The sequence below is a fragment of the Argentina anserina genome, chromosome 5 (genome assembly GCF_933775445.1).
Source record: "Argentina anserina chromosome 5, drPotAnse1.1, whole genome shotgun sequence".
Taxonomy (NCBI): Eukaryota; Viridiplantae; Streptophyta; class Magnoliopsida; order Rosales; family Rosaceae; genus Argentina; species Argentina anserina.
This window is the reverse complement of record NC_065876.1, coordinates 24232560-24376738: the sequence shown is the minus strand read 5'-3', so window position 1 is coordinate 24376738 and position 144179 is coordinate 24232560. Positions and strand designations below refer to the sequence as shown.

Below are 144179 nucleotides of genomic sequence, written 5' to 3'. Positions count from 1 at the left end.
TGGAAGACATTCCAAGCCATTGGAGACATTGCATTCGCCTATGCTTACTCTACTGTTCTTGTGGAGATACAGGCAAGTTACTAAATCACTCTTAATTTCACTAATTTGATATATGGATAAACGGATATCTCATCACTCTTATTGTCAAATTATCAAAAAACTACTCGCTTAACATGCATGCATACGTACAACATATTCAATACCTAGAGAAAATGAAGGAAACATAAAGAATTATTTTATGTAGTTTTAGATAAGATGATAGATCGATACCTGATCTCCTAAATCTAACTAGTACCATATATCTCAGATATTATTAAGGTATTCTAATATAGCTAGGTCCAAACAGAAACAGAACGTAGCAATTTTTTCTTTGTTGAAACAGAAACATAATCTAGACATCTCTGCATGTGTACGTTTCTGTCCATGACAGACATGTTCGATTTATTTATTTCTCTTTTTGACGGAATATAAAGCACAAATACATACTGTTCGCTCGATTTTTTTTTACTATATAGTAACTTGATGCGATTATTCAGAACTATACCAAAGACCTTAATCAAAGCCGCGAACTTTGATCAATGCAAAAGCTCACAAAAGTTTATAATTAAGAACAAGATCAAGCATAGTTTCTGACCCTGAAGCAATCTGTGAGGGCCTCATAGGCTACGCGGCTTGCTAGGGCTTACGTCAACTTGTAGATATGTAGGGTTTTGGGGTAGCTCACATGCATGCAGCAAGGATTGTTACTCAATTTTGTCTTCACCAAAAACTCTAAACACAGAGTTTGGCTCCATGCAAATTCTGGAAACTGGAACTGTGTGCCTTGGCATGTCCTACCGACCATTGCTTAGTTTCGAAGCATTAGTAATTAGTGTTTGCTGCCCAGATGTCGCATCACCTACAAATCCTGGCACTATAGAGATAGAAAAAAATTGATGGGTTCAAAGATAAAATCATGTAATTATGGTTTACCTAATTCATTTACTGATTACGTTGTTAGATCCTGTATTTCCGTCTGTTTTGTGTGTGTCTAATTGCTTAGATCCTTATAACTATTGGATTAAATACCGATGACAGAAGTTATAGGTTAGTTGCATCATTCTTACACAATCTGATAGTTATAAGGATAGATTTGTTCGGAAAGCTAGCTAGCTTAAACGGTCCAAGTAAATATTAACCAGTCACTCTGTAAAACCAGTTGGTGAGATTGAAATGTATAGCAGCATCCTGTGGCTGGACTTATGGTAGATCCAAAAATATTGTAGGGTATGTGCTGGTAAATAATTGAGCGAACAAGTTGCCAATTTGTTTGTTTTTTGTTCTGGATCTCTTTACAAGAGATAGGTACAGTTCGTGAAGGTGTGAATATATGTTCTTATACGATGTCTGATAAGGACACCTAAAGTAAAAAGGTAATTATTTAGATATGCCCGTGGAAATGGGAGCTACGTACCTTAACTTCTGATCCTCTACCAAAAATAGTATCTTCCAGCATTTTAGCAGAGAATAACTTTTAGTTCAATTTCTAACATGCAGATTCTGAATAATACTAATTTGTGGTAAAATTTTAATGAAATAGAATAATTTTTTGTGAAATGAGAAATACATTGTTAATCATAGTTAGAGAGAATATGTAGTCTTTATGTTCGTTATGCATGCCACACCAAGATAGGTTAAGTTTTTAACCATGTACACCTCACAAAACTTTTTGCAAAGATTCCTAGAGGACCATATCATAGCCGGACCACAAAGGCCAAATTTGAGCCACTGAATTAGTTTGTACTTCCCTAAAAAAATGAAATTCGTTCTACTTTTTCTATCGTCCATCCTTTTTCTTCTCGATCATGATAGAACCCTTGATTAGTGATTGTCACATCTTATCCGTGTGATTCGCCGATTTGTCACATCTCAAATTTGTTCCCTTTAGCTATAACCTCAACCAGCCTCTTAAAATTGGACCATGAAACTTAGCTATGTAACAAGAAAGAAAAATTGGAACATGTTGTCTTTTATTTTTCTTTTTGTAATTAAGGTCATCATTGTTGACAACAAATGACCTATGTAGACATGTCCTAATTACGATAAAGTTTGAAAAATAATAATAATTCAATGATTGAGAGTAGCGTTAGAGGCCGGATCATGTTTTTTTGATAATGTTATTTGATGAATCATTGTTGCATTAATTACATAATGAGTTGACGGGTATCTGGATTTTGCAGGACACATTGGGATCACCTCCGGCAGAAAACAAATCCATGAAGAGAGCAACTAGCATTGGCATCTCTACCACCACAGTGTTCTACGTCCTGTGCGGTTGCGTTGGTTATGCAGCGTTCGGGAATGACGCACCTGGAAATTTCCTCACCGGGTTCGGATTCTACGAACCCTTTTGGCTAGTCGACATTGCCAACATCTGCATTGCCATCCATCTCATTGGTGCCTACCAAGTAAGCATTTCCCTCTTGATGTTACTAATTAACCTCAATTAAGCACACGATGCTTTCCTTAAGTTGTATATATACTAAGTTACTAACTATCCATATATATACCATTGATGGTCATCTACTTGTTCATTAGGTCTTCTGCCAGCCCGTATACGGGTTTGTCGAAAGCAAGTGTGCGAAACGCTGGCCGGAAAGCAAGTTCATCAACAGAGAGTATGCCGTAAACATCCCTTGCTGCGGTGCATACAATTTCAACTCCTTCAGATTGGTGTGGAGGACTGCGTATGTGGTTATGACGGCAATCCTAGCCATGTTGTTTCCGTTTTTCAATGACTTCTTGGGCTTGCTCGGAGCAGCGTCGTTTTGGCCGTTGACTGTCTACTTTCCGATAGAGATGTACATTGCCAGGACTAAAATGCCAAAGTACTCATTCACATGGACTTGGATGAAGATATTAAGCTGGATTTGCTTGGTGATATCACTTGTTGCAGCTGCTGCTTCAATTCAGGGTCTGGCAACAGATGTGAAGAAATACAAGCCGTTCCAAACTGAACAATAATACTGCTTGAATTAATACCATAGCCGATCATATAGGGTTGATTCGTAGGACACTCGTGTGATTAGTTCTTCCATTAAGACCTTAGCCATATGATCAAGTCTGTATTTTATATCATCTCCTCCAAGAGTTTGAAGCAATCAAACTGGGTTAATATTTCAAGTATTCGTCAACAAGAAGGAAAAAATTTGTTATATGGAACAGTCTGGTTCCCTCACCAGTTCAAGATCCACCAAACCCCTTCTCAAGCTTTCCTTCTAATTCTTGAACAAAATAACTAATCCTAAATGAAGGAAACTAGATTTTAGGTGCTATAAACATATATATTTGGAATGTTGGATAATGATCCCACAATAAAGAAATGGTCGGGGTTCCCTGGTTAAAGTTATGCTTGTAATCTCTCTTTCTTATTGTTCTTCTCAGTTTCGTATTTGTTTTTTTGGTACCCTAATTATTTCACTAAATACATATACACCGTTCCGTTGCCGTACTTATGCATGTTTATACCTAACCTAGCTAAGTACAGATGTATTTTGGCCTTTGGGAGCCTGGGATTGTGAAGTTCCAATTTACTTGATGATGTTGTTCCAATTTACTACTTCCATCAAACACATGCTAACGCTAGGGCGCCGAGCTCAATACACAGCTCATAGAAGGTCACGGATTTCAATAATGAAGAGCTTAAACAGGTTATGATACGAACGAAAGGTATAACCGCTCAAACTATTCTCAGCCAATTAGATGACTACGATCTCCACAGGGAAAAGATGAAACGAGCTTGCATCGAATTTCGCTGTCATCAAACGTCAGCTGAAGATATTAAGCAACAGATAGTCGGATAGAGATGACGGGCAACGTGCAAGGGAGCTACGTTGATTCTGACAGCCATGGATGCTGGAGTCCAAAGAGAAGTGGTCTGTGACTTGTGAGGAGTGGAGGTTGGGGTATATGAAAAAAGGAAGGTGGAACAGATCGAAAATAATTGAAGATAGTGGTAGCCCGGCTAGGTTTAGAAACATCTCGAGGGGGGAGGGACAAGAAGAGGGGAGCTGATGTTTTTACCTTCCCATTTCTCTCATTCGCATACGCTTGCTTCAGCCGATCCTCTCTTTATCTTCACCATTTTCTGCCTTGGTGATAACTGAACTGCCATAAACATCTTCGTCTCCATTTTGATCAGAAAAGATATCTCATTCCGGGAAGGAATCACATCAATCTGTCATCAATAGTGATCACACCACAAAGGAGCTAACGAAGGAGAATGCACCAAGCAACGAAGCCTGAGATGTATAGAGTGAGGGAAGAATGGTTGAAACACTTGACCAAGCTTGCTTGTAATTGATGTTATGAACAAATATCACCATGTTTCTTTCCCATCATATTCAATACTCATCACCAAGGGTATTGCATTTGCCGTGACATGAACATAAAACATTGTCATTCAGATGACGGTTGAATGCGTACATAGAAATTTTGTAACACAATCACCCAAAATAATCGATCGGCTTCTTGTCTGTTGGAAATATCATAAAAGGTTATAATTCAACTGTCTTGACGGGATGGAATGAATGAAACTGGGTAATGAACCTGACATCAAGTTCTTTTGCCTGAAAATGGAAAGACAGCAAAAAGAGCAACTATTCAGACTAATAACATGGCTTGTTTTTCAATAGAAAAAGTGGGGTGCAGCACTAGACCTTCCCAGGAGGTCACCTAACCTTGGCAAACATGACTACAGCCTACTAGACTAACATGTAAAAAGTCTGACTTATGAAAGAAATCCATTGGAAAGGGATAATCTAGCATATAGTAAGAAATGCGGTGACAACCAAAAGTTAGAAGTTTACTCACTACAACCCTCAAGATCCAATACTTGACAAGGACGCAGTCTCTTCATCAAGTGTCTTGGCCATCAAAAGGATCCCTCATAAAATTACACATCTAATGGCCAACTGTTGCATCAATTAATGAATACAAGAAAACCTTCTGGTCAGGTTTTAAATCTAAAGGAACTCACATGGTTATATTAAAATTCTGGGGAGCTCAACTTTAGAATCTTCAGCTGAGGATTGTAAATGTCCCTTCATGAGGAAGAGAGAGAAGTATCAACATATAATCTATAGATGTGTTGCTACTATTGCCAATAAGATAAGGCTGCTACCAAGCATATATAAGTCCAACCACAAATTCACAATAAAGAAATTAAACTAGTGACAAGAATGTTACCTCAGTCATGAAGAATCTGTTTCACTCATCACAAATGCTTGAATAAGACTCTGCGCAGCATGAGTTTGTTCTGGTGTTCCTGATATAATAATCAAAGTTTCCTTTGCTCCAGGTAAAGGCTCAGTAATTGTAATTTTTGCATCCGAAATCTGAAATGTAGGTCATGTTAAAAATGCTACTGTCGTGCATTGAAGTATGTTTTCACTAAAATAAATTGTGTAAAAAAAAGAAGATATAATTAGATAGATGAAGCCATGCCTACACTTTCAATAAACCAAGAAACTCAAATTCATCATGCAATCAAAACCAAGAAATAAAACTTCTCCTTTGTTTGCTACCTTTCTTCATGTTGAACTAATCAGAAACCAAAGAATATAAAATCCATTTACATCCCAGAATCCAAAATTAGACAACTTGTATTCCATAACCCAAAAAAGGCAATACATACACAATATATTAATAGATACAATGACCTAGAGGGAGTCACTTGTGCAAAATCAGGTTGTCCAAATATTTCAAATAAGATTTACACATACAAACATTCAACTCCTCAATAGTATTAGTATCTACTATTACTCTCTCAAGTTGAGATAACAATTCCGAGAGTTCCTCAATCCAGGTCATTTAGGTTTCTTCAAAACCCAGAAACTTAACAAAAGAAACAGAGATGACACCCATTCTGACACTATTTTGGAAAACATGTACAGATGAGGAAGGGAATGAATGAAAACTCTGTCCCCCAACCCATCTATCTTCCAAAAACTTACTATCTTCCCCCAGTCCCCCACATTTACCACCATACAACTACAGTATGCAGTAAAAAATCCATGTGGTATTATCTTTCCCGGGTTAATGCTCGAAGTCCCGAGCCTTGAAGCACAATATTGTAAACCCAGCCAATTTCTTGCAGGCCATAATTACTTTTCATGATTATGCAGTGAATCTATTTCCTCCTGGAATCTCCAAAGCCATTACCGAGTAGAGGCAATTATCTTTCACTGAATTTCCAACCACCAGTCCACCAGCCACCATTTCCTATTCAACTGTAAATGATCAGTTTTTCATTCCATTTATCCCCTTCCATATTAACTTCTCAATCCCTTGCCCCACTAGCTGAAATTTGAAATGCAGAGACAATAAATTGGCAAACTGCTCATGTTTGATCAAATTAATTTGATCTATCAGTGTCCACCCTCATGACAATGCCTTATTACACCCTTTTAGCTTCCTATCCACTTTATAAACTACATGATCCCAGGAAGTCAGGAACTCAATTCCCTAAAATTCTGTACCAAAGGCAGCACCAAGAAAATAAATTGGCCTACTCCACATCACAGAATTTTGCAAACTTATCAACTATTCCTACTTCTGTGTTAAATTTTCAACCAAAACAAAAACGCAAACCACTTAGAGGTTAGCCAAGTTCTCATTCCACTATCCTACTCCACATCATAATTTTGGCCAACTTCTTAACTGTTCATACTTGAAAGTTAATCCCAGCCATTAGATACTTCTCCCTATAAATTTGCGACCCAGGAAACACAAATCACTGGGAGATTAGCCAAGTTCTGGTTCCATACTAAAACCTTCTCTCTACTTGTATCCACCACAGCACTAGTACAATCAACAAGCAAACTGAATAAGAAAATGGACAACAGATCTCCCTGACTTAGTCCTCTTGAGGCCCTAAACTCAAATTATCTCAGTCCATTTCCTCGTCTATTTCCTCCAAACAATCCAAAACCCCTTCTCCAACATAAAGATCCATATAATTTCAGTCCAGATGATCATAGGCTTTCTCCAAAACAATTTTGAAAACAAGACCTTCGTAATGTACAGTTCACATGCCACAGAACAGCCATCAGGTGGACTTCTTACAACAATCCACCACATTAACTAGTGCTTCCTGACGATTAATGTCATCAATGATTCTACAGAGAAATGAACTTGAACACACATTCCTCCATTTACATATGTAAATGCAATTAAAAAAAGTGCCCGACACTTGCGCTCTTATGGCATTAGAAGTAATGAAGTCAGCTAGACAGTCAAATGTAACTTTCAGCTAACAGAGCAGAAGAGCAATAATTTTGAAAGCTTCAGACCTCTTAGTCCCCAAAGAGAAAAAACAAAAATAATACAAAAGGGAAGAATAAGGTTTCCAGTCATCAACCTATATTCTTCCAAAAAGACCCTTCATTCACATCATTTTAGTTTCCGACAACCCAAAATATACTACATACTACATAGGTAACATAGCATCAACCCATGCTTATACTACAAAATATTAGCCCATGCTTCTTTTACGCAAAAACTAAACAACACGGATTATAAAGAATGTACCTGACGGATTTGTTTCAAGCATTCACCATCTTCTCCATTTATTATCGGAATAAGGGAACTAGGAACAACAGCTTCAATAGTGGTACTGGTAATTATTGCTGGTTGGCTTCCTCCAAACCCAGGAATCCTTCTATGTGGACCTCCAGTAAAGTTTGGCAAACCCATTGGACCACCACCCTCCAGAAGTCCCTGTGGATCAATATATGATACAGTAAAATCAGCATTTTTTATTTATTTTTTGAAAAGAAACAGCTTTTTATGAAAACAAAAGGCATTATACAGCAGGAAGAGGACAAGGAATCCACCTTTCAAAACATAAAAGACAGCATAAATAGAGGCTTAGCAGCCCATCTTTAATGCTAACTCAAGGATTAGGCTTTTAGGGCTTAAACGACAACTGCTTGCCAGTAAAATCAGCAATTGACACTATTTAGTTGTCTTCTATTTCAATTTTCTTTTATTTGCTATACAAAGGCAGTGCTATTTTTGTATCACTATTATTTATTTTAAATGGATATCTACAACATGTAATAAAAGAAACAAATTTATATTAAATAGAAGAAATGGTACAACAGAGGATTAGGAGTCTGCTGAAAAGCATCAAGGTCAGAAACCTCTACAAGCCAAACAGAACAACAAGAAACATAAAACAAAAGGCAAAGACTTATTGGCACACATCAGCATTCCATCAAAGAGTTATCCCAGAATTCTAAGGAAACCAACACTAAGAAAAGCCTGAACCAAAATCTGTCCACTAAAAGATCCAGTCTCCCAAACAATGGGGATCATGGTAGCCAACAATTGATGATAATTTACAAATATAAATGTCTTTATAAATGGTATATTAGGAATAGAGACTTATAAGACATAAGGATGAAATGTTAAAGAGAGGTATGTGGATTTCGGTAAGGCAAAGGAAACAAAAAAGGAAGAAAGAAAAAAAAATTGTATGTCCAGATTACTTCTAACTTAATTCTTCAGTCACTAGTTTCAATTTCTTCCTCATTAGTGATTCTTCATCATTTTCAGTCCAATCTGGAATCCACAAAAGCTAATAAATTTGGATCAGGACTAGACACTTCACGCCTACCTACGATTGCAGGATCTGTTCAGGGATTAATTTTGACTAAATTAAAAACAGAAGTATTGGATCGTGCATGCCAGTGTATACTACAGGGTAGATAAAATGGCAGCAACCAACAACAAACAAAATTAGCTTCTGCTCAGCAAAACTTGTAGATTTTGTCATAATAACATTCAAATACCTGAGAAGCCCAAGGTCTTCTCTCTGATAAATGAAGAGGATGGAAACCACCATGTGATGCCAGACCACCAAATGATGGGCCGAAGTTAGAATGCATTCTTGGAGGTGAAAAGTCCCTCCTCAAAAATGGTCGAAAAGGAAGTTGATCTGTAAATGCAGGATTTGGAGGATAACTTAAAGAAGAAAATGCCTCGCGAAAGAAATGATGCTGCAGCCTACTGGTGATCTGCAGAAGAGCATCGTTCACTGCTTCAAGTTCTCCATTCATCTGTCATCAAAATAGCTAGATGGTGAGCAGGACAAAAGTAAGGTTCCCGAAAGGGCGCTTCATACTTGAAAAAAAAAACTGGTAGCCACATGCAGAATTCATAGAGTACATTCTTTACCACAACACAGCATAAAAATATAATTAAATTATTTCCAAAATCAAAGAATTGCATATACCAAGGCAGACATACCTGAATAACTTCATCATCATCTGAAACACATTTGGGGATCTGATCCTTTGGCAACAAACGTATATAAGCACGAGATGACTTTCTCATTTCAGCTATGATGGCACCACCCTTGCCAAGGAGACAACCAGTTTGATTGGAGGAAATAAGAAGCCTCGCTGCTATGGGCTGTTCCTTGGTAATAGGTACTGCCCTGGCTATCCTATCATGCACACGAAGGACGGCATCTTGCAGAGCTGATATCCTATCATCTGGGTGCTGCAACAGTTAATTTGTCATCAATTTGTTATCTGGTGTTTGTTTGCACGTGTGAGTGTGGATGTGGGCGTGTGTGTGTTTTCTGTACACTTCAGATAAAAATCATGTATCCAAGAAGAAAAATTAGTCAAGATCATACCGCAGGACCAGATACAATGATAACACGATCCTCCGAATCGGAGACAGCATCCATAACCTTGATTTCACAGCCTGTTTCTTGTTTAAGGATCCTGATAATCGTTCCGCCCTTTCCAATTACACCTCCTACTCTCTCTTGGTGGCACAATAAGCGGAAATTTAGGACTTCTTGTGAAGAGTTCATCCCACCAGGGACGCCAGAACCATGAATCTTTGGAATCCGTGGATGACCAGCTGAATGGTTATCCCCAACTTCAGCAGCCTGATCCCTATAGGGCTTTTCTTGAGACTGCTCTGGTGGCAGAGTTACTTCTGGTCTTGGAGAGGGTTGAGATGACGGCCCTGTGGAGTTGAGAAGGGAAGAAGCACTAGCACGAGGCAGATTTTCCAAAAGCTGCTGACTAACAGAATCTAGAGCTTTCCTGACAGCATCAACCTCACCAGTGATCTGCAATAATATCATCAAACATAATGTCCACAGAAACATCACAAACACGGACCAAAACAAAACTACCTAGGACAGCATTTTCAATTGTTTCTACTGCAAGCAGTCGGTGGCAGAAACTCGTAACATACAAGTAATGGCCTGACCAAACAGACTAAACATTAGTTTTTCGTGTTACGCAATTACCTGAACTAATTCATAGGCAGCTGGTGCACACAATGGAAGTTTATCTCTAGGAACAATCCGAATTTGCGCACCACTCTCGGACGCCATCTGCTTGATCACACTGCCACCAATCCCCAAAATGCAGCCTATCTGATTCGACAGAACTAACAACCTGAACACAATTGCCACAGCCTTGTTGCCGTCTCCCTCCGCTCCTCCTTGACTCCCTTCTTCCACCATTCTCTCAAACACAAGTTGCAAAGCCTTCTTAACAGCCGCCGCCCCAGGAGGATCACTCTCCTCACTGCCAATAACAACAACTCTTTCGTCGCAGCCGGGTACAGCTTCCTCAACTCTCACCCTCACCAGAGTCTCCTCATGTATTTTGTCGCCATCAGTAGTGAGACAGCCGAGTTTGGACTCGGGGCACAGTACCCGAAATACATGTTGATCGTCATCATAATCCGCAGACTTGAGGATCTTCGCTTTCTCATTCGGCTCCGAAGCGTCGTCGTCGTCGTCGTCGTGAGGTCGCTTGGAAGGTGTCAATGGAGCTGACATGGCTATTCGAAATCAAAACCGAGCTTCAATTCTTCGCAACTGCAAACAATTTTAGAGAACAAGGAACAATGATTCAATTCAGATTCAAAAATAAAGTTGAGAAATAAAAGAAAATATCAGGGTTTTACCTGGGAAAAGGTCACGAGTTGAGCAAGTTTTTTTAATCGAACATAACTTATTTATATTTCAGCCATAACATACTCTAAAAACTGACAAAAAGAGTCATCTTTTCTAACTAGCTAACAACTAGCTATTCTTAGATAAAATTAGTCAATTTAGTCAAAATTTACCCACATTTTCATAGTCATGAAGCACAAAACTAACAACATATATATGATGTAAAAGATCTGAATAAAAATTAATAACCACATCATTGTATAACTGTCACGCGACTCAAGCTAAACTAGAGGATAATGGGCCACAAAAACCCAATCCAACCAAGCCCACACTAGAGCAACGCCATTCATGGTAGACGCACAAGTCCAAACCCAACGGGCCCAAAACCAGAAGCTCACGAGCCCAAAGAGAAGCCCCACCACAACAACAACCCAAATCAGAACCCAAAAAGCCCAAAAGAGACTTGATGAGTCCATCAGGCCTAACTTCGTTAGATTGGCTCCATCGCCGCGGGAGGATACGAATCCCACCTCCGTCGTCACAGCCGCCTCTACAGTTACAAAAATCACCATCGTTACAAGCCTCCCCGGCGTAACAAGCACCAACCTTAATCCAACACCTTTGAATTGGCCGCCAACTACCAGATTAGCGAACCCAAAACCGGATCCCGGTGTCGTTGTCCTTGTTGACCAAAGCACGCAGCTAACAACTCCAATGACCTCATCGGAGCAATGGTGCAGCGCAACCTCCCTCAAGCCAGGCCTCCATAGAGTTAAACCCTTCAAACCAGTACCAAATTTGACATCACCGTCGCAACCTCACCACAGTAAGATGCCAGGCTTTGGGCCCGCCGATGCCGCCGTCAATCTGAAAACCCACAACCAACAATGGTCCTCTCCCTCAGAGACTCCACTCATCCCTGGTAATCTGATAACAAATCGACAACCCCATTGCCAAATCTCCACCACCATTCGTAGGCACAACACCTGTACAAGCAGACACCCTGCCCATGAACCTGCCGACGAAGAGGATGGAAGAAGGAAAGGCATGGATACCCTCACCAGTCCAAATTTTATTGCCCAGAAGCAATCGATTTGCCGAGCCGCTGCCGATAGGTTACGTTCATAGGGTTTCTCAAGAGAGAGAGCACGAGAGCATTTTTTTCTATTAGTAATCACCCTAATTTTAAAAAAAGATAAATTAGTGCGTGTCAAGAGCCTAGTTTTTAATTAATATAAATAAAATTAACAAGGTTAATTGAGATTAAAAATGCTCCAAAAATATATACCAAAACTCATTACCAAATGATTTAGCACATTCAATGGAATACATGGAGTTTTTGTTTTCGTATATTTATCGTATATTTTTCTTTTTTATGAAATAAACTTTCAAGGAATAAAAAGAAATTCAAGAAAACTAAAAAAAAATTCCAAAAGAATGGATTAGTTCACGTAATGCTTCTGTTGTTGTTGCTTTGGTAATTATTAATTTCTATGGAAATATAATGGATGCTTTGATTAACAAGATTATAGAAAATTATTAGGACAGCTTGGAGTTCTGTGGGGATAAAGCTCTACATGTCATGGTTAGCTGACCACTTCAAATATCAACTACTTCTTTATTTGGCAGATTTTGGCATTTGTTACAACAATTAAATATTATATTTTCTTATTTATTATAATCATAAATATTTCATAATTTCATATTGTGGACTTGTAATATTTATTGTAGATCTTTTATTGGTTGTAATATAAGTTTGAGTTGTTGAATAAAGTGCAAGCATTTAATATTTGATTATGCAAATTTTTGCCAAATCCTGTAAATTTGGAGAATTAAGTCTTCTTTTTCATCCATTTTCCTATTTTGGAGAATGGGATGGAGAAACTATTAGACTGAAAAACTGACATTTTTTCTCTAAAATGCATAATTTGTTGAAGATGCTTATTACAGATGATCCTCCTTGATGCCCAAGCAAAATCAACAAAATCCACAAAATCAGACCTAGTGTTTGGTCCATAATTAACCTCCAAAAATCAACCAGAGTGCCTATATACACAGTTAATGAGCATTTTTATTGTAGAGAAAATTAGGGATACAACTCCCCTCCCACCTATACGTGAGGAACAATCTACTCACTCATTAATAACACCTTGATGCACAAACACAACTGAGTCCATAGGTAAGAAATACTTACATGAACAAAAATTACGTAACCCACCAAAAATCCAACATCCAAAAAAAAAAAACAATTGATTAACCAGATTCATAGGTTACACGCACAAGTATATACGTATTCAATCAAAATAATCAAAACAATATTTGAGGTATACCTATGGCTTAGTATACACACCACAAACAAGTAGAACTGAAAAAACTAAACCTATCAAACATGTCGAGAGTATTACATACCAAAATAAGGAAAAACAACACAAATTGATGACACAACTCCACGTACCCACCACCCTCCGATTGAGCTATCCATATATACCCAAGAAAAATACCGTTGGATATTAGAATTAAAGCTAATAATATTGAAATTCAAACCCCTTGTATCGATTCATGCTACTTCGATCACATATGAGATTTAAGATGCTATTGGATATTGTATTAGTTGACTAATGAAGGGGCTTAGAAACACAGAGCTTCCATCATGCGAAATCGTGATTTTGGTTGTTTATATATGAAGGAGATTCGAAACGGAGCTTCAATCAAGCGAAAATAAGGATTATGGTTTTGGTTTTGAATTTGTGGTATGTTTGGTAAATTATTGCAAATCTAGGTTCTGTTAACTAGGTCTAAAGTATATATTTTTAAATTACAAATCAACCTAATAAATAGAATTGGGGTGTAACTTGAAGTGGTGAGTTTAATCTAAAACTAGTACACATTTTTGGGTGATATCTAAATACATGTACACCTGAGCTCGACTGTGGATGTTGATGAAATGGAACCACCAAATCATACATTACAAATTAGAGACCCGCTTCAAATCCCTTATCCTAGTACATGTGCCCACAATAGAAAATTAACACATGGAATTCCACCAACCATTACTTAACAAAACTCAATATTGACTGACTCGTTAACATTAATAGGAAACTACACATAAATCCTTAAAGGAGATGTTTATCACAAATAAATCACCTTAAGTTGTTTTTATGCTGATAAAGACATAACTTAACAAATAAAGACATCTTATTCCATGTGTAGCATGTGTCCTAAATTACTCCATATTAAAATTAAATCAAGTATATTTATATTTTTCCAGCAAATACAGTAGAAGTTTGCCAGCAATTTTAGTTTATGTAGTAGCAGGGCAATAAAGCTGATACTACACTTACTTTACACATCTGATACTATCAAAACGAGTTGTTATTGCTGGCTAAAACTTGCTACTGTAAAAAAAAACTTCATTTTTGGGTTATGTTTCAACACTTATACTTGTCTTATTGTGCTACTACGCTCTAACTCGTTCGATTATACTCAATGGTCTAAATAGCGGTTATCGGCATCGTATCGGTTTTGTACAATAAGAATATAACGGGGATATATCGAGATATATAGGATTATATCAGATTTATCGATTTTGATAATTTTTAATTAAATTTAATATATTTATAAACATATACATCAAAATATACCAAATAAACTTGAGAAATTAAAACTTATAGAAGTAAATGTACTAAATAAACTTCATAACAAAATATTTGATTGTTTTGACAATTAAAATACATAAATAGTCATAATTAATAAAAATAAAGGTGTCATTCGTCATAAACTCTCTCGTTATTGAATGCTATCAACGAAATTTTCATTTTCTTTAAATTATTTTTTCAAAACGATGTGGTTTAAAAAAAAACGGGCACCGATATATCGCCATTTGACTTGATTTTTCGGGTTGACCGATATAATAGACCGATAAATAACTTATCGTATTGTTTTCTTAATATCAGGGATATATCGGGGATATATCGAGAATATGTCGGGATATTTAGGACATTGATTATACTACTACACTCGTACTCATTTTAGTGTGCTACTACGCTTTTACTCGTCAAAACTGCTACGACACTTTATATTACTACATTACATGTTACTACACTTTATATTACTTCACATCTCATTCATGTTATTGGACGCACACATAGTACTTATCTCATCATCATATTTCAGTCATAGTCGTTTGCTACTATATCTATTAAGGTTCCCATAATTACATGTTTTTGGTACTGTTAGTCGATATTACATTTAATTACTGTTTGGTACTTATTCCCTCATGTTATTGTTAATGGTAGCTAAAATATGAAATTTTAATGTTTCTCAAAATATATGTTTCACAATACTCAAATGAAAGCTCATGAAATAAGAAACAACTTTATAGTTTTAATTTTCTCCAAAATGTCGACGAGGTAGCGGGAAAACTTGAAATTGTAAAAAATAACTAAAAAATAATGAGAGAAACTTGTCAGTTATTAGTGTGGTGGCATGATAATTTTTTGCAAAATCAGTGCAATTTTGACTTTTCAACGTCAATTAATTGTGACCACATATTTCTGGGCTTGGACTTATGTCTTTATTTGTTTTAAATCTTTTGTAGGGTGGGTTTTTTGTATTTTTGATCTTTTATCTGGTAGTCAATTGTATTTTGTATAACGTTAAAAGATATTTAATATTTTTAAAGTTCTCAGTAAAACTCCGATGGTTTGCAAGTCTGCCTGCGACTAAGCTCGAATCTTAAACCATGACTATTCAGAATTTTCAATTGATCCTTTACAAATATAAAAATTTTAATCCTAAAATTCCAAAATCCCAAGAACCCCAATTCACTGTTAATCAAGATCTTCCCCACCGTCGGAATTGTGAGTCGAAAAATGGGAACTCTAAACCCAATTTCTTGTCTTAATCTTCAACTTTTAGAGTATGAATATTGAATGAGTTATGGTAGAGACAATATATATCTTTAAAGTTTGAACAGTGATGTAGTAGCCCTCCATTTGGATATAGATGGGTATTGGAATTCTATACCAAGCAAGTACGTCAGGATTCCGGAGGGAGAATTCCGGCGAACCGATGAAGCTCTCTAATCACCTGAAACCCACAAGCACACAGCGTTACGGGGTGAAGACCGGACTGGCCGGCCTTCAACGCTCTGATGCCTAAGTCGGCTACAAAGATAAACATGTAGAGTTAGGTAGGAGAAGGGGTGTGAGTGGAGGTGTGGAGGCTTACCTTATTATGGAGAGGAGATACATATTTATAGAGGCAAATAGGGTGTAACCAGTGAACTTACCAAACTGCCCTCGTGGGCTGATAATATATTCAATGGGCTTTTGGGCCAATCAGACCCTAAAGCGGCAAGCAATCACGATGTTTAGCCCATTAAAGGGCGTAGCGTTAACAAGTCCCCAAATTCCCAGTCAAGAAATTTTCTTGGGTGGGGATTTTATCAAATAAAACATTGGGAGTGTGAACTTAAACAAGTGTCGGAGTACCAGCAGCGACACTACTATTCCCTAGTCGCCCAAGTTCCCATGCAAGAGAGGGGCGGACTGGGAGTAAAGAAACATGCACAATGATGTGAGTATGGTCCGTGAAACATGTAATAGCGATGCATGATGAGCATGCAAGTGGTGCACGATGTATAAGTCCCCCGGTCTCCTTACAGGACGGGCCAGGTGGAAAGATTCCAGGCCCCGAAGAGACCGAATGTGGAGATAAGTATAGGTCTAAGAGAACCGAGAACCGAAAATCGAGAGGCAAATGTTATAATCCGAAGGAGCATGTGGCGATGTCTGATCCGGGGGATCCTACGACGACATGTGAGCCAAGGGGATCATATGGCGATGTGCGAGACATGCGTGATCCGGGGGATCAAATGGCGATGTCTGTGACATGCGGCGTGGTCCGGGGGACCATATAGTGGTCTTCGATAGATGGTTTCCTCTAGTGAATGCTAGAGCGCCTACGTACCCAAGCATGAGATCAAACCACACATAGTTCCTTTAGAGATAAGCGGGGCCACGCCAGAGAGTGTTGAGGACTCTCCTTAGCGGGCATGGCGAGGTCGGGCCGGTGCGGCCTGGCATGCCGAGTATGCGCGTAACGCATGTGATCATGTGGCGGGGAGTGTACCCACGGAGAGAGCGGTTGGGGCAAGATTGTCACGATGGCAACAGGGTGTCCATGGGTCAAGTGAGTGATCTAGGACCTCGGGACTAGGCACGTGGGTTAACTAGTCTCTCATAGCGTCCATAAATCTGGAGAGGTCTAGGATGTCGGGTCAGGTACCGACCGGTTGCGTTAGGTACTATGCGCTCGGAGCATTCATGGACCTTGGTCGAGGACCCCCGCATCGGACGCATGGGTTAACCAAGTGCATGAGCGTCGTCGACCTGGAGAGGCCTAGCTAGGACTTGACAAGTGGACTAAGATCTCAATGTTAGACAAGGAACTAACAAGATCGATTAGGCACGTGGGTTAACTAACCTCGAGGAGCATCCATACCTGGAGAGTGACCTAGGATCCTAATGATAGGCCCAGAGACGGCTATAGCATTTTGGGCATCTTTGATTTGGTGAATGACCCATGACCCTCATTGGCAAAATCGTGGTGTTTGAGCCATTGTCGAATACGTGGTTATTAGACCCCGTGGAGAGAGTGACCATCAAAAGAGAGTGAGTCAAGCAAGCATATGTAAAAATATGAATAATAGGTGATTCAGGGCAATAAAGTGTACGCACGTAGATAAACATCGAGTGTAGCCATTTAGGTGTCAGCCCAGAGGCCTTATTGTGTGGCGTGACATATGTGAATATGTGCAATGTAACACGCGTGCTCAATAATAGTGTAACATATACGGCGTAATGGAGAACGTATATGGCGATAATGTGATGACGAGTCAAGTGTAAAGGGAAGTGTACCAGAGAGGCATGAAGATGACGTAGATAATATACATAAAGAATGGAGCGTCAGCAAAGCTTGTTGCCAAGGAAATACATAAGAATCCGAGCGGATAGCCTGCCCATATAAGAAAGCATCCTGATGGTAGTTGCATCTCACCGAGGAAATATATAAGTGTCCGGGCACATAGAGCTCGTTGTTCATATAAGGAAGCGTCCCGGGGAAATATATAAATGTAGCCCAAGAAATAGTAGAAAACCAAATAATGAAGGCGGTGACGCCATGGTGATGAAGTATGAATCAATATATATGAACATATGCCTATAAGAAATCCTTCCGGTGGTAGTTGTACCTCACTGGGGAAATATATGTGTCCTAGCACAAAATTAGACACCCAACAAATAGCAGAGAGCCAAATAATGGAAGTGGTGGCGCCATGGTGGTGGAATATGAATCAATAAAATATATGTGTAGCCAATAATTAATATACCACGGAATAAGTCTCTATTGACATGAGAATAGTCAAAATAGTGTGAGTTGTCCGTTGGAGAGAGAACCAAAGCAATTGGTGAGCATGCGAAATTCAGATCATTTGATGAAAGCCGTATATGTTGATATATAAACGAGCACACATAGTCCACAAAAGTTTAAGTCCCGGGTGCATTAGGAGGAGTTTATTAGTGCCCGTAGTAAAATTGGAGTAGCATATATAGGTAAAAATAATCTTCATGGACTGCAAAAGTTTGACCCGGCCCTCTTAATATCTCTATGTTGACTTTGACCCGGCCCCCACTTTTTTTAAAAGGGGACCGGGTTGACTGAGTCAACTCGTCTAGCTGCTCATAATTGGTTAGCTCGAGAGAGGAAATTATGGTCAAGAGGATCCGATTGGGAGATGAAAATCAGGAGCGTTGATAGCTTGTTGACTGCAAAATTAACAAAATGCATTTTGTTAACCTTTCAATATCTAACTCGGCTCTCTCTTATTTCTCCCTTCTCCTTATGTTCACACAGGACAAAACAGAGAGAAGAAGATACAAGGTTGGGCAAAGTCAATGCGGGCCGAGATGGGATTCAGAGCAGTGGTCGTGGATTTGGGCTGAGGCGCGACGTCGGGCTTGGGAGAAGCTCCGGCCGGGTGAGTGAGTGGTTCCGGGCCGAGAGATGGAGTATTGGCAGGGCGGAGTACAGCAGGTCAGGAGAAGAGGCGTCGGGCAGGGTTGCAGGGCCGGCTGGGTCAACAGTGCCTGTCGGGAGAGCTTCGAGCAGGCGAATGAGACGTCGCTCAGGTCAAGAGCGCTTGGCTAGAGAGCTCTGGGCCGGGGGAGGATTGGTCGGGGCTGTGGTGTTGTGTGGGGGCGCTGGGTTAGCTGGGAGGAGCGGCCGACAAGGTGAAGGTTTCGGGTCGGCAAGCTTGGCTCCGGGGTGGAGGAGAGCCGGATTGAATGCTTGGCCGGGACATGACTTTTGTCAGATCGAGCTGCCGAGATGAGCTTTCCTTTTAGCTTATCCCCGGCGTCACAACATCCTTTTTTCAAGTTTTTGAGTTCGGTTGATGTTGGGGTGCCTAGAGTAAATTTGGGTGTTGCTGTTCCGGCGCGTGAGACGTTTTCCGGCGGTCCTCAGGCCTCGTCGAGGCCGGTGTTGGGTCGCTAGAGTTTGGCAAGCATGATGATGGTGGAGGTGAAGCAACGCGTTGCATGTAGATCAGTGGTGAAAGAGGAGCGAGAGTCCCAGATCCACGTTCTCTCTCCAAGCTCTGCTACTCGAAAGCCTAGAAGCTAAAACATTCTTGAGAATCAGCTCCGACACAGATCGTCATTAATCACAAACTTAATTGTTGACCCAATCTCATAATTTGTTTCAGCATATGCTTGAGCAAAGTGGAAAACCTCGTGGCCGTGGAGGTGGGATGTTGTTGACCGCAAATGGATGATGAATGAGGAAAGAAGAACACAGATCCTCAAGCCCACTGCAAATTGAAGAACTCTAAAGATATTGGAGATATTCTAAAATAGAATTGCTCGTGGATAGCTATAAAGGTATTCCCATGAGGACCCTCCTTCTAGCGTCAAATTTTACGTCGGGATTCCAGAGAGGGAATTCCAGTGAACCGATGAAGCTCTCTAATCACCTGAAACCCACAAGCACACGACGTTACGGGGTGAAGATCGGACTGGCCGGCCTTCAACTCTCTGATGCCTAAGTCAGCTACAAAGATAGACATGTAGAGTTAGGTATGAGAAGGGGTGTGAGTGGAGGTGTGGAGGCTTACCTTATTGTGGAGAGGAGATACATATTTATAGAGGCAAATAGGGTGTAACCAGTGAACTTACCAAACTGCCATCGTGGGCTGATAATACATGCAATGGGCTTTTGGGCATATCAGACCCTAAATCGGCGAGCAATCACGATGTTTAGCCCATTAAATGGCGTAGCGTTAACACCCTCCATTTAGATATAGATGGGTATTGGAATTCTGTACCCAAGCAAGTACGAGACTCATGCATGTGATGAAAATGTTGATGAGGAAAGGCTGGAAATTAAGCAAGAAGGGGGTGGGAAAGTCATTTGACTGATATGAGAGCAATGCTACTGTGGCCTCTTCGTCTGCATCACATGAGATTGGAAAAAGAAAAAACACAGAAAGACAATCGAAGAGAAGAAGAAGAAAAGGCATGGGGTGGATACTGGGTCTGGAGTATTTTTGTAATACCCTGAACTTGTATTTCGAGTTTAGAAACACTCTCAAATTTTTCATTTTTAATTCTCAAGTTCTGACTCATCGCACGTTGGTTACAACGTTGACATGTACATCGTTACGAGTTCACGAGTGTTCGCGGATTTATTTTCCGACACTCGGTGTATTTTTCTTTAATTTCTAAAATGGCTTGTGTTTTAGGGAATTGTTTTCCTAAAACTAAAAACCTCATTTATTTTGAGCCATTAGATCTTGGCCATCATTTCATCCTAGCCATTCATTCTAAATGGGGGTTTCCCCATTTATTCTCTCAATGAAACTGTTTTTCTTTAATTGTGAGCCACCTTTTTGTTGACTTGTAATATTTAATGCAAATTTTTTATTAGTTGTAATCTAAGTTTGAATTGTTGAAGAAAGTGCAAGCATTTAATATTTAGTTATGCAAATTTTTGTAAAATCTTGTAATTTTGGAGAATCAACTATTCTCTTTCATCCATTTCTCTATTTTAGAGAATGAGATAGAGAAGTTGTTTAGAGTGAAAAATAGATATTTTTTCTCCAAATTCTCACTTTTCTTTAAAATGAATAATTTGTTGGAGATGCTCTAAATGAGAGTAACCATATCGATCTACTATTGATCCATTTGCAGACAAGTTAAGGCCATTTCACATAATTAGTGAAAAAAAAAATCAAAGAGTAGGTTACATGGGAAATTAGCTAGGGGCCTTTAAGGATTAAAAAAAAATTGCGCATGCATGAGTTTCTATTTATCAGTACATCATACTGTACATCAAAATTGTAAGTAAAACGCCCACACAAGAACCAAGGTAGCTCTCTCTCTCTCAAAAGCTCTCAAACAAGCCCCACACGCGCGGTAGAGTGTGGACTATCGGGGCATGGTAGTCAGAATTCTTCCCTACGATGACACAATTGAACACGAACTTTCCTACAAATTTAAGGAGGAGATCTTCTCCTTTGCGGTTGGTGAATGGAGAGAGTCAGTACGTTATCTCATTCCCACAAAAATTTAGACTTGTTGATATCAATATAAATGTTCACGTACTATACTCATGGTGAAATGCTGTACTGGTCGAGTATCTGGCCATGAGAATCATGTTGCTATATATAGTAATGAATTTCTTATTGGATTGAACCCGTTCATGATCAGTGATGTCAACAATAATAACATCATCATGACCAGCAGTTCTAGCCGTAAGAGTAACTTTGGGGAGAGTCATCAATGTCGTTACATTGAACTTATATAGTTGAAGACGACCCCAAGTATGATAAGAATTGCCGCCTCAATCAAATTCAAGGAGGGCCGGAGTTGTGCCCGGAGTGGAAGGGTGTCTGCAAATGTGTCTTTTAGACTTTAATAATTCGGCATACATTTGGGAGTTGAAGAAAGAAGAAGATGATCTGACAATTACGGCCGATGGATCCAGAAAATTGTATTCGAAGCATCATTTACTGCACTTGGCTGAATCAATGAGGTTGATATGTTTAGACCCGAATTTTGAAGGCCGCTTGTACGTAAGCCTCACCGAGTCTTGTTTTAAACTAATAAACCTACATACGGGTTTGTCATACAAGATGAAGAGGCCCAAGAATGGTAGAATTATAAGTAATCGTTACTTCTTCCCGTTAACAGAGCAACCAAACACCAGTTCCAGACTACCTGCTCACCGATCACCTTAAAAATTGGCTTCTCACTTATGATTAATTGTTGATAGAAATTCTCATACAGCTGCAGCTTTGAGTAATTGATATGATCACTATGAAACCTTAAGTATAGCTCTCTGTAGCAAAAACTTGGTGAAATTATTTGATAAATTGATTCTTTACATTTTGCATGATGAGCTTTTGTTAACGTACGTTCTGCATGTTGATTTCTCCTCTATATATCGTTTTTTTTTTACTGCCAAATATTTTTCTGTCACCAGAGAGCTGGATGACTTCACATCTAGTACTACTCATTAGTAAAAATGAAAAGGGTACGTAATTAGGATCAAGATTTGATAGAAAGAAAAAGAAAAACAAGAAATTAGAGAAGTGAGCAAGTAAAAGAGAAATTATTACTCATTAGGACCAGGGCATTTGAGGAAGGACAAATTAGGGCATGCATGCTCCCAATTGTTGTAAAACACCACCTGATCCTAGTAATAAAACCAACACAAAACCCGGTTAAGTCTCACATTTCCCAAATAGCTAGCGTATTCTTTCACCATCAAGATTGATACACATTTGCAGAGGTCTCTTGATCGAATCTTTCAACCTAGCTAGACAACTTACCATGGGACTGAGTGAGAGAGCAAGGAAGAAACGCAATGAGAAGAAGAAGAAGTGGAGAAAGTTGAGAAGAGCTGGGCGTGGCAATAACCAAGATCACACCCAAGCTTGTATCGATCAAGATAGCAAGCCCACCACCTTTGCTGCTGCGTCTGGAGAGAGCACATGTTCAACGAGGTACGTGTAATGTTTCAAGTCTTCTTCATCATCATCAATTCATCGTCTCTGTTCTTTTCTTCCCATACAAATTTTCTTGTTAAAGAAATGACATGATTGACATCAGTTGTACGTTGTGGGGTTTACTCTTTGACCTCTTCTATTTGACCCGAAAAAGATTTTCGTTGATGTTCATGATATTCGAACCCGGGACCTCTTAGTTATTAGACAACCAAGACCAAGTTTCCCATTTTCTCTATAAACTAGGACACTGTAGAACATAGAATTGGCCACGAGCAGGCTGTTGTATGGCTAGAAGGCAATCAGCTTGCTGAGGCTGAAGAGTATGATGACAAGGGGAAAGAGCTCGAGGGCATCTGCAATCCCATCATTGCAAAGATCCACTCATTTTATTGAATGTTTCTGCTGCGGAAAAACAGTGGAAAAATGATTTTAAGACTTTCTTGTTGTTTAGGGCTTTTTTTCTTTTAACTGTGGTCTGCACTCCGGTTAATGATTTCTGACTTTGCAACCCAATCCAAGTTCGAATCAAATCTTTGGCTACAATCTTAGTGAGCATGATACTTTGTAGCTTTGTGAGGCATAATTGTTCAAGCCTCCATTAGAGTGCTTACAAAAAAAGTTATGTACATGGTAGTGTTGCTTTTGCATATGATTCCTTATTCTTGAAAATGGTTCTTAAAAGCTTTCTTATTCTTGAATATTACATCCTGCTCAGTATTAGATAGTTCTAAAAAGCTTTCTTCAGGGTCATTCAGAGGTTCAGTTCTCCCCATAGTTCGGTATATTATCAATGAGACATTATAGTGCATATCCAAAGCTGTGTAAATCTGTCTTGTGTATTTAATCTGCTGCGGCAGGTAGTATTGCAGATTTTGTTGCTTCTCTCGTCATTCATGATAAAGTCCTTAAGGTTGATGCAAACTGTAAAAAATTTCAATGGAAATTTATGCTTCTTAACTGGTTACTGAATATATGCTTGATTATAGTTAAGTTGCATAACTGGTAGTCAACGTCATATGAATTACTCAATATGTTGTTTATGTAGCTTTAGAAACAGGATGACAATATTGCTGCAGCTTCTTGCGAATAACAAAGAAAATAAATGTCTCTCTGAAATCATTCCTTGATTTGAAGTTTTGAACAAAAAGGTCAGACTGCTAACTTAAAGATTGTTTACTGATGCAGTGCAAGCTAACTTAAAGAGTAAAAAATTACAAATTTACATATGCCAAAGTTGTAAGAAACTTTCTAGCGGGACTCGAGAAAAAGTGATCAGCCAATTTCAAGTAATTGACCGGTGAGGGAGTCTAGAAACTGGTGTTGGCCACCATGGTTTCTCTGTTAAGGGGAAGAAGCAAAAGTTGCTAAAAATTCTATCATTCTCGGGTATGTTCATCTTGTGTGACAAACCCGAATGAAGGTTTATTACTTTAATTTGAGTTCTGCTGAGTCCTACGTACAGGTAACCTTCATTATTCGGGTCTAAACATATCAGTCGCATATCAGAGTGCAGTGAAAGATGCCTCGCATACAATTTTCCGAATCCATCGGCCGCAATTGTCAGATCATCTTCCTCTTTTTTCAACTCCCAAATGTATGCGGAATTATTAGAGTCTACAACACACATTTGCAGACACCCTCCAGCTCGGGGCACAACTCCACTCTGTATTTGATTGAGGCAGCAATTCTTATCATATTTGGGGTCTTTAACTATAAGTTCAATGTAACGACATTGATGACTATCCTCAGAGTTGCTGCTAGAACTACTAGTCCTGATGATGTTGTTATTGTTGACATCACTGATCATGAACGCGTTCAATCCAATTAGAAATTGGTCACTATATGTATGACCTGCTCCACCTGGCCAGATACTCGACCAATACATCATTTCACTGTGAGTATAGTGAACACTGGAATAAATATCATCAAGTCTAAATTTTTTTGGGAATGAGATAATTGACTCTCTCCATTCACCAACCGCGAAAGAGAAGATCTCCACCTTAAATCTGTTGGAATCTTCATGTTCGTATGTGTTATCGTAAGGAAGAATTCTGACTACCATGCACCGATAGTCCACGTTAATATTAATCGGCTGATCATTTCTTAGTTGATGTACTTCTGGTTTGTCTTTCTTAGGATAATCGTAGTAGGGATCACATATGAATCCAACTGGTGCGTCACGGATGACTCGAGAGACCGGAGGAAGAGCAACCCACTGATTGGTATATGGATTACAAACGAAGTAGTCACGTTGGAAATACTCAGTTGCACAACACAAAACTAGGTCATTACACGCCCCTACTACAACTGGCTCTCTTTTCAAAGAGAGGGAGAACATGAGTCTTAAGAACAACTTGGTTAGAAATTTGGGCGGTGGAGGGTTAGATGCAATAGCGAAGCTGCTCTTCTCCCCCTTTTGGTTGATCAGCGTAAGTTTTGGAATCGGCGTATTTTGGCTTTGGAGTCGAGATAGACATCGCCCAATAAAATATGGATCCGACATGAGAATGTTCCAACGTTTGCACACAGACTTGCACCTGAACAGAAACTGAAGGCAGGGAAGTCGACAGAGGATTTGAATCAGTACAACATCAGGGAGATCATCAAGATTGGTATTCTTCACCTCTGAAGTTGATCTTTTTGGTGGCAATGGTTTAGATCTTTTTGAGTCATGAACAAAGGGTAGTGGTACTGCTTCAAGGGACAAAATTTCCCACTCGGTATTGGATCTTCGTTTTCTTTTGCTATCATGACCTCCCATAACTTCCGAATTCAATCTTATGATCGAAGATTATCTGCTAGCTAATTAAGGTCCGAATAAGTTTGGGATGTTGATGTTGTTATATTTATAGACAATGCACGAATGATACCTATTCCATTTTTGATTTGGTTTCCTTACCTCATCAAGATTCACTTTTAACCAAATCCAAGTCCATTGCAAACACGATTCACGAGTTACGTACCTGAATCACAGTTCCCTTCTTTCCTTCCTAGTAAGAACAATCTTAATTTGCTATAATACAATTTCATTGGCTCGTGAGCTTCTTCGAACGTTTAAACTTGAACGACACTTCTCATCGAAGGTCTTCGCTCTGGAAGCCTAGCTGTGCACAGAATCGCAATTCTCATAGCCTCTTCCTATAAGCGTCAGGAATGTACGAGTCCACCACACCTAATACCCACTCCCCGACTCTTCAGGAATGTATGTCAATGTCTTTGTTGTCCCAAAGGATGGAATGATGATTCTATCGGTTTTTTTTTTCCCAGTCACTAGCTCCATTGGACCTCCACCCTCTAGAAGTCCCTGTGGATCAGTATCACTGGTCCAAAAAGCGGCCGCCTAGACCGCCCAGGCGGTATGAGACGGGTCACCACCACTCTTTTTGCATATTCGGTCATTCGTGGAGTTCGAGGGATTTGACAGTCAACTAGGCGGTCTACGACGTTCTTCAGTGGTTCACAGTGGTCCAAATTAGTGGATTTTTATACATAAAAATATAAAAACACAGTGGAAGTGAAATAACTTCATAATGAAGATTTTATTTTGGATGATAACACGGAAGATAAGGAAATAAAAATAGATATTGAGTTTGAGTCTGATACTGAAAAAGTTTGTGAAAGATTTAGAGAATAACTTAAGATTTAGTCTTGTATTTGTTTTATAATTTACCTTTTATTTTAATATTTTGTATGAACTTTAAATTCAAGTAATTTTGAGTTTAGACTTAATATTGAGCATTATTATATATTTTAAACATATATATAGTTTAAATACATGTATAAAAATAAATATTTAATAATTTGAATCCATCTTGGCGCCACCTAGCCGTCTAAGTGTTAGGAGGTAGCTATCCGCCTGCATACCTCCTAACGCTTTTTCGAACCTTGATAAGTATATATAGGATACAGTAAAATCAGCAATTGACATCATTAGTTGTCTCCTGTTTCATTTTTTTTTTGCTTTGGTATACAGAGGTTGTGTAATTCGCGTTGCCACTATTATTTAAATCGTAATGATCATCCACAAAATGTGCTTAAAAGAAACAAATTTATATTAAAGAGACGTATTAGTGCAACAGAGGACTAGGAGTCTGCTGAAGAAAAGAATTAAGGTCTACAAGCCAAACGGCACAACAAGGAAATATAAAACAAAAGGCAAAGAAACATCAGCACACATCAGCACTCCGCCATCAAGGACTTATTCCAGAATTCTAATGAAACCAACATTAAGGAAACCCAGAACCAAACTCTATCGGTCCCCTATAAGATCCAGTTTCCCAAACAATGGAGATAATGGAAGATTGTTTTAAAGTATCATCTTCTCTTGACCAAAGAACTTAATAAATAAAGCTTTTGCATAAGGCTATTATATCCAGATGCATAATTAAACTCATTCATATTTTTCACAAGAAAAAAGTTCACAATCGGTACCCAAACTATTGTGTTAAGGTCAATGTAGTACCCCAACTCTGAGTTGTACCAATGTAGTACCCAAACTTGTAATTCGCTATCAACGAAGGGTCTGAGCCAAATTTTCGTTACAGTTCTGTTATCTCAATCACGTGTCCTGCACGTGACCACACAAAAAATTCAACAGCGGTATCCAAACTCTTGTGACAAGGTCAATGTAATACCTAAACTCTGAGTTGTATTAATGTAGTACCCAAACTCGTTTTTCGCTATCAATAAGGGGTCTGAGACCAATTTACGTCACAGTTTCATCTTATGGATCAAAATAAAAAGGGTATTTCCTAAATAACTCCATATGGGTTCTAAGGCCTTAAATAAGAAACTCTTAGAGTAAATATCTAGAATTAAGAAAGAACTTACAAATTGGGCAAAACACCAACCCATTCTTATTATGCTCCGGACTCCTCACTACTACAGTGTGGCATCGAGGAGTTCCACCTCCTCTCATCACCACCGCCTCCTCCTTAAGCACCAACACCATCTTCGAGCTCCTCCATCTCTCCTTGGAACCCCCGATCCATCGACACGTCATGATCGCAGACCTTCACTCTGAGATTCTCGACCGCCGACCGCATCGCTTTACATGCCTCGAATGTCGTAGGTGGAGAGAGAGAAGATCGTAGGTGGAGGATGTGAGGGAGACAATATTGTGGCTCAAGGCGGAGCTGCCAAGCTGGGAGAAGTCGTCATCATGATTGAAGAGTTTGGAAGAAACACAACCCATAGTGTTGCTTTACCTCTAAATCTGAGCTCAAAAATACATTGTGGAATGAGTGAGAGCGAAGGAGAATGAGAATAAAACGAGAAAATACAAGAAGTTATGACACGTGACCCAGAAGATGGAGTTGTGATAGAAATTGACTTCAGACCCCTTGTTGATAGAGAAAAACGAGTTTGGGTACTACATTGATCTTGCCACAAGAGTTTGGGTACCGATGTTGAAATTTTTGTTGTGGTCACGTGCGGGACACGTGACCGAGATAACAAAGCCGTAATGGAAATTGGGCTCGAACCCTTCGTTGATAGCGAATTACAAATTTGGGTACTATATTAGTACAACTCAGAGTTGGGGTACTACATTGACCTTACCACAATAGTTTGGGTACCGATGGCGAAATTCACTCTTTTCACCATTCCATTTCAAGATGGATCCTTTCAAGATATTATACACTTCACAATGTTTGTTAATTAAAGTATAGTTCTTAGAATGTATACAAAGGTAAATTACAGTTCACACCAGGTAGTGCACACCCACTTCTAGTCCCATACTAGGTTTTTGATTTAGTCCAACTAGCCCCGTAATGTCTTTGTTCCACACTCCAAGTTGGTGTTACAGTTTCCAAACATTATGACTCTCTTGACATAATGGCACCAAAATTACGCGATTGAAAGCTAAGGAAAGCACAATAACCGAAAGTTTAGGACTTCCTGTGAAGAGTTCACCCTACCAGATGCCAGTGGATGAGCAGCAGAATGGTTATCCCCAAGACTCCAACTTCCGGAGCCTGATCACTACAGGGTGTTCCTTGAGACCGCTCAGGTAGCGGAGTTACTTCTGGTCTTGGAGAGGGTTGAGATGACGGCACTGTGGAGTTGAGAAGGGAAGAAGCACTAGCACGAGGCAGATTATCCAAAAGCTGCTGACTAACAGAATCTAAAGCTTTCCTGACGACATCAATCTCACCAGTAATCTGCAATGGAATCATGAAGTTTAATGTCCATATAAACATCACCAATCATGGACCAAATTTCAAATAAAACGTTGTTGTGCACTAAATGGAAGACCTAGGACAGCATTTTTGATTGTTTCTTTATGAATGTGCCCTTAGTTGTTTCTATTTCCAAACATTGCCAGCAAGATAATAACTCATATGACAATTCAAACTGTAAGCAGTCTATAATCTCCCGGTGGCAGAAACTCATGACATATAACTAATGGCTTAACCATACAGTTATAACATTAGCTATTTTTCGTGTTATACAGTTACTTGAACTAATTTATAGGAAGCTGGTGTACAGAATGGACGTTATCTCTAGGAAGGATCCGAATTTGCGCTCTTTTTTTAGGATCATGAACCGGGGTAATCTGCATCATCCAAACAAGATACATAATCCTTACATTCTTAAAACACAAACCTGGAAAATAATTTGACAAATAAATTCTTTATGTTTAAAGCTGGTTTGTTTGCATCCATTGCAACCAAAGTAAGAGGATAGTGCTTCTTCAACTTCTCAACTAGACTTTTTAATTTGCCAAACTTAATCACCAATAATCTCCAGAAGTGCATTTTCCCTTCTCAAACCTATGAAACCTATTGTTATCCCTAACAATGATAGCCCTTCCTGAGCACTAGGACATATATTTGATAGCAGAATGACAATCACCACAAATGCGCAAGTTCATTATCCTGATTGGCCTATCTGGAGGAATGGTTAAAAGGCCAAATGCAACTGCTAGTCTTTCACTATGATACCTAATCGTCTGGTTTTTTCCTTCATTATTTACTTCTCTAAGCACAAAACTTGTGTCTGCAACATGACCTGCCCTCTCCGTTTCATCCCCTAATTCTTCCAACTTCCAATAAATCTCTTTAGTCCTCATGTGAGTCCTGTCCCCAGAAGCGAATGTGTGAATCTTGTTTCCTTCCTCAACCCAACTCAAACCTGTCTCCTTTTTCACCCCTCGGTCTCTTAGCATCATCCTAGATTTTGCTGCTTCCTCAAATCTCCCCGCAGCAGCATAAGCATTAGATGCGAGCACATGCATTCCAGAGCCTACAGAACCCAGCTCAAAGATTTTGTCAGCCACGGAAGCTGCCAATTCGGTGTCTCCATGGAGACGACAACCTGTTAAAAGAGCTCCCAATATAGACTGTGGGTTCAATGGGCATCCCCTCTATTACTTTGACTGCATCCTGCAACTTTACAGCTCGGCCAAGCAAGTCCACCAAGGTTGCATAATGCATTTCACCAGGCTCAATCCCATACTCTTTCATGAGCCAAAAGTAATGGCGCCCCTTTTCAACCAGCCCAGCATGGCTACAAGCATAGAGCACACACAAAAACGTAATAAAATTCGGCTTCGCCCCACTACTTTCCATCTGCTTAAACAGCTCAAAAGTCTTCTCCGTGTGCATGTGCTGCGTGCAGGCTATCATCATTGCATTCCACATTCCAACATTCCTAACGCCAGCTCATCAAAAACATGATACGCCCCTCCAATCACTCCACACTTGGAGTGCAGCGCCACCAAAGAACTCCCAACAAAACTCAACGAATCAAAACTCGTCTTGAAACACAACCCATGTATCTGCCTCCCCAGTTCAAGCAGCGTCCAACTGCCACAAACCCTCACAACGCTCGAAATGTAAAATCATTAACGTCGACATCCTCAAGCAACGCCTGCTTAAAAAGCACCAAAACCTCCTCGCCCTCGCCGGCTTGAGTGTACCCCGAAATCATCCCACTCCAAGACACCACGTTCCTGTGAGGCATTTCATCGAACAACTTGCGGGCATGATTTGGAGAGTCTAAAGAAGGTTGTGGTTGAAGGCTGGTAGGAGAGTCTGGAGCAGATTTGGACGACGGGTGATGCAATTGAGGTAGTGATGCTTCGACATGTTGGGCCAATATGTAGCTTAGTCTATATACTATTTTCAATTCTACCGTTGGTCATAGGTGCAAGTCCATGTTTCTCGCAAAGCATACGAGCACGACTTATAACTACTATTGTAAGGGTTTGTTTTCACAAGTAGTTGTTTCACCATGTAAATAACTCCGGAAGGGTGTATATATAATGGTTGTTCTGACCTCATGTTGTATTTCTTCTTCCAATATATTGACACTTGTAATGTAAAACATTTGACTCAAAAAACACTCTTGGCTATTATTCATATATCTTAACCGGACTTTTCATTTCTTCCTCATTTAAAGTAAATCATCAACCTCAATCATTCAAAGTTTCTACAACTATATCAGATTATGAAAGTAAATTTGTTCACATATACCCACCACCACCACCACTCTGAGTAAATAATTCTCCCCCACATCAGCTGAAGTTAATTCACGGAAACGGAAGATGACAAAACTTGAAGTATGACTTACGTCATAAAATCTTTGTTTTATATTTTATTTATCTCGCTTCAAAAGAAAAGGTCGCATGTACTTGGGGCCGAAGAAACAGAAGGTCGGCTAATCAAAGCCGCGGACAATAACCCCCTCCCCCCCCCAAACCGTCAAAGTCTCATCGAAACACTAACGCCAACACCGCCTTAGAAGGCTATTTCCGTAATGTACCCCTCCAGCCATAAACCGCCAATAAAATCAGAAACGCAGCTCTGAAGTCCCTCGATTCTACGACCTTCTGGTTCTCTCCGATCGTCTTTAGAATCCCATGGCCTCCCACGCCGACGTCGCCGACCCAGCCCTCAAACCCAACCACGATTTCCTCAAGGCCGTCACCGTTAGGGTTCCGTCCTCGACGCCCCGCGACGGCGACTCCGCCTGCTGCTCGGCGTGGAGCAGCCGGGCCGAGCTCACCGCCAATTTCAAGCGGAGCGTGGCGCCGGCGCGGGTCATGTACTACGAGCGCGGATCCTGGATCAACTTCCCGGGTCGGGTCGTGGAGCTGCTCCGGTCGGGCTTCTTCGAGCGCAAGGCGGTGCTCCACCTTGAAATCGAAGGGTCAACGTACCTGTTTGACTTCACCCGCATGCTTCAGATCGACTCCGGCACCGGCAGCCAGCGCTCGATCGCGTGGATCGACGACAACGGGAAATGCTTCTTTCCGAAGACGTTCGTCAGCGACGAGCTCTCCGGCGGGTCGGATAGTCCGAGGAAGATCGAAATCGAGGTCCGGGTCGACGTCTCGGGTCGGACATCGGGCAAGAGAAAACGAGACGACGACGAAGCTGAGGAAGAGAACGAGGAGACGTCATCCAAACGTCAGCAGCCTCAGCCTCAGCCTCAGCCTCAGGAGTCTTGGCCGAGCGTGAAGCTGTTGAGAGAGGGAGAGAGAGCTTATACGGCGGTGAGCAATTTATTTCTGAAAGGGATCAGGAGGATTGATCCGACGGCTAAGATTAGTTCGATTCGTCAGTGCGTGCGGTCTGGGCCGTTGGATAAGGCTCGGCTGGAGGTCTTTGAGAAGCAGATGGAGATGACCAAGGCGGCTCGGGGGTCGGCGAATGTGGTCCACGCGTGGTATTGTGGGTCGTCTGGAGATATACAGGGGATTTTAACTCATGGGTTTGGCTTGCCCAGCAAGGTTTCTGGGTCTCATGGTGTTGGCCTATACTTATCTCATTTATCTTTACCTTTTAGGTAATTATGTGGTTGTTTATAGTTATTTCTTTTTACATTTCTGTGTTTTACTGTGTTGGGGCTTTGGAGTTACTTATATTTTGATGGTTGTGTTGTGTAGTAGTAGTAGTAGTACTGGGCTGTTGCAGCCCGATGATAATGGTGAAAAACATGTTCTTTTGTGCCGGGTTATATTAGGCAATGTGGAGAAGGTTGAGGCAGGGTCTCAGCAATGCTACCCTTCCAGTGTGGAGTTTGATACTGGTGTGGATGATACTAGGACTCCCACGCGGTATGTGGTGTGGTCAAGTTATATGAATAGGCACGTTCTGCCTGAGTGTGTTGTGAGCTACAGAACTTCTAGTCATGTGCCTGGTATGAAACATTGCATTTATGAATGTAGTGGCTTGTGTTGTTTAAATGGTGGTGTTAATTAATATGGGAAATGGGTTTTGATAGGTTCTCTGCCTAAGAAGTACCATCTAACGGAGTTGATCTCGAGGGTTAGGAATTCACTACCCTCTTCTAAAGTTCAGCAATTGTCCAATCTGGTAAATGGTTTAAAGGTGAGTGAACTTCCTTTAACTTAAAAATTTAAATTTATGGTGGTTCATATTTCTGTGGTGCGTATTACTTGGATCATGGAAGTACCTGAATATAATGAATCTTCAGGCTGGGAAGTTAGCAAGAAACGATTTCTGCCATCAGTTTCGATTAGTTGTGGGGGAGCAGTTACTGCGTTCTGCAATTCCTGAGATGCGTGGCTCAGAACAAGGTTCTACTTAGGTGTTATTTTTCTAGGACATATGGAAATGTGTTTGTCATGGTCTAGGAAATTGATAGAGCATGTGTAATCTCGTTTCTTATAAGTCATACTAGGTTTAGAGTGAAATGCCAACAAATATAGCAGAGTAAAACTTTTCTTTTTGGTTCCTTATCTTTTGGATTATTGTTTCTGGTTCACTATATCAATTCTGTAGCACATATGCTTCCATATCTTATGAAACAGTCGTGTGTGGTTTATTAGTAATGATGTTCGGGGTATGATGTGACCTGGCTTACACAAAATTGCACCTTGTAGCTACACCCATGTCTATAATCTGATTTTGAAGTTGTGAGTTTTTTTTCCCCCTTTTTTACTTGGGATCTAAATCCGAAGGTTGTATGACACTTTAATAATCTGAAACGCAAGAGTTGTTATTCTATCGTCCTGTGTTAATGAGTACTTAATATATCCTTTTATTTCTCTAGTGACTGTAACTGACTAACTGAGGCTAAGGCACTGCTAAGATCTTTTTGTTATAATTAAAGATGTAACTGCTTGTCTAGTTCAAGTCAATAACTCAGATTTATAACATTCATGATCGGAGTTGGATTGTAACATTTGTATTCGCGTTAATGGATATTTTATGCTTCTTCTATCTTTGGTATATGTTCTATTATATACAGTTTTTCTCTGATTAAAGGGATGTAAATGCCATCTTTTACATTTTAGTGATATTATCATCTCTATAGTCTTGTGTTGTGAAGAATGGTAAAATAAAACCAACTTTAGCAAATTTTACTTTCTACATGATATTACTCTGTCTCTGTGTCTTTATCTACCCTACATGTTAAGGATCTAAACACTTCATTTAAGGAGTCTATGCTCTGTAGCCACCTTAGTTTATATTGTGAAAGGAGTCTGGGACCATGGTCGTTAGTTGAGATCCAATTTTCTGGTCACGTCGATTTGATGACCCTATTGTGTTTACTGATTATGCATATGGTGTGGAGTCAAATATCACCAATACTTTGATTCAGAGGTTGAAGGACTGATAGTACAAACCTGGGAAGTTATGGTACGGACTGCAATTGTAGTGAGATGCCATAATGTGCATAAAGGTGGGCTGTTTGCTAGTTCAGATTTAGTTACTATTGGTGGAAGTCATGTAACTTGTCTGTTCTGGATTTTTTTTCTGTATCTAAAATAATGCTAGGATGGTCGACAGATGTTTAGCATGTAAATTGAGGATCCCTTAGTGAGAGTTCATGAGCTTGTGCTTGTTTATGGTCTATCATAGTACTCTTTTATTTATAGTTGTTTTAGTCCTTTATATGATTGAGCAGTTTATCAGAGGTGCCATGTTTCCACTTTGTTACATTGTTTTAGGTAGACTTACGAGCAATAATTTGATCATAGTTATCTTTGCTAATTTGAAGAGTTGAAATTCTGAATATTATCTGTTTACGCTACATTTGCCACAGATATAATGGCAGAAATGCATTGATGTAGCATTTAGCTAGCTGCTGCGTGTGAGGCTGATTTTTAGAATTCCTTGTGAGGTTTGAAAATGTTCTTACAATGGTAAAGCCTATTATTAAAATATAATTTCAGGACGGAGGAACATAATAGTAAATTGTAGGCACATAAAATGACATGGTAAAGAAACCGTGGGGACTGGTACTGCTTTTGCTATGTTCATCTACCATACTGTGGGTAGCGGATCCGGTAAGATAGATCTGGTGCATATAGAGTAAAGAAAAGCTCTTTACAATTTCCCCAAATGGAATTCATGTAATCCTCTTTAGGAATTGCTATAGTTGATATTATACCTTGAGGTGATGCCCCTTCTGAGTGCATTTCTGGGTTGGGAGTAATTTTAATTTTCTGAAAAGACAGGAAGAAAATGAAATGAAAGACTAGTAGTAATATAAGATTCCCCCTCTCTTTCTAATCCCTCTGGAGAGTTGAGAAGGAAATAACTGGTCTATGTTTACAGACTTCTGGGGATGTCATCTCTCATTCGTAGCTTACCCTTTCAAGTGAGATTTAAGGACTTAGGCTGCTACAGTTTCTGGGTAACCCTTCTACAGGTTCTATTGGGATGCTGTACAGGTTCTATACTGTACATGCGTCATATGTCGATACCAGATGCGATGGTCGAACCTTGCAGTTGTCATGGGTAAGATTACTGAACATTCTTGTGGTATGTTGTAGAATTTCAAGCTCAGTCTTTTTGAGTTTATCCTGCCCCATAGGCTGAATGAGGGGTTTTCACGTCTATTGAGTTTTTCAGATGGCCTATCCTCTTGTGTATGTGACTATTGAGCTTGTAAGCCAAGACAAGGAGAGACTGGGAAGCTGAAGTTCGTAAACTTCTGTGGACTGGATAATTTGAAGGCTTTCTTTCAAGGAGGTAGGCGGATACTCATGCATCTGTATTTGATTTTGGATTGAAACATGGTAGTAAATTTCTTTTGGTCCTTCAATTCTATGAGCTCTGAACTGATCAATTGTTGATGACTTGAACTTAATCCAGTGTCTGTCGAGAATGACTAGTATTATCACGTGACATATGGAAAGTTGCTGAGGACTGGTTTCCAGAATTCTCTAGTTGTGGGGATAAAAGGATGTCACAGAGAAGAAAGCTGCAACCAGAAGTAAACAAGGCTTGTGCTTGTTGTTGAACATGCAAGAGCTTTATGTTAACTGGATCGCGTCGTTTCGTTCATTTAGCCTGTGGTTAACATCTTCGACTGAATTCTCCGGAAAATTTTGAATTATCCTTGGCCATGGGCATCGCCACGTTTTAATGTATGGGAGCCAAGTTCATCGCAAAACAGTGGTTATGCAGCTTGAATCTGTGCCAAGAATACCGAATCTAATGTGTTTTTTTTTTTTCACGGAAGATGCTAGTTATGAATTATGCAATGCTTATCCATAAGCGAATAAACATAAATTTATGCCAGGTTGTTTGATGTTTGGCGTGCAATACTGAACATATCACTACAAAAAAAAAGTTAGGGCACAAATCATTTGTTGCCTTTAGTGATGTGCATTTTCCCAAAATCTCACAAAACCTCCCACAAAAGTGGTTTTTTAATTATAATTATTATTAAATTTAGTAATTGGAAGACTTATATGCTATTTCTGGCATTTGACTCATTTCCGAATCTGAATTGGTTTACATCTTAATGCGTTGCCGTCGAATTTGGCAAAGCACAAAATGAGGAAATTTTTAAAAATAAGTTCATCCCCACTTTAGTTCTCTTCTCACAGCTTGAAGCTTCAGTTGATTCCCATCCGGTCCTCAATTTCTACAGGTCCTCCTGATAGTTTGTCCAAGTCATGTAATCTTTTTTCTCAGACTCAATGTTGATGAATTGATGTTGCTTTAGATGATTGTTGAAATCGAAAAAAAAAAAATTAATTTCGGTAAAAGAAAATATGAATGGTGTCAGCATGGAGATTGAAGGATTACGGAGTCCAAACACTCCTGGGCTTCCAATAGCCTTGTACGGAGCTAAGGATTGCTTTGAGGAAGTTGAGATTAAGTGGAAGTCTTCTCAAAGAGATGTGTTCTAATCAATTATAGGAGGGAAGCCCAGATCAACTTAGACTCAACTACTTGGCGACCTCTATAAATAAAGACTTCTCAAAACACAGAAGAATAAGACGGAAACAAGCGCAGAGAACAAGGAGAAGACGCATAGGAGTGGAGAGCAACGTGAAAGGGACGCAGAGAGCAGCCACGCAGCATAAGTAGAGAAGGAGAAAACATAGTCGAAGCCCTGCAAAAGAGGACGAAGTTCAAAAGCAAACAATCCAAGCTCGACGATCACACAAAAGTGAAGGGTGAGACTCTCTCCACTCTAATGTGTTCACAGGCCTCTCAACGATTCAATATATAAACAAGGCAATTCCGTACAGCGTCCTGATGATCACCGGAGCAGCGTCTCCAATGACCATGCCGAAGCTCTGTCTCCACAAACGTTGTTCCATGAGTTCTGAAGTCACCATCTCAAAGAAACGTCACCGTGATTAATTCCTGAAAAAAAAATTTAATTTAATTTTGCTTCGAAAGCTTGAAGTGGTGCCGCTGTACAAAAATGAAAGAGGTTGGCGGTGCCATACTAAAACAATTGAGAACTCACCCTTTAAAACTACCGCTTGATTGAATCTCTAGAATTGTGACAAATTGTAAAATGCCAAGTTCTGGCCTTGCGGCCTGCCTGCACAATGAGGGTTTGTCAAATTTAAGGTCCTCTCAAATTATAGCAGCAAGGTTTAACAAAGCACAAATAAAACAAAACAGTTGATTATGGTACGGGTGTCGTGAATTGTTGAAAGTTTAATCAATGTGTGGTTGGAATTAAATACTAGCCACCCAAAAATTTGAAGAGGTGTTACCATTTTAAAAGCATGGAAGCAAGTTTAGGCTGTGGTTTTTTTGAACAAGTTGAGATCATGTTTGATTAATGGGAGTGAGACAAAATACCAAATTTGTGGTCTGGGATTTCACGCACCGAGCCAAGAGGGAAGTCTTACCTGTTGTAATTCAAACTAGCAGTGGCGCAACCAAGTCTTGTTTCTGCCCAAAGGTCACCCAAATCAACCAATCTCACAATCGATGTCAACAATTTCAAAGAACCCCAAACGCCACCGACGAGAAAGAATAGACAGTTTTTGCCTACAAATTTCATACAATGGCAGAACAAAAGACTGATTTTCACCCAATTCAAGCCTCAATCTCCCAGGTTGTCAACAATGCCCTAGCGCCCGAAATTCACGAGAAGGACAAGACAGTTCCTCTTTGGCATATCGTCGAACATGTGGTGATCATCGTGGCACTGCTTGTAGGCCTCATCATTTATCCCACGGATCTGAAAAGCCTGCGGAGGCCCGCAAGCCCAATGGGTTTTACATGGTCCGCGAGAAAGCCCGTCAAAATCCGCTTTCGTGGATAGAGGACTTTTACATACTATTAAAGACACAATTATGTAAATATTCGTCTCTAGTATTTTGGTAGAGACAATTTATAACTGTCATTAATATATATCTTTAATGTAGTTCATAACAATCCATCGTTCTATTTTAGTAGGCTTCACAAGTTTGTATGATATAAAACAGAAATTTACTCAGAGTTTGGAATTGAAACCTTATTTTGAAGTTCCACCTCCATTGCTGGGGAAGAACCTTATATTTTGAAGTAACCTTATATTTGTTACTGATTCACTAACTACTAATTGGGATTACTATGCTTCATTTGTTTTTTTTGTAGGTTTTATGCGTGGAATGCGTCTTTTTTCTTCGTCACTCTTGCATTTTGTGTGTTGTTGTTGTCACTTCATTCAGCCATTCAGGTATGTAGCCCAAGAGTGGCGGGCTCGGGCCGGGCCTTAGTAAATTTAAATAAGTGTCGGGCCGGGCCGGGTATTTTCACAAATCTAAATATCCAAGCCACCCACCTATGGCAGGCCTTGCGGGCTTTTACGGACCGGGTCTTGCAGGCTTTTACGGGCCGGGTTTTGCGGGCTTGTATTAGAAAATATATATATAATACTCTAATTTAAGAGTTTGAAATAATAAAATAATTATTAGAAAACATCCTAAAAAAAGTCACAAATAAATTCTAATTTCGAAATATTGTCAATCAACAGCAATAGATGTGATATATATATATATATATATATATATATTTAGGGACCCTGTAAAAATTTCATTCGTTTTGAACATGATTTGACTATCCGTAGCTACGGTCAACTAAAAATGAAGCGTTTTCACATAATAAAACCCCATTAACCGGGGTTTTGCCAAATAGATTTCTTCAATGCGACCGCGCACGATAGGTAACAAAAATTAGTTGATTTCAGATATCTAAACAATTTTCTGCGTTCGCATATTTGTAATAGGTCATCCCTTAGAGCATATTAATGTTGTTTTCGATTTACCGGAAATTCCAACAACCAAACGAGGTCCAAATTGGATGAAATTTTTACAGGGCCACTAAACATATATACTGATCACATCGGCTGGTGTCGATCGATTCAGAGAAGTTTCCTTCATATAGTCGCTTCATAATGTGGTAGTTTTATTATAAACATAATCTAAAGGTTATAATACATTAGTGGACACTTAGGCGATCGCCAACTCTAGTTCGAAATATGGTCGATCGACACCAGCAAATGTGATCGGTATATATATTTAGGGACTCTGTAAAAATTTTATCCGTTTTGGACATGATTTGATCGTTCGTACCAATGGTTAACTAAAAAAGAGACATTTTGACATATTGAAACCTCATTGACCGGGGATTTGCCAAATAGATTTCTTCAGTGCGACCATGCACGTTAGGTAATAAAAATTAGGTGATTTTAGATATCCAAACGGCTTTCGGCGTTCGCATATTTATAATGGGTCATCCATTAGGGCATATTAGTGGTGTTTTCGATTTATAGAAAATTGTGACGATTAAACGAGGTCCGAATTGGATGAAATTTTTATAGGGTCACTAAATATATATACCGATCACATCGGCTGGTATCGATTGATCCAGAGAAGTTTCTTTCATATAATTGCTTCATAATGCGATAGTTTTATTCTAAACCTAATATAAAGGTTATAATACATTAGCTTACACTTAGGCGATCACCAACTCTAGTTCGAAATATGGTTGATCGACACCAGCAGATGTGATCGGTATATATATTTAGGGACCCCGTAAAAATTTCATACATTTTGGACATGGTTTGACCGTTCGTAACAACAGTCAACAAAAAAAAGAGGTGTTTTAACATATTGAAACCCCATTGACCGAATGTTTTCTAAATAGGTTTCCTCTGTGTGACCGCGTACTATAGGTAACAAAAATTAGGTGATTTCAGATATAAAAACGGCTTTCGGCGTTCACATATTTGCAACAGGTCCTCACTTAGGGCATATTAGTGGTGTTTTCGATTTATCGAAAATTATGACGATTAAACGAGGTCCGAATTGGATGAAATTTTTATAGGGTCACTAAATATATATACCGATCACATCAGCTGGAGTCGATTGATCCCTGAAAAGTTTCTTTCATATAGTCGCTTCATAATGCAATAGTTTTATTCTAAACCTAATATAAATGTTATAATACATTAGTTGATACTTAGGCGATCGCTAACTCTAGTTCGAAATATGGTCGATCGACACTAACATATGTGATCGGTATATATATTTAGGGATCCCGTAAAAAATTTGTCCGTTTTGGAAATGGTTTGACCGTTCACACCAACGGTCAACAAAACAGAGACGTTTTAACATATTGACACCCTATTGACCGGGGCTTTGCTAAATAGGTTTCCTCTGTGTGACCGTGCACGATAAGTAACAAAAATTAGGTGATTTCAGATATTAAAACGGTTTTCGGCGTTTGCATCTTTGTAATGGGTCCTCCTTTATAACATATTAGTGGTGTTTTCGGTTTACCGGAAATTCTAATGGTTAAACGAGGTCCGAATTAGATGAAATTTTTACTTGGTCACTAAATATATATACCGATCACATCGGCTGGTGTTGATCGATCTCGAGAAGTTTTCTTCATATAGTCGCTTCATAATGCGATAGTTTTATTATAAAACATAATATAAAGGTTATGATACATTAGTGGATACTTCGGCGATCGATAACTCCAGTTCGAAATATGGTCGATCGACACAAGGAGATTTGATCAATATATATATTTAGGGAACCCGTAAAATCGTCCATTTTGGATATTGTTTGACCGTCCGTACCTACGTAAAAAAAAGGTGTTTTGACATATTAAAATCCTCATTGATCGGGACTTTACCAAATGAATTTTTTTTTGTGCGACCGCACACAATCGGTGACGAAAATTAGGTGATTTTAGATATGCAAACGGCTTTCGGTATTCACATTTTGGTAATGGGTATTCCCTTATGACATATTAGTCTTGTTTTCGATTTACCGGAAATTCTGACGGTTAAACGAGGTTCGAATTATATGAAATTTTTACATGGTCACTAAATATATATACCGATTATATCGACTGGTGTCGATCGATCCCGAGAATTTTTTTTTCATATAGTTGTTTTATAATGCGATAGTTTTATTCTAAATCTAATAAAATATGTATGTATAATATTTTATTATTGAGTATGCTTTTACGGGCTGCGGGCCCGGTCGGGTTTCACACCTCTAATCTTAATCTGGTCCTCTACACACGGAATCTGGCTTTCTCGCGTGCCGGGCCGGATAAAAGCATGTGTTTTAGATATGCGGGACTCTGCGGGCTTTTTAGATATGCGGGCTAAATGATTAGTCCTAAGTATGTGTTTTAATTGAGTAAAATTTAATTAGTTAGTTTTTATAGTTTTTTGTGTGAATCTGTTGTTTATGATTGTTTTGTTGCTGTTTTGTCGCAAATTCCCTCCGCTCAAACCTAATATTGTAAATTTGTAATCATCAGCTCGAGAGATTGAGAATGGGGAAGGGTCCCTTCTCGTTGAAGCGTAGCAGCAGCAGCCGCCGTCGGGCGAAGAAGTTTATTGGCCCTCCACCTTCTCCTTTTCCTTCGCCGCCTCAGCCTCAGCCGATGGGACACGCAACCTCGCCCCCACTCTCACCCTTGAACAACAATTTGGCCGTGAAAGCCAAGAAGAAGGCCGGGGGAGCCAGGCTCTGGATGCGGTTCGATCGCTGCGGCGGTTCCGAGCTAGTGGAGTGTGACAAAAATGCTATTATCCGACGTGCTGCCATTCCTCCTCGTGACTTGAGAATTCTCGGCCCTGTTTTCTCCCATTCCTCCAGCATCCTTGGTACCATTCCTCCTCCTCCCCCCTTATCTGTGACTGATTTCTTCTTCAAGCTTTGATCTTCTGTGTCAATTTCTCATTTCTTTTGCAGCCAGGGAGAAGGCCATGGTGGTCAATTTGGAGTTCATAAAGGCTATAGTTACCGCCGAAGAGGTTCTGTTGCTTGATCCTCTGCGGCAGGAGGTTCTTCCCTTTGCGGATCAGCTAAGACAACAGCTTCCTTTTAAAACCCAATCCAGGGTTGATGACCAAGACAATGATCTGGATGCGCCAACTGCGAGGCAATGGTTACCTGTTCCCGAGGCCGTTGAAGGTTTGCAATGTGATCTCCCGTTTGAGTTTCAGGTTCTCGAGATTGCTCTAGAAGTTGTCTGTACCTACTTGGATTCCAGTGTGGCAGACCTTGAGATGGAAGCTTACCCGATACTCGATGAACTAGCCAGAAATGTTAGCACCAAGAATCTTGAACTTGTTCGCAGTTTGAAAAGCAATCTCACCCGTTTGCTTGCGCGAGTACAGAAGGTATATATGCTCATCTTACTTCATGAGAATCACATGGCAACTCTGCAGTCTATGTCCAACTGATCAATGACTGTTGTGTTAACATGTCTACTGTTCTGAAATTTTAATCCTCTTCTGTGTTAATAACCTGGCCTAATCTACCAAAGTCAAAATAAAGAAAGGACATATATACAATGGAGCTGAGGTTATACGTCAATATTTATCATCCAGTCTACACCAATATATACAACCAAATTTAACCATGCATGGTTACAATCACAAAATGAAATAGTCAGACGTTATGTCAAAAGTTGTAGTATCTTATTGATAGTACTGTAATAGGGCAGTGTTACTGGTGTGAAAGTTCTTCGCATTGGTTTTGGAAGTTCTTCCTACTGTCATCTATATGCCATCTTATAAAAACTATTTACTTCTTTTTGATCAAGTGAAGGATGTATCTATTTAATTTCAGGTCAGGGATGAAATCGAACATTTGCTGGATGACAATGAAGACATGGCACATTTATATTTGACAAGAAAGTGGATTCAAAATCAACAATCTGAGGCTTTGTTGGCGCGGTCTGGCTCATATAGCATCAGCCCTGCTGCACCCAATCTTCGTCGGCTAAGTTCTAATAGAAGTGGTAGTTTGGTAACTAGCAACAACATGGGCGAAGATGATGTAGAGGATCTGGAAATGTTGCTTGAGGCTTATTTTATGCAACTTGATGGAACTCGTAACAAAATATTATCTGTAAGTGCAAGTCTTCGCTTAACAATTTTATAATTAATAGTCAAATGCAGTTCAATTCTCTGACATTTTGGATATATTGATCCCTCCTTTTCTTAAATGCCTAAAGGTAATTCTGTCACTATTATAATCAACCTCATAAATTGCACAATTTTCTGTTGATCCTGGATTTTAGACATTGGAGGATTTCAAGTTCGAAATATTTAACAATAATTTTTTTATGGGATTATTAATTTACAAGTTAGTTGGTTTCTAAAACGAGAAAGAGAAAAGGACTGTAGAAGATTGATCAGTCTGTAGACAGTAATGTTACAATTAACCAACTCACCACATGAAAATAGCCTTGTCAGTGATCTTCTTGACTTTGAAAATGATACCATCTTTGAGGAATAAGACATAGTCAAAGATGTGATAGTTCCGCTAATAGCCGACTTTCAAGGTGAAAGACAGCATCTGTGATAAGTCTAAGATCACTGGTGATTACTTTTAGGATTTATTTTTACTCTCCCCGTTTTTTTTTTTTCATACTTTTTTTCTTTCAGGTTTTATGCAAAGTAAGATAAATAGTAGGGGATATAACTGTATTGCTTGGGTGACAGTTGTATTGTTTCTCCATTTGCTGTAGGTACGGGAGTATATAGATGACACAGAGGACTATGTCAACATTCAACTTGACAACCAGCGAAATGAACTCATTCAGCTTCAATTAACATTGACCATTGCATCATTTGCTATAGCCGTTGAGACCTTGATTTCAGGAATATTTGGTATGAACATTCCCTGTGTATTATACAAGACGTACGGGATATTTGAATACTTCGTTGGAGGAATTACTGCATTTTCGGTATTGCTTTTCTTCCTTATTTTTGGGTACGCGAGGTGGAAGAAGCTGCTTGGTTCGTGAGTCTCCTTCATGAACTTCCGTATATAGACTAGATTTACAAACTTGTTTATAAGCCTGACTATCAACTTCCCACCAAAAAGAAAAGAAAAAAGAAGACCGACGTTTTGTGTCGGGTAATGCTTGTTAGACGTTTTGTGCGAGCGCTAGAGTGTTGCAGTTTAGTAAGTGCAACACGTTCAGGGATTCCATCCCTTCTCTTGATATGACAAGAACTACTGTAGCAAATTGCATCAAACAAACTTTTACAACTGCTGTAACATCATTGGACCTTTCTTTTGTTATAATACAGTGATTTTTTCATCTCATATTGCAAAAAACAGATGATCCCATTAATACATTTTGATGACATTGTGTGTTTTTTCTTGGACTGACATTGGCTGTGTTTGGTAAAGCTTTTTTACTCCTGTGATTATAAGCAAAGTTCACATAAGGGTTTGGTAAATGAGCTTCTCAGCTACTGCTTCCAAAAGCTGGGACTTTTAAGCTCGATAAGTAGAAGTAGGGGGAGGGCAGCTTATAGAAGCAAAAGCCGAACAAGATGCGGAGATCACTGTAGCGACAATTAATGAAACTTTCAAAATTCCAGTGGTTACCCTTATGTAGTTAAAGGAATTACACGATCTGACCTCTGTCTTTTCGACGCCATTGACTGTGAAATTGGTTGTCTATTAATGAGAAGATTCATTGTCCAGATTTATTGAATCAATATCATAAATTAACTACTTGTACTTACTGGTCCAATATGGATATGTTTATTTTCAAATGTCGCATAATAATCATAATGTCATTTAAGTTTTAAAAGTTAAGGAAAAATGATACATAATAATACAGTTGAGTACGTTATATCACCAAATAATTCATGTAAATTTTCTAAAATGTCTAAGTTGGTAATTTGACAAATTAAAAATATAAGCCAGTTTGAGTTTACCAAACGTTTTGTCACTGCTTCTGTTACTAACAGCCACTTATAAAAGCCAGTTTACCAAACATTCAACTACTTTATTTATCAGCCACTTATTTTCAGAAATCAGCATAAGCCAGCTTTTTTTATAAGCCCAGCTGTACCAAACACAGCCATTATGAGGACATCAACTGGGTTTTGTATACCCATGATAACAATTTGTGATGTCTTTGTACATTACTGTAGTATAGATGTGGTCTTTTCTTCAAATATTTCCAAGTTTTAAGCTAATATGTTGGCTATATAATGGCAGGAACTCATTGACGTAGCATTTAGCAAGCTGCTACGTGTGTTGCTGGTCTTTAGAATTCCTTAATTGTGAGGTTTGAACATGTTCTTACATTGGTAAAGCCTATTATTGAACAATTTCATCAAGACTGAGGAACATAATAGTAAATTATAGGCACATAAAATGGCACTGTAAAGGAGCCGTGGCACTGGTACCGCTTTTACTAATGTTCATCTATGCTAATCCCCTTTAGGAATTGCTATAGTTAATATTATACCTCAAAGTGATGCCCCTTCTGAAGGCATTTGTAGACTGGCAGCAATTTTTATTTTTCTTGCTGAAAAAAGAAAGACTAGTTCCAATGGCATATTGAAACTGCTTATGGAACACCCTCTCTCTCATACTAATTCCTTTGGAGAGTTTAGTCTATTTATACATACTTATGGGGATGTCATCTCTCATACGTAGCTTACACTGCAAGTGAGATACTAAGTCTTTTTAGTTCCTACCGTCGCTGGGTAACCCTTCTACCGATGAGTAGATTGTTGGGAAGCTCTATATTGTTGGCTCACAGCTATGTAGTTTACTGTACCATGCATTATATGTCACTACCAGCTGCTATGGTTATACCTTGAAGTTGTCATGGTTAAGATTATTGAACATTCTTGTTGTATGTTGTTGAATCTTTAGCTTTCAGTCTCTTTGAGTTTGTCCTTCCTCGTAGGCTGAATGAGGGGTTTTCATATCTATTGAATTTTCCAGATGGCATGTCCTCGTGTATGTGACTCTTGAGCTTGGGAGCCAAGACATGGACACTGGGATGTTCATGAACTTCTGTGACTGAATTTGGTTTTGGATCGAATCTTGGTAATAACTTACATGTCTGTAAGTACTGATGAGCCAACTAGTTGCCGTCGAAAACTAAGAGCTCTGAAGTGATCAATTAACAATGACTTGAACTTATGACTATTATCACGTGAAATATGATAAGTTGCGGAGAAGAAAGTTGCAACCAGAAGAAAGAAACAAGGCTCATGCTTGTTGAACATATAAGAGCTTTTGGCTTTTTGTTGACTGGCATTATAAGGGAAGGCGGCGGCATTTTGTTCCTCTAGCATGTGGTTAACTTCATAAAAGGAATTCTTGGAAAACCCTTGGCCATTATATCTTGAGTTGCATAGCATCACAGTTTGTGCATGCGAGTTCAAGTTCTGCTAAATAAGTAAAATTGTACTAGTTCAATTTGCGGTAGAAATAGAAAGGAAACCACTTTTTGGAGTGTAGTTGATCTTGCCTAGTTGGGTGTGCTACCCAACCTAAGTTCGATTCACGAAACTATCAAAAGTGGCTAGGGAGGGGATTTAATGACCCCGTAGGAAGACCTCCTCCGACAGATTAGTCCATCGGCCTAGGTGCCTTTGGGACACTGTGACAATTAGTTAAAAAAAGAAAAGAAAGGAGAGCAACAAATCATGTGCAGCATATATATAAATATTTATTTAGGGTCTTTCTATTAAAGGATCCATTTTTTAGGTATTTTAAAAGATACTTTATTGACCAACTTTTCGATTAAATTTTTACTCCACCGTTCAACTTTTAGAGTCCAATGTGTAGATCACATCTGTAAAATTTTAGTCAAAATGGTGATCGTTAAAGTATCAAACTTGGTGAAAACAATAAGCCACTAAATCTGCCAAACATGAACCGTTCATGTTTATAAGTTTAATTCACAATTTTGAATGCCTTAAACACCTCAATTTTGGCTAAAATTTTACAGATGTGATCTACGCATTAGACTTTAAAACTCTAAAAGTTGAACGATAGAAATGTGAAATGTAATCAAGAAATTAGTCAAATCACCTATCCTTTTTTTAAACAAAAAAAATGGATCTCTCGCTAGAATGGTCATATATATATATACACTCATGACACTAATGTTTGTGTGAGAGCATTGTTTTGTGTATAAGCTCATACTTTCTAACAGCAACCTATTTAGCTGTTAACCATGTTGCACCCTCCATGGGAATTGTTAAGAGAGAATATTGGCTGGATTTAATTGCCGTTAAATGATTAACTGAGACACCTTGAACAGCAGCCCTGGTTTCTATAAGCACTGCAATCCCTAATAGGAGTTCCACTTTGGAGAGGCTGTAGGCCAGGACTTTTTTGTGAAGTGAGTTTACAACAGATTCCACAGGAGCCAAGTCTTTGGAGAAGAAGATCTTGTGGTGGACAGGCATTGATTGGTCTTTTGCATTTGTGGTATATGAATGCACTGCACACCGCTCCCTATATGAAATTGACAATTCCTGATTCACATTTGAAGTGTCCACTGATTGATGTTCTATATAATCCCAGCTCACCCTCTCCTCTAGGCTCAGGGTAATGCCTGCAACATTACTACAACAACCAAAACAGTACTAGCACTGCTGCATCCAAGTTTTGGTTTATTGCTCAAATTATTTCTATTGGATTATTGGTTGACTTGTGAAAAAATTGAATCACATTTTTGGCTTTGGCATTCTTGTATTTAAATAAAAATGATATTTTTTTAATTAAATATATTAATGAGAAAAGTATAGTCCAACCATAGTAGTTGACTGGAGAGCAGTCATGTGCACTGAAATCAAATCATGGTTCTTGTGCTTTATTATTGAATGTATTCTCCTACAGACTAGGAAAAGTATCAAGTAGTCTCAAATCTCAAATCTGAACCTTTCTTTTGGTCCCTTCTTGCTTCTTCGAGAGAGCTCTGCTCCTCAATGCATGATTGGTCTTAATTATTGATGTTATGCATTGAGAATCTGAGATCATGCACATACAGGAAAATTAAGAATAGGCAAAAAATTAAGAATTGGGAGTACTTGATTCATGGAATCATTTAGTCACACCACCCACCCACTTATTGTCTTATTGTGTGCAATGATGTAATATATACAAATGAATAGTAAAGGACAATAATTTACCTTCCAACTTAATGTTCTGGCAACCTGATGCCTACGGTACTTTCTTGTTATCAGCTAGGAAATGTTTACAGAATTCTAGAATTTTAAAATTTAAAGGACCGATCACGGTCCCTTGAAAATTGTTAATTAGTACTTCGTTTTCAGAGAATCAGAGATTCAGACTACATAAAAATTAAGAGTATACTGCAGAACTTAAGTATCAATATATATTGTCTTCACTGTCTTGTTAAAATTAGTTACCACAGTCGTCAGGCCGTCAGCAAGCTAGAGTGAGGGAAGAAAAATTCATAGAATGAGAGAGCAAAGCATCGACGAAAACTGAAAGCAGCCCTATCACACGATATATGTGAATAGCTTTCTTACAGTCTCTAGCTAATTAAGTACATAATCCCAACTAACAGTGGAAACTACTTGATAGAATGTCTCGATCTCGATCTGTATAACTGCATTTGTGTAGTACCCCTTCATCACCACTTAATGCCTCTTTAAATGGCTGCCTTGGTCACAGTCATGTACGCCGTCTCGATCACTAAAGATGAACATCTCGCTTTAGATATTACGAGCATATATAAGAACCTCTAGCTAGAGGGGGTCCAACATTTACTGATAGTCTGATAGACATGAACATTCGAAAGTCGAAACTACCTCTCGGCCGAATCCATTTAATTATGCCCAATTCTGCAACGGGGATACTCACGTACTTCTGTTGATGATAACTGGGGTACGGTCCTTCAAAACATACGCACCTACATGTTGATAGATGTACTCATACACGAGAGTTCATTACATTTCTCTGCAATTAGGGTTTCACTGTACGTATAATTACATTAATTTCTTCCAAAATTTCGAAACTAGTTTTAGTTATTATAGATTAACATCGCTACTCGCTCCAACAATTCCAGTACGACACTCGTAATATGCCTAATATCTCTTCGATCAATTCAATTAGTGCTGCAGGAGAAGTTAGATACTAGATACACATTTCATTCTGTCTGATAGGAATATGCCTGATATATCCCACCAGTACGTTTATCCATTCACATCAAATCATTATTGTTTAAACAGTTCTTCTAAATTGAGAGAATGAACCAGGCATTAGTTCCAGGTTGTTTCGAACTTTCGATCAAGTCTCCCGGAATCAATGCTTGTGTTAGATTAAGATAAACGTTAATAACGTGCAGCACGTAGTAACTTGTAACCAAGCACGTTAATTGCTAGCTACCACCGTAAAAATATTATATCACATGTACGGCCGGCAACAATAACTCGTTTACCGGTTTACGTATTCGTAGTGATAGCACAAGCAGTAGAACCTAAAGACAATATATCTATGTTTGAGCAAAATCAAAACACTGCATCTATTACTACATATACATAACATACCCAGGGCCGGCCTTGCTGCTGGGCAGCTCTGGCGACCGCCCAGGGCACCAAACTCAAACTTGTTTAAACAAGCTTTAATATAGATATATAATTATACATACATATAATGAGGCCACTTCCACTAAGAGATTCCTTTTATTTGGCTAAAATTTTACAAGGTAAACTATACATTAGACTCTAAAAGTTGAACGGTGAAAATATAAAAATGTAATCGGAAAGTGACATATCTATTTTTTAAACAAAAAAAAGGATATCTCACTAGAAATGTCATGTTATATATATATAATTATAAACATAAACCTACATTAAGTAGACTACTATAATTATTGCAGTTTTTAATTGCGTCTTCTCACCTTCTTCTTCTTCTTCTTCTTCTCTAATTGCCATGCAAGAATTAATTATTTTTAATGTCTCTAACTCTAATTAATTTAGTTCGAACGATTATTTCATTCTTCAATTTCTTATAACCATATTTGTAATCACCTACTCTTTCGTCTCTATTGGCTTATCTTCTTCTACGAGGTTCGTACGAAATCGATATAGGCTCTACTATGTAATGGGTGAGTTTCTTTCAGTTATGATATATATATTGGGTTACTTGATTCAAATACATTTTTAACAGGTATCTGATTCGTTTTGACCTTTCAATATTAAGTGTGATTAGAAGTTAAAGCTAGCAAGTTGGTAAATAGAAAAAGAAGAAGAAACACTGGAACGAAGCTTGCTCTAGGTTCTATTGTTCTAACCCAATAAGTATTTAAATTCAAAATTGAGTGTTTTGGATTTTGTTCTATATTAGTTTTCAGTGTGAGAAAATTATATTTAATTAGGATAAAAAAATTGTTGTGATGGGTATGTAGAACATCATAATTATTATATTTAATTAGGGCACTAAAATTTTATTCGTCCTGGGCATCATAAAGCTCAGGACCGGCCCTGAACATACCTTATCGCGTCGAAAAAATTTCACCATCGCATGCGTACATCTTAATTAGCAGTTAACAATTAAGCTCCATGAGCTGAGCCAAATGCAGGGATATAATATGCAGACGAATTGGATATCCTGCACTAATGAGACTTCTATCCCAAGAATCACGAGCTATCGCTTAAAGCCTTAGGCATGGGACGGGGGCCACGAGGCTCATCCCGCGGCCCATCGCACTCTATAAAATCGGGATGAGATATACGTTTTTAATAATGCATCTCACTCGAAGTAAATCACAATTGGGATTGGGAAAAGACAAGATTGGACAGGCCTAATTACACTGTCATATGACTTTAAAATACTTAATTTCTCAATTTTCACATACAAATAATTAAAATAAACATTCAAGTATTCAACTATGATTAGGTTGAGCGAACCCTAATTTCTTTCCTCTAGCCATTCTTAACCAATCTGATAAAATGAAACCCATAATTGTTCAAAGTTTTATAACCCAAAAATTAACTGACAAACAATTGAAAACAAGGTTTTAACAATGAAATGTTACCCAAATCGAATTGGAGCTAGCAAATAGCGGAAGACGAGGGTAAAAATTGGAGCTAGGTGAACGAGATGAATATGCGATTTGCCGAGTTCTATCTATTTGAGGGGGAATGAAGAGGAACGATTTAGCAAGATACTAATTTTTGTGCTATTCATGGTGGGTTAGCGAAGAGTAGCAAAGAAAGGAGGAGGAATTATTTAGTGAGAAAATATGATGAGGAAGGAGGAGTTGCAGGACGTCGACGATTAAAGAGGAACGTATAATGAAAGTTAGTCCTGATTCTCTTTTCCAGCTTCCGTCTTAATTCTAAGAATTGTAAATCAACGGTGATGATAAGATATTCAAAAGTTAATATTAAAAATTATTTAATTGCGGAAATAGACCGGATTAAGCGAGACATAATAATTCATCACACGTCACATCTCACTATAATGAAACATGACGGAATCAGGACGGAATCAGGATGGAACTAACACTTTTAAACTTCCGTCCGTCCCATCACTACAAATTTCAGGACATAATTAGGATTTCAGCTTTTTATGCCTAGCCCTACCTTAAACAAATACGCAACGGAAAGTGATAAGAGTCATGGAGAAATAGATGTCATAAGAGATGAGATTAAGAAAGAAGAAAACAAGAAGGGTTTTGTCCTCTTTTATGTGAAGTTGTGAACGACCGATATTTCAATATTGAACTAGTGGTCGGTAGGCGACATTTTACATTCTAAATTAAAACATGTATTGCATTGTAACAGAGACGGGACAGACAGATGTATCGAACGTCAACTTCAGTTTGCGATCAACAAACTCAATTATGTTTACAAATTATCAATTCCTACAACAAGGGCACAGTTTGATGCTATTCTCTTCATTTGGAGACTAAAGAATTTATAGTTCTTAAACTTTTAAGTCCAAGAACCGAATTAAGAGTAAAATAGAGAAAATCCACGCGATATTTGATCATTAGGGTTTGCTACAGTTCAATCCAGCTACTACTGTGCGTTCTCGTCACACTTCATTACTGTAACTTACTTCTATGATTAATGATGTACTTTGATCTCACTACTTAAAGACTATGATTGATGATTTCTTGGAACTCGCTATTTGGAGACTAAAATTTGTTCATTTTTCCAAACCATTATATTTAAAATATTGATGTATCAACTATCCATCAACGTACTATTCAGAATAAGTAAAAACTTGAACCATCATGCAATGTCATATAACTAAAAACTAAATATTAATATATCTCACGATAAATTAACAGTAAGGCCAAAACTAGCTAGATAACTGTATTTGACTTTATCATATATAAAAATGAATCATCTCTAGTTCTCAAAAAATCGATCAGATTGTGTTATAAGATGAATATATATATATATATATATATATATATATATATATATATATATATATATATATATCTCGTCTCAATCATTAAACACACATTGCATTCTTTATATGTCCCCAAAGTAAATAATCACCAATTATCATTAAGATCACTGTTAGGGCGCCACAATATGACGTCAGATTCAGTGTCATAATCTTATGTAGCATGCACTGTTACATTGTCACGTCAGTAATTAAAATAATTATTAAATGTCATTTTTTAATAAAAAACAATCATATATATTCTTATTAATCCAAAGGCTCTAGATCATTAAAACAATTATATTTTTGTGGTTTTTTATCATTTTTATCACAATAATGCTTCTAAGATATAATTAAAATTTTAAAATTTACAAAATATGCTTGATATATATGTGTGTGTGTGTGTTCGCGCGCGCAAAATATATTTTCAAAATTAAATTCATCAAATTAAAATATAGACGTGTGTATCCTAAATAATTTTGTTAGAGATTTTTCATATTTTTGTAATTTAATTAATATTTCGATAGAGAATATATAGTAATTAATTATAGACATTAATATAATTCATAAATGTAAATAAAATTTAGAAACTCAGGAAGTAATTAATTAAATTTGAAAATTTTCTTGATATATTTAGTGATAGAAAAATGAAATTCTTAATTAAGAGGATACACAAATTCAAAGATAATTGATTAATTCAATTAGATGAAAAAATTTTGGTAAGATTATTTTGTTTTGGTAATTAATTATTCCTTAATGATCTTAAATCATCTTTAATAAATAAATGATAAAAATTAAATTATTTACAAATATATGATTCTCTTTTTATTTAAAAAGTAAAAATTTGTAATATTTTAATTACTGACGTAGAATAATGATGTGACATGCCTCATAGAATTATGGCGCTAAATTTTGACGTGATATTTTGACGGTAAAACATTTTCTTTATCATTAATTTCCTTTTGTGTTCCAATTACTGCTGAATTACTTTCTTGGTATAAGTTTGGCATCTCTTGCATAATGTAGATAGAGCATTATGGCCAATGGCTTTCAAGTGACGAAGACCAGATAGATCCGATACGATATGCTTATATGATCTTTTCATTTTTACCTGATAGATATGGACTCGATCAACCTACATGCATTAAAAAACATTTTTTATACGACTGATTCCTTCATTTCCTTGAATGCAAAGTAGTGAGAAATCTAAAATACCGAATCGGTATTATATACATTGCGCGCACTACCATGTCCTGATGTCCATATTACCTGAAAACCTTTCGGTATTTTCCTTTATGGTCGATTCTAAATGTGTTTATTGATCTACTTCCACCAATTATCTGCATATATCGGATCCTTGCGAAATCTTAATGCTTGAGAGAGAGAGAGAGATGGTTGGCCACCTGAGGAACACAAAGTAATGAACGATCTGATATATCACTGTCATGTAAAAGAAATCATTAGCAGCATGCAATGGCATGACTGGTGGCTCGCTAGCTAGCGCAGTTCACCCAAAGATAAGGTATCAATCGAGCATCACAACTACGTCTATGTGGACCTAATTAATTACAATATTGAAATCGACAAAATCAAATAAATATGATATAATCCATACCCACTCTTCTTGGCTTTATCACTCTTTTAAATCTTAAGACAACTTATATATAAAGCACTCTAATTATATATAATGCAATGCTTATCCATAAACGAGTAAAAGTATATTATAGATCATTGTTTATTTACAACTAATTGATCACCTTGAGAGTTCACCTAAATTTATACATGTCATGCTCGCTTCGTATATATATGCCCTTTATCTCAAAATGCATCGACTCATAATGATCATATCTTTAATCAACTTTAAGAGAACTTATAACTACGTACAAGTAAACAATGTATTTGGTGCATGCAGATGGGTGCAAAGCGATTTCCCTAAACCATAGTTAAGGGCATAGCTTTTTCATCATCTAATTAGTTATTTTTTACGCAAAAGATCAACATATGTAGAACCTACGCATGAAGTTAAGTCTCAAAAATTTTATGAGAACCCCCATAGAAATCTCAGGGCCCTGCTTAAACACAACAACCTCAACACATTTTGTAAAGAAAAAACGTATAGAAAGAAAAATAAATATAGAAGAAAAAGGGAGTCGCGTAGAACACAACTCGCGAGTGAAGAATACGAACAACGCGTGGATGTGGAGGCTGTGTGGACTGTGGGGACGTTTCAATTCAAAAATAAATGAAACCCCTCAATTAATATCAAAAATAAATAAAAATAATCCAGGCCCTCTTGCCTTATAAATACTCTCTCTCCCCCGCATAACACCTCCACATCAACCCATCTCTCTCTCGCTCTCTCTGAAACTCTCTGCCCAGATCTTCCAAACCCAAAAGAAGAAGAAGAAGAAGAAGAAGAGCAGGAAATGAGGGAGGAAATGGGGGACCAATTGGTTTACGGCAAGAGGGAACAAGAGGAGGAGGAGGAGGAGCAGCTGCCGCAACGGTGTCGTTTTAATAATAATAAGAGGTTTGTGGTGGTCGGTTACGCTCTTACGTCTAAGAAGACCAAGAGCTTCTTGCAGCCCAAGCTCGAAGGTTTAGCTAGGTAATCAACAACAAACAATAATCATAATCATAACCGTACTATGTTCATGTCCTGTTTTCTTGACAACCTCAATCCATAATCGTTATGGTTTTGCGTTTTTGTGTCTTGTTTTGTTTTGTTTTGGGGATTGATTGTCGGACCGAGTTCGGAGTTTTTGTGGTCTGGGAATATTCGAGAATCAGTGTCGTTTTCGTTTGGGAGAAGAACCGGGTCTATAATGAAGATTTTTATTTTGGGGAGTTTAAATCTTAACCGAGTTGTGTGCTTTCAAGTCATTTTCAATAAACCCACTTAAATTTAATAATCTGAATGAAATACTGTTAATGTGTTTGAAAGGATATTCTGGAATATGCATGTTTGTGTACCTGAATGATATGAAATGTTGAATCTTTTACAATTTTGAGTTGTTTGTGACTAGTATGAGACCTGAATGTTGATTCTTTGGTCTTGGAAGTGTTCAAATTGCTTTGAGTTTTTCTTTTGGAGTTTATTAAAATGGCTTTGGTGTGAAGTAAAAAATCATGCTATAGTGTTCTGTTCAAGTAAGGATCTTTGACTTTGTTGTGTGGTTTTTACTCAACTTCTACAGTTCTACTTACGAGGGTAACATAATGGTTATTTGATGCAGAAACAAGGGGATACTATTTGTTGCTATTGATCATAGCAGGCCTCTTTCGGATCAAGGACCTTTTGACATTGTATTGCATAAGGTTAGAAACCTTTTTTTTTCTCTATTCAGCTTCATCCGTGTGGTGTTTTTTTTTGTGTGTTTATTTATCTGTGAAGAAATGTGCTGATAAATGTAGGTGGTTATCTCATGAGTTTCGTTAATCTTTTCTACTATGCAGCTTTCGGGAAGAGAGTGGCGCCAGATTCTTGAGGTTGGTTTTTGCAAATTTATGTTTCATCTTTCAATTTCCCTTGAGAAGTTACTAGTTTCCTTGATTGAATTGTTCTAAAAAAACCTTCATACATGCTGAGCTGCTACATCATAGTTTCACACTATTTATAATGGGCATCCAATAATCACCAACAGTGGCTGGTTGGCAACCAGACTGCTAATCTTAGAACTTATTCCTCTCTGACGGAATGTGCAGAATGGATCTGTTTCCGTCGTCACAAACCATGACTCAATTAGTTGAGGTCGAGGCCTCAAGCTTCCAGCATGTGATGATGTTTCTACTTCCATGGCCATCTAGCTGAGTGTTTCAGGTTTTCTAAGCATCTTTTTGTGAACGATTCTTGATTCTCTCGAATTGATTTCATCTGTCCAGGGAATAGATTTTACCCTCATTTTCAGCAGAATAGGACATAACTAACTTGATGTGAGCGATTTAGATTGTGTGTACATACTTACCTTTGAGCGATTGCCACTCTATGGCCCAAGCTTTCTGAGATAACGTACGGAATGCGTCCTATTATGACATTCTCTTTCGTTAGCTCTTTGGACAGATGAAGGTGCTAGTCACTGGCCATCCAATATACCGTGGTAGATTATAACTGCAAACTTCCCTGTGTTGGATGAAAAGCTGTATTTTCTACGCTATAGTTGTGTGTGCTTATGGCTAGAGGGTAATTAAACAAATACTGTGCTTGGTTATAGATTGATTGTTTAGACTTACAATCTCTGAACATGACACATAGTGCAAAGTATATTAACTACTGTATCTGTTTTCCTGTTTATATCTATATATGTCGTTTGAGCTACAAGTCACACAACAAAATATACATTTATTTATTGTTTGAATTTGGTGGGTTTCACATATTCAATCTAAGTCAGGAATTGTCTTCTGCCGTGAACTCTTAAATGGGTCGCTTAGGGTCCAGTATCAACTTCTAACAATATCAAATAACATTCTTTGCAGAGCTTTTGCATGGGAATGCAGCTCATCGTGTTTGGTTTTCTATCACTATACTGTATTTAAAACTTTGGATGCACAGTGCTGAGTGATACCAAGTAGGAACCTTGAGTGACTTTTAAACACATTTGTGTTCGTTCAATGTAATATGTGACCATTATGTCTCTGTTTATTCTTGTTATTTAATCAAGAATGTGGACATACACGGTGCCCTCCCTTTTTAGAAAAGATGAAGTATTCAGGGTTTAGCAGTCTTAAGCTTGGCCTTGGATTCAACAGTGTTCTTGTAGTGCTTTCATTGTGATTTTGGCAATGTTGTAGAACCATTCTATATCACCTGATCATGTTTCTGAGGAAATATGAGCTGGACAAGAAGTATAGGATGATCTGTAATATGTTTACTTTGAATATAAGAGCTAGAATTTTTTGTGGGAACACCTCAAACCCTCTATTTCTTTTTCTACTTCTATTATATGTAATGGCCAGCTCTTTTCTTTTTACTATGACTAAAATTTGGTTCATTAATTGCTCTTACACCTTTTGTCATTATTGTTTTTTAATCTTAATTTTCATTCTATAAAGCACTTGTTGTAGTTTGTTCTTAGCCATTTGTCTTCCATTGCAGGACTATAGAAAAACACATCCAGAAGTTACTGTTCTTGATCCTCCGGACGCAATACAACCTTTACACAATCGTCAGTCCATGCTCCAGGCTGTGGCTGATATGGACTTGTCCGATTCCTATGGTAGTTGGATTACTTAAATATAATATGCTTGAAGTTTGGCTCAATAGAGTCTCAGATCAAATTGGAAGTGTGGAAATGATTGTACACTGCTGATTAACTGTTATCCGGTTGACAACGAGTGCAGGCAAAGTTGGTGTCCCCAGACAATTGGTTATCAAGAGAGATGCATCATCCATCCCTGATGCTGTTGCAGATAGTGGGCTGAAACTTCCTCTTGGTATGCATAGTTAATGTTGGTAGTTTCGTGTTGCAAAATAATCCCAGGAGCACATAATATATGAGGCTATTCTTCCTTGACGATATCAATCATTTTATTTTCAGTTGCTAAGCCATTGGTGAATGATGGAAGCGTAAAATCCCACCAACTATCACTTGCCTATGATCGATACTCTCTACAAAAGCTTGAACCTCCCCTTGTTCTTCAGGAATTTGTAAACCATGGTACACACTCATATACATGCACTTTGCATTTATACTGGTTGCATGCCAATTACAAATTATTGAATTTTCTCTTCAATTCCTGGTTACAGGAGGTGTTCTTTTTAAAGTATATATCGTTGGTGAAGCCATAAAAGTGGTCCGACGCTTCTCTTTACCCGATGTCAGTAAAAGAGAGCTTTCTGAAACTGCGGGTGTATATCGTTTTCCAAGGGTTTCATGTGCTGCAGCTTCAGCAGATGATGCAGATCTTGACCCTCGCATTGCTGGTTAGTTTTCGTGTCTAGGAATTTGGGTTCTTTTCTGGCGTTTAGAAAATATAGTACGTGGGTCATTGCTTAACTGGGCCAGTTTTTCAGCAAGTTGAAAGTGTCTTAATGTTTTGATGGGTTGAACCCTTGACTGTAACTGTAAAACCATGGGTTCAACAGAAGTCTTTTCTGTTAGGCATCATTTATATGAGCACTGGTTTGAATTTATATCTAGACTGTGAAATATGAATTTGCTGATCAGTGATCTATTATATTAGATCATCTAATATGAGTTATTCTAATTATGCTGCAGAACTTCCTCCACGGCCATTACTTGAGAGACTGGCTAAGGAACTTCGTCGTCGACTGGTAGGTTTTACTGCTCACTGAGTGGTTTTTTGTGTGTACATAACTACATATGGGTGTTTGGATTTCTGGTTTATAAATGTGTCAATGCAGGATTTAATTAAAAAATACAATTATGTGTCTGTAGGGTCTGCGGTTATTCAACTTGGACATGATTCGAGAACATGGGACCAGAGATCGGTTTTATATCATTGACATTAACTACTTCCCTGGTAAGTGAACTCTGTATATCTCCTCTCTTATTTGTAGTTGTCGGGCAACTTGATTATGTGCTCAGCATCTTTGTATTCTATGGTTCTTAGACTGGTAATCTTTCATTTCAGGGTATGGGAAAATGCCGGAGTATGAGCACATATTTACAGATTTTCTATTGAGCCTGGTAGAGGCCAAGTACAAAAAGAGATCTGGCTGAAGAAGTTTAATAAACTCTGCAAGAGATCAAGGTGCAAGTCTCCGAGTCTGGGAACACGTGCAGAGCGCATGTGAATAAGATTTGGCGGGGCAAGATTGCTTGCTTTCGTCCTACGGATAGTGGCATGTGTATATTCCTTCAGATGGTTCAAGGACGATGTTTGTCCATACATTCATGCGCCTCATAGATTTGATCTTCCTCCCCAGAAGAATGCATCATGTACAGAGTTCTCATAAGTCTAACTTGGCTCGGTTTGTTAATTCTTTTTAGCCTACTCAATGTTGGTTGGTGATGTAAGCGCAGTACTGATAAAATTTCGTAATTTATTAGGAAGTTTATTGAATCTACTTGTTAATCTTCTGATCCAATAGTTTTTTTTTAGTGACGGGATCGGGATTTCCGTTTTTTATGCCTACCCTTAAGTAGGATAGAATGGCGTTACCCTCTTACAAAGATATCTGCAGTCCTTTTATAACCAATTGGGGAAGTCACCTCTGGGCCGTGTTCGATGTGGGACTAACATTCCACCTCCCTTCCCCTACTCACCATACCGCCTTAGTCTGTCCCTTGGCCCATGTCACGAGCGGGATCGACTGGGCCATACCATATTGCAGTCGGGCCCAGATGATACAGTTGCGGTCTTTAGCAATATGTCAACAATAGAAAATTACATGAACACATAACGCCCTCGCGAGCTATGACAGAATAGTTAAGTGAGCTATCGTAATGCCTGGTGTGTTTATTGGTGATGGTTGTAGTGGTGATAATGGGTTGAATGAAATGAAGTGGATGCAGCTAAGAGGCATGTTAGTATGACACCATTGAGATGAATCTTGCTTCTGAGAATGTCATGGTGTTACAGTGGACTACAGTGAGCCGAAACCTGAAAGCAGGGAAATAATGTGCAGGCACTATGGCTAATAGGTTTTCTTTGAGAAAAGTAGGCCTAACAAATTTAGTTGTGCCAACAACGCGAAAAATCGTCAGCGTATTGGTGGTGGTGCTTGTAAGTTAAAGGCCATAGGGTGGCCTGGTAAGCGACATTGGTAATTGATGATAGATTTTGCAGGGTTAATTTAAGCTAAATGACTTTTCTTTGAAGCAAAGAGTCGTAAAAAACGGGAGAGAACGCACAAGAGGAAGGGAGCCGCTCGAGCAACTAAAAGAGAAGAAATAAAGTTCAAACCCTAGAAGTGATCGATCGTTAAACCTAAACGATTGATCTTTTGCCCTGTTTTTCTATCTTTTCAGTTCTTTCTTTATTCCAGAATTCATGTTTGTCTTTTTGTGTGTTTTCGAGGATGATGAGTAGCTAATTTTCTAATAATTAGAAGCTGTTTTAAGCCCTAGATATGGTGTAACTATGATGTTGGCGTTTATGTAATATGTTTTATGGATTTTGGATATTTATTGGGTTATTGCGTATTTATTGATCAACTTCGTATGTTTATTCATGGTACGCAACATTGGTATGCACGCTAGGTTGTAAAGTTATGAGTGTCTTGTATGATCATCATATCTACTTGGATTCTAGAGTAGCGAGTGAATGACTTGAGCCCTATTCACATAATCTAATGTCTAAGTAGATTAGGACAACACCAGTCTCGACATTACCTAGCCTTATTCATAATCCTTACCTTATTGACTTCTAGGTGAGAGATGTGCGAGAACATCACTCTAGGTTCCATTCTAGATGCTAAGTTAAGTTGAAAACATCATTCTCTTAACATACCAAGTAAGAAGGGTTGATAGGTTATGTTTAACACACCATTGGCTTAACTTGAGTAAGGATATCCAGATGAATTGAACATGTTCGTAAACACATCGTAGGTGTAATTATTGTCTAGTGGTGAGAAGTGGTTCCTAGCTAGTTTTTATTGTTTGATTTCTAAAAGAAAAACCTTCAATTTAGTTTTCCTGTTTTTATTCTTCTGTTTACTGTTTTGTCGTTTTTTTATTAGTATAGTAATTCAACTCCGATTATCCCCATGTTTTGTGTGTGTTAGTGTGTCTAGTTTCTTCATATTTAATTTCGTGATTTTTGGTTGAGTCTAAGTATAGTTTTTGATTTCGTTTTTGTCTAATTTAATCTGAGTTTTAGAGTTTGTTTTGCAATTGCTGAAGTTACAGTCTTCTGCGAGAGATCCCTACTTATTGATTATCAAGTGTGATTGCATGGTTAATTATAAGCTGATTCTATGCTTATCAAATTTGACGCCGTTAATCTCGGCTCTCACCCTCGTAATCCATGACACCATTAAGAAAGAGAATGAGATATCGACTTCATCGGCAAGAATTAGCTTGCCACTAGGTGTACTTGTTGTTTGGGCCTAAAATAATACTCCGGCATTATCTAGACTACTTAGGCTCGTGGACCGGATATTTGGGGAAAGTATATCACAAAGCAAGATTATCTGCCGTATTGGAATAGATTTAGGGGACTATCGCCGTATAGAATTTGAGTTGATTGAGGAAGGTGAATCTAAATCAACTAAGCGATTCTCAAGACTTGATTCGCAAGAAAAAACAAGTTGTGTTCTCTATATAAAGGGGTTGAAGGCACAGAATAACACACGCAACGTCAAACAAACTATCGCGCAACCGCATAGTCAAAATCTCCCAACGGAATAAAAGTCTGATTAACTTCGGCAAAAGTCCGATTAACTTCAGCAACCAAGTCTCCCATCGGAGCGGAGATACCCAGATGTATGCCTCGCACTGCATGTAGCAACAAGTCCGATTAACTTCGGCAATTCGAGTCAAGTCCATCGAGTCGCTAGCCTAGCTTCTAGCAAACCCAAAGCCTGCACTAGTCAGCAAATTTCATTCGCGAGAGAGTCCTGCTATTAATGACACAGTATAAGCTCTTCTTTTCCCTAAGCGGTCAAAAGTAAGATCGGCCATCTACTTGAGGTGGAGTGAAAGGTACCTAGCAACTCCGGTTGTGTATAGGTCATTCGAACTTCAGCGGTTTATCAGCAACTGCGGAGCAATCGTCTGAGAGGAAGACAATACGTGGAGCGCGATCATTGTCAACAAAAACAACATTTGTACCTAATTCAAAGGTACTGGAACGCCAGCAACAACAGAGAACGGAAGGGCTGAACCGTCCAGGGTTCGGCGCTGAGGCATGCTGATTGTTCTCTGAGGAGGATCCGTTTTCCCAGCTCGAACATTTGGCACGCCCAGTGGGACGGTGTCAAAGATAACAAGCCGGAATCCTTAGTCACGAGGATTTCTCTCTTGTTCGAAACCAAAGCATTCGCAGTGTGTCCCTCATAACACAGCGGCTTGCAGAGGTTTAACAGCCGTCGAGGCATTACTGAAGTTTGGAGTGATGGTGACACCGGAAGATATGCAACTAGTTTTTAAAGAGTTGAGGTCGGTAGTCAAATCGTTGGAGGAGTCCTTCGGGATCGAATGACTGAAGTAGAGAGAACGTTGGATAATGTGTCACAACTACAGTCGGCACATGGTCAGCATCAGGCTGAGACCAACGACATGATGAAGAAACTGGTTCTGGGTGTCAATGAACACGCGAAGAATGCTTGCTTGGAGTTCGCGGGACAGGATGAGCGATTTAAGAAAATCGAGGAGGCGTTGGGGATCCAACGGACTGTCACCGGACTTTATGAAGGCCAGAAACATGACAAGTCAAATACCACTAGAAGGGCTAGGTCCAACAAGAAAGATGTAGCCGGTATCAACAACGGTGTTGAAACAGATGAGGCCAGAGGTGATGAGGCTGACAAATCAGACGCTGAGCTTGTCGAACTTACAAGGAGGAAGAAGGTGAAGGCCAAGAAAGGAAAGTTCACGCTTGGAGGTCCCAAACGGTCGAATACTTCCGAGGTTGAAACTCTACAAAAAGCATTGGCACTTCTTCAATCAGGTGGAAGACAGGGGCGTCAACACCAGTTCCGTCGCGAGCGACGAGAGGAACGTCGAGAGGAGTCGGGACAAGACGTAGAAGAGGGTCAGGGCCTTACCAAAGAGCAAGTTCAGAAGATGATCCAGGAAAGTGTGAGGACCATTCATGGCCATGCTGCGGCAAACATATCGTATACAAGTCCGTTCCCGGAATAGGTGGCAGCATGCCCTTGGCCATCAGGTTATCGACCAATCAAGTTCCAGACTTTCTCAGGAGAGGGGTCTGAGAATGCAGCTGAGCATATATTGCGTTTCCACAGGGACTGTGGGCCGTACGCATCTGATTCAGTCTTCAAGATGAAGACTTTCGGTTCATCGCTGTCAGGGCCGGCGTTGTCTTGGTTCTCCAAGTTAGCGCCAAGGTCCATTTCGGACTGGTCGATGCTTGAAACGATGTTTAAAACGACTTTTGGGAGTGTTGAGCCTGAAGTAGATTTGTCATCCTTGACTTCCATGTATCAACAGCCAATAAAGTCGGCTATAGAGTTCCTAAAGAGGTTCAAGGTTCAGCAAACAGTGTGCAGAACGCCGCTCGCGGAACAGGATGCTATTCGCATCGCTATCAAGGGTTTGGAGACCCGTCAGCGGGCCAAAAATCATGATGCCTATTTTTCTAGTATGGCAGACTTAATGAACAAGGTAGGTTCTTACCAAGTGTTCCTCAGGGAGATGGAGGACAGTGCCATAGTTCCGAAAGGTTCGCTTGTATCTTATCACCCTGGAACGCTGAAACCACGATATGCAGCTCCATCTGGAACTAAGAGGGTTTCCACTATCTACTCACACGTAGATCCCTTCTACACACCGTATCCATACGAAGAGCAGTGGGTCGAGGAAGTAGATGACGAGGTAGCTGCCGTAGAGATAGCTGGAAGACATGCATTGAAGTATAGGGCCTTGAAGATGTCCAGGGATCCTGTCAAGATTTCTACAGCAGCATTCACCAAGCCCGAATATGACTCGTACACCTACAACGCTCACAAGGCTCCAGAAATTTTGGATGAATTGTTCGCGAGTGGAAGAGTGAAGCATGACACTGCGATGCCTACCGCAGCGCAGATCGAAGGGAAGAAGTATTGCAAGTTTCATAACTTGTTCAATCACCACACAGCTGATTGTGTTAAGCTCAAGGACCAGTTGCAGACCTGGATTAACAAAGCAATGCTTGGGGTGGACACTGATAGAGCTGCATCTTGGGTCGATATTGATCCCTTCCCTACAGTGTCAGTGGTAGAAGTTGCACCATTGACAACACCATTGAAGACTCATCGCCCTTCTAGGTTTGCTGAGTATACTTATGATGCGTCATTGGCTCATGAGATCTTGGACAAGCTTATTGCTGAGGGTGAAACCATTGTACCATGGACTGAGTTCCCATCAACGGACGAAGTTAAAGGTAAACGGTATTGTAAGTTTCATAACGTTTGGACTCATGATACTCATATTTGCACACAGCTCAAGGACCAGGTACAACAGTGGTTAGATGAGGGAGTGTTGTCCTTCGCTTCAGAACCTGATCTAGGCGAGGAGGCAACAACGAAAAGAGTATCCGCGGAACAGGAGGTTGTGATAGCCAAGCAATCTGGCCCGGGGAAACAAAGGAGCGTTGTCCAACACAAGGAACAAAAATGTTGAGAAGGCCAAAACTTATGTTCTTTGCAATCGGTGCAACAGAGAGTGTTCCATAAATTGTGATAATATTGACAAACGCGAAAAGTCGCGAAGGCACCGGAGGCCTCGCTCGCCAACAAATATTTCTGAGAACAAGGAGTCCAAGAAAGCTAGGGTTCCAGACAGATACTTATGCTCAAGTGTTGAAAAGGCCACACTCAGGTCTAGGCAGGGTCGCGAACGTTCTTGGAGGGTAGCAAATTGGGGCAACTGGACCAGAAGCTCAGGCTTCGCGCGAGTTCCTACAACGGCGTACATACCACCTGCGCCGAGGTCACTAAAACCCGATGTCTGGTACGTTCAAGAGCACGGAAGAGCTAAGGAAGCTACGAAAACTCAGAAGAGGAACGTTCAGAAAAGGTGGGGAAATGCCAAGCGAATGCTAGAGGCGTATAACCGAGGGGAGCTCTCTCGCGAGCAGCTAGAGCAGCCACCTTGGTTGTTGCGAGAGACAGTTGAAAAGCTTAGTTTCAGGCCATATGTGCACATTCGCCGGAATGATCACCACATGAGGGAGCCATACCCCAGGGCAAGCGTTCATAATCGACTTGAATGGCCAGTAGAAGCTGCTCCTACACGAAGAGTTTCAATCCATGATAGGTTGTCTTACGCGTCTACTGACAGCAGAGCAACAAATAAACAACGCACACAATGTGTTTCTATTCAGCAGAAACAACAGCGAACTAGCGTTGCTCAACCTACCCAATCTAAATGGATACCTAAAAGGTCTGTGAGTAGGCCAGGCCGTCAGAAACCAATCTCGAAAGGAGTTAAACCACAGTTTGAGTGGAAACTGAAGGTTAGAGAACCAACACTAGTGGTTCCAATAGCACAAGAGTCAACACTAGCGGGTCCAGAAGAGGTCCAGGCTACGACAGTAGTTATTCCTCCTCAGGTTCCTCAGGAACAATCGCTGACGGAGTATCTCAGGAGTAAGTTCCCCTCGCGAACGTTAACTGGGTCCATGCCGGATGATGATATGGAGGAGCCCGGCGATAAGGAGCACATGTTAGAGTTTTCCGATCCAGAGGAGGAGCTGGAACAAGGGTATGATGACGAGATAGTCGCTACTCCAGACTGCAACATGTTTGATCTCTCTCATGGGGACGCCTTGGAGGGAGGAACACCGAAGCTAGACAGAGTTCGTAGTTGCAACATGGTGTTCACCTTGTCTTCGAAGTATGCTCTTCCTTTATGACAAACGAACGTGAGGACGCAGCTTTGGTGTTTGTGACTTAGTTTGGAAGGTTTGTTTGCCTTTTGGTGAACGAGTTGATGGTCGCGGTAAATGGGAAGGTCCTTATGTGATTGATCGAGTAATGGGCAAAGGCGCCTACTACCTTCGCGATACTGACGGGAATGCTCATCGCAATCCCATGAATGGTCGCCATCTTAAGAAATACTTTCCTAGTGTTTGGGAATATGAAGATCCACCGACTGCAGTGCAAGCAATATGGCGAGGGTTTGTCTAGTGTTTTCTTGGACTACATTCTTCCAACCAAGTAAACAGGGGGGCAACACAATGGATACTCCGAACAATCGCGAATTCAGGCATTTTGTTCGGTCACGAACGTTCTTATCCGTGGGGTCGCGAACCCAAATTTTTTTTTCAAAACTATCGTGTTTCTGAAACTTTTTAAGTTTCTTTCTAGTGCTCCGGCATTTTGTATACTACATTGGACTAATATTTGTGGTCTAGCATAGGTTATAACTTTGGTTATGTGGCAATAAGACAATAACAAGTGTTTTTATGAAACAAGTTGTGTTTTATTCATATGGTTTTGTGGCCGGAAACTTTATACAAGACCTATACTATTACATGTGAGCCTTAACAAGCTCTGATACCATCTATGCTAGGTGGAAGGGTCTTCGCGATGCTTCATGTTCATCCCACCACCACGAGGAACTTGAGATTAAATTGCACTAGTTAAAGACCGATTAGAACCAGCTTGATGCCAAATACTGGTTCTAATTGGAAAACTGGTGGTAGCATGAGGGATCATGAGCCTTGGTTTGCAGCACTCGCCTGATCTTCCTTCAAAGAAGAAAGATTGGAGGATATTTCACATGGGAGGTACAACAGCTAACGTTGTGTATCAAAAGAGGTACGCAACGAGCATGCTGTACCTATTGGCTCTGGTCCCGGACTAGGTAGCCTGCTTCCCGATGCTCGGCGACTAAACATGATGAATAGGCCGCGGGAATGGCTGCCTTTTCCTCTCTTACTTGTAATCCTCCACTAGGAACAACCCTTAATGCAGGGTAGATCCCCGGTGTGGAACTACAAAGAAGGGAGGATGTGAGGGTGAAATAAGACTCCCACCTCACATTTGAGGGTAAAATAGGACTCTCACGAAGTGCTACTGAGTTTGCAAATCTGGGGGATGAAACTTAAGAAACCGAAGGGGTTTCGAAGGAGGAAATGGAATCGACATGGTTGGAGGCTGCGGGAGAAAGTGTGGTGAGCTCTTTCCTTAGGGTTTCATTTTATAGCAGAAGGAACTTGAATTCAAGGGTTGAGATTAAAGATGTGGATTTGGAGATCACACCCGGGATTAATTGCAGCAATAATGGTCAACCTGAAACGGTTTGTGCGTTTTCCAGTATTGATTGTTCCGGTTTACGAGGGTTTGCATGCGAACGTACCCGGTGACGAATGGAGTTGGGCTCAGGTCGTGGGCCGGTAGTTGGGTTGTGAACGAATCGAAGAAGAAAGGCGAGTAGGAGGTGCAGATAAAGATAAGTTACAACTCTTACTATTGGAATGCACAACTTGTTCAAGTTACAGTTTATGCCCAACAAGGCGAATATCTAAGAGAAGCTTTCCAGAGTCGTTGGCTTTGTCACATATCAGATTGTTGAGCTTTCTTTCTTCAGCTTCAGAGACCGCCAGTTGCCTTTTGCGCTCTTGTATTTGGGGCACAACACTTCTTATCTCCTCCTCCACAGCCTTGAGCTCCCAAGCTTGCTCAGCTTCAAGCTCTGCTAGTTGTTGCCGTAATGCACTAATTTGTTGCGCGCGGCTGGTCTTGGCATGATGAAGTTTGGTCCTAAGTTGAGCAGGGCGTTGTGTAACGAATTGTCTGGCGTCAGCATTGTGTTGGGATAGACTCTGAGCTTGACTCCTCAGGATGTGGCATTCTGCCATAAGGACCAGAATGGTGTTGAGTGCCTGTTCAGCATTCGCGACTAGGCTATGATCAGGTGAGTGAAGCTTCAGGTAGCGAAGGGCGTTTTTCACCTTAGCCAGACAAACTGGATCAGTTAGGTCTTCAGAAGATAGCTCCGCGAGTTGTGCTCGGGCCTGGACAAGTTCTTAAGACTCTATAGACATTAAGAGGCTGGCCGAACCTAGCATGTCATCCAAAAGATCTTCCACATAAGGACTAGGATAATTCTCGGTTGGATCAACAACGGTTGTAGGTCCAGAGGTTCCAACCGTTGGCACAATTGGCAGGCTGGAAGTAGTCGCGATTGCTACAACCTACAGAGAATAAAGAACAATTAGTAAAACAGCTAAGTGTTTACAAAGAAAGGCAGAGATGCATAAACCAGGAGGTGGTTAAAGGTATTACCCCGTCAGAATGAAGAGAGGGTGCCTCGCTTCCTAGAGGAGGTAGCGGTGTGTCATCAGGGCTCGCTGGGTCCGCAGTCGCGAAGGAATGCTCCACATCTTCATCTGCTTGATGGGAGCTTGTCATATCTTCTTCATCTCCTACCTCGTTATCCAGAATTTGAGTTGAAGAGGAATGGGAGAGCACCGCTGTAGGGACGATTGACATTTGCAGCTCCAAGGGCTGAGCATTCGCCACTGTAATAGGGGGAGTGGTTTAAGTAGTTTCTTGGTTCACAGCCACAGTTTGCGAGATAGCAGTCGCGACCTCTGGGGTAGGTGAGTGAGCGTCAACATGAACTTGTGTTAGAGACCATGAAGGATATCATTGACCCACAGGTAATCAATATAAGTTAAAGAAGTACGTCTTAGCAGACAATAAAGTGTTGCTCTGGGGGGCAACAGCGTTTTTGACTACTTACAGCAGGATCTTCCATCGCAGGGGCTACAAGTTGAGGGGTAGACAGAGGTGTAGAAGCTGGGTTCTCGCGAACCTACAAATCAGATAAGAATCTGTCAGATTGGTTCATGAATACAGCGCCAATTAGAACAAGTAGTGTGTTCTTTTTACCTCAATGGCTGCCTCTGGATTGCTGGTCCCAGTCATTGGCTCAGGGCTGACCTGGTTAGTAATCGCGAGCGGTGCAGAGGTGCTTGAGACAGCTACTCTTCTTCTCTGAGTCAGCTGAAGGTGATAAATATCGTTAGAACGTTTAGCATCTTTTGAAGAAAATCAGATCAGGGCGAGACTTACAGGATTGAAGTCTTTGGCGTCAGGATCATCCGCGTCATTATCAGGACTAGAGGTTGTTCTCCCTCGTTTGCGGCCTTGGGAGGAGGAAGCACCAGCTGTGTTCTCAAAAACCTGCAACATGAACCAATTAGTGGTTTTTAATCAGTATTGAAACAAGAACTGTAGGAGTTCGAAGAGGCGTTAGGATTTTACCCTTGAAGGAATGATTCTGACAGCATTAGGAATAACCGCCCGCAGCAAGTCCTCATCCCCAGGAACCTCAGGGTTCTCCTGCAGATATCTCCTGAGTCATGTCTGGAAGATGTATTGGAAAATGACTCGCGAACGTTGTTCCCACTGGCCAGGATTGATTATCTCCCACCATTGAGGGTAGGCTTCGTCGACACGAAAGCAGCGAAGGATACTCCCACTTGCTAGTACAGGAAGGGGAGTGGGTTGCAACTGAGACGGGGGCTGGTGGCCAAGATTGGTGTCAGTGACGGGGACCATAGGAAGTCGCCACGAGGAAAACAAATTCAAACTCTTGATAGGAGGGAATGGAACCATTTGGATCATTCCTAGCTGCCTCGCGAATAGATGGGGGCATAAAGTTCTACTCTGTTGCAGGGATGCCGGGGTAGATCCGCCATTGATACAGCCTGCTCAAACAAATACCGACTCTCTCCATCATAGCGTCTGAGGGTTAAGAAGCCGCCTCGGATGGCCTTAGGGTGAGTACGGTCTAGCAGTAGTTGTGCGGAATCAAGAACTGAGGCGTCCAGGGTATAGAAATACTCAAAGCATGCTGCGTAGCGAAGGGAGAAGTTAGGCTCCAAACCAACAAATGCATTTCCCAATACTTTTGTTAGACGGAAGTCTCTTGCGTTTTCATTTCGCAACTGCACAAAGTAGACCTGAATCCAGAGGTCTAGAATCCACATAGGCCTGATAGATTATGATAGTTAAGGGGTTCCAGGGAGAGTGCGCGCAGCATACGGTAGATTTCTGCCAGGACTATTTGCGCTAAACCCACAATGTGGCCATTGTATAGAAGGGTCGCGAGCTGCAGGTGGTGTCCAGTCATCTTCTTGGAATTAAAACAGAACAGGAACTTGGTTAACCAAAATTCTAAGAAGGCAATGTCAGCATTGGCAGTAGGATTGCGATCAAAACTGGAGACACAGGAGCCGTACGATTGGTAGATACCAACGTCGCGAGCGGCGGTAACCGGACACTCAGCATCAAAATAGTCCAGATCTCTATAGGGCCTGGTACCAACTGGAAGACCTATGATAGCATATATGTCTAGCAAAGATATACCCATTTGACCAAATTGAAAGTCGAAGGTATTACTTGCGGAATTCCAGAAGCAGGCAGCACTCATGATGGCACATCTGTTGCCTCCAACTTGAGCCATTTTGAAAGAGAGATCGATGCTTTCCAAGATTCCTGCCGCATGCCAAATGTCGCGATCAAGCAGGCGACGACCCGTATACCATAGCTGCATGGCTTCAGAAACTTTGGGCCATGCTTCGACAAGGGCATGGTGGTGGCTGTGCACTTGCCATCCTCTGAAGGTGGCTGGGGTGTTCCTGAAAGCAAGCGGAGGAGTTCGCGAACGATGGTGGTAGTCAGTGTTGATACGCTCCGGGATTCCAGCAAGAGAGGGGCCCAAGTACACCGTGCTGTCGTCAATTACTCCAATGGTGGTGCGATTGGTGGGTTCGTTGTTTGGATAATCGCGAAGAGGTCTTGCACCCGCCTGGGCATCACGTTGGTTGGGTTTTGGGGCCATTGTTGTCAGAGAATGAGAACTTCAAAAGAGGGCTTTCTGGATTTTCTAATGATAAAGCAATTAGGTTGGATGGATGTGTTGGGTTCGTGAACGCGATTTATATAGGAACTGAAAGGGTTTCTGAAATCGAAACTGATGGGTTCAGGGAAGAGTCGCGTTTGCTCGATTGGAACTGGTTTGAGTTTCGAAACAGTAAGTGTTTCTCGCGTACTTCAGCTCGAAAGGTTGTAGTGGTTTGAGGAGAAGGCGCGCGTCAGTTGGTGACGGGGGAACGTAAAGCGTTTCAGATTATTTTTAAAAGATAAACCGTTTGGGGTTTTCTTCTAGCCCTTTTCAATTTCGCGGGGTCTTCAATTTCAAGGCCTGGGGGCAATGTTTGGGCCTAAAATAATACTCCGGTATTATCTAGACTACTTAGGCTCGTGGACCGGATATTTGGGGAAAGTATATCACAAAGCAAGATTATCTGCCGTATTGGAATAGATTTAGGGGACTATCGCCGTATAGAATTTGAGTTGATTGAGGAAGGTGAATCTAAATCAACTAGGCGATTCTCAAGACTTGATTTGCAAGAAAGAACAAGTTGTGTTCTCTATATAAAGGGGTTGAAGGCACAGAATAACACACGCAACGTCAAACAAACTATCGCGCAACCGCATAGTCAAAATCTCCCAACAGAATAAAAGTCCGATTAACTTCGGCAAAAGTCCGATTAACTTCGGCAACCAAGTCTCCCATTGGAGCGGAGCTACCCAGATGTACGCCTCGCGCTGCAAGTAGCAACAAGTCCGATTAACTTCGGCAATTCGAGTCAAGTCCATCGAGTCGCTAGCCTAGCTTCTAGCAAACCCAAAGCCTGCATTAGTCAGCAAATTTCATTCGCGAGAGAGTCCTGCTATTAACAACACAGTCTACTTTTCCCCAAGCGGTCAAAAGTAAGATCGGCCATCTACTTGAGGTGGAGTGAAAGGTACTTAGCAACTCCGATTGTGTATAGGTCATTCGAACTTCAGCGGTTTATCAGCAACTGCGGAGCAATCGTATGAGAGTAAGACAGTACGTGGAGCGCGATCATTGTCAACAAAAACAACAGTTGTACCTAATTCAAAGGTACTAGCACGCCAGCAACAACAGAGAACGGAAGGGCTGAACCGTCCAGGGTTCGGCGCTGAGGCATGCTGATTGTTCTCTGAGGAGGATCCGTTTTCCCAGCTCGAACACTTGTATTCAAAGCTTTCAACTAATAACAAGTTGTGACCACTCTCAACTTGTCATGACAACTCAACAAGGCTCTTTCTCTTATTCTTCCTCCTCTGGATTCACCCATTCATGGAAATACGATGTCTTTTTGAATTTTAGAGGCAAGGATACTCGCAGCAATTTCACAACAAAGTTGTACAACTACTTGACTTGAAAAGGAATAAAAACATTCATGGATGATGAACTTTGTAAAGGACAGGAAATATCACAAACTCTTCTCACAGCAATTGAAGGATCCAGGATTGGCTGGATTGCTGTTATGGTTCTCTCAAAATTATGCATCTTCAAAGTGGTGTCTCGATGAACTTGTGCAAATTCTTGAATGTAAAGAATCAAGGCATCAACTGGTACTGCCAATATTCTACAAAGTGGAACCTGCAGATGTCAGAAACCAACGAGGAAGCTTTAATGAGGCACTTGCTTGCCGTGAGTGCAAATATAAGAATGATCTGGACAAAGGTCTAAGATGGAGAAGATCAGAGCTCTTACACATGCAGCAAACTTATCTGGATGGACTTTCTCAAAAGGGTACTACTTCTCACCTCTAATTGTTTTAACATAAATATAATCTTCTCCATGAGACATACAATTTATTTGCTAGTCAAATGATGCACTAGTTAAATAAACGATTTTGTCATGTATCACACTGTTCACATACAATACAATATTTCAAGAATTTATATGATTTTATCTTTTTCTTTTTTAGTTCAATGATCGATCATATGATTTTCTCTTCAAGTTATATGCGAGCGAGTAACTGTAACTTATATGCTTTAAAATTGACAGGCAAGAATCGAAATTCATTCATGATATCGTTGAAGAAATCACGACACATGTATATAAGCGCACTCACTTACATGTTGCAAAATATGAGGTTCGAATAGAGTCGCGAGTACAAGACGTGCTCAAGCTTTTAGATATTGGAATATGCAACATGTGCATGGTAGGAATATGGGGAACTGGTGGAATTGGAAAAACAACAGTTGCCAAAGCAATATACAATTCCATTCCTCATGAGTTTGAATTAGCTTATTTTTTGGCAAATGTTAGAGAAGAATCAATGTCATATGGAGGTCTAGTAAATTTACAGAATGTTCTTCTCTCAAAGATTCCTTGGGGAAAATATGTCAAGGTAACTAATGTTGATGAAGGGATCACTGTGATAAAACAGTGGCTGAGTCATAAAAGGGTCCTCCTTATTCTTGAAGATGTGAATGAATTGAATCAGTTGAACAAGTTAGCAGGAGGGCCTGATTGGTTCGGTTTGAAACTTTGAATAGTAGAGTTATTATAACAACAAGAGATAGACATCTACTCTGTGCTCATCATGTATATCTGATATATAAGGTTAAAAGATTGTGTTTGGAAGAAGCTTGTAAGCTCTTCAATAGTTGGAATGGTCATTTAGAAAACACAGAAGTGGTCGATTATGAAGATTCTACTGACCAAATAACTCGTGTAGTACATCATGCTCAAGGCTTACCATTAGCTCTTACAATTTAAGGATCGCTCTTAAAAGGTAGAAGTCTACATGAATGGCAGATTGTATTAGACATTTAGAAAAAAGTTCCTGACAAAGAAGTTCATGATATTCTCAAACTCAGTGTTGACACTCTTGAAGATCCTGTTAAAGGAAGTTTTCCTCGATATTGCATGTTTCTTTAAAGGTAGAAGGATGGAGTATGTGACGCAAGCACTAGATGGTTCTGACATCAACCCTGAATTTGCCATCAAAGTTCTACAAGAAATGGCACTCATAAACATTGTTAAAGAAGACCGTCGTCTCTGGATGCATGACTTGATAGAAGAAATGGGTAAAGAAATTTTTCGTCAAGAGTCACCTGGAGAACCTGGTAAACGCAGCAGATCGATTATGGTTTCATGAAGATGTACATGATGTTCTAACAGAAAACACTGTAAGTCGAATATATTTCGTACAATTTGACTCAATTCAAAATTAATTGATTTACTGTTCTTCTAATATATATATATATAAATATATATATATATATAGATTTACTGTTCTTATAGCTTCTGCATTTTCTTTATCAGGGAACAAACAAAGTTAAAGGCATCATTGTGAAATTGCCTAAGGCAAGTAAGATATTCTTGAGTGCTAAATGCTTTAAAAAGATGAAAAATCTCCAACTTTTTATAAACGTTAATGCACGCTTCTCAGGGGAGGTCCATTATCTCCCTAACCAATTGAGATTTCTTGACTGGCCTGGATGTCCACTGCATTTTTTGCCATCCAACTTTAATCCAAAGAGACTTGTTACACTAAATATTCCTCGAAGTCAAACCTCACGGTTCGGTGGAGGACTCCAGGTACTTCAAAGTATTTCATCCATACGACCATACTTCTGTTGAAATTTTGTTGCAACATTGTTTTAAGACTGTTGAGAAGAAATCTCCTGCGTTTTCCTTTGGCAGAGTTTCCCCCACTTGAAATCTATGAACTTGGAGGGTTGTAAATCCTTGACAGAAGTCCCCAACTTGTCTAGAATGTTCCCAAGCTTAGAGGACCTATGTCTACGCTGGTGTACGAGTTTGGCTGAGCTGCATCCCTCAGTTGTGTCCCTTGAAAAACTTGTTTACATAGATCTTAGAGGATGTCATAACCTTACAATGTTTCCAAGAACAGACAACTCAACATCCCTGAAAAGTGTACCTTACAGGTTGCACTAGTCTTGAGCGTTTTCCAGTGATTGAGGAGAAGGTGGAATCCTTGGGAAGATTGTATCTATGCGAAAGTGGCATCAAAGAGTTGCCTTCATCAATTAACAATCTCATTAGCCTTGAACTTTTATTTCTTCAAGGCTGTGAAAACCTTACGCATTTGCCATGCAGCATTTACGACTTGCAAAAGTTAATAAAAGTTTGCCTAACTGGTTCTACGAAGTTAGTTTCCTTTACTAATAATTCTGGAGTGCTTCCGACTAGTCCAAATGTTGCAGATGACAAATATGGAGAAAGATGTGATGATGCCACTTAAGGGATCCAAATGCTGCGCAGTTTTGATGCAAACGGATGCAAATTGTCGAAGAGTCATTTCATCGTCAATCTAGATTGTGTCTCGACACTAGCAATGCTGCATTTATCAGGAAATAATTTTGAAAGTCTTCCGCAGTGCTTTGACAAATTTGTCAGCTTGAGCTTTCTCGAGTTAAATGGTTGCAAAAGTCTGCGAGAAATTCCTGAACCTCCACCAAACATGAGAACGTTACAGACGAGAGATTGTGTATCTTTGAAAAGAGTTGCAAACTTATCAAACATGTTGGAACAAAAAGATTCAACAATGATCAAGCAGATGCAGCTGACAAATTGCCGGAAACTTTCTTATATTCTGTTTCAGGATGTGGAAAAGAGGAAAATTACTTTGCTGATTGATGAGGTCACTCTCATCTCCCTCTGTCTCTCCCCTATAAAATCTAAATTTGAGGTTGTAATTCCCGCAAGTGATGTTCCAGAGTGGTTCAGCTGTAAAATGGATTTCACAGCAGGGTTTCCCTTCTATGAATTTCTATGAACATCCTTCCACATTTGCAGTTGGAGAAAATAGGACTCGCCATCTGTGTCGCTGTTCAAAAGCAACAATTCTATTGTGAGTGTAGGTTTGAGGTCCGTTTCTCTTTCAACCATCATCTTTGGCCTGATATGGTCTTCGGAGAAATCGATACAATAGAGTCGGCTCATGTGTTGATGTATTATTTCTTCTGTTCTAAATATCCTGATATATTCTTGATATTTAAAAACTATACAATATCTTATATATCATTTCAAGTTATCGGTTAACATGGTCAAAATTCGATATATTTGGTCAACTCGATTTTGACCCGATATATTAGACATTTTTTTTATTTCAAATAAAAATGTCATCATTTTGCTTTTTATATGTCTCAAATCCAACAAATCCTTATTTAGACACTTCTTATTTAGAAACCATTTGTGTAATTTTATTTGGTATTTGAATCTAGTAAAATTAATAAATTTAATTAAAAATAACAAATACGATAAATCTGATATAATCTGATACTTGATATATCCCGATATATCATTTTACCCCTTAACCGATACGATCTCGATAAGCGATATTTAAACCATTGATTATTTCCCCTTCACCAACTTACGGCCACTTCTTAGTTTAGTTCCTCTACCTTAAGACATTTAGAGTTACTATCGAGTCTCCTGTTGCCGAATATTACTGCCCTATCAAAAGCTGCGGGGTACATCTTGAAATGCCACCAAATGAGGACGTCTCCATACATATTTCCAAGGCAAAGATCCTTGAATTTCCCCCGCCCCCCCCAGAGAGACATCTGACCCTGAAGACTTGAAGTACAGTCAAGATTTCTTATGGTCTAAAGATGACGATGACGAGTTCATGCTCTCTGAAGATGATGATCCATCCGACGCTGATGAAGTTTAAAGCCACCATATGAACTCAAGAGTGTCCTCTCCAGTGCTCCAACTGGAATAAATTTATCAAGCTTGGTATTATCTACTCTTTAGCTGGCGGCTTCCTTCCTTATTTTTTTTTCTTTTTTTTTTCTTTCTACTGGGGTGGCCACATTTATACCATGTCTGCAAAATATCGACTCATGCAGGAGTAAAAATTTCAGGTCACAGGCATTTGTTTTCGATGATTGGTATAGGTGCACCGTGCACATGAACCTCGATTGAACCAAACAATATGCAGAATGGCTCTTCAGGGCAGTACATTGTTACCTTTAGCCAACGCCTAGCTTGATGTTTGATACCAGATACTTCTCCAACATCATGCTTATGCGCTAGTGCCAGTCTAACTTAACTCATGAAGTCATGATTATACGACTGCCCATATCACTTCATTACATTATGATTGAAATGTAGAATTTTATGATTTTTATCAATCAGACAGAAATGCGACCAGAACCAAGCCAGTCCGGCTAATACCATGGTGCAGAAACTTAAATCCAAAGGCAGTTCTTCCTTCCTCTTTAAAGTTTTAACAAATAAAATTAAGCAATCAGCAAAACACACACACACATAGGGAGCGAAGGCTCACAATTTAGAATGGGGAATGGCTTGACACTGAGACATTGTTGGAAGAGTTAATATGCGGAAACAATTGAAGAATATAGGCAGGGCGGGTTCATGAAAGCTTCCCTGACCTTTACTACTGATGCTGACTGGGATTGATCACAGCTTGGGGTGATTTAAACCATGTATTATACATATTATATATATATATACTCTATAGATGTGATTTGATATCATCTCAAATTCATGCAATTTTCTAAAGAAGCTAGCTTCAGTAGTCCCCTACTTGTGAAGTTATATGCAAATATACATTCTATTGTATCCTCAAACATGGGACGAGATTGCCAAGATATCTTCAAGATTTCTGTTATATATTCACGACTACCCTATATCCAATTTTATACCCTTGCCCAAATTTTCTGATACTTCTTCAGCACATACTAAAAAGTTCTATGTAACTCCCACATATCTAAATTAAATATTTATGTATTGCAGATCACCTGCATGGTACTTGACATAGATAATGAGATATCACTACACTGGTTCTCATGTCATGCTCAGAATTAGTCAATTCCAACTAATCTCAAGTACTAAACTAAATCTTAGTGTGTTTATCAAAACTCAAAACAGAGTCATGCATGTGAATCACTTTAGCTAGCAGAATTGCAGGAACAAGTTAATGAAGAGGGTGTTGTGAATCACTTCAAACATGATGAACCTGGAAGGTCTTAAATGCTGCGTTGTGTAACTCCTCCCATTGCTTAAGACATACAAATAATCAAAACAAGGTACATTGTCGAAACAAGTACTATCCAGAATCCAGTATCTACTAGTCTAGCATCAAAATGTTAAACTACACTGGCCATTCCATTTTTCAATTTCTTCATATATTACTTTACGTATTTACCCAAGAGCCAGATAACACCATCTTAGTTTTCAAAAATCAATTTTGAAGTGATTCAAGTGATATCCAAACTCAACCTCAATCATACCACAAAGCACAAACGCTTACTTAAACAGAGCAAACATCAATTACATTAACATAGAACAAAGCTTAAAATGTCCATAGCTTCAAAATAATCAAACATAATAACAACAACCGAAGTGGATTACCATATTATTCTACTGAACAGTGGGCGGTCCTTGCGGAGAAGAAGGGTCTGCAGCAGAAGCATCGTCGGCAGAAGCGAGCAAAACCCAATCGGGAGGGAGAGGCGGCAGAGGATCGTACACAGTGGGCTTACGTTTCACGTCCCAAGCAGCCGTCTTGCGTGGCCTGGTCTTGCGGTGGTGCGCCGTTGCCTTCTTCTGCGGCCTGGACGAGCATTCTATGACCAACCCAGTACCACCGGAGAGTGGTGGCGCCATCTGGGTGAGTCCGAACGACGCCGTTGCGGAGGGGTTGCGGAGAGGGACAGGCATGGAGACGAGTTGAGGCCCCAACATCACAATCGAGACCGACATTTTTGGGTTTCAGACGACGAGTTTTGTGTTTAGTTCTGGAGATGATAATGTTGGTAACGTTATCTATAGTGGTGTTTTGCTCTTCTCACTTGCAGTCTTTTGAATTTTTGCCATAAATTGAGAATTAATTCGAGAAATTATTAACACACCTTACTTAACCAGCATGTCTCTCAGGAACTCTAATGGATGTAAATGGATTCAAGATCGGTAACATAGTTGTGAAACTGATGTATATTGACTCCATCTCTACTGATGGGATCAAAACGAATTTGATTCCCTTGTACATCCACATGCCATCATAAACCCAAAAAGCCCTAGATGGGTTTTGCAACTCTTCTTCTTCCTCATCCTCTTTTTCCTCATTCTCAAAGTACTTTTCCTCAACAATATAATGCAAGCTAACATAATGGTAGTCATTACCGATTTGTGGTGCATTGTACACCTATGACGTATAATTGCCCATCGAGATTGGAAGATGTCAAAAACCCTCCACATCTTCCCGGTATGCCTCATGCTTCTTTATGAAGAACTTATCTTGCGATGTCAGGGGATTGGGAATTGTTTTGATAAATATATAGTACCTTGAATACATTCCGTCATCTAGATAATAAGGATATCTCAGAACACATTTGATAGGTAGAGCACGTTAATGTCATTTTTAGCTCCAGTGCACCCAAAGAAACTGTGTCATATCCACATATCATACGAAGCAACCGCCTTCAGGATGATCGTTGGGCGACCATTTCGCCCAGAGTTTACCTCTTGATAGACGGTTTGGCAGTTCGTCCACTCTCAATGCATGCAGTTGATGCTTCCAATCATACTTGAAAAGCCTTGGCGTTCGCGTTTAGCTAGTAGTTGTGTGAGGTCTGCCGGTGTTAAACTGCGGAGGTATCTTGGACCATAGAGGTGAACCACTTGCCTGCAAAACTCCTTCATACAATGGAGAGTAGTCGATTCCCCCATCCTTGTAATTTCAGTACATTGATCCGCGGCTGGCCCGTACGCCAACATTCGTAGAGCCCTAATTATCTTTTGTTAGGAAAGTAGCCCTACCAAACTAGTGGCGTCTTCTCTTTGGTGCCAAGATTGGTCGTGATTGTAGAGGTCCATCATGATAATGTTGAATCGGTCTCTGCTCATCATGTACCTCTGGCGAAAGTCTTGCGCGTCGAAGATTGGGCGTTCGATGAAATAATCTTCCATGAGATTGCCCCTAGATAGCCTCTGACGTGGCTTATTCGGTTTTTTATAGCGACGTGAACCGTTTGGTCGTGTTGGTTCATCATCGTGTTGTACTTCCGTCATGACCACCTGATTGATGAATGATTGCTCCATATGGTCATCCTCTTCTTGTTGACGTTGTCTCCGCTAGGCCTAGGCAAAAAGCCCGAAGAAGAAAAAAAATCCAGACCAGACCGACGAGCCCGTCCGGGCGGGCCGAGCTTTTTTTCCGGGCTCGTGTGTTGTCATGTGATAAACGGGCCTGGCTTGGTTATGTCTGAGCCGGTCCCGGGCTTTAAAATCCTTAAACAAAAAAAACTCTGGAAACCCGGGACATTAGGTGTCATTATGTAATTAGCTTTCGTAAGTGATCCTAAACTAATAGAATAGATACAATGACACTGGAACATAACCAAGAACACAGTTAGGCCTGAAAAACCGGGCGGACTCGACCTGGATGATATCGGTCCGGGTTTTACCCGGGCCCTGCAATTAACTGAATCGGGCCGGGTTTTACCCGGGCCGTGATTTTTTAAGAACAAAACCCGGCTCATCATACTACAACCAGGCCGGGCCCGGGCCTTGAAAAAAATAGCCCGGGCTGAACCCGCGCCCAGCCCTAGTCCCCGCCTGAAAAAATTTGTGGAAGCTGAAATGATTCATTAGTGCATGAATAAGGGAATGTTGCTAAGTATTTAGATATAATGATCATAAATCTGCTCTAATTTTTCATAATGGTGTGAGTATCGAATGAGTGATATTAGACAATTTATAGCCAATTGGTCGAAAATCTCATCGAAAATCTGGTCCAATTATTTTGCCGACAATAACACGTGGCAATGACACATGTTAATTCTCTATTTGTCGAAAATCTATTAGAAATCTTGTATAATATTGAGTCGATAACGACACATGGAAAATTATTATTAGTTGTAAATATATCCGGTATTTTTTTAATCATTTTACAACAAGACAAAATTGAATTGTTAAAGTAAATTGTGAATGTGTTGTGTGAAAAAATCTGACTTGTTTGAGCAAATTTTGAAATCGATTTGATTGAAGTAAAATTTTCTTCTTGACACACAATTTACAAACCCATTTTATGAGTACATATGCTCTTAGATTTAACAACCTTTTGAATTCATGGGCAATTTTCCAAGTCACCTCGTCATATAACAAATTACCACCACAACCTCTCTTGATAGAATTGAAACGAAACAATCCAACTCCCATAAACAATCCAACTCCAAAATTTTAAAAATGAGGAAGGATTTAAATTGGGAAAGGTGATTAAATAAATTAATCAATGAAGAAAATAGTTCTTACTTTTATTTGTTGAAAAGCAATTAAGGAGGAGGACATGAGGTGATGATCCTTCATTGCATTTCCCTACAAAAAAAAACAACGATAAGCAAGAAATTGAATGAGCTCCACTCCTCTTCTTCCCGTCATCGGAAAATCTCGGGCTCTTCCCGCGGCCACACTCCCCTCCGAGCTGAGCCTCTATGGTGGTGACAATTATGTGAGGTAGATTGGTGGTGGTGGAAGTGCCGAGCATATTGACTATTGAGACACTTAATCGCAATAGTCTCACTCGTTGCTTACCAAAAGGGTAATTTAGTGATATTATATTATATCAGGATCGAAACTTCAGACACCTGATCTTTTTAGAACGTGAGGCACTAAGGCACTAAAGTGCATATGTAGTGACACTGATGTCATGCATAAACAGTCTGATTCATCTACCTACAAATTGAACTAATGTATTTGATGTGGAGTTATATTAATCAAACCATAAACCCTCGACAAATGAGAGGGCTAAAATAACAACTTGAAAGAAGAAAGCTTGGATTTCACTATAACACAATAGGAGATTAAAGTAAACCCTACTACAATTGTGTGATTTACCAGGTAATAGTTTCTGGTAAAGCTATAGTGCATAGATGGGAAGTGAGTGAACAATCCAGAAGGAAATTGAGATGGGAAAATCTCAGTAAGGGCAATTTGTAATCAAACAATGACATCAGTCTTGGCTGCGTCGAAATCAAACTCACCCTTGATTAGTCACAGACTTACAGAGTCACAGGCAATGAAATCCATAGCTGATGGCCGGCCATGTGCCAAAACAGGGATTTTCATCACCCCGTGAGTTAACAGAAATTGGTGTTATTATTAAATTCAGGATGAACTAATGGATATCCGTTTATGCCTAATATAATCACTGGGGCCCCACCCGTATCAGGCTGTTATTGTGGGCGCCAAAAAAATCCACGTGTGTGAAGCACACAGACTCGCAGCCCCAGTGAGGAACTGAGTGAAAGAGCCACTTTTTTTTTTTGGCAAAAGGAAAGAGAACCACTCTATGTCCGTGTGAGATTTGCATAGAGCGGCGGAGATTCCATTATTTGTATTACGGTAATTTTAAACGGTAGACAAAATTATTTAGATGAATATTATCTAAGCCGTACGGAATCAGATACGCGGAATTGAACAATATAGAAATGCATAAGTATTTTTTTAAAATTTTTTAGGAAATTTGTACGTTTTGAAAATATCGAAATAAAAATTATATATATAAATATATGTAAATTATATAAAAAAATAAACATAATAACAAAATTTTATTTTAAGTAACTTAAAATCTCAAATAACTTAAATAACTTAATGTTTTATATTTAAAATAACACAATATAATAAGATATCTAGGTATCAACAAAAATGAGGGAGAGTCAACGACTCGGTAGAAGGTCGAAAATATGTTGAAATGACTTATTTTAAGTCGACAAAAGTAGGTTTAATCCCTCATTTTTTAGAAAAATAAAAAACAATCAAACTTTTATTTTATCAGAAACTCGCGTTTCCACTGCGCTTTCAAAACTTTTTTTTTTAGAAACGCTTTTTCGAGCATTTTCCGTCGCGATTCGGTAATGGTTCATATTTGGAAGCTGTAAATGCGCATTCTCCCGCGTTTCTGTACTACCGTCTACCTAGAATATTATATTGGTTCTATAGGCAACCCTGAATCTCTAATATAGTGTTTAGGCGAATTCAAAAGGTACATTTTTTTTTCCGATGATCAAGTGCAAATATACATGAGTTCCCAGCATCTTTTGCTGTTGTATTTCTGTCATTGAATTCTACATTATTTTTTCAATGAAATTTCCCTAATTCAAGAATACAATTGCAATAGAAAGCGAATGGGCAAAGTCGTCATTTAACAACTCCCCTACTCCACAAACCTCAAAATCCCATCGACCTCAATCCGACTGCCATTCGCGCCAGCCAGTAGCCAGCTGTCTCCCAAACCCCCAAAAAAAGGAGGAATTAAATACTATTAAAATCCCCCTGCGTTTTTATCCCCCATCTCTTTCCTCACTTTTTAAGTTTCGGCAAACTCAAAAAAACCTGGACAAGACGAAAACCCAGTCAAGCCATCCCTCCAAATCACAACACAATGTCTGCTCACACTCTCCTCTTGTGATCTCCGAGCCTCCGATTCTGCACCAGCAATGGATCCATGCCCATTCGTGCGAGTCACAGTGGCCAATTTGGCTCTCAAAATCCCCCTCGCTTCGAAACCCGCCCGCACCGTCGTCCACCCTTCCTCCTCCCCATGCTTCTGCAAGATCAAGCTCAACAACCTCCCCCTCCAGACCGCCGTCGTTCCCTGCCTCCCACCGGACACACAGACCCTGGACGCCAACACCGGCCACGGAGTGTTGGCCGCTACTTTCCACCTCAGCAAGTCCGATCTGGACCGGGTCGCGTCCAAGTCCATCTTCTCCGGGAAACTCTGCCTCAAAATCGCCATCTACACCGGCCGAAGGGGCACCACCTGTGGGGTTAGCTCCGGGAGGCTTCTGGGCCGGGTTTCCGTCCCTTTGCATCTGGCGGGAACCGAGTCCAAGCCCAGTGTGTTCCAAAACGGGTGGGTCTCCGTCGGTAAGAAAAGCTCCGGTGCTCAGATTACGCAGTTTCATTTGAATGTCAGGGCCGAACCCGACCCGAGATTCGTGTTTCAGTTCGACGGCGAGCCCGAGTGTAGTCCTCAAGTGTTTCAGATTCAAGGTAACATTCGGCAGCCTGTCTTCACCTGCAAATTCAGCTTCCGAACCACCGGCGGTGATCGAACCCAGAGATCCAGGTAGCTAGATTTGCTCATCTTTTCCCTCTAGATTTTATTCCTTCTGTTTTAGAGTAAAGGATTACAGTTCTTTCACTTTAAAATGTGCTTGGATCGTCCACCGGACTCTGATCCCATTATTTTTCCATTGAAGCTTGTCGATTCCAAATCCATTTGTACTTAAACAAGTGGTTCATTTTCATGGCTGTTAGCTACTTTTTTTGTACTTTCAATCTTCAATTTTTTTTCTAATTCCAAGTTTGTCCTTCTGTTTTCAGGTCACTACAGTCCGACCAGGGTGGCTCCAGAAGCTGGCTGAGCTCGTTCGGGAGTGAGAGAGAGCGACCCGGGAAGGAGCGTAAAGGCTGGTCCGTAACGGTCCACGACTTATCCGGGTCGCCGGTGGCGGCGGCATCAATGGTCACGCCCTTTGTGGCCTCACCGGGTTCCGACCGGGTCAGCCGCTCCAACCCGGGTTCCTGGCTCATTCTCCGACCCGGAGACGGCACCTGGCAGCCCTGGGGGCGCCTCGAGGCCTGGAGAGAGCGCGGCGGGGCCGATGGGCTGGGATACCGGTTTGAGCTCATACCCGACTCCAACGGTGGTATGAGCGCCGGCGGCATTGTTCTGGCGGAGTCGACTCTGAGTTTAAACAAGGGCGGGAAGTTTGTTCTGGACCTCGGGTCGAATTCCGGGTCGGGTCAGCGCGGCGGGGCTCCGGTGGTGCCGAACTCGCCTGCGGTCAGCCCGAAGAGCAGCGGGGACTTCGGGTATGGGTTGTGGCCATATTGCTTGTACAGGGGGTTTGTGATGTCGGCGCGTGTGGAGGGGGAGGGGAGGTGCAGCAAGCCTACGGTGGAGGTGAGCGTGCAGCACGTGAGCTGCACGGAAGACGCCGCGGCCTACGTGGCGTTAGCTGCCGCCGTGGATCTCTGCATGGACGCTTGCCGGCTCTTCTCGCAGCGGCTGAGGAAAGAGCTCTGCCTGCCGTCGGATTTGCAAGGATGATTCGGCCACTATCCGGCGCCGTTTTGTCTCGTCTCTGATTCTATTCAATCAGCATGTGAGTGGGGTTTGGTGGATTTGGATATTGGATTCCAAATTTTGCCGTGAGAGTTTTGTTTTTACTTTTACCGACTAACGGAGTAAGTACTCAGTAGTGTGTACAGTAAGTGAAAATTAGGCAGGGCACGCTTTGTTTTTGCTTGTGTGGCTTGTGTTTAATCTCCTTTTGTTACCTATTTTAGTTTTTGAAGTGAAGGGTTTGCTTAGTTAATTGTAAGTTTTCCTTGTTGGGGTAATGTAGTTTGCTGACATTGAAAAATTCTGTTATGCTATTTCTGTTATCAAAGGAAATATGGAATAGCTAATTGGATACATGTACATTTTTTACTACCCCATGGTCATTACAAAAACACTGCTTTTGGTATTAGAGGTCAAAGTCAAAGATCAATTTCATTTACTTTTGAGTTTTTTTCACCAACAGTCCCTCAACTCTGGTGTACCTACCAATGTGATACCTCAACTCTTAATCGTACCAATGTGATACCCAGACTCTAGTATTGCTATCATTGAAGTACTTCCGTTAGTTTTTTTTAACTTTTCCGTTATCTTGGTGACGTGGCAGTTACGTGAGGCCCACAAAGAGGGTTAAAAGACAAAATTAACCTCATCTGAGAGGAGCAATGGTTTTCCCGCCCTTTACCTTGAGAAAGACACCCAACAATTCCAATTTTGGCGCCAATTTTCTCTCCCTACTCCTTAATTTGTGTCTCTTATCTAAACTAAAGAACTACCGCCAACCAGTCGACCACAATCTGATAAAACCTAGATCAATCTCATTTTCTATTTTTACCCTAGCACTTGTTAAACTAACAGAATAAATATAAAAATTTATATGGAACATTTCATTTCCACAATCTCATAAGAATATAAAAACACATAACTTAACGAAATTCAAATACATGTTTAAGTACCATTAGTTGCCACATTTTATGTTGATCTGCCATGATTTTTGCTTGTAAGAACTTTTAAGTACCATTAGTACAATGCTTTATCTGCTGGTATTATTCCCTCTGGCTTAACGAAATTCAACTACATGTACCATTAGTTCTTACAAGTAAAAATCATGGCAGATCAACATAAAAGGTGGCAACAAATGGTACTTAAACATGTATTTGAATTTCGTTAAGTTATGTGTTTTTATTCTTATGAGATTGTGGAAATGAGATGTTCCATATACATTTCTATATTTATTCTGTTAGTTTAACAAGTGCTAGGGTAAAAATAGAAAATGAGATTGATCTAGGTTTTATCAGATTGTGGTCGACTGGTTGGCGGTAGTTCTTTAGTTTAGATAAGAGACACAAATTAAGGAGTAGGGAGGGAAAATTGGCGCCAAAATTGGAATTGTTGGGTGTCTTTCTCAAGGTAAAGGGCGGGAAAAACATTGCTCCTCTCAGATGAGGTTAATTTTGTCTTTTAACCCTCTTTGTGGGCCTCACGTAACTGCCACGTCACCAAGATAACGGAAAAGTTAAAAAAAAACTAACGGAAGTACTTCAATGATAGCAATACTAGAGTCTGGGTATCACATTGGTACGATTAAGAGTTGAGGTATCACATTGGTAGGTACACCAGAGTTGAGGGACTGTTGGTGAAAAAAACTCTTTACTTTTTGATCAAGTTGAACTTATTTATTCGCCCTCGGAGTGAACTTGACGTGTGTTTAAAACTTTAAAAGTCGTGACCTTATTATTTATAGAATTGGCTTTCAAAATGATAGAATAGAAAATAAAAAGGTGAGTGTACTAGAAAGAGGTTGGCCTAAACATACAAAAAGGAAAAAAGGGTCCTAGCCTCCTAGGTAGGGTTGTGAGAGATTGATGTGGGTATGGGGAAGGGTAGGGCGTGCACGTTTATCGGTTTATGTGCCCAAATCCAATTCAAGAAGAATTAATACATCAAAACATATGTTAGATGATAGCTGTAATGTGCTTTTGAGTGAAGCTTATCTTTAATTAGTTGGTACTTTTGACTCTGTTCATCCAATTATTAATAGAGTCACGTTTTAGTTGGTCAATTCTTAATTTAAAATTAGTTGTGCATTTCTGTTGTTAGATTTATATTTAAGGATGAAATACTTATAAACTGTTTTACTTAGATTAAGTGGGCGACCTTCCTCGAGGTCACTTGAAGCTTTCACAGTCCTCATGGTCTCCGCCCCTCCGGTTTGCAGGTCATGTGGGTTTCTCTTACCTCGTAGTGGAAGGACTGGATGGTGATGCTCTTTCAGCTATTAACTACGAAGATAGTATAGATTATTTGAGTTATGAATGTCATATTATTAACGAAGTTAAGTCGTTTTTTTTCCTTATAGTTGTTACTTTGTTATATAAGAAAGCAATATGTTGCCCGCTGTTTGAATGTCGTGAAATCTAAGCCAACCCTACTTTGTTCAAAGTCGAGTTAAGGAGTTATGTATGGCTACACTAGTCTATATTATGGATTTCCATTGTGGAGTTCAGTTATTTTTTTGATCATATAAAAGTCATTATATTGTTGAACGATTACCAATTCATAATCCATAAAATCATCGTAATTCATTTAGTTGATCAATTTCACTTGACCAAATGAAAATAAAAAATGACTCCGTTATTGAATATAAATTGAAATAAATAACTAGATGACACTGTATGTATCCATTTTCATGACGATTTTTCTAGTGAACTATTTTTTAGAGAGATCACTTGTAATATAAAAAAATAATTAATTTCAGTTTACTTCCTAACTTTTATATCCAAAATCAAATTACCCCTTAAAACTTTTATTTTAATAAGTTCACCTCTTATATTTTCAAATGACATCAAATGACAAAATTTAGAGTTTTATATGGATTGTATCGATAATTATGTTATGAAACCTAATTTTTAAACTTCAATATTGTTGTAAAATTATTAGGAACTTTGTTTTGGTCTTACATATATGATTTGAAACATTTTGTAATAGTTTTTATTAGATTTTAATAAAGAAAATCTGAATTTTGTCTTTATTTAATGTTATTTGAAAATATAAGAGATGAACTGATTAACATAAAAATTTAAGGAATAAATTGATTATAAATGTAAAATTTATGAGAATAAACTGAAATTAATTCTATAAAAAATCTCTTGATTAGTTTGGTTAACGATAAATAATAAGATAAGATCTAGTTGGGTTTGGTGCGACTTTGGGAGATGTCAAGTTGGCAACTGGCAGCGACCATTGTTAACTTAAGGGAGGGGCCGAGGGGGTACCCTTCACTCGTGGCTTACTTGGAAGATTTAAAATGTGAAGGAAGGCAAAGCAGGTGTGCGTGTGTTAGGGAGGGACAGAATCGCAGAATAAATGTATAACGTATATTTTGGATCCCCCAAATTGAATAGAATAGGTTGGAGGCGAGGTGCGTGCCACTTGTGGTTCAGATGAATTTCTGTTACGCAATTTGCTTCTGGGACCAATGACTTCAATTCTCTTGGTATTTCCATATCCAGAAAATTTTATAATTTTCTTTGAAATATAAATCTACAACCGACGTGTTGGTACTGTAGATACAAGTAATTTGTCCTCTAAAAAGTAGAACCGGAGAAATACTAGTTTAAAAATGTCTTCTCTTAACGTGCATTTGGGTTATGATCCCTTTAAACGAATGAGATTTCTCAAGTCTCATGTTTTTGTTAATTTGATTGGTTACCTTAGATTTCATGATGTTAGATTCAATAAAAGAGATTGGAATGTAACTATAGCTCTAATGTTATGTCGATTTCTAGACTTGGTATATTTTGATGTCAATACTTCTTTGATCTAGTGACATTGCTTCACATTGAGTGTGGAGCAGTTCAGGGTTTCAACTATATTGGCACTATCGCCACATACCTATAGAGCTGCCAAGAGTTCCACAACAAATTTATCACATAACTCTCCGTTAATAATCATTTTCAAGATTTCTCATTAAGTATTCCAGACCCAATCGTCACATAATATCAGTTAGTAATATTTTTTCGAAATTTTTCATTTTGATCCGTGAGTATTAAAATCTTTAATCGGTAAAGTATTGACTCTCCAATTTTCAATACCATTAATTAAATTAGATTGGTGCTTAACAGTTCAAATAAACAAGAAACTACAAGCACTATAAACACTTCAATTTTATAAAACTCGTACTTTAATTTCGAAACATGTGTAATGTGTTGATGAACTTATTTTAAAGGAGTGGGGGTCATTGGGATTGAGCTTAGTATGGTGTATGGTCCCCGGTCCTCCCTGATTATAGTCACACCGCACAAGTCACAACTGGGTCACTGGGACATGCCCCCAGAGCTGTCAATGGCCTTTTTCTGTTTCAAGGTTAACAGAGAAAGCCACTAAACGTTAACAAAATTGAACTGCATGGCTCTCTCTTTATCTCTGTTTCTTCTCTGGGTTGGTTATCAGTGTCACTCACACACTCGTTCTCTTCAGTCTGAGTCTCACAGAGAGAGAGGAGTCACATGAGTTTTATGGTCGTCATTCTTATTCTGTCGTTCTCTTTCTTTCAGTGGATGCTAACCCATACCAGAACCCAGACTGGGACTCACTCTCCCCCACCATGACCTAACCCTAATAGGTCCTTTACCGTTGCGCCAAGGAAGAAATATTGACCAACGGCTTCAACAACTTCTCAACTGATTTGTTTGCGTTTTCTTGCTCATCCTTGATGGCTCTGTTTGGTTAGAAGTTTGATGAGATGAGTGTGTTGGGTATTTTTGATCCAAAGCAAATTTAGGCTTTCAGGTTCGCATAGTTGGCACACTATCTCTCACCTACTTACCACTGTCACACTATCAGCTAGCCAAATTATATATACTATGTTCTCTATACAAAATTGCAACTCAATTTTTACCTTATAAAGAAAGAGAAAGTCTTGTGAGTAGCTGCAATGACAAGTGGTGGAGCACTAGGAAATTATAAAATCACTTTTAGTGTATAATTTTTCGATAAGAAATCTAATTGAACGAACAAAAATAAGGAGAATCAATCACCTTATCATCAATACATCTTTAAGTTTGTGTCCATACATCCTATTATTTTCACGTGAGACTTTGATCGTGCTCTCACAAACCCCTACATGTAAGGTTAAATTATCGCTTCATACGCAAGTCATCAATTCAAATCTAGTAGTTGATATATTTTTTTTAATACTAAAAAGAAGAATACAAAACAAAAACTCCTCTAGTGCATCCACCGCCAAAGATGCCACACGACAATGTTTTTCTAACACGACGAGGGAACTGAGACTACCAAACACCATGATGGATCTAAGAATGGCCAATATTTACTAAGCTATCCGCAACAATATTATTGGATTCAAGGAATGTGTTCTTGAAAGCAGTGTTGTTAAAGCCCGCAGCAATGGTTCTAAACTTCTAATGTCTTGAATTAGAGCGTTGATCTTCCAAGGAATCAAGCCAGTAGTTTGTAAAACCAACTGAAAACGCGGGTTTTACTAACATGTTAACAAGCATGAATTGGGAGCAAGGAGTCAGCTAAATGATCTCCTAGACATTGTAACATACAAGTGCCAAAACGGTCATAATCTACAAGTAACTTAAGGAGATTTATGGGTAACAACCACATATTTTACCAAAATTGCCTAGTCTAAGATCTCTAAGTTTGGTACAATTATTTTGATTTGGTCATTTCTCGATCTTGTATTTAGTCATTTCTATATGAAGGGCTAGGTGTGTTAAATTATGACGACATAATGTAAACAACTTGGCCTCTCTATAACTTGTTTCACAAGTTCGTGAACGCTGCCGCGACATCCTTGTGCATTCAACAATATCTTGTGCTTTTATAGGGACCATGACGATCCTTATACATCCTCTCAATCATACTTCAATCTTCATGATTCATGAATGTGAAACTAAATAAGTGTAGATCTTATGGACCAATATCCATATTTAGAACATACTTCTTAACTATGGTAGCTATATGTTCAGTGGATTCAACACTTCTTTAAACAAACTGCACTAGTTCCTATGAGATCAAGAAAGCAATGTCCAACAAGATCAACTTTGAGAATCGATTGTGGAGAACTTTTCTCACGGACCTGGAGATATGGTGCTGTTTATCAGGGGCAGTGTAATTTTTATTGATGATGAAAGATAGAAACTGAGAATACGGGCTAACTTTCTCCTTTGAAGTAAAAACTACACTTAGTCTTAGGTTCTAACTTTTTGTTTATCTCCTCGACTTTTCAGGAAGATTTCCAATTTCTTTTGCTTGAATAACCCGCTCCTTAAATTGGGTTACAATGTTGGAGGGGGGCATGATTGTGTTTTAGACTATGGAGGTAATAGAAATGTTATTATTAAAAGTTTCTACCACTTGGCAGGGTTTCTCAACTATCTAGGATTCTAAGTGGATATAAAATGTTCAAAATGAGCTAGATATAAATTAGAAGTCCATCGACATAGGAAAACCTAGACTCTTAAGTCAGTTAAGTGCAGTTCATCAAAGTTGAAAAATCACTAAAAAAATTAACATGGATGAGAAAAATTATGTAGACATAATGCTTTGACTTTTCTCTCTCCATGGAATTTGAGAGTCTGTTGGCATGATTGTTTGTCTAAACTCAGCCTCATGTCTTTTAGATACAGTCATATCTTTTAAGGAATGAAATTTAGTAGTTGATAGAATGTCCAAATTGGGCCTCACCAATAACACATTTACTTGGTATAATAGTCTTCCTAATGCGCTCGTTCAGTTTTTATAAGTTAATTACTTGTGATTTCTGAATTATCGGTTTTCTTAGTAGATTGATCTACTTTCTGTATCTTATTTATTTAAGATTTGGTTTTCTTTTTCTCTTAGTAAGGTTTTGGTCTAGCCCCCCTTACTATGCATTTTTATTTTTATTTTTAATAAACGGAACTAGGCGTGGGGCTGAGTCTCCCAGCTAGGCTGGGTTCCAAACCCTTAAAAAAACAAATATTGAGTTTAATTTAACATGTAATTTTACCCAATAAATGGGTGGATATTTCATTTTGTGCGGGGCGGGTCACTATTATATAGTTACTTTTGCATAGGACATTCTTTAACAAAATTTTGGAAAAACAATCCAGAAGGCAGTTAGCCGCCTATAAAGATAAGAAAAGTTATGGGCAAAATATTACTGTGAAAAAATGAGAAAACCTTAGAGGCACACAACCGGGCATAGTACATTTGGTCATCTACCATCATTCATTAGATGCATTACACAGGCTGCAGATTTGTTAGAAGTTAATCATACCTAAGGTGGAGATTTCAAATAAAATCCCATTGTCACTAGGAAGTAATCTTCAATGGTTCAACCAAAGAGAATACTTTACCTCTTTTCCAAATGCTATACCTATCATGTAATAATTTTCAAGTACTCTCCATTTTGAACTTGAAACCAAAGACCATTTTCCCTTTGATCAAGCTTCCACCCTATTTTGGTCAAAAGAGCTTGATGAAGTTGTTTTGCAAACAGAATCCCAAATGACAATGGTAGAGTGTTGCCTTGTTATCTGTCTTATCCATAAGAAAACCTCTAACAATTTATAGCCTTGAGAAAAGTTGTGAAAGGGAAAAGGGAAATTTAGAGTAAATGAAGTGAGCCAAAGGAAGAGAAATTTCACTTCTTAAGCTGAGTTTGAACAAGGTTGTCAAAGGAAATTTTGAGAAGTTGCTTAACAAGCTGAGATACATAGTTCCCATATGAATGAGCATCATTTATTAATAGATTGTACTTCACAAATTATTAATAGATTCCAATTGAAGTACATTTGGAACATTTAATTTGCTTATTTTCCTTTATATCAAAAGAGCTTCAGACCAATAAAGATAAAATATCATCTAAGCTTGGTGGAAAAACATGTAAAGGCCGGAAGCTTATCTACCTTACCCTCATTTAATCTTTATCACAGGGAATATCCGAGTAGAACTCAGCTGTTCTTCAGTATAATCACTCAGCTGCATGTCCAACCTTGTTTTTTTAAGGGTCCTGCCATTCTTGAGGAAACTCTCACAAGATTGTTTGATTATATCTAGCTCCTTGTAGAATAAAGAGTGTCTGAACAGTTTCCTCTCTTCCTTGTTCAATCTCCACCGTACCACATTAGATTTCTGATCAGCAACTGCATTCTTGTTACTATTAACAGTGCTTTGCAAGTGCTTCTGCTACAAAATATTCAGTAGATACTGAAATACTATATTTCTACGTTGGCTGCATCTAAATAATCAGTGGTGGAACCTAGGTAACTGGCCTAGGGAATTCATATATATAGCTGCCTCTATATATTCTCAAGTATGAGTGCCTTTAGCTAGAAGTTAATCATTATATAACTTGAGTAGCATCTGCGATATTTAGAAAACGATACGATATCGCCATATCGGTTGACTATATCGGTCAACGGTCAAATATCGGTCAAACCCCGATATATTGGTCAAATATCGGTCAAACTCTGATATATCGGTCAAACTTTGATTTTTTTATTATTTTCTCAATTTTTGTTTAATTTTTTAATATTTATTTCCTCTTTTTTTTTAAAAAACTTATTTTTTTTTCATTTTTTCATATGTATTTTTACTTTATATATTTTAAATATATATGATGAATTTCAAGTCTAAATAATCATTCTTAAATGCCTATTTTTATTATTAGATGTCGTTCGTGTACTTTAATTGTCATTAAATCAAGTATTTATTTTCTTTAGTTTACTTAGTACCGTTTTTTTAGTTTATTTGATACATATTAAAGTATAAATTTTATTGAAAATAAGCAAATCCGATAAAACCGATATATCTCCGATAAAACCGATATATCCCCCGATATATCGTTTTACCTCTCGACCGATACGATACCAAAAAACGATATTTAGAACATTGCTTGTATTATTTGATGAAGCAGCATATGTTTGGCCATCTATCTTGACTGAACTGAACCAAACTGCTTACCTCTTTTTTTCACCACTGGCTTTAGAATCTTCCCGTAAGTCAATAAGTTCTGCACTGTCTACCTCCTCTTCCTTCACTCGTCTCAAGCTTCCAACTTCGATTTGGTTGCTTATAGTAAGGATGTTCTGCTTCACAGCACTGGATGCATCATCACCCTTGTATTGCTCCTCTCTTGCCTCTTGGCTATACCTTGTATCTTTAATTTGTACTTGATCCTCTAAATCATTTCCTTTCTCATCACTCTCTGCAGTTTCTTCCACTTCTTCTCTCTCCGTATCATCTTCATCAATCAAATCCTCTACCCCCTCAGATTCCTCCACAGATTTCTCTTGAACATGCCCGTCAACTTCATCTTCACCTCCTCTTCCTTCCTCCTCAGTTTCATCAGCTTTAGTCTCATCCAGCTCTTCTTCAGATTCTTCCTTTTCCGTATGGCTTTCAACACCCACCGGAGTTTCTTCCACACGAGGATGGAGTCCCTTTCGCCCAAGTTCTAGTAATCCATGCTCATTTTGCACTTGTCCTGATATCTTGTCTGCAGAGCTCACTTCAAGTATTTTTTTACCATGGGAGTGATTCAGTTGGTAAACCAGCCAGATGCATATAGTAACCAACAACAATATCTGAACAGCATGCTTCACCTTGAAGCCTTTTACCCTCTGGTTTCTACTAGGTGACTTCAACATAGTTGATACTGAAAAAGTATCACCAATTTGTAGGAGCAAAAGATGAGACTCTGTGCAAAGCAAAGTAAGAACCATGTAATATATCACATCTAAATTTCCTACTGCAGAAGCTCAGCATTGCAAATGTAAAAGTAGACAATATTCTGTACAAACTTATGCACTAATCGACTGTGTCAAATGACTCTTAGACAAGGTTCCTCGTATATATTGGTCTCCGGTTTGTGAGAAATCTGTGAACTGCAAAATTCTTTTGTTGCTTTTGTAGTCTTTACAAAGCATACAGCTATTAAATTGAAGAATAGCACCCAGACGTCTTAATTTGTAGAAGACGAAAACAACGACAGGCAAGCCAAAACAAACATCATAATTTCCAGGAGACTATACTTTGATAAGCATCCCTCTTCACCACGATGATGACAGTGTCATCCAGCAAAAGTAACAGATGATTGAAATTACTAATTTTACACTTGACCTGAGAGCTTCTGTGTTAAAAAATTCCAAACAGTGAAATGAATAAGACAAGATACCAATCTTGCAGATAGCAGAAAAGGACATTGTTGCCGACACTGACTAAAGAAGAAAATCTAAACCCATCTAGAACCTCAGATGCTTAAACAGAGTATTCAGATAGAAGCAACTTCATCCTTAGAATTTGAAATTTGCCAAATATGAAGAAAACAATCACAGTTTAAACACAAAATGAATCTTATTCACAGAATCGAAAATCACAAAACCCATATTAAGATTACACGTAATACTACCTTAAAATCCCAGAATCTCATTCCAGCGTCCAGAATACACAAAATATCCAAACTTTGGAATATGGGGTACATATACAAAGTTACAAACACACAGAATCAGCATGAGCACTATCATATCAAACATATCTTAAAGCAGAAACAATTACTAGTTCTCAGATGAGTAAGACCAATTATAAAATGAAGAAGAGAAACTAAGAAAGGTACCGTACCAGTGACTCAGTGTGGAAAGCTATGCTAGGTAGCAGAATCTGAGATACAATGAGATATATTGGCTGCTTTAGTAGAGCTTTGAAATTGGATTCATCTGACTTGTAACTTGGCAAGAAACATTCTACTTCAAATCACCACCCTTTTCTTTTTGGTCTTCAAATATGTGGTTAAAAAGAAGAGAAGGATAAATAAATTAATTTAAAAAAAGAAGAAGAAGAAGAAGGTGAAGAAGAGGACAGAGGAGTCGTTGAGGGGTGTAATAATGCTCACTGTCTCCCTGTCTGTCCTTGAATGAAGCTGAAGTAAAAGTCACAAGGAGAGGTTTAAACTTCAATATGGTGATCCAGTGAGTTGTGACTGTGACGACGAGGCATTCAAATCAGGTTACATGTGTGGCAGACACTACTACCCCTTCCCTTTCTTATAATTTTTTATTATTGAAGACAAAAGTTTAAGTTATATCTAGTAAATTGTTGAAATAATGTGTTTTTTTATGAAATTCACTAGGATTTTATATTAAAACGAATACCTGAATAGTCATTACATACTTCTCCGTTGTTATTGAGCAGCAGACAAGAGGTTTTGAGCTGGAACTCAAACTTAGTACATAACATATGTCTTTTCTTTAAGAATTATCCCTGAATTGAAACTAAAATAAAATAAAAAGAAACATATTCCACTACTTATAAAAATATAGCTATATACTAGAAAAAAAACTAAATTACGAGTTTAGACCCAGCCCGGAAAGCCCAGGCCTAAACCCAACTATGAGAAACCCTAGCATGGATTAGCCATACTGCCACCCATCCTGAGAGTCGGCTTGGCCAGATTTTGGTGGAAATCTTAACACCTCCAGTTTGGAGCATCCCCATAGGCACACGAAGCCTAAACCACCACTAATGAAATATTGATTCAGATGCACCTTTGCTATTGGCACCCCACTGCCACCATGGGAAGAAGGGAAGGACGGCCAAAGAAGGTTGCCATGAAAGAGAAGAGGTTGTGGGCAACCACTTTAATAGTAGGGAGGCTACGAGAAACCACCAAAATAGTAGGAAGGCAAAGGGAGGCTACCGAATAGGGTTAAGAGAGAGCATAGGGTTTTCTTTTGAGAATCGTTTTGTTGAAATAACATGTTGAATTGGTATTTTGGTAGTGTTTTACGTACAGGCAAGGTGAATCCAAGGCTAAGGTTGGTAAGGCTTAAGCACAACCAAGAATTTTGGACAACAAAAAACTAGATATAAACATGTTTTTTTTGGCAATAGACAATTAAAAACCAAAATTTTCATGTGTTCTAAATTTCTCAGCTCCTCTCGGCCTCTCAGTCTCTCTATCAACTGGTGCGCCATCTCCATCAATTTCAAAGTCTCTCTTAGTCTCTCAGCGTCATCAATTCTACTTTTTGGACTCCACCATCTTCTTCTTTCTCTGATAAAACATATTGTAAGTATAATAAATAAATTATTTTCAATTTGGAGAGAACTATTTATTGGGTTTTCTTATTTAATCTGATTTTGTTCTAGTTTGTCTCTAATTTTGTCGAGTTTTTTCCTAGAGTCCCTGCCAGAGGCATGCATGGAGTGAGACGAATCAAACACTAGTGTATTGGTTTTTGGGTTGTCGGCATTCAAATACTAAATTGGGGGATTTTATTATGTTTTTTTCCTGGTATGAACTCTAAGCTTTGTTTGATGATTATTGCTAAATTTTGTTCATAATCTTATTGATTTATGGTAGTCTAAGGAGGGTGTATTGTATTTAGATTTGTGTGGATTTATTTTAATTAATAGACTTTTTAAAAAATCCACAAACTCTTTAAAAGTACACAGACTTTCACATAATTGTTAAAATCATTGATTTCAATCACAGACTTTTGGTTGATTTATACACTTTTATTGATTCATGAAATCCACAAATTCATATTGATCAACTTCTATAGATTTTTCAGTACTAATGTATAATAACTTAATAATGTGCATACAATGTCTCTCAATTTAGTTAATCATAAACCCATAGTTTGGTGATAATTTGCTTCACTCCCAGATTCGCATGAAGCATTTAGGTTGGCCTTATAGGTTTTATGACGACGGGCGCCTTGTGAGTGCTATTGAACGAGGATTTAATGCATGCTAGCTAAGAAATTTTTTTACAGAACAATTTTTTTTTAAGCAAATTTATTAGTTGTGTCCATTATAAAAAAAAACTAAATAATCTCAATTATTTATAAGAAACTAAAAGGAACCCTTCAAATTTAATCTATCTACCAATAAGTATCAAATAAATGAAAGTAATAAATTATTCAGGAAGTTTCAAGATAAAGAAGTCGGTGTTCATGAAACATTGATAAGATTATTATTCTTTTTTCTTCTTACGTATTTCTTTTATCGTCATTGTTTTTATTGTACATATGTCCACATATGAGAATGAAGTTTTAATAAGTACAAAGAGACAAGGTAAGAACATAATATAAAAGAAGAGAACAATCATGAGATCATATGTTGAATAAACATATTGGGTTGTACGAAAAATAATTGGTAAAACAAAGGCAAAAAGAAATAAAGAATAATAGTGGAGAATGAACATCTTTAATTACAATTAGAAATTCCATGGAAAAGTCTATGAAAATCTTTGGTCTAGAGGTTAGACAATTTTTGGATTGTGGTGTGTACAATTAAAACTAGAAAGTCCATGAGATTTCATGAGTTTAGAATTCTATAAGTATGAATGATATTTTGAATACCCTTAGACTTCTGTGCATTTTAAAAATTCTTGATTGAATACTCCTAGATTTTCATGAATTCCATAATGACTTTAAAAAATCCTAATTGAATACATCTAGATTTGTATGGATATTTAAAGTATGTATTGAATACACCTAAAATTTTGAATTTCATAGATTTCTTTTAAAATCCCACTAACTCCACACACAATACACCCTCCCTAATTCTAGTCTTTTTGGTTCTATCACAATTAATTTGATATTGTTGTATTGATATGGTTATTGCTACTGTGTTTTCCTAGTTAATGTGTTTGCCTACATTTTTTCTAATATATTGCTATTGTGTTTTCCTACTGGTATGATTATGTTTTTTTCTGGTATGAACTTTAATATTTTTTTTACTTGATAGAAAACTCAAGCTCACTCGAACTCTAATTCCTGGATCCATCACTGCATACCGGGTATGCACTATGGATGCATGAAAAAGATTCTCAAACAAAAACTCAAAATGTGTGCGTATATATATAGTGATCAAATTTGAGTAAGAAAAAAAAAACTTTCTATTTAACTTAAAACATAGCCATTTTGGATTACTTTGCCTGAAGCCTAGAATAACGAGTGGTTGGAACTTGGAAGTACAATTTGTGAGCCAAAACTAGTGTCTATGGTGTAGTCAGTAGCAATCAACTCCTTTTTTGCTCTCAAAGTTTTGACCTCTTGCAGGGTCGATACTTTTTTAGTTCTTCTATACCAGAAAGACCATCCTGCTCCTCGTCTTCTTCATTCTCTTCCCTCCACCCCATCTTCTCTTTTCTTCCTTTTTCAATGCGACGCTGGCGGTCTAGAACCTTGTCTACCGGGTCTGCAATCCTCAACTGTTCCCTAACCTTCTCATAATATTTGTTTTTCTTGTCTGCAGCAAAAATAGGAAATATAAGGACAGTGTGTTACTAGAGCAGCAGCAAGCATATGACAAAAATACATGAAATGTGTTGCAAAGACATCACATTATTCAATCAGGATACTAAATTACAACAACTGCAACCACATTGCCGCAATGCATAATATGTTTGGCAAAGTCATCAGATTATTCAACAAAGGCGAACCTAAATGCTAAAGTCTGTATTTTGAAATTACTCATTTGTATAGACTAAAGAATTGATGTTAGATCAATTTTGGACATATCACATATTATATGATTATCATGTTTAATGTCATAATCTATTTCTACATGGAAACAAAGATAGTATCAAATCTAGTTCCTAATGATTTCGTGTATTATATCATTATGGTAAGGAATCCTAATTTAAGTCTAGAAGCAAGACTACAAATCAGTATTGAACCAGGAATCTAAATAAGATGACTTAACTTACAAGATGTCTTTAATGGAAGGACTCTTAAGGGTTAAAGATTCTCTATATATAGATGGTGAACGTCCCTGTTATCACTACGAGTTATTTGCGTGAGTTTCTGTCCATTGAGAAAGCAAAGAGTAGTGACTAACAGAAGACCTTGCCTAGCACCTTGTGATTTCGGATTAAGGTACAATGGATCACGGTGTCGTCGTTCATGAAGATGGTAAGTTAATCTTATTCACTAAGTTAACGATTAGTTGTTATGCATATGATCTTTGGTTTTGTACTCATATCATGTAATTTAATTTACATATGGTATCAGAGCAATTATGAGCACAAAAATTTTCAGTTTTGCATAACTAAAAATCGGTTTTAGATTTTAACAAAAAAAAAGGAGATGGTCGCGAACGTTACTTGATGGTCGCGAGCGTCACTGAGGATCGCGAGCGTCACTGAGGATCGCGAGCGTCACTGAGGATCGCGAGCGTCAATGAGGATCGCGAGCGTGACTGCTGGTCGCGAGCGTTACTGCTGGTCGCGAACGTTACTACTAAGGAATTTTGCTTTACGGGTCGAACCGGTTGCAAACATGCGGATCCGGTCTCAATCCAATCCGAACTCAAGAACAACAACCCAGAAATTTTTTAGCCGTTGTGTTTTTCAAAACGTTGAGCTTCTGGATATGGGAAGACGACTGGATCGGAAGCGATTGAGACCTTTATGTCTCTTACGGGATTCATAACCCAAATTGCTACGTATTAAGAAGACCAAAGGAAATTGCTGCTGATTCAAAAATTTGTTCTATGCTTCCGCTACAAAAACTGCAGCAAATTTGGGGAAAAAGCAAAACAGGTTTTTCTTAAAGGTTTTCCGATTTCAATTTTAAGCAGATTATATGAAGTATATATATATATATATATATGTATATGTATATACATAAGAACCCTAGAGCACACCCAGCATGCATATAAGAGTAGCTTAGAGACTTGGATTGTGGTTGACGTGTGGTTCCTGTATGGCTGGGAAATTTAATTTTCTATGCAAATATATACTCTATGGTTGAATTGAATGATTGCATTCTATGTGTGTGCTGTAATTGATGGACAATGTATGCAGAAGTTTAAAGTCTCCCAATTTTATACATTGTAAAATGTTTACATGGCACAAAGCTTAGTTTTCTTATAAAGATAATCTGGGTAGAAAACAAAGTTATAAGCTCAAAATTGGTTTGTGGTTTCCTGTTGGTATAATTGAACATATTGTACAAAGCATTCTTCTTTGATATCTGCAAGGAATTTTCAAGATAACAAACTGAAAAGTTGTGTTATGTGTTTTTAAATTCATATTTTATTCTTCCAAAAAAGTGGTTAAAATGTGATTTTAGAATACAGACAACAATAAGCATATTTGATGAAAATAAATTCGGATACTTGGAATTAGATCTTCTGTCTAAAGATGTTGATCTGATTCTTTGGATAACATGTTTTTATCTTGTGTGGCTTATTGAAAAGAATTACAGAATGTTAAGTAATTGCTCAAAAGTATTGCTTAATGTTGATTAAAGTTATGGATTGAATTGCATGCAAGTATATGACAGTGTTGTTTTATGGTATTTTTTGTTTTATGCTTGTCTTAATTGGCATTGTATGACAAAACAGAAAACACTGAAAACTAAGAACTCATAAAATTTTCTTTTGCTCTTTAGGTAGCACCTACCTCACCTTTAACACTGTTTTAATGCTTACTGGGTCAAACTTTAGAGCTTGGAAAGATTCTGTAGAAACCTATATCACCATGAATGATAAGATAAGCTATTGTTTTCAAGAGGATAGACCTGAAACCCCAGCAGAAGATGATAAAACCACAGTTAAAGCTAACTATAAGAAGTGGATGCATTCAAACATGATGGCTAAAAATGTTATTAGGCAGTCTATGTCTAAAAGCATTAGAGGATGCGTCGCTGAGCCGGAATTTGCTACTGATTTTCTGGAGGCCATGTCAGCTAAGTTCAAGGAGAGTAAGAAAGCTGAGATAGCTAGGCTAAACAAGGAATATCATAGCCTGCAATACTCAGAAACTGGAGGAGTCAGGGAGCATTTATTAAAGTTGATTAATATCAACAATAGGCTTAAAGAGATGATGGTGGGAGTACAGGACACCTTGCTGGTGCATCATGCACTAAACACACTCCCAAGCAGTTTTGACCATCTCAGGACTAGCTATAATGCTCAAAAGGAAAACTGGACTCTAGATGAACTAATAGCCATCTGTTCTGATGAGGAGGAGAGGATTAAGAAGCAAACCCCAACCATTTACCTGCTTAAAAAGCCTAAGAAAAGGAAGTCACATCCACAAAACAAGCTTAAGTCTAACAAGATCATCTCTAAGACATCAGCAACCACAGGGCCAAAGGATAACAAACCATTCAGATTCAAGTGTTACTTTTGTAAGAAAGTAGGACACATGAAAAAGGATTGTACTGGCTATAAGGCTTGGCTAGCTAAAAAAGGTAAGATTATTTCTAATACAGTTTTTTCTTTAGAAGTTAATCTTGTTAATGTCAATCCACAATCTTGGTGGATTGATTCCGGGTCACCTATTCACATAACTAATTCCTTACAGGGGTTCAAAAGGACCAGGACTCCAAGAAGTGAGGATGTTAGCTTGCGTGTTGGAAACGGGATGGAGGTAGCAGTAAAAGCTGCAGGATGTCTTAGGCTTGATTTAGGATCTGAAAAATTTCTAGTCTTGAATAACGTTTATTATGTACATTCCATGAGAAGGAATTTAGTTTCAGTTTCTTAATTGGTTATATCTGGATGTAGTTTTTTGATTGACAATAAATGAATTCTTATTTTTCGAAATAAAGAGCAAATTGGTTCTGGTGTAATATTGGATGATCATATAAAGTTAAATTGTTTAATATCTCAACAAGATATTTCTTTTGTTGAAACAGATAACACTAAAAGTACTAGCACCTTAACTGGTGTTAAGAGAACCATGAACAATGAAAAATCTGCATATTTATGGCATAGAAGATTAGGCCATGTATCTAAAGAGAGACTGAAATTATTAGTAAAGAACAACATTTTAAACAAGTTAGACTTTTCAGACCTTCATGATTGTATTGAATGTTTTAAGGGTAAGATGACAAACAAACGGAAAAAGACTGCAGTAAGAAGTAAAGAGTTGTTGGAACTCATACACACTGATATCTGTGGTCCATTTAAACACCAAACTATCTGTGTAAACGTGTATTTCATTACATTCATTGATGATTTCTCTAGATACGGTTATGTTTCTCTACTCTCAGAAAAATCACAGGCACTTAAAGCCTTTCAAATCTATAAGGCTGAGGTAGAGAATCAACTAGAGAGAAAGATCAAAACAGTAAGATCAGATAGAGGTGGGGAATTTTATGGAAAATATACAGAAAAAGGTCAACAAAAAGGTCCTTTTGCCTTGTATCTGCAAGAGCATAGAATTAAAGCTCAATATACAACACCTTATAATCCCCAACAAAATGGTGTTGCAGAGAGAAAGAATAGAACCTTTCTAAATATGGTTAGGTGTATGATGTGTACCATTGGGTTGCCAAAACTCTTATGGGGAGAGGCTTTAAAAACTGCAAATTATATTTACAACAGAACACCAAATAAAGCCATAGAGAAAACTTCTTTTGAATTATGGTGTGGTAGAAAACCAAGTCTTTTTCATTGTCATGTATGGGGTTGTCAAGCGAAAGCTCGGATTTATAATCCAAAAATGAGCAAGCTTGATGAAAAGTCTGTTAGCTGCATAGGTTATCCAGATAAATCTAAAGGTTACAAGCTATATTCTGCTAAACACTCACCCAGAATTTTTGAAACTCATCAAGTAAAATTCATAAATGAGAAAATTCACAATACAATTTATGAGGATTTATCCTCAGACTTTGAAGAACTTGTGATGGATGAGGATTTAGCAAATACATTACCTTTTGATAATGAATTAGCAGATAACATCATTAGAGAAAATCAAGATGCAGATGATCATGAAATTGATCAAGGAATGCAAATTGATAATCCAGAAAACAATATAGTTGTTCAAAATCCTCCCATTGTTGTAATTGCACCTATAGCAGAACCTAATCTAATTCCACAACCTCAAAATAATCCAATTACAGCTCTTCCTCAAAATCCAATGCTTAGAAGATCCGAAAGAGCTAGAAAAGTAAAATTTGGGGAGGAAAATTGTCCTTACATTGTCAGTTATCTAACTGAGGCAGACGTAGTAGAAGATTGTGCAGAAGACAATGATCCAACAAATTTTGTTCAAGCTACAGAATGTGTTGAGTCAGAGAAGTGGCAAGAAGCTATGCAATCTGAAATTGAGTCAATGGAGAAAAATGGATTTTAGGAATTAGTTGAAGCTGATCCAAGACAGAAAACAATTGGCTGCAAGTGGGTTTACAAAACCAAGAAAGATGCAACATGAAACATTGAAAGACACAAGGCAAGGTTAGTTGCAAAAGGATTTACGCAGAAAGAAGGCATAGACTACACTGAGATTTTTTCTCCAGTTTCTTGTAAAGATTATTTTAGGATTATTATGGCGTTAGTTGACATTATGATATGGAGCTACATCAGATGGATATCAAGACAGCTTTCTTAAATGGAGAGCTTGATGAAGTGATCTACATGAAACAACCAGAAGGATTTATTGAAGCAAGGAATGATAATTTGGTCTGCAAGCTGAAGAAATCAATTTATGGACTCAAGCAAGCCTCCAGGTAGTGGTACAAGAAATTTGACTAAGTGATTTCCTCTTTTGGCTTCACTGAAAATCTAGTTGATGAGTGTGTTTATTTAAAAACAGTTGGAGATCAATTTATTTTATTAGTACTATATGTTGATGATATACTTTTGGCTAGCAGCAATCTGAAACTGCTAAAAGATACCAAAAGCTTTCTGTCAAAGAATTTTGACATGAAAGATCTAGGTGAAGCATCATATGTACTAGGGATTGAGATTAAAAGAGATAGAGCACATAAACTGTTGGGATTATCCCAAGAGAATTACATTTCTAAAGTTCTGAAGAGATTTAGTATGGAACAGTGCTCTGGAGGAGAACTTCCAATGTCTAAAGGTGACAAGCTCACAAAAGGTCAACAGTCACAAACTGAAACTGAGAAGGAGAACATGAAGTCAAAGCCTTACGCAAGATTAGTTGGAAGCCTCATGTATGCTCAAGTCTGCACAAGACCTGACTTAGCTTTTACAGTTGGGATGTTATCAAGGTTTCAATCTAATCCAGGTTATGAACACTGGGTTGCAGGGAAAAAGGTGTTGAGGTATCTACAGAAGACAAAGAATCACATGCTAGTTTACAGACAAGTCAAGGATTTGAAGGTTGTTGGATTTGAAGGTTCTGATTTTGCAGGAAATTACCCTGATTCAAAGAAGTCCACTTGTGGATACGTGTACATGCTAGCAGGAGGAGCTATTGCTTGGAAAACCATGAAGCACGAATTGATCACAACCTCAACCATGCAAGCTGAGTACATAGCAGTATATGAAGCAGTGTGTGAAGGGGTATGGATAAGGAATTTTCTACAGCAGACTCAAGTACTCAGTCACATTGTGGAAGATAAATTGGAAGTTTTTTGTGACAATGAGGCAGCTGTGTACTTCTGCAAGAACAATAAGAGATGTAGCAATTCCAAGCATATAGATTTAAAGTATTACAGTGTTAGGGAGAGGGTTAAAAGAGGTGAGTTAGTGGTTCTAAGCATAGATACAAACTCACAACTAGCTGATCCTTTCACAAAATAATTACCAGTTAAAGTGTTCAAGAAACACATAGAGAGCATATGCATTTTGCCTAACTTAGATGCTTGAGGTCAATGGGAGTTAAGTCCAGTAGGAGCAAACTAAAATTTACAAGTTTTGAGTTCTTATTTTAATTATCTTTGTGATAACAGTTTCCTTTGTTTTAAATAAAGTCTTGAGGTATTTCAGAATTGTTATGGCATGCTGCAGTTTTACATTAGTTTCTGAAAAACTTACGCAAATAAGTTACAGTTGTATATACACTTGCATATCAGATGACTTTAATCATGTCTAGCATGATGATATGGTTCAAGCAAGTTATAAAGTCATTGGTGTTCAGTTTATTGCTTGAAGTTCTGGTTTTAGAACATACGGTAGGACTTGATGTATATGTATTTTATACTTGTTAATACACATTATACATATATCTCAATACTGAGGGTTTGGACATATGTATTTTGCAGGAGCTTATGTTGTAGCAAAGAAACTCTGCATTTTTGTTAAAGTGTAACTCGTTTCTGGTTATGCATAAGTAACTGCAAGGTGACCATGTTTTGATGGGATTTTTGATTCAATTGTTTCTGGCGCGCACTACAGTAGGTAGTATAGTTTCTGACATTACAGGAACTTGATTTTCATAAACCGGAAGTGATTGTCCAAGTGAGAGATTGTTAGATCAATTTTGGACATATCACATATTATATGATTATCATGTTTAATGTCATAATCTATTTCTACATGGAAACAAAGATAGTATCAAATCTAGTTCGTAATGATTTCGTGTATTATATCATTATGGTAAGGAATCCTAATTTAAGTCTAGAAGCAAGACTACAAATCAGTATTGAATCAGAAATCTAAATAAGATGACTTAACTTACAAGATGTCTTTAATGGAATGACTCTTAAGGGTTAAAGATTCTCTATATATAGATGGTGAACGTCCCTCTTATCACTATAAGTTATTTGCGTGAGTTTCTGTCAATTGAGAAAGCAAAGAGTAGTGACTAACAGAAGACCTTGCCTAGCACCTTGTGACTTCGGATTAAAGCACAATGGATCACGGTGTCGTCGTTCATGAAGATTGTAAGTTAATCTCATTCACTAAATTAACGATTAGTTGTTATGCATATGATCTTTGGTTTTGTACTCATATCATGTAATTTAATTTACAATTGACACTTGATAGCATATCACTGTATTTTGGTTTTATATTTAAACTTTCAGAATTAATGCTTACATACCTTGAAGTTCAACCTTCAATCCGGGATCACTGGGTCGTATGGTAGCAGCCTCCGTGGTCGGTAACCTACAGGACGAAGAAATACATCAATTCAAGATAACTGATATAAAACAGTGAAGTAGCTAGTAACCAAGACATTGGTATAATCACTACATCTGGATGAGTTACCAACCGATTGTGGTGTGTCATTTGGTTCTGATCATCTGATCATAGTGTGTGACATTAATTTTAACATTCAAGATTGCATAATGGAAAACACACCTACTATCTCCAATTTTCGTTCCTTCCTCTTCTTCCTCTGTTTGAAACACATCGTTATCCCCGTCCCCTTCATTCAAATCACCATTATCAAGCTTCTCAGTATCTGTTCTCGATATTGGAACTTTCTGGTTCAACGATAGGTGATAGTTCTTGTCCCGTCTTAGAATTCATGTTCTGGCTTGAAAAACGGATTCTGGGGGTCATTGGTAAACCCATAGATGCTGAAAAGTCATCAACTAGCAGTTTCATCACATTGAAAATTTCTTTTTCCTTGTGTTTTTGAATGGACTTCAAATAAGTGATGAATGCCCTTCTTGCCAGCCCGGGGAGTGTAGCAGGATACTTGACTAGCAAAGCTGACAACAATGATGACACTGGTTGAAGCCTTTTGTTGTTAGCCTGAGCAAGCAATCGAACAACAAATTAGCACGTAAAAGTATTACACAAAAAAGAAGAGATGAGAGAATACTAGTAGATAGTTGGCTTGTCATCCTCTCCTCAAAAACAAAAAGACAGTTTACCTTGATGCACTGAATTGGTATTTTTGCAGCAGCTAATTTCTCAAGCATTTTCAGTTCTGAGGGCATCAGAAATAAAACAGACCGCCCTTCAGAATGATAGCGTGCATTTCGGCCGACTCTGTGTATGTAAGATGCAACATCTTCTGGACAGTCGACCTGAATTACATTTCAAGTATTAAGAACTTTTTTATCATCTTCTATATCATACTAAATAAAATCTTGGAGCAGGCACCTGAACAACCCAGTCAACTGCCTTGTTGGAATCAAGACCTCTTGAAGCAACATCAGTCGAGAAAGAGAACTGAAGATTTTTCATGAAACTGCAAGTATGTTCCCATTCTTCCCTCTTGCTTCATCTTACCATGAAGACACTTCAAGGGTATTCCAGGACGAAGCTTTTTAAATGCTTCAAACACGAATTTTACCTATCAATTGGACAAGGTCAGTGATATTGTTTGAAGGTGAAATATGCACTCTCCAGGCGATTGTATGTCAGGTTTTGGTGAGACGCAACACCATCAGAGAAGACAAGAAACTTGTTTATATTAAGTAAGAACAATATGCTTTAAGTACTGTATGATACATTTATCCACGTACACATAGAATTCATACATTTATAATACAGTATTAGGCAAGTCGTATATTATAAGTTCCATTTCAGTTTTCTTGTTGGAAATGTATAATGCAGTTCTTATTAGCGAAATGGGTAGCAGTCTAAAGTACTCTTCCACACTACGAGTTAACATGGAAGCGTGCATCTTCTATTGTTGCACCTCATATTTAGCTCCCACTAAGCTAAATTATAAAGTTGGGCAGATGATGACGATCAGCTTTAAAAGATGAGATAACAAATTAACAATGTAAATTCAAAATCTGTGTTAGCATAAGTGAGCTGTGTGTGAGTTGTGTAAAGCAACAAACATGTTACTTATGGTGATAGAACAGCTAGGATTCATCATTAGTGATAGTGCTAATGTTCAAATCAATTCCTATAAATAGCTAGCCTTGTATCAGATCATATATCAATCAATATAAAGCAGTATAATTACCTCATTCAAGTTGGTATCAGAGCCTTCGTGCTCTTTTTCTTCTTTCTCGCCTTTTTCCGGCCGGTTACCGCCGCTCCGGTGCTCTTCCAGTCCCCTGGTGCTCTTCCAAACCGCTGCATGCCTCCTGACTCGCCTCTCGACATCGCCTCCGTAGCCGCTGCCTACGCATCGACCCGCTGTCTCGCTGCTGCTCCTCATCGCCACCGCCGCACTCTCGTGCTTACCACCGCACTCCAGCATCTCTCAACGTGGCCGCCTGCCTTTCTGCTGCTCCTCGTTCGTCGCTGTTCGTCGCTACCCTCCCCGGAGTCGTCACCACAGCTCGGCCCGAAGTCGCTGCCCTCCGCACTCTGACGCTCATAGATCCGGAGTCAACCCGAGGTCGCCGCCGCCGTTCTGCCGCTGCTGCTGTCCCCGCCGTCGCCGTTCTGCCGCTGCTGCTGTCCCCGCCGTCGCCGTTCTGCCGCTGCTGCTGTCCCCGCCGTCGCCATTCGACCGCGCCGCCCCCCCCCCCCATTTCACAAATTTTTCGGGTTTTTTGGAAGTTTTTTCGGAGCTTTGGGGATTTTCAACCCTATAATACCACCCGGGTCAAATTTTCAATCCGACCCGGCCCACAAACATTCCGACCCGACCCAAACAGATTTGACCCGGATCCGACCCGTCAACTTGACCCGACCCGAAAAGATTTGACCCGGATCCGACCCGTCAACTCGACCCAACCCGAACATATTTGAACCGGATCCGACCCGACCCGTCCATTCAACCCGACCCGGTCCGGCTATCTTCAGTCAGTGTCTGCTCACCGACAGTGCAAGTGCACCGGCGACAGATTGTTCTCCATTTCTTGTATCTTTTCTTGCGGTCTAATCCTTGATTTTTACATTGTTTCTTTTTCCATGGGTTCTGGACAAGAAATGGAGGGTTCACAGCTTCCTGATGTTCCGACCTTTGAAGTATCTGTCAAAGGTTCTGACAGTGGTTCCTTTGGAGGCGCCAAACTCAACGGAACTAATTTCCGTAAATGGAAACGACTTATGACTGCTCACCTTCGAGGCATGCATAAGATGGGACATGTCACCGGCGTCACTAAGGCTCCTAGTCCTGAAGATGTTATTGCCTACAATAGATGGGACGACGATGATGGTCTTGTTATGTCTGTCTTGTGGAAAGCTATGAATGATGAGATAGTTGATCTGGTGGAGGCATGTACAACTGCGCAGGCAATATGGGAGACACTAGCCGGCTTATATACTAATGATTCTGATTTCATACAGGTTCATGAGTTAATGTGCACAGCTTTGACAGTACATCAGGATGGGCAACCGGTGGCGCACTATTTCACCAAACTAAAGAATATTTGGGCTGAGATTGATGTGGAACGTCCTTGCTTGATAAAAAATCAAGAGGATCTTATTTGGTACCACAAGGAGAAGGAGCTTGAACGAGTTCACCATTTCCTAAAGGGTCTTGATGCAAAGCATACCAGTGCGAAAGGTGAATTACTCCGAATGACCGAACCACCTAGTCTACTCATCGCTTTCAACTATATTCGCAAGGATGAGTCTCAGCAGGAGAGTATTCTTCAGGCACCGGCTGTCGTTTCTAGTCTCACTGTTCGTGCTCGATCTCCGGCACCACCTCTTCCACAAGCGCCTTCTGCTCCCCTTCACCGACGCGGACCACCACCAGGCTTCGGGAATCAGCCTCGTCCTCCTTGTTCTTATTGCCATGATACTAACCATGCTCGTGCAACCTGCTGGAAATTATATCCACACCTTAGGCCTAAGAGGCCTACTTATCTTCCCCGAGCTAAAGCAGCCCTTGAATTAGTTCCGGAACCTGATATCTATGGTGTGGTTGGGCATGATCATCATACTGCTGGAGGAACACCTACAGCCTCCGTCGTTGGCCGTGGTAAAATTGGTATGGCTTTCAATATTTCTCACTCTGTTAGTTTTGATACATGGATTATTGATTCTGGTGCATCTGATCATATGACTTATGAAAAATCTTATTTTACCGTATTGTCACCTCCACCCGTACCATATGTGACTAATGCTAATGGTGAGGCATTTCCCGTGTTAGGGACAGGGTCTGTTCGTATTACTCCCACCATAGAACTTCACAATGTACTCTATGTACCTGCTTTATCTCATCATTTGATATCTGTTCCCCAATTGAACTCTGACGCTCAGTGCTCTGTGACCTTTTTTCCTATGTATGTGATATTTCATAATCTTCTCACCGGACGGGTAATTGGTCGGGGGTATCTGAGGGGCCGTTTGTTTCATCTGGATCTGACATACGCAGGGGACAAACCAGGGGGACAGCCTCGGACCGCTTTACTCTCCACTTCTGACAAGCTAAGTGAAGTTTGGTTATGGCATCGTCGCTTAGGGCATCCATCTTTTAGTGTTATGAAAAAATCCATGCCTACTTTGTTTATTAGTGTGGACGAGTCTTCTTTATGTTGTGAAACATGTGTTTTAGGCAAGAGTCATCGATCTACTTATTCCCCTAGTACTTCTCCTAAACATTTTCTTCCTTTTGAATTAATCCATTCTGATGTTTGGGGACCCTCTAAAGAGTCTACTGTATCAGGAATGCGATACTTTGTGTCATTTATTGATGATTGCACACGTCTTTCATGGATTGTTCTTCTTAAAAATAAAGATGAAGTTTTTTCAGCTTTTCGTGCCTTCCATACCTCTGTCCAAACACAATACAATGCCACCATTCGAGTTCTTTGTTCTGATAATGGGGGGGAATATGTGAATCATGTCTTTCAGGAGTTCTTTAACACACACGGGATTGTTCATCAAACAACCTGCCCTTACACACCTGAGCAAAATGGGGTTTCTGAAAGAAAAAATCGTCATTTACTTGATATGGCTCGATGTATTCTCTTTAGTGCCCATATGCCTAAATATCTTTGGGGTGATGCTGTCATTACTTCCGCCCACCTTATTAATCGTCTACCATCTCGTGTCCTTCAGGGGAAAGTTCCCTATGAGGTACTTGCATCTCATGTCTTATTACCCTCTTTTCATAATCTTCCTGCCCGTGTTTTTGGTTGTGTTGCTTTTGTACATCTTCCGCAACATCTCCGTTCTAAGTTGGATGCTCGGGCAGTTAAGTGTGTGTTTGTTGGGTACGGAGGACATCAGAAAGGGTACCGGTGCTATCATCCCCCTACTCGGAAGTACTATGTCACTATGGATATTACCTTTTTTGAAGACATGAGTTATTTTTCCTCTTCTGATACTGCTCTTCAGGGGGAGAATTCATATTTTGAAGAGCTGTATCATGGAGAGGAAGAGACAAGTGAGCCAGTCGATATGGTGATAAGATCAATTGAGATCACCAATGTGTCAGCAACACAGGCACCACCAAAGGTCGTCACTCAAGAGATTGAGACACCAGAAGCTGACAACACAACTGCCCCTCATGTCTCCCCTACCACTGTTTATACCCCTGACCAATGCTCTCCTGGTACAGAAGATCATTCATATGAGGTTAGTCATTCTATTAGGGCTAATAACAGACAATATGTTTTGCCAAATAGGTCTACTCGGGGACAACCAACAAAAAAATATGAACCTACCCTTCAGACTAAAGCCAAGTATCCAGTAGCCAATTTTATATCTACCAAAAGATTATCTAAGTCATATGAGTCATTTGTGAATCAAATATCTACTGTATCAGTACCTAACAAAGTGCAGGATGCATTGGGAGATCCAAAATGGAGGAAAGCAATGGAGGAAGAGATGGAAGCACTACAAAAGAACAATACTTGGGAGATTGTACCTTCACCATATGGCAAGAAGACTGTAGGATGTCGTTGGGTGTTTACAGTGAAACATAATCCAGATGGGTCAGTAAGCCGGTATAAAGCACGTCTAGTAGCAAAGGGGTTCATCCAGACATATGGCATAGACTATGATGAGACATTTGCACCTGTTGCAAAGATGAACACTATCCGGGTATTGCTCTCTGTCGCTGCTAATTTGAACTGGCCGCTTAGGCAGTTTGATGTCAAGAATGCATTCCTTCATGGAGAACTAACAGAGGAAGTATACATGGATCTTCCGCCTGGATATGTGGCCGCTTCCCCAAGTAACTCTGTATGCAGATTGAGAAAGTCTTTGTATGGTCTTAAACAGTCACCTCGTGCTTGGTTTGGAAGATTCTCACAATTCATGAGAAAACTTGGCTACAAACAAAGTAATTCAGACTACACATTATTTCTCAAACATCAACAAAGGAAGGTAACAGCCCTAATTATATATGTTGATGATATGGTAGTTACTGGGAATGACACTGTTGAGGTAGATAGATTGCAGAAACAGCTTGCCACAGAGTTTGAGATGAAGGACCTAGGTACACTCAAATACTTCTTAGGCATTGAAGTAGCCCGAGGAAGCAATGGTATCTATCTGTGTCAAAGGAAGTACATCCTTGATCTACTAACAGAGACAGGTATGTTGGACTGCACTCCCATTGATACTCCTATTGAGCAGAACCATCGGTTAGCAGAGTATCCAGATCAAGTCCCTACTGACAAACCTCGTTACCAGAGGCTAGTCGGGCGCCTGATTTATCTATCACACACCAGACCAGATGTTGCGTATGCAGTAAGTGTAGTAAGTCAGTTCATGCATAACCCCAGTGATGACCACATGGATGCTGTTGTAAGGATCTTGAGGTACTTGAAGTCAGCTCCGGGGAGAGGAGTAATGTTTTCTAATCACAACAATATCTTTGATGTTTGTGGCTTCACAGATGCAGACTAGGCTGGAAATATTACAGATCGAAGGTCCACATCATGGTATTTTACCTTTGTTGGAGGTAACCTTGTTACGTAGAGGAGTAAGAAACAAAATGTGGTAGCTCGATCTAGTGCTGAAGCAGAATACAGAGGTATGGCTCAGGGAGTGTGCGAGTTGTTGTGGATTATGAATTTGCTACAAGATTTGGGTGTTAAACCTAAGTGTGCTATACAACTGTACTGTGACAACAAGGCAGCTATTAATATTTCACAGAATCCTGTGCAGCATGATCGTACAAAACATGTAGAGGTTGATCGTCACTTTATAAAAGAGAAGCTAGACGCTAAGATCATTTGCTTTCCGTTCGTTCCTACAGAAGAGCAACTTGCAGATATACTCACCAAAGGAGTGTCCAAGAATGTTTTTTATGACTCACTTTGCAAGTTGGGCATGGTTGATGTGTATGCGCCAACTTGAGGGGGAGTGTTAGCATAAGTGAGCTGTGTGTGAGTTGTGTAAAACAACAAACATGTTACTTATGGTGATAGAACAGCTAGGATTCATCATTAGTGATAGTGCTAATGTTCAAATCAATTCCTATAAATAGCTAGCCTTGTATCAGATCATATATCAATCAATATAAAGCAGTATAATTACCTCATTCAAGTATCTGTGCTACGATTATCATGCTTACCTAATACAAAGATACGTACAGATACATAGACATAGATAATTAATAGATAATGATATCATCATGTTGTGCCTGTCCAAGGGGAGGAACCAAGGTACGGTAAAAGCTGAAATTTGACTGAGTTCTTCATCTAAAGATTGAAAAGGGTTAGGCTGGTAACTTTGCAATAATCAATAATTAGATGAACTCAATGATGTAAACATTATGCAGAAATTTTGAGGAATGACATGTATTATCAAAATGTGAGCTACTTGAATGTGGCATTTATCACTAATAAGCACTTAAAAAGAAGCATACCTGTTTGCGGTTAGATAGAAACACTAAAATCCTAGAATTTAGATGTGCCTTTATGAAGCTCCACAACATGTCTAATTTTTTATCAAGGGGAATGACAACTGCTGTTTGCTGCAAATGATCGGGGGTGGCTCTGGTAGACTTTTCATACTCAGTCTTGCGAAATCTTGAACCGACTTTGTTTGAGTTGCAGAGAAGAGAAAGGTTTGTCATCTGTAAGGAAGCTGAGAGATAATTGCATTCACTGTCTTCTTAAATCCCACATCAAGGATACGATCGGCCTCATCAAGTACCAAAATCTGTTCCCTTTCCAGTAAAGTTCACCCAAGTCATTAAAGAGAGAATAGAATGTATCCCTAGACCTTGTTAAAAAGTAACGCACAATACGTCTAACTCTCTACATTAAGCGTCTAACACTCTACATTAACTCATTAAGCATGATCGATCATGTATAAACTGATTAAACTCTATCTAGAAATTACATACATATATTATTATAAGTATTGACGTATTGTTTTATTGAGCATAATGACGGATAACAGAGAGCCTAAACGGTTGAAAAATCTTCTTTCATGGTTTGTGAGGGATCAAAGTAGTGGGAGTGGAAGTGTGAGAAATGAGATTAGAAGTGAGGTTGGGAGTAGAAATGAAAATGTTGGTTCAGTGATTAATATTCTTTTAGTAAAGGCGTGAGGATGAGCCTCCCATTCGGTTCCCAACCTCAAAATAAAAATTTGTATACATGTGAAAAGTAGCCATACCCATCTTGAATTCCTAGTTCCGCTCCTGACATTAAGCATGATCAATCATGTATAAACTGATTAAACTCTATCTAGAAATTAATGCATGATAATAAGATCCAGAATGATCATGTAGTTCGTCAAGTTTAGAAGTCTCTAGAATGCTTTGCATTTATACGTACGTGGTTGATGAAAACCACATTGAGCAAGTCGGTGAATCTAGTCCATCGAGGTTCGTGCACAATTCTACATCTACAAGTATGAGCTCTTGTCACAACCAAGCAAGCCATCTAGAGTCCCTGTCATAATTTTGCCCCCGGCGATCTCCTGCTCCTAAACTCCAAGTCCTATATATCCGACATATATCATTACATTGTCAAGCTTACCAATCGATTTAACTTTAGCATTCTATTAACATTCTCTAATATCTATAACTGTCAAATTAAGCATGTTAACAGTGGTCTCAAGATTCAACACCTATATATCTAACAGAAGTACCAACGAAATCAACAACTGTATAGAAAAGAGGGTACTGTGGCAAATTGAACGTTAATTTCGGTGAGGAGGGTAATAGAATTTCATTGGAATTAGATCTGACCACCAAGTGTTGAGTAAAATTGTGCACGTAGTGAATCAAAATGTCACCCAACATAATTTCACTCATATTCATATAGTGATAGTTTTAATTATTTCGGGTTCGACCCATTCAAGACAGAATGTGTCTCTTAATTACAATCTCTTGTTTGTAGAGAAATACCATTTGATTCCATTTATGAAGAAACCAAATATATGGGATATGTGTTTATTTATTTTTGCGGCTGCACCCGGAAATTTGAATGGGTTGCCTACGTACACTGAGAGAGGGATTAAGCCACTCGTAGTTCAAGAATTCCAATGCGTGAATGACACATTGAAAGGCTATGATTTTAGAATGAGATTTGTGTTTGGGACCAATTTGGTGTAAGTGAACCAGAGATTGGATTTTGTGTTTGGGATATGGATTTAAAGCCCATGGATTTGATTTGGATTTGGTTTGTGATTTGGGAGTGGATATGATTTTCTGGTGTTTGAAGAATGTGACTACAGTCAGTGATTCATTTGAGACTAGCCGAATTTAACTGGTGGTGTCAGAGATTCTGTTTGGGCGAATTTGACTGGTGGTCAGGAATTCTATTTAGACATGTGGTTGCATCTAGTGGGTCGCTAGATTACCTACGTACCCTTTGCGGGATCAAACCGATCGTAGTTCATTGGTGATTTCGGTTTTGTACCGACATTTGAGCTTGACGGATATATGGCGAACTTGAATCCGTTAAGCGTATTTCATTTAGACGCCCAATTTGGTAGAGTGTCTGACGGGCTTTGCAACGGGCCTCGGAATTTAGTGATAGCTTGAAGTTGTGTTGGGCTTTACAGCGGGCCTCAGAATTTAGTAAACTAATTTCGACTTGGACACCCGTGTCGAACTTTGTAGTTGGGCTTTGAGACTTGACATGGGTTTTACACTGCTTCACTTTGACTTTGAAGTTGTCGACGTTTTGAGCTTCGTTTCGAGATGAGGCCGGGGCCTTTGCACTGTGGGCTTACTTCCATTTATTTTGTCGGGGGCCCATTTACGTGATTCACATTGAGTGACAAAACCCTTAATTATCAATGTTTGCTTTGCACACAATTAACACCTACAGACATGTGGACATAACCAAAGCTCCAGAAGATGATTTTACACCTGGTCTTTTGCATGCATGCATGTGGCTTCTGAACTTATTGACATGTCTTGAACATAAGAGCCGTGTAGCTTCGTGGTGATATAATCACATATACTCATCAGTCATTCTAAGCTCCTCGGCATATTATTGCTTTGTGCCCTTTGCGTCTTCCCAATAGGTATGTTGTCCTCATCTCATCTTGATTACCTCTTCACTGTTTGAGACTTCAATCAAACTCTTGGCTCCTTGACTTGTCTTGCATGCAGCTTTGTCTTCACTGCTCCAACATCGTGGAATCACAGAAGGTGTGTATATTTAGGCTTGAGGGGATTTCCATATCCTTTGTGGTGAGGGAATTTTCTGATGCTTGGTGCTTTGAGGGAATTTTCTGATGCTTGGTGCTTTGAGGGGATTTTCATATTGGTGAAGGTATTTCTGGTACTCGAGGGGATTCTCATATTGGTGAGGATATTTTCTAGTGCTTCGAGGGATTTTCATATTGGTGAGGGTATTTCTGGTACTCGAGGGGATGTAGCTCGAGGAGATGCAAAGCCATACTTTTGATATAAACTGCACTCATGGAGAAGTTAGCAAAGATAGATAGAGATGAAGATGTGATACCATGGAGAGACGAGATACCTAAAATTGAAACCTCTGGTATTCTTTTAGTTAAAAAATAACACTCTTCACTTTACTCTTTCACTCCTTCAATGCAAAATGAATTTGCCTTCTTCCCTTTTTACACTGTGTCCTCACTTTTCTCCTTTATCTCTGCTGCTCTCAGTCTCTTCCCTTTTTTTTTTCTTCTTCTTCCCCTTTAATGTTTTGAGTGGCTTGTATATATAGTGGAGTTTTGGATGAGGTGGAGTCGAAGATATCTCCAATTTGAATTTGATATGAGTTGAAATTCAAATCAATTTGACCAAGTTTATAGCTCCATTCAACCGGTTTGACCATGCATGTAGGTCATCGGTTCAACTAAACTTCATTTGGATTTTGAATTTAACAAGGTTAGCTTGGCTTTGATCTCATCATGGTTGAAGAAGTCCAACTATCTCTGCACATAATTTGGACGTTCCTCCCTTCCAATTAACCAATCTAAATATCTAGATAACTTTGAATTTTGAATTGGAGGGTAAATATCCAGCTATCTATCTTCACTCCAATTTGATCGACAAGCATGTGTTACATGATCTTCACTTGTTCTTCTGTTAGAGATAAGGAAATTGAACTTTTGAATTTTTTTTTCATTTCAACACCATGCATACTACACAATTGAAGCTTAACGAACGAATATTTATGATCATATTGAAAAGTTTTCTCATAACCAAGTCCCAGGCCTACTCCTGGTCCTACACTACTGAAAGTCCTAAATATATTTTGTCATATCCCCCCATTTGGCTTGAACTCTAGCACTCTATGATTCTCCAATAAATATATATATATATATATACTATTAATAACTCAAACATACTTTGTCAATTAAAATAGACGTGAAATTACATAATGTCCCGTTTACTAATTATTAGTTTCAAATTGTCTACATGGGCATTGTAGTAAATAAAAATATAAAGATAAAACGGTAAATACAAAAAAAATTGGTAACTACTCATTACTCAATTAACTTCTCATCTATCTCTAACTTTAACCGTTGTTGATATTTATTCATTATAAAAAAATGAAAATGTAAATGTGGGTGGACTAGTATATATAAGTGGTTCAGAGCACAAATTCTATAGTGGTGTCAAAACCACTAAATTGAACACAACTACTAATGAAATCAACAAGTGTACGTAATGAAATAGAAAAGAGGGCAGAACTCCGGCAAATTTGAATGTTGACTGCATTGAGGAGAATAACAGAATTTGCTCAAAAAATTAAATCATACTACTGAATTTATACGCAACAGAAGATTCATGATAATATATGAGAGTATGAGACAATATTGATTTCTGCCAAAAATTTACTTTCCCATTAGTCTTTCCTGCATAATAATTAGGAATGAATCGGAACTCAAAGCAAAAGAAGTATACCTGTAACCTGTAGCTGTGAACAATCAAAATTGGGTGTCTCATCCATGTGCTGAAGAAGACAGCCACGAGTACAGACTAGTATGTTGAGAGCATTAACACGCTCCTTTTCGGATTCAACATCTTTCCGACCACCGATTAGGAGGCCAGCACTAAAAATTATGGTGCTTCCCAAGTTCCCAACATGTTTTAAACATCAAATGTTTGGCCGGCTAATTCCCTAGTTGGAGAAATTTTGATTCCGCCTACACCATCCTCAGGGTTCCATCTCTCCCTATACAATTTTTCTATAACCTGAAATCACCAATAATACATAATTTAAATCTATAAAATAAAGTATTGTACAAAAGCTGCAATAAAGACAAACCATCAACACTAAACCCTAACCATCAACCCTAATGAAACATTACCAGAATAACAAATGCCAGAGTCTTGCCGGAGCCAGTCTTGGCGGCACCAAGAATGTCTCTGCCGCATAGGGCGTGAGGCAAAGCTTCCTTCTGGATATGAGTCATGTCGGTGAAGTTTGCTCGGCGCAAGGCGTCCTTGGTCTTCTTAGAGATTGGTTTGATCGAACCTCGTGGCACCGGCGTAGGTTTTCTTCCACCGCCGATGCACGTTATTGCTTTTGCTGATTGCGGGCCTCGTTAGGTTTTCTCATTGCGAGAGCCTGTGGCTGTATCTCAAAGCTTGGAGACTCTGACAGACGACGCTAGGTAACGTAGGTTACAAGAATTTTGAGTTTTAAAAAGAGACTTCTTAACCTAGGTTACAATTGAAAATTAGTACATAATTGAAATTTGCTGTGCTGAATGACAAGAAGATGGGGACACCTTTTCTCGAAGTAGAGAAATTGCACACCAGACAATACCTTTCGCGCATGAATCGGGATTGGAGGAGCTAAAACCCTCCGTTGAATCGAGCATCCGAAAGAAGAGATTAATATCCTCTCTTTTTTATGATGTTTATAAAGTTGTCCGGCTCGTATTCGTTATTTCAAACGAGATAAAAGATCAAATAAAAAAATATTGTGAAAGTTATATGTTATAGCAAATTGAGAGATTTAGCCCTTTCTTGTTATTAAATCATATAGATGTTGACCCTAATTTAGACATAGGACTGTAGGGGGGCTCGACCACTCTAATTTATATTAGGGCTTATCCTAGTTTACACATGCATGTTGTTTTGGCTATAATCTCCTGGCGGTTGTGACGGTTGCTGAAGAAGCCGAAGACATATAAGGCACATTAGAACTGTCCTAAAAAACAATCCCATTATGAGACGCAACAGCCGTGGTCACTCTAGTCTTCCAGCTGATTACTAAAGTCAAAATTCTGATCTGCATCATCATCATCGGTAGTCTAAGCCTTAATACTATACTAAGCTCTCAATCATGCAAATGCTACCGATAAGAATTGTATTCTCTCACCCAAACATACTAGTGTTTTGCTTTTATATAATAGCGTAGGATTTTACATGAAAGTTTAGCTAATAGATCAGATCATATTTCTGATTTCAATTTCCTCCAATATTTACATTAGATGTTTATAATGATGTTTACATTGTGTGTATAACATGTCAGAATAATATTAGTTGGAGGCTGTTTCTTAAAGTACAAAGTCATGGAAATCTCATGAAATAAAATATCATTCAAAAACTTCGACTATATTCATACTTGTATCATCATGCTAAAATTACTGTGGGTTACTTTATTAGGTTCGACACGAGTCTGCACAACTTAGGTGAACAAAGCCATCACCTCCACCGCACACCACCACCAACCACCAGTTCTTATTCAAAGGGGTCAAGAAAGAGTTGATAGTATATAACAGTGAAAGAAAGAGTTAGTGACTACCTATGTGAAGCCTCTATAATGAATGCGCACGCTTTGCTTTGCCGCATTTCTCTGTTCCTCGTGTTGCTATGCAGGAATGTTCGAACCAAGGACACTCTTACAGTCCTACGCATATACAATATAAGTATCACGTCTTCATAAATGCCTCTTACTAGATACTAGAAATGTCCAAATATCACAGCTGCATGTCTTAAAGTCCAATCTAAAAGCAATCTAACTAAAACTCAAAAACAACAAAAGCTCAAATCAGATCAAGAGAATTCGAGCAAATAGTAAGTTAATCCACTTTATTCAATCATCAAATGGTGGAGCTAACAATGAATGTTTCCTGTTGTACACAAAATATAATCTGAACACAAGATGAAGTGAACTTCACAACTCGTGAAGCTTACATTCTTCGGCCAAAAAGATCACTCAACTTTGATCCCATGAATTCTACAGAAGAAAGTGATTGGAGCCACAGAAGGATAATTTTACAGCCAAAGGGCACAACTAGAATCTTGACAAGATCACTGTCATATCCTTAACTAATTGACAGAAGATCATCCTCAACACAAGATAATTAAAGAAAAATTCCCGAGGGACTAAATGCTCGGGATGTACAATTCCCAGAGGAAATGATGCACTGTGGTAACATCATGAAAAATAATCTGAAAGCATTGTCTATCCCCTCATAGCATTTTGGGATGTGAATGTACAATCAAGTTTCCAACTAGTGTACCTGTGATCTTCAATGAGCATAAAGAATGGGACAGATCATCTGATGCTTTCACCTCCTGAAATACACAAACTATTGTTCCTTTCCTTGCCTAGAATCACTGACTCAGAGGTCAGACCTACCTACCAAGAAGAAAATCAAGAATACAAAATTTTTAAACAAAACAGGAAGACACAAATCTAAAATAAATCAAAACAGTTCAACAGCGTCAACGATATGATATCAAGAAAAGAGACAAATAACATCAATGACACACACATACGCACACAGTGTATGAAATTTTCAAATGGACCAAAAAAAATGAAGTCAGAAGCTATGATAACAGCTATCTGGAATCAGCTAGTACTCCTTTTTAACATCCACCTCCATAGCATAAAATCCTTATAATTAACAGTTTTCAATATGAAACGCTACTGGACCATTCTATACTTTCTGAACTCATCCTTGTTATTCAAACACAGAAATTGTCAGACCCAAAAGAAGCAAAACGGTAAAAGAATACGTAGAAGTTTCACTCAAAGTGTTTACAGGTGTGATTGGTGGTGTACAAAGTAAAACACTCCCACACACTTCCTGATGACACACACAAAAGAAACAGTTTTGGTCTTGTGGAGTATTCATCCCATAATTGCAGGGCATATACAACCCTGGGTTCGAGTAGTCTCCTGACTCTCATCAATATTGGATGTTAGTGGAACCAAAAGAATAACCACGTGCGGCGTGGTCCATGTAAGTATTATTCAACAGTCAAAATGAAAAGCTATATGACAAATATATTGATAACTATTGCCTTGCCTGCCTTAAGGAAATCATATGAACATATTCATATCAGACAGTACACAATCACATCTCAGAATTATAAGAAATCAGAATCGATAGCCTAATAGTCTTATATGATTAATTGGGAGCATGTATCTAAATGTTTCAAACAAAGCACTGAAAAAGGAACAAGCAAGAGACCGACTTCTATTACAGTAAACAAAAGTGTCAGTGACTACTATAAGACCAAAGTCACCAACATACCAGTTTCTACCATTTTTTCCTTTCTATAAATAAAGCCTCTTCAGAAGTCACTTCAATGATTCCTGGATAGGCTCTACTGCTAATCCTTTTCAACCGACTTCACACTTCCCACTCTCCTTATATATAATAATCTTCGAAGTTGAGTGCAAAAGTGAAGTGGAGTGAAACATGGAGTGATCAGTGTGAAAAATCACTCGACCTGAAAACATTACCAGGTCAAACACCACCCTAATCTTTAATTTTCCAACTGACCTCAAGGATAATCTCGCTTGCCTAGTTACTCTACATGTAAGAATGTCTAAAGTTTCTTACACATATACCATACATAACCTATGTCCAAACATCACAGCTTATAGTAAACACAAAATAATAACAGCTGATCAAACTTTAATCCGATCAAACATACATATTCCAACTCAAAACATCAACAACAACAAACAAAATCATATCAGCATTAAACCATGTATCCGAATGTGTACTTAATTCGACTTGATGGACTCAACAAACCCACTACTGAGAAGCCTCTCGACGTATTTCCCCAATATATCAACCTCCAAATTCACCTTCATCCCAACCTTCTTCAAAGGAATCACAACCTTCTGCTGAGTATAAGCCACCAGCATGAAATTGAAGCAGTCCTCCTCATCAAACACATCCACCACCGTCAAACTCGTCCCATCCACAGCTATGTACCCTTTGGGCACCACATACCTCAGTATCTCCTTCTTCGTCTTCACCTTGATCCACAGCGAGTCCTCCTCCGGCACCATCGCCACTATCTCCCCCGTGCCGTCCACGTGTCCCTGCAAGAAATGGCCCCCCATCCGGCTCGTCGGCAGCACCGCCCGCTCCAGGTTCACCGCCGAGCTCGGCTCAAGCTCCGACAGGGAGGTCTTCCGGAGAGTCTCCGGCGCCAGGCCGACGGTGAAGTGGGAGGAGTCGAAGGCGGTGACGGTGAGGCAGGTGCCGTTGACGGCGATGCTGTCGCCGAGGCGGACGCCGTCGAGGACGGTGGCGGCGGCGATTTTGATGTCGAAGCCGCCGGAGGCGGAGGGGCCGAGGTGGGTGACGTGGCCCATTTCTTCGACGATGCCGGTGAAGAGGGAGCGGATTGTGTTGCGGGGAGGGGAGCGGCGGAGGTGGGAGAGAGGGCGCGGCGTGGAGAGGAGGGTTAGGGCGGAGGGGGTGGAGAAGGTGAGTCGGGGTAGGGTTTTGGAGGAGATGGCGAAGAAGGAGGAGGTTAGGGTTGCCATTGATGGAGCTGAGGAGGGTTTTGGAGTTGAGAGTGGAGTGAATGAGAAGGAAGAAGAAGCCGCCATTTCTCTCTCAAAGTGAGACAGCGAATTGGTGTGAATTGGTCTTAAACCATCATTGAAATTACTCAGCGCGGTAAAACTGTAGAAAGTAAAATACATTTCATGTACAAAATACTTGGTGAAGTTAGATGGTGTCTTGATACTCATCACAACCTACTCCTAGTTTGATTAATAAAGAAAGACTACTTGACCAAGATGGGTGTCCTAATCAAATTATGTCTGATCTGCATAATCTGTATAATTTATGCAACAACTGTTTATGTTGCGATTTGGTATGGATCTCTATCTCTAAAAATATCTAGTTGGTTGATATGATCAGTTCTACATAATTAAGGAAAATGTGAGTCTTTCTAAATATATTTTGACATATTTTTGGAAAGATAATCTTTGACTTTAACCAATTGATTTTTAGTTAATGGTGATTTGTTTTGATTAACAAAACCGATTTTTCTTTCCTTAACTCTAAATCAATTAGATCAATTTGAGGGGGAGCATTTCTCTATAAATAGCTCCTTATGTTTATCTGATAGTGTGTGTGTTTTTATATACAAATATTTCTCTCTAAGTGCATTGTTTTGTGAAAACAATATATATGTTTTGAAAAACACATTTCTGATTTTTATATGCTTGATTATCATTGTATACTTCACTTATGTGATTGTTATATGTGACAGAAGCAAAAGAAGATTGAGATCTGAAGAAAGATGACTTTCATGGAATTGATATCAGTGGTTAGATTCAGAATAGATCAAGTTAGCTTTGTAATGAGTGGATTGATTTCTGTGTGTGGACTGCATTATAAGTCCCGTAGTGGTTTTTACCTTTCATGGTTTCCACTATAGTTAAAAATCTTGAGTGCATGTTGTTGATTAATTGTTGTTCCTTAATAATCTAGTACAAACATCTCTTTGTGCATACCATCTGGGAATTTCATTTGGTACCAGAGCCGGTCTTTACTCTTATCTAGTGAGATCCATGGATATTCCAAGATGGAACGCACTTCGGTGAACACTCCACCTTCGTTCAAAGGAGAGGGATATGAAGACTGGAAAGGAATGATGAAGGCTTTCATCTCTGCACAGGACTCTAGAGCATGGCAATGCATCTTGCACGGTTGGTATCCTCCTCAGTCTCAAAAGGAGGAAGGTAGCTCTGAAATTGTGTTAAAACCTTTTGATAAATGGACTGCTGATCAAATTGCTTATAGTGAAGCTGAAAATAAGGCTATGAATGCTTTATATATAGCTTTGTCTGAAGATGAAAGAGTTCAAATTAAGCATTGTGAAAATTCAAAAGATGCTTGGGAAACTTTAGAAAATACTTATGAAGGAAATAAAAAGGTAAGAAGACATAAACTGCAATTACTTCTACATGAATTTGATTCTTTGGAGATGAAGGACGATGAGTCTGTGGATCACTTTTATAAAAGAATGATAGCTATCACAAGTCAGATCAAATGTGTGAATGCTAAAAACACGATTCCACAAGATGCAATTGTCATGAAGATTCTCATATCTCTTCCAAGGAAATTTCGTGAGAAAAAGACTGCCATATCAGATGCTTATGATCTTGATACTTATTCCTTGCAGGAATTAATAGGTAATCTTAAAACTTTTGAAGCCGAGTTAAATGATAAAGAAAGAGTTGACCAGAAAAAGTCAAAAAATATTGCTTTCAAGGCTACTAAGAAATTAGATAAAAATGAACAAGATTATAATGTTGCTGAGTATGCCTTGTTAACAAAAGAATTCAGAAAAATCTTGAACAAAAGAAATTCTGGTAAAGCTGCTTTAGATTCTAGAAGAGGTCAAAATTTTGAAAATAAAAATGACAAAACCTCACGTCTTGAAAATCGGGAAAACAGGTTTGAAAATAAAAGAAATTCTTTTAATCCTAAATGCTATGATTGTGGTGGTGTTGGTCATTTAGCTGCAGATTGTGGTAACAAGAAGTACAGGGAAAATGCAGACAAAAAGGCACTGAAGACCTCTTGGAGTGATGACGAGGATGAGAAAGATGAAAAAATGTGGCATTTATGGCTTTTTTAAGTTCTAGACAATCTGATACTGACAGCAGTGATGAGGAAACTAATTTTCTGGATTATGATGAGTTAGAAGACAAGTATTCACAGCTGTGTGACATTTCAGAGAGCATGAACAAGAAGCTAGGACATCTGGAACTCAAAGTTGTTTCTCTTGAAACTCAAAAACAAAAAGTTGAAATTATGTTCAAATATTCTCAAAGTCTTTGGGAGGAAGAAAAAAATAAATTGATTTCTGATATGCATGAACTACAGGAAGAATTTAACAAAAACGAGTGGGGTTCAGAAAAACAAGTGTTGCTCAAAGAAGTAGACGATCTAAAAGTTGATTTATCTAATTGTTTTAATGAAAGAGATTTTTTTGCAGCAGAAATCAAAATCTTACAGAAAAAAACTTGATGAATCTCATGAAAAATTTACAAAGTTTGAAGGAAGTTCTGATACTGTCAAAATGCTTCTTAAGACATGAACACATAATCGAACTTTTGGACTTGGCTATTCTGGAGAATGCTCAAAAAGACATGTGTTCATCAAAGAATCAACGAAGGATATTCCAGAGAATAGTCAGGTACACTCAACTGAAGATATAGTTCCTACTGAAATTAGGGTGATAAAGTCTGAAAAATCAAAACTCAATTCACATTTTATTCCTGTTTGTCATCAATGTGGAGTTACTGGTCACATTCGACCAAATTGTCCTATTTTGCCAAAAAAAAAAAATTTTAATGTGATACTAACAAGTTTGATAAGATGTAGGAACAACTTGACAAACAAATGGAATTGATCATCAACTTAACAGATAAAATCAATAAAATTGTTAAAAAGGGCTGGAAGAAAAAAACTGATGATTCACTTGCAGATTTTGATGCAACTTGTTTGCTTTCTCGTATTCAGTTTGATGATGAACTTACTTTAGGAGTGTGTCTTGTTGCTTTAACTGCTTTAACTGACAAAAATCCAGATATGTGGTATATGGACAGTGGTTGCTCTAAACACATGACAGGTGACAAAAATTGGTTCACTGCTTTTGACAGTGAATTCACCACAGGAAAGGTTACTTTTGGTGATGGAAGAAGGGCTCGAGTACTAGGTAAAGGTACAATGAATACTCCGAACATTCCTGAACTTAAAAATGTATACTATGTTGAAGGATTAACTGCAAATCTTATCAGCGTTAGTCAACTCTCAGATGAACATGAAGATATTTGGTTTAATAGAAAAAGATGTATTGTTCTAGATAAAGAAAATAATTGTATCATGAGAGGGATTAGAGCCTTAGATAACTGTTATCATGTGTATGCTGAAAAAGTTTCAAGTGAACAACCTTGTTTAATGAGTACAGCTGCAGAAGATAATTTTGACACTTTGGCACAGAAGGATGGGGCATGTTAACTTTCAAGATCTGTTGAAACTATCCTCCAAGCAATGTGTAAGAGGATTACCCAAACTATCTGGCAAAACTAATCAAATGTGTAGTGGATGCAAGCTCGGTAAACTTACACGATCACCACATAAAGTTTTGAATGCCACCAGTTCAACTCAAGCTTTGGAACTTCTTCATATGGATCTTGTTGGACCAGCAGAACCTGAAAGTTATGGTGGAAAAAGTTACATTCTTGTGGTAGTTAATGACTATACTCAATTCACTTGGGTAAATTTTCTTAAGGACAAAAGTGAAACTTTCAATTCATTTGTTGGTCTTAGTACTCAACTAATAAATGAGAAGAGATCTTTAGGTTGCAAGATTGTAAGGATAAGATCAGATAATGGTACTGAATTCAAAAATTCTACCTTTTCTAACTTTTGCTATGAACAAGGTATTTTTCATGAATTTTCAGCTCCCATTACTCCTCAACAGAATGGGATTGTGGAAAGAAAAAATCGAGTTCTCCTGGAGATGGCACGAGTTATGTTACACTTTGTAGGTATTAAATCTTCCTTCTGGGCAGAAGCAATAAGTACTGCATGTTATACTGAAAATGGAGTTTTTCTTCGACATGGCACAAATAAAACTCCTTACGAGTTGTGGAAATGTAAATCTCCAAATGTAAGTCACTTTCATATTTTTGGAAGTCCTTGTTACATTTATAAAGATAGGGAACATTTAGCTAAATTTGATTCTAGAAGTGATCCTGGTATATTTCTTGGTTATTCAACAAACAGTAGAGCTTGTCGTGTTTATAACAGGACTACTAAGAACATCATTGAAAGTATAAATGTTGCTATCGATGATCTCTTTGAAAGACATGTACAAGAATGTGAAGAATTGTTTCCTTTGTACAAGAAATCAACTGAGGTAGCTGATAGTGACACAACTAGTGATCTAACTGATAACAATGATTCTGTCTATGGTTCTGGACTTAAAATTAGACAAGGTTACAAGCAAGTAAGAAGAGATCATTCATCCAATGATGTGATTGGAAACTTACATGAGGGAATTACAACAAGAAAACAAGCTGCTGCTCACATTGAGTCACATGAGATTGAATCTAAGGTAAATGTGACCAATGTTTTCTTGAGTTTTGTCACTATTAACAAGAAAAAAATGAAAGCTATAAAAAATATTGGTTTTGTTTCTTGTTTTGAACCTAAGAACATAAATGAGACACTAACAGATGATGATTGGATTAGTGCAATGCAGGAAGAAGTTAATCAGTTTGTTAGACATAAGGTTTGGGAATTAGTTCCTCGACCAAATGACTGCAACATCATAGGTACTAAATGGGTGTATCGTAATAAAAGTGATGAAAAAGGCAATATAGTCAGAAATAAGGCAAGGCTGGTAGCTCAAGGCTATTCTCAAATTGAAGGACTTGATTATGACGAAACCTTTGCACTTGTTGCAAGGCTTGAGTCTGTTAGATTGCTTTTGTCTCTTGTATGTTATTTCAGGTTCAAGCTTCACCAAATGGACGTCAAGACGGCATTCCTCAATGGCAAGATTGATAAAGAAGTGTATGTTGAACAACCAAAAGGGTTTCTAGATCCACACAATCCAAATCATATCTACAAACTACACAAAGCACTATATGGTCTGAAACAAGCTCCGAGAGCTTGGTATGATAGACTTTCAAGCTATTTGATGGAACAAGGCTACTCTAGAGGATCAGTTGACAAAACTCTTTTCATCAAGAGTTCAGGTAAAGATATTGTCATAGCTCAAATTTATGTGGATGACATAATTTTTGGTTCGACTTGTGATAAACTTGCAACACATTTTCAGTGTGTTATGGAAAAGGAGTTTGAAATGTCAATGGTTGGAGTACTAACCTATTTTCTTGGCCTGCAAGTAAAACAACTTGACAATGGCATGTTTTTATGTCAAACAAAGTATGCAAGAAATCTTGTTAAAAAATTTGGTATGGACTCAAAGCAGAAACGATCAACTCTTACTCCAATGAGTACTTCACTGAAGCTGTGTGATGATAAAGAAGGAAAACAAGTTGATCAATCTCTTTATCGTAGCATGATAGGAAGTCTTATGTATCTTACAGCCAGCAGACCTGACATTAGCTATAGTGTGGGAGTGTGTGCTCGATTTCAGGCAGATCCAAGAGAATCTCATCTTGAAGCAGTAAAACGTATTATTAGATACGTTTCAACTACTTTAGCTTGTGGTATATTTTATATTTGTGACACAAATGCAGAGATTGCAGGATTTTCGAATGCTGATTGGGGAGGTAATCTCAAGGATAGACGTAGCACTTCAGGAGGTTGTTTCTTTGTTGGAAATAATCTAGTTGCTTGGCATAGTAAAAAGCAAAACTGTATTTCTTTATCGACTGCCGAGGCTGAGTACATAGCAGTTGGAAGCTGTTGCACTCAAATGTTGTGGATGAAACACATGTTAGAAGATTATGGTATTCCTCAGGGACCTCTTACCATTTTCTGTGACAATACTAGTGCCATAAACATTTCGAAGAATCATGTTCAACATACAAGAATCAAACACATCAATTTGAGGTATCATTTCATTACAGATTTAGTTGACAGAAATATTTTAGAACTAAGTTTTGTCCAAACTGAGAAACAACTTGCAGATATCTTAACTAAGCCTCTTGATAATTATAGATTCATTACTCTAAGAAATGCTCTTGGCGTTATGAGTTTGCCAAGAAACTAATAAACTTGTGATATTAGCTTTGAGTTTGTTTTCTCTGAGCTTAGCTTTCCTTAACTTGATATGTTCTCAGCCAGGTATGAAAATTTATTTTAAATCTCATAGCTTGATCATTCTGCAACCTCTGTCTATCACAAGTTTACTCTTCACTATAGAGTTGTGGGAAACCTTGTTCTTGAGCAGTCGGTCTGTCGATGGTGTAGTTGAAGATTTATTATTATTTTTGCTGCTCTTCAAAAGGTGCTATTATTTTTCAGCAGTAAAGGCCAGACTATTTCTAAAGTAATCACAATTTCGGTTAAGTCCTAACTGGATTTGTGAGATAGAAACAGAAATGGTTTGGTCATTCAGGAGGAAAAGTAGTCTGATTTTGCTCTTTGGCAAGATGCAAAAATGTGACTCTCCATTAGTTTAAAAAAAGTTGTTATAAGGGGGAGAGGCGTTGCTTGTTTATCAACATGATCTAAAGAAGGCTTTGAGTATCATTTCATTCCCATATTCTGATTGCACCACGCACTCTTGTGATAATTGATTGCTTAATGTTCAAGCTTGTGAGTTTTGTGGTTAGTTTGAAACTCTTATCAAAATTACTTGCTGAGATTTGTGTCAATCTTTTGGTGATGTGCTTTGCAGAGATTTACTCTTGCTGATTTTTCTGAATGTTCTGACTTCTGCTCATTTATTTTGTTATGAGATTCTCTGTGAACAATTGGAATGTTATTTAAATAAGGATTGCCTTGATATACTTTCCTTTTTGACTTAGACCTTTAGGGTTTCTTCTCTCTATAAAAGAATGGCTTGAATGCTCCCTACATTATCTTCGTTCTCAATCTCCTCTTCAGTTCTTACGGTTTTCTAAAGTGTTCAGGTTCTTTCATGGCTCGTACCTTCTATCCTACTCGAGCTGGTGAACTCCAGCGCCGTCAGGATGCTGAACGTCGAGCTAACATCAATATTCATTCTGTCTCGCTTGAGGATGCTCGCTTTGCTGCTCTTCGCTCTCTCGATCCTCCTGACTCTGCACGTAATATTGGCTCTGATCATCTTGTAGCTACTATTGCCAATCTCTAGCACTCTCAAGAGTTTAGTGCAAATCGTATGGAGCGGAAGTTTCTCACTATGAAGCGTCATCTTGACAGTCTAAGTGTCACTCTTGGACTCCTTCTAGATTCGGTGCTTCATATTCAAGCCAAACTTGATGGTGATTCCCCTGCTCCTCCATCTCCAATTCTTGAGCTCTCTCGTTCACCACCTTCTAGGCCTTCATGTTCTCCTCCAAAAACAAATATGTGGGATGAGGCTATCAAGAGACAAAAGGAAAAGGAGAATGATGTTGGTTCAAGCTCTCATGGATGGGGTACTCCAAATAGCACCGGCTGGGGTCCTCTTTGATTGCTCCCACAAAGGGGGAGAAAATTCAGAAGAAGCTGCTAGCTGCTGCTGTTTTAATTTTCACTCTATGTTTTGATTAAGTACTTTTTAAATTGGTTGTTGCTGGTGTGTAATAAGATGCCTAAGCATCACAATACTTTAAGTTTCTTTTATTCACTACAGTTTGAAACTTTAATAGTTATAAATCTTGAGTATTTATTTTCTATAAGAGTCTATGAAGATTATGGAAACTGATTCAAAATTCTCCTAGATCTCTTTTTGGTTCAATCTTATATCAAGATTCTTTTGCTGGTATTTCTTTGCAGCTTCTTGTCTTGCAGGTTGTGTGGAGCATCAATGGAGGAGTTTGAAGGTAGATGGTGTCTTGATACTCATCACAACCTACTCCTAGTTTAATTAAGAAAGAAAGACTACTTGACCAAGATGGGTGTCCTAATCAAATTATGCCTGATCTGCATAATTTGTATAATTTATGCAGCAACTGTTTATGTTGCGATTTGGTATGGATCCGTATCTCTAAAAATATCCAGTTGGTTGATATGATCAGTTCTACATAATTAAGGAAAATGTGAGTCTTTCTAAATATATTTTGACATATTTTTGGAAAGATAATCTTTGACTTTAACCAATTGATTTTTAGTTAATGGTGATTTGTTTTGATTAACAAAACCGATTTTTCTTTCCTTAACTCTAAATCAATCAGATTTCTCTATAAATAGCTCCTTATGTTTATCTGATAGTGTGTGTGTTTTTATATACAAATATTTCTCTCTAAGTGCATTGTTTTGTGAAAACAATATATATGTTTTGAAAAACAAATTTCTGATTTTTATATGCTTGATTATCATTGTATACTTCACTTGTGTGATTGTTATATGTGACAGAAGCAAAAGAAGATTGAGATCTGAAGAAAGATGACTTTCATGGAATTGATATAAGTGGTTAGATTCAGAATAGATCAAGTTAGCTTTGTAATGCTAGTAATGAGATTGTGTTGAACATCTCTACTTGAAACAACTGTATCTCATTTGAATCAATAGTGGATTGATTTCTGTGTGTGGACTGCATTATAAGTCTCGTAGTGGTTTTTACCTTTCATGGTTTCCACTATAGTTAAAAATCTTGAGTGCATGTTGTTGATTAATTGTTGTTCCTTAATAATCTAGTACAAACATCTCTTTGTGCATACCATCTGGGAATTTCACTTGGTCTACTAATACAAAACATTAATAAGAGCACATCTCACTTAGGACCATTCATATAGTTGCCAAGGAGGTTAGTGGTTAGCAGGTTAGGCAATTCTAACTCCTAACATAATATACTAATTACTAGCTAGTGTAGGTTAGAGTAATCTTATTTTCATTTGGTCCACGAAATGAGATAAGTTAATTGATAACGGGTAAGAGCATTATTACTTATGAAGTAGGTTATCAGCTACTCGATTCGAGTCACGATAAAGAATATGCGTCAAACCTTTAATTCCTCACCGTTACTTTAAATATCAAAAAATCCAATTGCATTACATCCTCAATGCACATAGTCACCATGGGTCTTGATTTCATCATGAGTTTAGGTATGTGTTTTTACATTTGTACATTCTAACCTGGTTCAGAACATTGTTTCATGTTATCACTCTATTAAGCCGCAAATTATTTACTCATTTGTTTTTTTATCACTTCAGACTTAGTAATAAGTTAGTATTCAAGAGAGTGGAATTCTCACTTTTTCCATACTCCGTTCTCAAATCACTGTGGTGCTGTGCCTCTCTTCCTTGAATTGTTTCCATCCAAAACTCATCTCATATGTCTCTCTAGTCTCTTGCGTGTGTCAAATTAGCATGTATATATAGCCTTTAGGCACTCGAGAATCAACTCCGTCTAAGGCCTAGTTTGGTACATATTCACATCTAAAAAATAAGCTTCTATATAGACGTTTAAAATTTATAATGTTTGGTAACTTTAGAAAACTCAATTTTTTTCTAAAGAATTCTATAGTTCACCCACGTCAACTTTTAGAATTTATATATTCATCCTCTCTCTCTCTCTCTCTCTCTCTCTCTCTCTCTCTCTCTCTCTCTCTCTCTCTCTCTCAAATTGAAAACCTCCAATCCCAAATGTTCATCCTTTCGCTTTTCTCTTTTTCTCAAAATAAAAACCCTCAATCCTTAAAGAGTCTTTTTTTCCCTTCTCTATCGAATTGAAAACCCTCAATCCCCCAATCCCCAAAAAATTCTGTTGTAAACCCACGCAAAATTTCATGCTTGCTTACTTAATAGAAGCCTAAAGATTCGGGATTTTCCTTAGCAGGTGTAATTGGAATATAATAGTATTGATTTATATAACCACACAAGATTCATGCTTTCTTTCTCTCATAGCCGTACCGTATCCAGGTCTCGACCATTTTACATCAAAAACCACATAGTGCAAATTTCAAAAACCAAATCCAAAAATTAAAAAAAAAACACAAATTTGTTATTGTTTTATGCCTGGTTATCACCATCTGGATTATCAAACCAATCTGGGATCTCAAACACTGTGGAAGGTATCTCAAGCACGTCTGAAGAAGACGCCACTTGATCTTCATTTTGCATAATCTAAAAAAAAACACATATGTTGGCACCACTTTTCATCTGTTGGCACTCTCTTTAAAACTTCTTTATTCACTCTATTTCCATTCATCGTGCTTGGCACTTCATCCAATGTGTTTTCATTCTCCATGGGAACTTCTTCATTCACGCTTGGAACTTCTTCATTATGTGTGTTTTCATCTTCATTCTGTTTGTTTGGCCCATTTATGCTCACTAATCCATAACTATGAAGCATTTGTTCAACCAACCTCCTTACATTTGTCCTAGTTATAATTTCAGTGGTTGAAGCAAGAGCTGGAGCCTCCTCGGGAGTCGCAACGGGTAAGGGTAAGGGCAAGGGCACATATTCTTTGGCTTGGCTACTCTCATACAATCAGATTGTTATTTATGTTGTATCAGTAGAGGTAGCCATCTGGTATGCATCGATGATCCAGGTATTAGTGCGGTTCCTTTTATGTCTATATCGTCTTCTACTCATCGATTGGCTTCATCTCCGACTACCGGTTCCATATGCGTTATTGTCTTCTAGTCACTTAGATTACTCACTTAGATTTCAAAAACGAATATTATCATTTTCATTCAAAAAAAAAAACAAGGACATACTTCCATCGATGATGTGAGATTGTGAAATTGTAATTTGTCCAATTTACCAACAACTATGAGAATTTAGGAATTCATTAATATTCATTGATTGACACATTACTAAATATTTTTTTAAGGAAAATGTCCTAGCAAACTCTCATTCAGTTGCTTGTGAGATTATTAGTTGTATTTCAATGTCGTTTAACGTTATAGACAAAGATGACGAGCATTCTCCCAATCTTTAAGTTATTGATCTTGCACATGGCGGCAATAATATATAAAGATCACCAGTAGAGAATAACAAAGAGAATGCAAATGCAAATGGAGAAGGGAAATGTTGTAGATCTTACATTGTTCATTAACAAATCCACATGCTAATTAAGCGGTTAAGCATGTGACAAACTTCCCCCATTGTAGGCATATCTTAAAGATCAACGCAAGAAAAAGTATTTTAAGTTCTTTAGAAGATGGTTTATTTGACAATTTAGGATCAACTACATAAATAGTTGTTTGACTAGCAACCATGGATTTCAACCAGTTGTTTGGCTATAAATTAAGAATCACATTATGCATCTATTTTAGAGTCGCAATGACATAAACATCTTAAATGGTTCAAAATTAGAGTTTATACTTGGCTTTAGTGCCCTTGTTTTCAAATTTTCTTATGCATAATTTACTTTTGTACTTCAATCACCCACTCATTAACCTAGTTATTTATATAAAAATATTCATGAACATCAATTACTTATAGGAAATTATATTATGGAAGTTATACTTTGAGTCTTTAACAATTATGTCGAGAGAGAACTTTTGTACACAACATAATGGTCTATGAAAAATGAAAGAAAACTTTTAAACAACAAAAGTCAAGAAGGATATAAAAGAGTTTGTTTTTACACAGTGGTTCTTTTTTCTCTAGTTGGAGTGTTTATTATGGTCATTGTGACGGACTGTGAGGGTCCTTTTTAAATTTAGTATTGACTAGGCCAAAATCAACCCAAAAACATGATTAATGGGAAGAACTTGTGTGTGATTCAGACTATATGAAATCGGAAGGAGCTTGACAGCATGAGGCATGAGTGTGGCATGGGAGCTAGAAACACACCGCAATCAAAAGAGATTGAACGAGTTATTATGATAAGTTTCTAGTACATCTGGGTTTCAAGAACAAGTTTGGGGGAGATGTTAAGAGGGTTAGGCACGAGAGCTTGAGTGTTTAGATGGATTTTCAGCTTGGTTTCTTGATCCTCCTTCTTCAATTGAACCACTCCTTTTAAAGGCACGATTTGTGAGTTTTGAGGTGACTCAAGGGATTAGATTTTTGGGTAGAAAGGGATCACATGTTTGTATAGGGATTAGAGATGTGGTGGTGCCATACACGCAAAGAATTCACGAGATTGAATAGGAATTTGGGATGATCTTTAGATGGAGGAAGACAAGCCTCTTTATAATGGTCAATTTCCTTCTTAACCAAAATGGCATGAAGAATCTCCGATTTTCAGAGATTGTGATGTGAGGTACATCGACAAATAAAGAAGAATAGAGGAAATTGAAAAATTGGGTTTATGTTTAGTTTGGGCTTAGGAAAAAACAAGGTTGGTCCAATTTTCTTATTTTCACCTCTCTCATTATTGATTTAACTCGTTGGGCATGAATTTCGAGCTCAAGACAAAAATTATCAACGATACTAAATCGATACACGAGTCTAATGCGTTACCGTAACCTTCCATACCACACCCAATGTTGTAAGTCCCAAAATGTATGAATGTGGGGTCCACATATAAATCATGTTTGCTTGGCGCGTCACAAAATCAAGCATGACTATTAATAAAATTAGAGGATATAATAAATGCATGATTATGCTTGATATTTTACTATGTTTTAGCAGAGCAATTAGTCTTGTGATTTTTTAAACATCAACATGGACCAAAAGGACTTTTATGTTTTCATACATATAAGGATGGGAGTTTTGATATATATATATATATATATAATTTGTTTTTTCTTACATGCAAACATTTACATGTCTGCACTTCTTCCTTTATTTCATGTATTGTTTTGATGTATTACACTTGCATCAAATCCAATGAATTTATAAATTCACGTATTATTTGCTTTCTATATAGATTCTTCCATTCCCATGATTGATCATTGAAGAAATGGTTGCCTCAAAACAGAACACAATTTTTTTAAAACTAATGAATTTATATCCAAAACATTATGTATTTTGACAGATATTAATATACCCAATTTTAATTGTGCCGTAACATGCAAGTAAATTTTCACTCTCCAAATTATAAACCACACTCCCACTTTGTTTCAAATAATTTTCTCACCTTTGTAGCTTGTGAGTTTCCATTATTACCTCTTCGTCAACTAATGTTGTTTTTGCCATTCGAAGTTCCAAATTGCTCTTTAGATTCAAGGTCAGTGAACAAGAGCTCGTTGAATGAAAGATGGCCTCGATGTTGACCTGGCCTGTTGAGAACCCAATATTGTCTTTTCTGGCACTTTGGCCCAATTTTGTCTCAGAAGTGCAATTCGATTATTTTTCGGTAAGATTTATCTTACTTTTTTATGGGAAGCGCGCTCTAATCTCAGTTACTTTAATTGGTAAAATTTATTTTACCTTTGACAAGCTTATGAACTCTATTTCCAGACACTTAACTTCAAATTACTACTTAACTTTAAATCACTAATTTGTATAAGTCCAAAGCTTTTGGGCATGGTGGACATTTCACTCGTTCCTAATACCTTATAGGTTGTGGATCCAAAGTGAATTGAGGTCTATAGCCGAACACAACAAGAGCTGCAATTCTCGGAGTCTCATTCACTCAACCGGCCAACCCAAGCAATCATGTATGAATGAAAGTGAAGAAATGATTATGGGTTTAGAGAATTCCAACATTTACTTACACATATAGAATTGTGATAGGTGTGGGTCATCCATGAATTGATTCCTTAAAAACCCGATTTGAAAATCCAAGGGAGAAGGTTAGTTTGGGAATGAAACATCAAAATATGTTTTTCTTCCGATATGCCTAGAACTAAGAACTAGGATCCAAATCGGAATCAACCAACCCGATCCAAGGCGCACTGTTGTAGTATTGTCGCCACCAGCCCTTCCATCACATATTCAAAGCCGCCAAACAAGACTAAACAACCCAGACGCTTCCGTCGACCAACCTCATGAGGTACCAACCAAGATCTGACTCCCGACGCGATCCTCCTACTCATATCAACCACCACAATCTCCTCAAGCCATCGAGAAAGCCACATCAAAGCGCCATGAAGAGTCGACTAGGCTTGTCCGACGACGGCGAAGGGGCTCATCTCCGGACAGGAAACTAGAATGACGAATTTTCTTCAGGCGCGTGCAACATATTTTTTTCCCCCTCTCCTTTATAACCTTGGTATCTTCCGTAACTCACAAAACTTGTATTAGATTAGGATTAAATAATTTTAACAAATTTTGGCAAGAGAGTATATGCAAGAAAGTTGATGTTGATATACAAAACTACACACGTAGCTTTTGTATTAAGGATACAGATCCTATCCTGATCTAAATTTTCTCCTGACCTTCCTAATCTTTGAAGGAGATGAAGACACGTGGTAGTGTGAGATCGAATGGCCCACAATTCTTCATAGCTCATTCTTCTTCTTTACCATCCTTTTTTCCTCGCCTGACCTTCCTTATTAGAAGGAATGTTTTGATGACAAAATCTCTCTCCTTATCAATCTCTTGATATCTTTTGCTATTAATCAAAAACGTCACTTCAGTAATAATTTGAGGTTCACATTGTATTTGAATCTCCATTACCAAGCTACCTTGATGGCTTGATTCAAGAACAAGACTGCAATTACAAACAAGACTGGGTTGTATTTGGAACGAAGGACTTTTACGGTTACAAAACAACATGGAAGGAAATAAAAGCAAAGAGAGAGAAGATGAAAACTTGATTATGATTATAAATTCATAGAATCAGAAAGGTCAGGAGAAAACACAGATCAGCTGAGGATCCGTGTCCTTGGATCAATATGTAATCTCATGATTATACAAAATCAAAATATATAATACATGTTAATTCGTTAGTTTCACAAGCATTTTCAACTAAGACAATCAGTATAATAAAATAGACAAAACCATATATAGGACAATAAAATTGTTTGCACTGAAATGTGTAACTGTTGAAGGAAAAACACCATTAGTGTGTCTTCGTTAAAGCAAATAAAGGAATAAGTTAATGACGTTTATGGTCAACGGATGTAACGGATCAATCACCATTATGTAGCCTTAATTGCCATTGTAATTACAATTTATTTCTATTGTAATCTTGACCCCTATATAAAGGGGATTATCAATGAGATGAGGAGATCATTCCCATTTTCCCTACAACACGTTATCAGCACGTTGCTTAACCCTTGAGTTTTCAGACCTAGACAAATTCTGTCGAAAGAAAAGAATTTGCAGAAAAAAAAAACCCAAACACATCAGAATTCATCTATGCCTTAGGGCACCCAGAAATCTTATTTGGGCACCCTGCCCATCTCCGATCTGCCACCGTCGACGCCGCCAGCTACACTAGCGCACCGCTCCGGTTTTGCCTTCTATCTCTATAGATCTCTAGAGACAGAACGGCTCTATGATGTGGTCCAACTCGCTACCAAGGCTTTTGAGCCATCGACGACACAACCCAACTTCGTCGGTGCTCCATCTTCCCAAATCGGCGACCTTGAGTGAAGCCCGATTAACCTCGACGTCATGCTTCATCCAGATCGGTGAGACCGACTGCAGCCCGTAGCAAACCCAGTGTAGATTTGTCGGACACCCAGAAAGTTACCCTGGGCACCCCGCTTCTTGTTCTTCGATCTGCAGATCGCGCCGACGATGTCTATTTTCCCGACAACGGTGACCAGCGCCTCAAAGAATCGACAGTCGTACCCACGTCGGCACTAGCTTGACTTGATAAACCCCAACGATGTTGCCTTCCTGGATCCATGGGCATGCATCTAGCCTATTGTGCTGCCCAGAAACGATGACGAGCTGCCCCTCCTTCTCACCGTGTCGACCAGGGGTTGTCAAGGCAGCTCAGATCTGCGATTGCAGATCTCGACCCGGCCATTCCCAAACCGGCCCGTCAATCCGACCCGTAAATTAGAGGTTTTTTTACCTCTGGTAAATTCAGATCTTACCTCTGTAGTAAAAAATTAAAGGTAATTATTTTGTTATTTTTACGACTTAGTGGATCATATTTACTATTCACTGTAAATGATAAATGTGCAATCCACTTTACCTTTTATATTTATTACCTTTTATATTTATTACCTTTATTCATACGGTAACTTAAATACGGTAACTTATATTTATATTTATTACCTTTTATATATATGATTAAAGTGACTAATCATGTAAATATTGTTGTTTTTGCATGTGATTTATTCATAACCATGTGACGAGCAACGTGGAATTATGAGATCGAGACTCATTTGATATGCAGTTTATTTGGCAAACTTACAAGTAAGATTTAAATTAGTGTTGCCACTTTTATTAAATTTCACATATATAAATGAAATTATATATGTTACGTGAGTAAAGTAGTCTTTGAATATCGTGACATGTTATATGCTATGCAGACTTAAATTTATTTTTAAATTTGATTACTTAGCATGTAATTACATCGTAATGTTATGATTTACGTTTTACGCATTATATTTATACATGGTCTTTGGCACGAGTGTACTAATTGCATTAGCCTTGTATATTATGTAACCATGTTACATTCTATGCTTATTATTAAAATTTAATTACTTAGCATGTCATTAAATCATGATGCTATGATTTAAATTTTTAAGCATTATGTATTTATACATGGTCATTGGCACGTATCATGAATACGATAATTGCCTAAGTTTTGTAAATTACTTAACCATGTTAAATGATATGCTCTATTTGTTGCATATGCTATGTTTATATAATTTTTTAGCATATTATATGAGCATTGCCATGATAACGAAATTTCATGAGAATTTTATAATTCAAAAACAAAGAGAGGACAAACATATTCTTGTGATAAAGTATTTTCATGAAGTATCGAAAAATACGACCATTTCAATTCTTGGTCTTGCAATCCGATTTGTATTTCTTGGAAATCAATTAAATTTTATATCTTTACTGTGATAAAGCAACTTCATAAAGCTCCAAAGTGGCCATAATGTATTTTGGTATGTTAAATTTTCGTGTAAGTCTATTTAGAATTTTAGACTGCGAAACTAATAAGTCTCGTACTCTATTTATAGTTGGTTAAACCAACACAACATATATTGGACTCTAAATAATTTGAGTACCAACCTTCCCTACAAGCCAACCAAGGCTCAACCATGATCGAATTATGCAAACATGTTTTCCTACACGTAACTTGGAAGCATATTTAAAATCTTGAATGACAAATAAATGTCTCGCACGACAACGAAATGTATTTTAGAAAGAAAAAAGAGAACAATTCTCAGAACGAACTATGGATAATAATGTAGAAATAACCCTAAAGCAAATGGCAAATATTATGAACATGTAGGTTCATACAAACCGATCAATGGCAATTGATAGCAATGTACCGTTTGAAAATGCATAGGGGATATAATATAAGCAATGGAATGCCCTCTTACAAAAAGAGTATAGAATAATGAGAGTACGACAATTTGAAAAAGTATATTCAATATCAAACTACGAGGAGAAACCTCCTCCATTTTAAGAGCGACATAAATCTATGTCAATTCAAAATGTTTCAGACTTCGATTACAGTCTGTCACTAATTTTCCTAGATATAATTGTAGGCTATTATATATGCCTAAACTTTCGGTATTGAAGTGCTTTTGAATTGGACAAGACCTTAATGCAATCGTTGACATACAACCAAGGTTATGAATTTTCTCAATGAATTGAGAATATTCGAATATTAATCGAGATATACACGGTTTGATTTTAGGTTTCGATTTTTAATATTTGACTTTGCGAAATAACGCATAAAGTAAAAGTAACTTCACAAAATATTAGTACGACATGAATAACTGAATGCAAAGAAATGCATCATGCGATCCCCACAGTAGTAGTACTGAAGAATAATCGTACTATATCCATGGGTATAAATAATAATATTAATAATGATCGCTAATTATAATCCTTCAGGATTCATAATGTACATACCTTATGGAATAGAAATATCGTTTTACGATACTATCAAATACTCTAAAGCATTTGAGTTAATATTCTATTTTTATGTCTTAACTATATATCTCATTGACATCTTATGTAACAAGAGCCAACAAGAGAGAATCATACCTTTAAATGTTTGGAGTATTTATGTCAACGACTATTTCATGTAAAAATAATAAGTGAGATTACAATTTACTTCTTTTGCACTATCTCTAATGACTACGGATGTAACCGAGTATTAGAGAAGTTCATATGTCCATTTAGCAAGTATATATGAATATACTTAATAAATCCAACAACGTCAAAAGAAATTGACCTTCAGGATTTTGGCATATTTGGGCTTTGACACGATTTACTGGGATACCCAGGTCGTGCTATATGTGTCCATATATGAAAGGAGTTACACCAGGACACTCATATTTTTTGGATAAAATAGAAGTAAGAACTAAAGAAACAAAGTACTGTCAAAATCCTTAAATTTATTTTTATGGAGGAATTGAAGATGTAATTTCATCCCCAGATTTCGTCACTCCCCTAAGACGAAACAATGATATTTCTGATGCATAAGTATATGCACTAACACCATATTATGCTTCTTATATCCATTGTGATTAGGTATGTAAAGCTAATCATTCAAATCTTATCAATTTTTTAAAGAAATTTGGATTGAGATCATCCTATGCAAAAGCATGTATTCTCACTATGTTCAAGGATTGAATTCAACGACAATTATGTAGATTAATTCAACCAACTTGCGGACACTTTAAATAATTTATGGTGTTGGTTGATGTGTTGACACACTGGTCACGTGTCATCACACCATTCACTACTAAAACTAATGTTACTTATGCTAGTTACAATCCCACTTGGTCTCACGGAAAATGACTAAAGTACTAGTCTTGATATTGGTAAACTGTAATGCGCACCAATCTTTTCCGTTTATGGTAATGTAATTTTTGCATAAACAACTTATTACTTACTAGTTTTTTGGCTATCACCTTAATCATTGTAAAAGGAATTACAATCGATAACATCGAAGAATCAAAATACTTGAGCTCGCCAGGATTGACACGGATCTAGAATCCTTGAGCTTAACTAGATTAACCTACGTGCCAAATTGTGATGCCACATCGCATAATGGTGAAGCCAACTAATGTGAGTAAATGTTATTATTGGAGACGAGCATCCAGATAGTCCGCTATATAGCAACTTTGACAAGCGATCTCTTTTTCCGCTAGATATGTGGAATATCACTTTGATGATACAGTCTTCCCGTCGTTATGGGGAGATAAGAACAAAGAATGTTCAAGTGGAACGACATGAATTGTCGTGGTTTGTCCCCACTGTGTCTCATCTTGATCCCCACTATTGCACAAAGTGATGAGATCACAGATATAGCTGCAAATATGCTTGCAAGGTTCAATGTCCTAACAAGAGGACATGACGCCACCCAAAAAGGAATTGGGCATTGCGTTGGCACCATAGATGGTGGCATGTTGGCACCATAAAGTGGCATAAATGGTGTCATAGGCCGTGGCTCTCCAAGGAAGAGGGGGAGATTATGTTCGATATATACTCGATTAAAGGAAGAAAGCGAGTTTGGCACAATTGGATCCATTGATCCATAATCTCAAATCCGCCTCATAAGAATTCTTGTATTTTGGTTATCACTGGGGGACGCCTCAGATGTTAGAACAAATCCTTGAATGTATAGAGATCTCTACCAAATAAAAACCACATGAGGATGTAGGATATTGAGTCTTCATATCGAACCATACTTCGTTGAGAAATAACAACGTAGTAATTTGGCCCAATGGAAAGAAGCGATCCAGCATGAACTAAAGTTCACTAACAAAGAGATAGGTATTTGGGCAGGTGAAGCCGACACCGCAAGTGTAAACCCTATCATATATCTTTGTTAGGATGCGTATGAGAATTAAGAGTATAGACTCACCTTATGGCGCATGGTCTCTCACAAACGCACTGGAATCGACTATGAGGAAATATTCATTTGTAATGGACCATAAAGA

The 144179-nt window shown here is 38.6% G+C and overlaps 12 protein-coding genes and 2 pseudogenes across 22 annotated transcripts in view; 9 read left to right on the top strand and 5 right to left on the bottom strand.

Moving 5' to 3' along the window:
• The window catches only part of LOC126796425 (amino acid permease 6), a 4650-nt gene extending 1260 nt beyond the window's left edge, over positions 1-3390 (top strand). Inside the window, exons 5-7 of the mRNA XM_050523251.1 lie at positions 1-72; positions 2220-2447; positions 2578-3390. The exon at positions 1-72 is cut by the window's left edge and continues 71 nt beyond it. Coding sequence (XP_050379208.1) covers positions 1-72; positions 2220-2447; positions 2578-3003 — 726 coding nt within the window. The 3' untranslated portion in view covers positions 3004-3390. The remainder of the gene's footprint in view (positions 73-2219; positions 2448-2577) is intronic.
• A 342-nt stretch (positions 3391-3732) lies between these two features.
• Positions 3733-11007, bottom strand: LOC126794143 (KH domain-containing protein HEN4-like). Of its 3 annotated transcripts, none has more exons than XR_007672121.1 (9): positions 10984-11007; positions 10316-10894; positions 9686-10132; positions 9292-9546; positions 8835-9101; positions 7570-7758; positions 5227-5375; positions 4852-5081; positions 3733-4607 (listed from the first exon to the last, which is right to left on the bottom strand). XR_007672121.1 is itself a non-coding variant. In XM_050520805.1 (8 exons), exons 2-7 carry the CDS (start codon positions 10853-10855, stop codon positions 5232-5234), a joined length of 1842 nt encoding a protein of 613 aa, XP_050376762.1. In that variant the 5' UTR covers positions 10856-10894; positions 10984-11007; the 3' UTR covers positions 4785-5081; positions 5227-5231. The 3 variants fall into 3 exon arrangements, 1 of the variants encoding a protein (XP_050376762.1); XR_007672122.1 differs by having other exon boundaries at positions 3734-4607; positions 5018-5081; XM_050520805.1 differs by lacking the exon at positions 3733-4607 and having other exon boundaries at positions 4785-5081.
• Positions 11008-28894: 17887 nt separating this feature from the next.
• On the bottom strand, positions 28895-31188 carry LOC126795796 (putative pentatricopeptide repeat-containing protein At5g52630). Its single transcript, XM_050522550.1, is given in 6 exon segments — positions 28895-29203; positions 29530-30385; positions 30387-30702; positions 30705-30875; positions 30878-31123; positions 31179-31188. Coding segments are annotated over 5 exon segments (1353 nt in total). The 3' UTR covers positions 28895-29203; positions 29530-29775.
• A 632-nt stretch (positions 31189-31820) lies between these two features.
• Positions 31821-34018, top strand: LOC126793730 (probable inactive poly [ADP-ribose] polymerase SRO3). 3 transcript variants are annotated; one of them, XM_050520340.1, is made up of 4 exons: positions 31821-32834; positions 32941-33188; positions 33273-33379; positions 33486-34018. In XM_050520340.1, exons 1-4 carry the CDS (start codon positions 31906-31908, stop codon positions 33597-33599), a joined length of 1398 nt encoding a protein of 465 aa, XP_050376297.1. In that variant the 5' UTR covers positions 31821-31905; the 3' UTR covers positions 33600-34018. The 3 variants fall into 3 exon arrangements, with proteins under 3 accessions (XP_050376297.1, XP_050376296.1, XP_050376295.1); XM_050520339.1 differs by having other exon boundaries at positions 31823-32834; positions 32938-33188; XM_050520338.1 differs by having other exon boundaries at positions 31828-32834; positions 32935-33188.
• An 8020-nt stretch (positions 34019-42038) lies between these two features.
• LOC126794559 (magnesium transporter MRS2-4) lies at positions 42039-44861 on the top strand. The gene is made up of 4 exons (XM_050521306.1): positions 42039-42392; positions 42481-42911; positions 43363-43644; positions 44267-44861. Exons 1-4 carry the CDS (start codon positions 42059-42061, stop codon positions 44543-44545), a joined length of 1326 nt encoding a protein of 441 aa, XP_050377263.1. The 5' UTR covers positions 42039-42058; the 3' UTR covers positions 44546-44861.
• Positions 44862-55306: 10445 nt separating this feature from the next.
• LOC126793389 (inositol-tetrakisphosphate 1-kinase 3) lies at positions 55307-59881 on the top strand. 4 transcript variants are annotated; one of them, XM_050519895.1, is made up of 10 exons: positions 55307-55549; positions 56178-56259; positions 56398-56430; positions 58034-58154; positions 58279-58371; positions 58476-58595; positions 58685-58861; positions 59157-59212; positions 59337-59421; positions 59533-59881. In XM_050519895.1, exons 1-10 carry the CDS (start codon positions 55368-55370, stop codon positions 59619-59621), a joined length of 1038 nt encoding a protein of 345 aa, XP_050375852.1. In that variant the 5' UTR covers positions 55307-55367; the 3' UTR covers positions 59622-59881. The 4 variants fall into 4 exon arrangements, with proteins under 4 accessions (XP_050375852.1, XP_050375853.1, XP_050375854.1 ...); XM_050519896.1 differs by having other exon boundaries at positions 55484-55549; positions 56356-56430; XM_050519897.1 differs by lacking the exon at positions 55307-55549 and adding an exon at positions 56647-56761.
• Positions 59882-71111: 11230 nt separating this feature from the next.
• On the top strand, positions 71112-73185 carry LOC126795795 (disease resistance protein RPV1-like; annotated as a pseudogene).
• Positions 73186-73563: 378 nt separating this feature from the next.
• Positions 73564-74288, top strand: LOC126795794 (disease resistance protein Roq1-like; annotated as a pseudogene).
• Positions 74289-74298: 10 nt separating this feature from the next.
• On the top strand, positions 74299-75311 carry LOC126795793 (disease resistance-like protein DSC1). Its single transcript, XM_050522549.1, has 4 exons — positions 74299-74437; positions 74487-74539; positions 74676-74951; positions 75057-75311. The coding sequence occupies exons 1-4, from the start codon at positions 74299-74301 to the stop codon at positions 75309-75311; spliced, it is 723 nt and encodes a 240-aa protein (XP_050378506.1).
• Positions 75312-78631: 3320 nt separating this feature from the next.
• Positions 78632-79134, bottom strand: LOC126795281 (50S ribosomal protein 6, chloroplastic). Its single transcript, XM_050522124.1, has one exon. It carries the CDS (start codon positions 79107-79109, stop codon positions 78768-78770), a length of 342 nt encoding a protein of 113 aa, XP_050378081.1. The 5' UTR covers positions 79110-79134; the 3' UTR covers positions 78632-78767.
• Positions 79135-83708: 4574 nt separating this feature from the next.
• LOC126794468 (uncharacterized) lies at positions 83709-85824 on the top strand. Its single transcript, XM_050521197.1, has 2 exons — positions 83709-84477; positions 84735-85824. Exons 1-2 carry the CDS (start codon positions 83843-83845, stop codon positions 85462-85464), a joined length of 1365 nt encoding a protein of 454 aa, XP_050377154.1. The 5' UTR covers positions 83709-83842; the 3' UTR covers positions 85465-85824.
• An 8568-nt stretch (positions 85825-94392) lies between these two features.
• Positions 94393-96244, bottom strand: LOC126795139 (uncharacterized). Of its 4 annotated transcripts, none has more exons than XM_050521961.1 (2): positions 96112-96244; positions 94393-95191 (listed from the first exon to the last, which is right to left on the bottom strand). In XM_050521961.1, exon 2 carries the CDS (start codon positions 95139-95141, stop codon positions 94452-94454), a length of 690 nt encoding a protein of 229 aa, XP_050377918.1. In that variant the 5' UTR covers positions 95142-95191; positions 96112-96244; the 3' UTR covers positions 94393-94451. The 4 variants fall into 4 exon arrangements, with proteins under 4 accessions (XP_050377918.1, XP_050377921.1, XP_050377917.1 ...); XM_050521964.1 differs by having other exon boundaries at positions 94393-95149; positions 96112-96213; XM_050521960.1 differs by lacking the exon at positions 96112-96244 and adding an exon at positions 95903-96103.
• Positions 96245-121458: 25214 nt separating this feature from the next.
• LOC126793564 (riboflavin synthase) lies at positions 121459-124219 on the bottom strand. The gene is made up of 2 exons (XM_050520124.1): positions 123381-124219; positions 121459-122000 (listed from the first exon to the last, which is right to left on the bottom strand). The coding sequence occupies exon 1, from the start codon at positions 124152-124154 to the stop codon at positions 123381-123383; it is 774 nt and encodes a 257-aa protein (XP_050376081.1). The 5' UTR covers positions 124155-124219; the 3' UTR covers positions 121459-122000.
• Positions 124220-125206: 987 nt separating this feature from the next.
• Positions 125207-126265, top strand: LOC126795792 (uncharacterized). The gene has a single exon (XM_050522548.1). It carries the CDS (start codon positions 125207-125209, stop codon positions 126263-126265), a length of 1059 nt encoding a protein of 352 aa, XP_050378505.1.
• The last annotated feature ends 17914 nt before the right edge of the window (positions 126266-144179 follow it).

Coding starts and splice junctions, on each gene's coding strand:
- LOC126795793 (XM_050522549.1), top strand. CDS start 74,299: ATGGAGTATGTGACGCAAGCACTAGATGGTTCTGACATCAACCCTGAA. Junction 74,438..74,486: donor TGACTTGATAGAAGAAATGG/GTAAAGAAATTT, acceptor TGGTAAACGCAG/CAGATCGATTATGGTTTCAT. Junction 74,952..75,056: donor GGTTCGGTGGAGGACTCCAG/GTACTTCAAAGT, acceptor TTCCTTTGGCAG/AGTTTCCCCCACTTGAAATC.
- LOC126793564 (XM_050520124.1), bottom strand. CDS start 124,154: ATGGCAACCCTAACCTCCTCCTTCTTCGCCATCTCCTCCAAAACCCTA.
- LOC126795792 (XM_050522548.1), top strand. CDS start 125,207: ATGGAACGCACTTCGGTGAACACTCCACCTTCGTTCAAAGGAGAGGGA.
- LOC126793730 (XM_050520338.1), top strand. CDS start 31,906: ATGGCCTCCCACGCCGACGTCGCCGACCCAGCCCTCAAACCCAACCAC. Junction 32,835..32,934: donor CATTTATCTTTACCTTTTAG/GTAATTATGTGG, acceptor TGTGTTGTGTAG/TAGTAGTAGTAGTACTGGGC. Junction 33,380..33,485: donor ATCTGGTAAATGGTTTAAAG/GTGAGTGAACTT, acceptor ATGAATCTTCAG/GCTGGGAAGTTAGCAAGAAA.
- LOC126794143 (XM_050520805.1), bottom strand. CDS start 10,855: ATGTCAGCTCCATTGACACCTTCCAAGCGACCTCACGACGACGACGAC. Junction 9,547..9,685: donor TCATTGTATCTGGTCCTGCG/GTATGATCTTGA, acceptor TAACTGTTGCAG/CACCCAGATGATAGGATATC. Junction 7,759..8,834: donor GAAGACCTTGGGCTTCTCAG/GTATTTGAATGT, acceptor ATTGATCCACAG/GGACTTCTGGAGGGTGGTGG.
- LOC126795139 (XM_050521961.1), bottom strand. CDS start 95,141: ATGTTGAAGTCACCTAGTAGAAACCAGAGGGTAAAAGGCTTCAAGGTG.
- LOC126793389 (XM_050519895.1), top strand. CDS start 55,368: ATGAGGGAGGAAATGGGGGACCAATTGGTTTACGGCAAGAGGGAACAA. Junction 58,155..58,278: donor GGACTTGTCCGATTCCTATG/GTAGTTGGATTA, acceptor CAACGAGTGCAG/GCAAAGTTGGTGTCCCCAGA. Junction 59,422..59,532: donor TGACATTAACTACTTCCCTG/GTAAGTGAACTC, acceptor CTTTCATTTCAG/GGTATGGGAAAATGCCGGAG.
- LOC126794468 (XM_050521197.1), top strand. CDS start 83,843: ATGGATCCATGCCCATTCGTGCGAGTCACAGTGGCCAATTTGGCTCTC. Junction 84,478..84,734: donor GATCGAACCCAGAGATCCAG/GTAGCTAGATTT, acceptor TTCTGTTTTCAG/GTCACTACAGTCCGACCAGG.
- LOC126795281 (XM_050522124.1), bottom strand. CDS start 79,109: ATGTCGGTCTCGATTGTGATGTTGGGGCCTCAACTCGTCTCCATGCCT.
- LOC126794559 (XM_050521306.1), top strand. CDS start 42,059: ATGGGGAAGGGTCCCTTCTCGTTGAAGCGTAGCAGCAGCAGCCGCCGT. Junction 42,393..42,480: donor CCATTCCTCCAGCATCCTTG/GTACCATTCCTC, acceptor TTTCTTTTGCAG/CCAGGGAGAAGGCCATGGTG. Junction 43,645..44,266: donor CTCGTAACAAAATATTATCT/GTAAGTGCAAGT, acceptor CATTTGCTGTAG/GTACGGGAGTATATAGATGA.